The sequence below is a fragment of the Apodemus sylvaticus genome, chromosome 20, assembly GCF_947179515.1.
Source record: "Apodemus sylvaticus chromosome 20, mApoSyl1.1, whole genome shotgun sequence".
Taxonomy (NCBI): domain Eukaryota; kingdom Metazoa; phylum Chordata; class Mammalia; order Rodentia; family Muridae; genus Apodemus; species Apodemus sylvaticus.
Window position 1 is genome coordinate 57386891 of NC_067491.1, and position 126644 is coordinate 57513534.

The 126644-nt window shown below is 41.6% G+C and overlaps 1 protein-coding gene and 4 pseudogenes across 1 annotated transcript; 4 read left to right on the forward strand and 1 right to left on the reverse strand.

Moving 5' to 3' along the window:
• The first annotated feature begins 4818 nt into the window (after positions 1-4818).
• Positions 4819-77724, forward strand: LOC127670615 (leucine-rich repeat-containing protein 58-like; annotated as a pseudogene).
• On the forward strand, positions 5912-8300 carry LOC127671268 (phospholipid phosphatase 2-like; annotated as a pseudogene).
• Positions 26194-56667, forward strand: LOC127670904 (vomeronasal type-2 receptor 116-like). The gene is made up of 6 exons (XM_052165490.1): positions 26194-26408; positions 31849-32140; positions 32501-33307; positions 35150-35377; positions 39365-39488; positions 55739-56667. The coding sequence occupies exons 1-6, from the start codon at positions 26194-26196 to the stop codon at positions 56665-56667; spliced, it is 2595 nt and encodes an 864-aa protein (XP_052021450.1).
• Positions 77725-89298: 11574 nt separating the features above from the next.
• On the reverse strand, positions 89299-90107 carry LOC127670617 (sperm motility kinase X-like; annotated as a pseudogene).
• A 2068-nt stretch (positions 90108-92175) lies between these two features.
• On the forward strand, positions 92176-93838 carry LOC127670618 (peptidyl-prolyl cis-trans isomerase FKBP3-like; annotated as a pseudogene).
• Positions 93839-126644: the final 32806 nt, after the last annotated feature.

The window sequence follows — 126644 nt, forward strand, 5'->3', positions numbered from 1 at the left end:
ACTCAGTAATAAGTAGATATTAGCAAAAAAACCAACCAATCAAGCAAACAAACAAACAAACAAACAAACAAAAGACAGAATACCTGAGATACAGTCCATAGAACTCAAAAAGGTCAACAAGCTGAAGTGCCAAGTGAGGACGCCTCAGTTTCACTTGCAAGAGAGAAGACAGCAATCACAAGTGAAGAGGGAGGGAGGGACCTGGGAAGGAAACTAGACATGGCAGGGAAGAAGAGGAAGAGGGGAGAGAGGAGAACCTGATCTGACATTTGTGGAGGGAAAAGGATTGAAGCCCTGAGAGCCAGCAAAAAGAATGGGAATAGGCAACCTTAGAAGATAGGCTGGGGGGACCCTCCAGGATGCACCAGAGACCTGGGAGTTGAGATACTCACAGGACTAAAAGGAAGGGACCCTAGATAAAATGCCTGACAGTAGAGAGAGGGAACTTATAGAGCCTACCTTCAGCAGGAGGACAGAACTTCAAAAGAGTGAGAGGGGATCCATCCCAAAGTCATAACTCTGACCCATAATTGTTCCTGTCTGAAAGAATACGGGAATGGAAATGGAGAGGAGCTTGAGGAAAAGAAGGCCCAGCGACAGATTCAAAGTGGGATCCAGTGCAAGGGAAGGTCCCAAGGCCTGGCACTATTACTGATGCTATAGAGCGCTCACAAAAAGGGATCTAGCATGACAATACTCCGGGAGACCCAACAAGCATCTGAAAGAGTCAGATGCAGATAATTGCACCCAACCAATGAACAGAAACAGCTGACCCCTGCAGTTGAATTAGGGAAGGCTGAATGAAGCTGAGGGCAACCTTGTAGGAGGTCCAGCAGTCTCAATTAATCTGGACCCCCGGAATGTCTCAAACACTGGGCCACCAAACAGACAGCATACGCCAGCTGATATGAGGCCCCTAGTACACATACAATAAAGCACTGTCAGGTTTGTGTTCAGTCAGAGGTGATACACCTAACTCTCAAGAGACTGGAGGCCCCAGGAAGTTTAGAGGTCAGGTGGGGTGGGGTTTAGTGATATCCACGTGGAAACGGGGGGGGGGGGGGGGAATGGTATGGCATGTGGAACAGTTGGAGGGTAGACAGGGGTTGGCAGGGTGGAGAATAAAATATGGAGTGTATAAAAATAATTAATTTTTTAAAATTATATTAAAAAAATAATAGGAAAAGAAGAGAGTGAAGATTCCAAACTCCAAGGACCAGAAAAATGTCTTAAGCAAGATCATAGAAGAAAATTTCCCCAACCGAAAGCGAGAGATGGCCATAAATGTACAAAAAGCCAAATAGATTGGACCAGAAAGAAAAATCCTCTCATCACATAATAATCAACATACTAAATATATACAACAAAAAAATATTAAAAGTTGTAAGAGAAAAAGGCCAAGTAACATAAAATTGCAGACCTATTAGAATGACACCAGGCTTCTCAAAAGTCTACGAAAGCCAAAAGAGCCTGGATAGAGATCATGCAGACCTTAAGAGAACAAAAAACGTCAACTCAGGCTTCAGACGACTTCAAAACTCTCAATCATCATAGATGAAGAAACCAGAACATTCCATGACAAAAGCAAATTTAAGCAATACCTACCTACCAATCATCCATGATCAAAGCAATCATCCACCATGATCAAGTAGGCTTCATCACAGAGATGCAGGGATGGTTCAATATACAGAAATCTATCAATGTAATCCACTATATGAAGGAACTCAAATGAAAAAAAAAAAACACATTATCACTTCATTAGATGCTGAGAAAGTATTTGACAAAATCCATCACCCCTTCATGATACACGAAATTCACTATATAAAAAAACTCAAAGAAAAAAATCACATGACCATTTCATTAGATGCAGAGAAAGTATTTGACAAAATCCAATAACCTTTATGATAAAAGTCTTGGAAAGATCAGAAATTCAAGGACCATACCTGATAATAGAAAAGCAATAAACAGCAAAGCAGTAGCCAACATCAAACTAAATGGAGAGAAACTTGAAGCAATCCCTCTAACATCAAGAACTAGACATGGCTGTCCTTTCTCTCCCTACCTGTTCAATATAGTACTCAAAAACCTAGCAAAAGCAATTAGACAACAAAAGAAAGTAAAATGCAAACAAATTGGAATGGAAGAAATCAAAATATCATTATTTGTAGAAGATATTTGCCTAAGGGAGTACTACTCAGTTATTAAAAACAACAAATTCATGGAATTATTAGGCAAATGGGTGGAACTAGAAAATATCATCCTGAGTGAGGTAACCCAGTCACAAAAGAACACACATGGCATGCACTCACTAAAAAGTGGATATTAGCCCAGAAGCTTGGAGCACCCAAGATAGCATTCATAGACCAAATGAAGCTCAAGAAGAAGGAAGACTTCAGTACTTCTTAGAAGGGGGAACTAAATACCCACAGGTGGAGATACAGAGACAAAATGTGGAGCAGAGACTGAAGGGAAGGCCATCCAGATACTGCCCCACTTGGGGATTCATCTCTCATACAGTCACCAAACCCAGACACTATTGTGGATGTCAGCAAGTGCTTCCTGAAAGGAAGATGATATGGCTGTCTCCTGAGAGGCCCTGTAGGTGCCTGACAAATACAGAAGTGCATACTCACAGCCAACTAATGAACTAAGCACAGGGTCCCCAATGGAGGAGCTAGAGAAAGGACCCAGGGAGCTGAAGGATCTTGCAGCCTCATAGGAGGAACAAAAATATGAACCAACCAGCACCCCAGAACTCCCAGGGACTAAACCATCAAACAAAGAGAACACATGTGGGAACCCATGGCTCCAGCCACATATGTTGAAGGGGATGGCCCTGTCAGACCTCAATGAGAGGAGAGGCCCTGGGTCCTGTGAAGGCTCCACGCCCCAGTGATGGGGAACGCCAGGATAGGGAAGCGGGTGTGGGTGGGGTAGTAAGCAGGTGGAGGAGGGATGGGATAGGGGCTTGGAGGGGAAATGAGGAAAGGGGATAACATTTGAAATGTGAATAAAGAAAATATCTAATAAAAACTGAGTGAGATAAAAAGTAACAAACACATTGAAAGTAATAGCATTGTTACATCAGAGCAGGAGGAGGGAGCAAGATTAAAAGGAGAATGTAGAGTTTAATATCTTAAATATAAGGCATCTTTATAAAATAACAGCAATATGCACAATGCAGAGAGAAAGAGGGAAAAAGAAGAAACTACAGAGAGAGTGGAAGGGGCAGGTAGGACCCTCCTTACCACAGGACAGAACATGTCTTTTCTTAATAGCAAGGCAAGCTTCGTCGTACTAAAGAGGACAAAGCGTTCTGCTATGGACTTGGGTTAAATTCATTTAGCAACAAACTTGAAGAAGCTTTTCTTTCTCTATGCAATAAAGATTGGAGCTCATTTTTCATCCAGAATGAATGAGTTCATTCTGTGCTGGTGCTTGATCTTTTGCTCCAAATGCATTTGTAAGTATCGATGTGTGTGTGTGTGTGTGTGTGTGTGTGTGTGTGTGTGTGTAATTATGAGATAAGGATATAGCTTGGCCCAACTGGTTTTAATGGAGATATATGAATGTGTAGGCATGAATCCATATATAATTTTATGTGAGTTTATCCATGTTTACTTATCTAAAAACATTCTTCTGCAAATTTGACTCTCTTCTTCTGTTTCAATAGACGTTTATTGCTCCAAATCTTCCCCTAGCCAAACAAGCAAGAGGCATCTGGACATGAGGGTAAGGGTTCTAGCAAGCAATCCCTTACTTAATCCACTGCTGTTTTAAAATGAGGTGCTAAGTGCCAGTCTGATTTGAAGATGCTATAATTTTGGTTGTATGGTTTTGGCTTCTGTATCAAAAGACAAGTGTCCACAGGTATGTGGGTTTAATTCTGGGTCTTTGACTCTATTCTGTTGATTAACCTGACTGTCCGCGTCCACTATCATGCAATTTATATCACTATTGCTCTGTAGTACAGTTTGAGGTCAGGGATGGTGATTCTTTCAGAAGTCTTTACTTGTTCAGAATTGTATCATGCATCCTGGTTTTTTGTTTTTCCATGTGAAACTGAGCATTGCTCTTTCCATGTCAGTAAATTATTGTGTTGCTATTTTGATGGGGATTGAATTGAACCAGTAGATTTCTTTCAGTAAGATGCCCATTTCACTGTATTAAATCTATCAATCCATGAGAATGGGAGACCTTTTCATCCTCTGCTTCCCCAGCATGGCAATACTTTCTTTTTTCATTTTTTCTTCAATTTATTTTTTTAAAAAATATCTTTGCATCCTGACTGCAGCCCCCCCATCTCCTCTTCTAGTTATGATCTTACAAATCCCTCTCCCTCCATATTCCCCTCTACCCTGTGCACAGAGAAGAAGAAGACCCTCTTGGGTACCAACATAGCCTGGGACATCTAGTCCCAGGGAAAGGTGACAGCATGGCAATTCTAAAACTTCCTACTTTCAGTGATCTACTGTCTGAGAAATCTAAAGTCCCACCTCTGTCTCCCTGTCCAGTCATTTGCTACCAGCAAATTTATTTAGCATTTAGCACAATCTGGGAGGAAGGACAGTGTCTCACACTTAGACATGCAAATTCTCGTATAATTTGGGAACCCCATTAAGATAATATTAGCAATAAACCAAATCTACAACTGTATATACATACTTGTAAGTAGATATTAGCCAAAGAGTAAAGAAGAAGGTTGAGGCTGGCATCAGGGTGAGCCTGGGCAGGGCCATGCTGCACCACTTCTGATGGGGTGGAACCCTTCAGGTTCCAGGATGCACTGCCTCATCAGGCGTCCTAGGATCCCGCTGGATGGAGGACACCGGGCTCAGGGAGGCCAAACTCAACTGGTCCATCCACAGCGTGTGGGGCAGAGGCCCTGGAGTCTGAGCTGGAGGCATCACCGAGGAGTGGCATGGCTCGCAGGAGGCGATGCTGTGGCTGCTGCTGCCAGTTGCTGCCATGGGCGCGCTGGGCGGTGGATTCCTCCTCCTGCTCCTGGACATGTGTGGCAATGACCTCACAGCACTAGGATCTGAGGTGCTGACACTGAGCGGCCTGCGCATGCTGCTGGTCAGGAACAACGGGCTGGGCGGCCCAGGCTCGCTGCCCAAGGGCCTGCCTGGCCCAGTCGCTGCTCTGCTGAAGCCTGCAACCTCAGTGGCAACAGCTTCCAGGAGCTGCCCACCTCCTTGCTGGAGCTACCAGAGTCTATGGGGGTCAGAAGAGGGCACCAGATCCCCTTGGACTGGAGTTAGAAGCTGCTGCTGTGAGCTGCTGTGTGGGTGCTGGGACCTGAACCCTCATCCTCTGCAAGTGCACTGAGCGCTCCCAACCGCAAAGTCCACTCTCCAGTCCCTCATCACATTAAAGGTTGAGGCAAGGACTCTCACTCAACCTGGAGCTGTGCAGTCCTGTTGGACTGGCCAGCAAGCTGCAGTCCTGGGTTAAGGAATGCACTGCCTCCTTTGTTGTGATTATTAGGGTGGCTCAGGTCCTCTGGCTTGCACAGGGGGCACCGTCCTGGCTGACCGTCTCCCCAGCTCCTTAGGCAGCTTCTAGTTATTAGCCGTGTGCACGCCTTGGATATTTTTTGTTGTTGCAAAACCGTGACTCTTGTCTGTGTCTGTTTGTGACTGTACTTAAGGTCAAACCCACAGCTGTGACTCGACACCGAGTCACAGGGACAGTGGACACTGAGGTCATTGTCTATTTCATGGCTCACATGAGGGAACTGAGGGTGGCCCTGTTAGAATGAGGTCTGCAGTCTGCATAGTGGTCGACAGGATTGGACATACATTTCACTTTTGTTTTCTGGGTGCTGGGGTGGGGCTTGGGACTCTGCCTTAGCCTTATTGTATCTGCTAAGGTTGGAGAGCAGCTCTGGGGGTGCCCAGGTTGGGGAATGACTCCTCAGAGTCTCCAAAGCATAGGTCATGGCTGCCACTCGAGCAGTGACAAATATCTTTGTAAGATGAGGTGATGACCAACAACCCAGACCGCCAGCTGTCACAGCAGTGGCTGTGACTGTAGTATTGGGAGCCTGACCGTGTGCTCCTGCTGGCTGTGGCTGCTCCAGGAGCAGGCAGGGGTTGGAGTTGGTGAACTGAGGGTCAGGAGGGGAGACGGTTGCTCCAGGGCCTCCTGAGGGAGTGTCCCGTGTGCAAGCCTTCCTTCAGGTTAAAATTTGTTTCTCAATTTTAGTTTTATTTTATGTGTATGGGTGGTTCTCCTGCATATTTCCGTATACCGCATGCATGGCCAGTAATCGTGGAGGCAAGAATTGAGAACCGGAGTTACAGATGGTTGTGAGCCACCGTGTGGGTGCTGGAAAATGAACTGAGGTCCTTTGGAAGAGCAGCCAGTGCTCTTAACAGTTACACCATCTCTCCAGTTCCCCTCGGGTTAAATTTTTGTTTTTATTCCAGGGGATGTGTATTAGATTCTGAAAACTCACAAGTTAGTCCACACACAACAGTTTGCAACTTCAGGTCCATGTGATCTGATGCCTCCTTCTGGCTTCTGCAGGCATTGCATGCATGTGGCACGCAGAGATGTGTCAAAACACCCATACACATACAATAAAAGTAAGTCCTAAAGAAAATTTATTTTTATTACTTTTAAGTGTGTGTGTGTGTGTGTGTGTGTGTGTGTGTGTGTGTGTGAGCTTGGCAGTGGTGGGGCACGCCTTAATCCCAGTGCTTGGGGGGCAGAGGCAGGTGGATTTCCGAGTTCGAAGCCAGCCTGTTCTACAGAGTTAGTTCCAGAACACAAAGGGCTACTCAGAGAAACCCTGTCTTGAAAAAAACCAAAGAAAAAAAAAGTGTGTGTGTGTGTGTGTGTGTGTGTGTGTGTGTGTGTGTGTGTTTGTGTATGACTACAGGTACCCTCAGAGGCCAAAGGCATCAGATTTCCTGGAGTCGGAGTTATAGGTAGTTGTAAAGAGTAGGATGTGGGCACCAGGAACTGAACTTGGGTCCTCTGCAGAAGCAGTCAGGGCTCTTAACTGCTGAGCCCACCCATCTGGCCCTGTTTGCCTGAGTTTCGAGTTGCACTCCTCTATGGCTGCCAGCTCCCCAAGGAGCTTGTGGCTCTGCCTCTGGGTCTCCATGACCTGAGCTGCTGTCCTTTCTCCCAGGCTGTCCTTCTACTCTGGCCACTCCTCCTTTGGCATGTACTGCATGTTGTTCCTGGCGGTGAGTACCCATCTCCTTCCCAGGGGACCTTATGGGGCCACGCCTTCCCTGGGCCTTGGTCTTCCCTTCTGCACAATGGGGTGTGTGGAGGAGGCGCTAAGGGTAGGGGACCTTGCGACTCTCGCCCCGGGCTGGGCAGGCTGTGGACACTCGTGGGCCCAGCTGATGGCAGGCTGATGTCCCGATAGCTGTACGTGCAGGCCCGGCTCTGCTGGAAGTGGGCTCGGCTGCTGAGGCCCACCGTTCAGTTCTTCTTGGTGGCTTTTGCCATCTATGTGGGCTATACCTGAGTGTCTGACCACAAGCACCACTGGAGTGATGTCCTCGTCGGCCTCCTGCAGGGAGCCCTGGTGGCCTGCCTCAGGGTGAGTGCTGCTTGCCTGACCTACAGGATCTGCACTGCCCGCCTCAGATGGCCTGCAACTTCTGCCTGCTGTTTTGTCTTCAAGAGCTTGGCCCTTGTTGCTACTTTTGTTTCCAACCCAATTCCCCGGTAAAAGAAATCTCAATCGTTTAACAAAACAAGCTACAAGTCTAGATTGGGCAGATCTCCTGCTACACTACTCTATTCCCATCTATATTAGTCCATGTAACTTGCAGTTTTTCCAGGCCATGAGATTCTCTCTGCAGCCTAGCTTGCAATCCCCGAAGCCCCTCCCCTCCTACTTATCCCCCTTGGCTCCTCCCCTCGACTCTCAGCTCCTCCCACTTCCTCCTGCCCAATCATTGGCTCAAGCCTTTATTTGAAAAGTTACGGTGGGGAGAAGGTTCACAAGGCAACTCCTCATCTGCAGACCCTCTGAGGAGTGGAATTAGCTTCAAACAGCCCATCACTGCTGGCCCCACCCATCCACATGACTATACCCCCTCACTTTCTCCCTCAGGGCCCCCAGAAGACATTCTTTTTCTTCCAGTCTTACTCACTGTCTTTCCCCTCCCCAGGTCCGCTACATTTCAGGTTTCTTCAAATCCCGGGCACCCCAGCCCTGCCAGGAGGGTGAAGAGCCAGAGCGCAAGCCCAGTCTGTCGCTGACGCTGACCCTTGGTGACCGACCCTAGCTGCTATGGAAGCTGGAAAGTCACCCGTAGGCCAGTCAAGTGTTGGCCCCATGCCCCTGATCAGGCACTCCTGTCTTTGGAGCTGTTCCGGGGTCCTGGCTGGTGACTGTGGACCAGGGTCTTGGGTGCCTGTGTGGCCCTGAGTGTGGGCAGGGCCCATCGTCAGCATTCCTTGACTATCGCATGGCATCAAAAGATGCGGTCCTGCTCAGAGGGCTTCTCTGGTCACCAGTGGGTTTTCGAGGAGGGTTATCCCAGCATGGCCCTGGGAATGGTTGGCCCGAGACTGTTCACGAAGTCAGCACCCTCCCTGACAGCCCTGAAGGTGAGGAACACCTTGTTAGTCTCCATGGGCAGGTGGCCTTGGCCTTGGGAAGATGGCTGACAACACTTGGACTGCCTGGAAGGTAACAGGTTGCTTTTGGTCTGAATCCTTTCCTCAAGCCTGTGGAAGATTACTGCTCGGGGCCTCCAAGCCCCTCCCTCAGGCTTGATGTCCTGTCCTGTCCCCATTATGACCATGTGGACCAAATGTGTAGCCAGGTATTGGAAGTAGGTCCTCCTGGATCTGCCCTTCCCGATTGTTTCAAAACACTTTAAGTTACTGTCTCATGGGAGGGTGTGTTATAAACTTTGTACCAAATGTCTCTGCTGTGCATGTTGCTTTTCAAGCTCTCCTGGTGAGGTAGAAGGTCCTCCTGTGCCTACCTAACCTCTCAGTGCATCATTGTGCAGGACCTGCCAGTCTTAGCAGAGACTTGGGGGACAGAGCCCTGTCCTGGGTATCTTGTATATAGGCCAAGACAGAGGCCTCATAGCCAGTGTGGCCTTCCACTGTGCGTGGTGGATACTTATCCTAGGTCCAAGTTAGAAAACAGAGACCCTTCATGGTCAGTGCTGGTTAGGTGCCTGATCGTGTTCCCAGGGTGCCTGGCCGGTCTCCCAGGGGCAGCAGGAGGGTTGCAGGTCTTGCTGTATCCCAGGACAAGGTGTGTGTTTCTCTGGGAATGGGCGGGCTCCTTATGTCCTTCAGGTCTTTGGGTCTGGGAGCTTGGGGGGGACAGTCAAAAGTACCGACTCCCCCCTCCATTTCCTTCTTCTCCTTAGAGGCTGGGTCAGGATCCTCTGTATGCCACTGGCAGACACTGAAATCCAGGAGGCCCAAGGAATTCAGCCCAACTCAGAGAGCATGCCAGATGCCTCTGCCCTTGGTAGCTGGTGTTCAGCCTTTGACAGCCTGCATTTTCACGGGGATCCTCCCTGTTAAGTGACTGCGTGCCAGCATCCTCCAGCCAATGCTCTGCACTGTAGGTCCCACAGGTCCCAGCTGTTCTGTTAGAGGCAGAAGTTCCCAGTGAAAATGCAGGCTCACATCCTGAGCACAGCAGGGCTCTGCTTGTACAGATCCTCCATTTGGCCTGACTGCAGCTGAGCTGAGCCTCTCCCAGGCACCCATGCCTGCCTCTCTGCCTCACTGCCCCGTGCTGGCTCTGTTTAGCAGGCACAGAGACTGTGGGTGTGGGATGCGTCCCTGTGACACTCTTATTGGGAGGCTGAGGTAGTAGAATGGGGAATGTGAGACCAGCTTGGGCGACAGTGATTCTCCTGTATGCCTGCACATGTTCGTGTGCATGTGCGTGTGCGTGTGTGCGTGCGTGCGTGCGTGTGTGTGTGTGTGCCTGTGTGTGTGTGTGTTTGCATGTGGAAGTCAGAGGTCAACCTCAAGTGTCCGTTCTTAGATGTTTTCTTTCTTTCTCTTCTTCTTCTTCTTCTTCTTCTTCTTCTTCTTCTTCTTCTTCTTCTTCTTCTTCTTCTTCTTCTTCTTCTTCTTCTTCTTCTTCTTCTTCTTCTTCATCTTCTTCAATAAAACAAGGTCTCTCATTGGCCTGGAAGCTCACCAAGTAGGCGACCTCACATTGTGGATTTCACACTTCACGTCAAGTCCCTAAAACAGTGATTCTCAATATGGGGGGGGGGGGTCACAACCCCCATAGGGGTCATGTACCAGACATCCTGCAAATCAGATATTTACATGATGATTCATAATGGTATCAAAATTACAGTCATGCTGTAGCAATGGAATAATTTTGTGGTTGGAGAGATGGCCCAGTGGCTAGTGTGCATGGTAACTCATGACTGCCTGTTAGCTTCATCATCAGAGGTATCTGATACCTTCTTCTGACCACTGGGCATTGGGCACTGTACACGTGTGCCCATACACCCCCTCCCAAATCCCATACACTTAAAATAAAAGAAAAACATTTATTTATTTATTTATTTATTTATTTATTTATTTATTTATTCACTCTTATTTATTCACTCATTCACCTGGTTGATGCCCTCCCTCTTGGTCTTCCCCTCACTCAATCCCTCCCCCCTGTCTCCCATCTCCTTCTCCTCTTAGAGGACCTCCCTCTGGTATCCCCCACCCTTGTGCATCAAGTCTTTGCAGGATTACACATATCCTCTTTCACTGAGACCAGACAAGGTAACCAAGTTAGGGAAACATATTTCACAGCTTTGGGGATACACGCCATTCCACCTGTTGGAAGATCCACATGAAGATATAATTACACATTTGCTACATATGCGTGGGGAGGCCTACGTCCAGCCCATTCAAACATCTTTGGTTGGTGATTCAGTCTCTGAGAGCCCACAGGGGTCCAGGTTAGTTGACCCTGTTGGTTTTCCTGTGAGTTCCTATCCCCTTCCAGGCCCTCAATCCTTCCCCCAACTCTTCCATAAGATTCTTGTAATGGCTGTTCCTGGTTGTCAGCTTGACTACATGTGGAATGAACTACAATTCAGAATTGAGGGACATACTTGTGATCCAGATCTTGAGGCTGGAAGATACAAGTTTCTGATTTGGATCTTGGCATGGAGATCTATCTTGAGGCATAGTGGCCATGAACAGCTTAGCCCCAGGAAAGGTGGTACACGCCTTTAATCCCAGGGGACTGAGGCAAGGAGATCTCTGAGTTCCAGGTCAGCCTAGGACAAAGCAAGTTCCAGATCCAGGTGTGGTGGCATACTCCTTTAATCTGGGCCACACCTTCTGCTGGAGACCTACATAGGGACTTTGAAGGAGGAAGATTCACTCTTCTTTGCCCACTTGCACTTACTTGCCAGCACATCTGTTGGAACCTACTTCTACAGAAGATCAACTGAACCAACCAGCCTCGTGGGAACTGAGCAACTACTAGATCCTTGGACTTCCCATCCACAGCTGACCATTGTTGGGTTAGTGGGATTACAGACTGTAAGTCATCACAATAAATTCCCTCAATATAGAGAGACATTCCATAAGTTCTGTGACTCTAGAGAACCCTGACTAATACAAGTCCCCCAGTTCCATCCCATGTTTGGATGGTTCAGTCAGCTTCTGAGTGGACCCTTTCAGAGGACAGTTATGCTTGGCTCCTGTTTGGAATCATAACAGAGTATCATCGTAGTGTCATGGACTGGTGCTTGCCCATGGGATGTGTCTCAAGTTGGGCTGGTTATTGGTTGGCCAATCCCTTAGTCTCTGCTCCATCTTTACCCCTCCATTTCTTGTAGACAGGATAAATTTTGGGTCAGAAGTTTTGTGGGTGGGTTGGTGTCCCTATCACTTCACTGGGGTTCCTGTCTGGCTACTGGAGGTGGCCTTTTCAGGCTTTATATTTCCACTGCTGTGAGTGTCAGCTAAGGTCGTCCCCGTTGATTTCCTGGGGCCTCCACCATCCCAGGTTTTTGGCACGTCCTTGTGATTCTTCCAGCCCCCAACCCTGCAAGTTGCAGATTTCCCTTTATTCTCCTGGCCTTCTGGGCCCTTCTGTCTCCCCACCTGATCCTGAACCCTGTATCATCTCATTCACCTCCCTATCCCCTCTCTCACCCAGTTCCCTCCCTCCATCTATCTCCTATGACTGTTTTATTCCCTCTTCTAAGTGAGATTCAAGCATCCTCACTAGATCCTTCCTTCTTGCTTACCTTCCTTGGGTCTGTGGAGTGTAGCATCGGTATCCTGTATTTTATTGCTAATATCCACAATGAAAACAGCGCTTAGAGGAAAACCCATAGCTATGAGTCATTTCCCTGTCCCCCAAAGAAAGAAAAAGATGGAGAGATCATACACTATCAGCTTAACAGCACACCTGAAAGCTCTAGAACAAAAAGAAGAAAATACACCCAAGTGGAGTACCCAGCAGGAAATAATCAACCTGAGAACTGAAATTAATCAAGTAGAAACAAAAAGATCTACATGGAAACCAACAAAACCAGGGGTTGGTTCTTTGAGAAAATCAAAGGGAGACATAAGGACGGAAACAGGAAATGCAAAAATATTTTTAGATCTTACTACAGAAGAGTATACTCAACAAAACTAGAAAGTCTGGGTGAAATGGACAATTTTCTAGACAGATACCAAGTACCAAAATTAAATCACGATCAGACAAACTATTTAAATATTTCCATAAGCCCTAAAGACATAGAAGCAGCCATTAAAAGTCTCCCAACAACAACAACAAAAAAAGCACAAGACCATATGGTTTTATAACAATATTCTTCAAATTATTCCACAAAATAGAAACAGAAGGAACACTATCCAAGTTGTTTTAAGAAGCCACAATTATGCTTATACCTAAGCGACACAAAGACCCAACATTGAAAGAAAATTTCAGACTAATTTTCCTTATGAATATTGATGCAAAATATTCAATAAAATTCTCACAAAAATTAAAGAACATATCAAAACAATTATTCACCATGATCAAGTAGGCTTCATCCAGGAATGCGGTGATGGGTCAATATATAAAATGTTCACCAACACAATAACTCATTATAGGAACAAACTCAAAGAGAAAAACCACACGATCATTTATTTCATTAGATGCTGAAAAATCATTTGACAAAATCTAGCACCCCTTCATTGCAAATGTCTTGTAAAAGTCAGAAATTCAAGGCCCATACATAAATTTAGTAAAATCAATGCAGAGCAAATCAGTATCCAACCTCAAACTAAATAAAGAGAAACTTGAAGCAATCCCACTAAAATCAGGGACTAGACAAGGCTGTCTACTCTCTCCTTACCTATTCAATATAGTACTCAAAATCCTAGGAAGAGCAATTAGACAACAAAAGGAGGTCAAAGAGATACAAATTGGAAAGGAAGAAGTCAAAATATCACTATTTGCAGATGATATGACAGTATATTTAAGTGACACCAAAAGTTCCAACAGAGAGCTCCTACAGGTGAAATATAATTTCAGCAAGTGGCTGAATATAAAATTAAGTCAAACAAATCAGTAGCCTTTCTCTACTCAAAGGATAAACAGGCTGAGAAAAAATTAGGAAAACAACATGCTTCACAATAGTCACAAATAATATAAAAACCTTGTGACTCTAACCAAGCAAGTGAAAGAAAGATCTGTATGACAAGAACTTCAAGTTCCTGAAGAAAGTAACTGAAGATGATTTCAGAAGATGGAAAGATCTCCCATCTTCATTGATTTGCAGGGTTGATATGGTAAAAATGGCCATCTTGCCAAAAGCAATCTACAGATCAAATGCAACCCCTATCAAAATTGCCACTCAGTTCTTCATAGAGTTTGAAAGTGCAATACACAAATTTATTTAGAATAACCAAACCTTCAGGATATCAAAAACTTTTCTCAACAATAAAAGAACTTCTGTGGGAATCATCACCATCCGTGACCCCAGGCTGTGCTACAGAGCAATAGTCATAAAAACCACATGGTAGTGGAACAAAGACAGGCAGGTAGATCAGTGGAATGGAACTGAAGACACAGAAATGGACCCACACACCTATGGTCACTTGATCTGTGACAGAGGAGCTTAAACCACCCAGTGGAAAAGAACATTTTCAACAAGTGGTGCTGGTTCAACTGGAGGTCAGCATGTAGAAGAACGCAAATGGATCCACTCTTATCTTCAAGTACAAAGCTCAAGTCCACGTGGATCAAGGACCTCCACATAAAACCAGATATACTGAAACCAATAGAAGAGAAAGTGGGGCAGAGCCTCAAGCACATGGGCACAGTAGAAAATTTCCTGAACTGAACGCCAATGACTTGTGCTCTAAAATCAGTAATTGATAAATGGGACCTCATATAATTGCAAAGCTTCTGTAATGCAAAGGACACTGTTAAGAGGGCAAAACTGCCATCAACAGATTGGGAAAAGATCTTTACCAACCCTCCATACAACAGAGGGCTAATACCCAATAAATACAAACAACTCAACAAGTTAGATTCCAGAGAAACACGTAGCCCTAGTAAAAGCGGTGTACAGAGGTAAACAAATAAATCTCAACTGAGGAATATCAAATGGCCGAGAAGCACCTAACGAAATGTTCACCATCATATGATCAGTGGAGCAGCTGGGACAGGAGCCCTCCTGTCACCATTTGCACCAGGGAGCCCGGCAGCTCCACTTCTCTCTGTGCACTGCCCACCAGGAGAGTGGGATCTCCCAGCAGAACCTTCACTTCTGGGCGCGGAGGTGAGATCCACACTTTGTCTCCAATAACTGTCTGGAGGGGAAAGTTTAGGAATGCACAGGGCATCCAGTGGAGCAGCTGGGACAGGACCAGTCCAGTCACCATCTGCACCCTGGAGCCGAGAGGCTCCACAGCCATCTGCATCCACATCCTGTCTGAAGAGTGTTGGTCTCCTAAGAGTGCTGACACAGGCTTACAGGCCCACAGCAGGGACAAGCTCCAGCCAAAAAAAAGGAAGAACAATGAACACCAGAGATAACCAGATGACAAAGGCAAGCACAAGACCATAAGCAACAGAAACCAATGCTACTTGGCACATCAGAAACCAGTTCTCCCGCCATAGCAATCCTGGATACCCCAACACACCAGAAAAGCAAGAGCTGGATTTAAAATCACATCTCATGATGCTGATAGAGGACATTAAGAATAACATTAGTAACTTCCTTAAAGAAATACAGGAGAACACAGGTAAACAGATAGAAGCCCCTAAAGAATTACAGAAAAACACACTCAAACAGGTGAAGGAACTGAATAGAACCATCCAGGATTTAAAAATGGAAGTTGAAAATTTAAGAAATCACAAAGAGAGACAACACTGGAGATAGAAAACCACTGAAAGAAATCAGGAGTAATAGATGCAAGCATCACCAACAGAATACAAGAGAAAGAAGAGAGAATCTCGGTTGCAGAAGATAGAAAACATTGACACAGCAGTCAAAGAAACACAAAATGCAAAAAGCTCCTGACTGAAAACATCCAGTGTAAAGAGCCTTATTGGGGTGCCATGCCACCTGGCAGGAACTTGACATTGACCAAGAAGTTCTACTCCCAGCCTCTGAGCAGAAATTCCTGTGTTAGCCATAATCCTCTCCACCTAGGGTGGAGCACTCAGACCAAGGTGAAGTTCTTTGTTCCTCCAGATTTACAAATTCCTGAATTAAGCAGGTGACCCACCCAGCTGCCTGTGCAGTGGAGCCAATGCCAAGGGAACAGCCAGACCAGTTCCCCAGAACACACCCTGGAATTTGGGGGAAGAGTCTTGCCTGAAACCTTAAAATTCTGAGTCCTCCATTAAACCTTGAAGCTTTGAGCAGGTGCTGTTGTCTTGGTCTCCATCTCATTTCCCCAACTTCCCATACATCCCCAGCTTCCCTTCCAGGGAACCTGTTTGACATAACTGCGAGCAATTACAGATTTGCGCCTGATGAGTGTCCAGGCACAGGAAGGTCTCCTGAGGTGACCCTGTCTTGGCGAAGCTTTGCAGAAAATAGAAAAAGACAGTACCCTGCATGGGGAGCAAATACAGGAGCTAAATACTAACACTAGTCTAAAATTTCATCTTTTTGAAGCTGTTGTTGTTGGTGCAGAAGGATACAGGCTAAGTGGGACAGCGTAGACCCAACACTGAGCTTGCTTAGGAGGTGACAGTGGGAAATGGGATAGGAAATTCAAAACAGGCGTTTGTTCGCAGCCTTCAAGAGCTGCTTCAGGAGAAAGGAGTAGGGTTTGAAAAACAATGGTTAGAAGGTTTTTTAGATCAGATAGACTCTTGTTGCCCATGGTTCTGAGAAAAAAAGAACTTTATATAAGAGAACCTGGGAAAAAATTGGAAAAGCACTAAGAGCCACCAAGGCAGATAATACTACCCTCTGCCTCTGGATGCTTATAAAAGATGCTAGTGATGAAGAGATCTCACAGGCACCAGATATCACACAGGGAGAACTTGAGGAATCTCAAGAAGGAAGCCTGCCAGAGAGGACTTCTTCAGAAAAGAGTCTTCTCAACCCTAACTTAGAAAGATACAGAGACACTACTGAAGAGCTAACATTAGAGGAGAAAGCTCATTCAGACGAAGGAGGTGCCTAATATTATGGTGAGGATTGCCTCCTAGTGCACCTTCTGCTCTGCCTGTGGCCTCTACTGTACGAGATGATACCAAGATGGATATGCAACTACATAAATTGGAGTTTGAAATTATGTTGCAGAAAGTGTATCAAGTTCAGGAAGGAGCACTGATCCTGAGACACACCAATCGCCACTAGAAAGAGCTGTAAGTCAGGCTCACAGGGAAAGGTAGGACACATCTAACTTTGTCGTTGAGATCATAGACCAGCAGAATATAGTTAGACAATATCAGACCTTGGAGTTCAAAGTGATAAAGGAATTAAAGACAGCTGTGGCACAGCATAGTCCTAGCTCCTTTTTCACAAGCTTTATTGGATACTGTGATGCAGTCAAGCTTAACCCCACAAGATTGAAAGATTCTATGTAAGGCTACATTGTCAGGAGGAGATTTCTTCTTTTGGAATTCTGAATGGAGTGAAGCTAGTAAGAGAACTGCTGGGATGAATCAGGTAATCCAGATTGGGACACTAACTTGCTACTAGGAGAAGGTCAATATGGAGGCAATGCTAATCAGATTGGGTTCCCTGTTGGAGTGTATGCACAGGTTGCAATGGCTGCCCACCACTCGTGGAATCAATTACCGACTAAAGGGGATCTCAGTGGAAGTTTAGCAAGCATTAGACAGGCACCTGGTGAACTTTTTCAGGATTTTGTGGATAGGCTACTGAAATCAGTTAATAGAATTTTTGGAAATTCTCAAGCAGAATCTTTGTCTCACAATTGTCTTATGAGAATGCTAATGCAGCTTGTCATACCACCATTACACCTTACAAGGGACGGAAAGACTTAGCTGGGTATATTTGCCTTTGTGCAGAGACTGGGCCTTTATACAATCAAAGTCTAGCTATGGCTACAGCTTTGCAAGGAACCACCATGCAAGCGATACTCTCACAGAGACAGAGAATAAAATGTGTTTTAAATGTGGAGGTTTGGGTCATTTTAGAAGTGATTGCCCTAGGAACAGAGGCACTGTAAGTGGGCAATCAAGTTATCCCCAGGAGTTTGTCCTAGATGCAGGAAAGGTAATCACTGGGCCAGGGACTGTAAATCTAAGATATATTCAGGGCTGTTCCGTGTCGGGAAACAGGCAGAGGGGCCAACCTCAGGCAGAAGGGCCAGCCTCAGGAAGAGGGCCAATCTCAGGCAGAGGGGCCAGCCTCCCCCCAGATGCCCACAGCAAGCATTTTGTGGGGCCATGAAGCCGCTGCCAGGCCAGAGAAATCTATTTTTGAATTTATCAGGGCAACACAAGGCAGCGCAGGATCGGACATCTATTCCACCTCCCATGTTGTATTAACCCCAGAAATGGGAGTTCAGACCCTGCCTACAGGAGTTTTCGGATCTTTGCCTGTAGAAACTTGTTGATTGCTTCTAGGATGAAGCAGTACTATTGTAAAAGAACTGCAGGGTTATCCAGGTTCATAGACAATGATTATGAGGGAGAAATTAAAATTATGGCTGCTTCCCTTCATGGTATTATAACTATACCTGCTAACCAAAGAATTGTTCAACTTAGTTCCCTTGTATCAACTAACTACCTTCCAGATTCTAGTAAGAGAGGACAGAGTGGCTTTGGTTCCTCTGTTGTGTACTGGGTTCAATCTATTTCTAGTAAGAGATCTAACCTTAAATTAACAATTGAGGAAAAAAAAAACTTTGAAGGATTAATAGATGCTGGAGCTGATGTGACAATTATTAGAGGACAAGACTGGCCTTCAACTTGGCCCTTGTCAGACATGCTCACTAACCTCTGAGGGATTTGTTAAGCCAATAACCCAAAGCAAAGCACTAAACTTCTAACCTGGAAAGATGAAGAAGGCAATTCAGGACAAATTCAGCCTTATGCCAAATTTGCCTACTACCCTTTGGGGGAAGAGATCTCTTGTCACAGGTGGATCTTATAATGGGTAGTCCTAATAAGGTAGTGGCTACCGCTTTACAGTAAATTGCTTTCACTATGTTTGGGTATGGGCCTTGAATTCCTGATCTCTCCAAGACTTTTATCATGAAGGGATGCTGAATTTTGTCAAAAGCGATTTCAGCATCTAATAAAATGACCATGTGGTTTTTTTTTTAATTTTGTTTATGTAGTGGATTACAGTGATGGATTTGCATATATTGTACCATCCCTGCATCCCTGGGATGAAGCCTACTTGATGATGGTGAACTATTGTTTCGATGCATTCTTTGATTCAGCTGGCCAGAGTTTTGATGAGTATTTTTGCATCAATGTTCATAAGGGAAATTGGTTTTAACTTCTCTTTCCTTGTTTGGTCTTTGTTTGGTTTAGGTATAAACATTATTTTGGCTTCATAGAATGAATTGGCTGGTGTTCCTTGTGTTTCTATTTTGTGGAATAGTTTGAAGAGCATCGGTATTAATTCTTCTTTGAAGATCTGATAGAATTCCCCACTAAACCCATCTGGTCCTGTTTTTTATTTTTTTATTTTTATTTATTTATTTGTTTATTTATTTATTTATTTATTTATTTATTTATTTTCCTTGGGAGACTATTAACAACTGCTTCTATTTCAACAGGATTGATGTAACTATTTAGATGGTTTATGTGATCCCGTTTTAACCTTGGCACCTGGTATGTTTCTAGAAAATTATCCATTTTGTTCAGATTTTCCAATTTTGTTGAGTATTAGCTCTTGTAGTAGTATTTGGTGATTTCTTAATTTCCACAGCTTCTATTTTTCTTTTCAAGACAGGGTTTCTCTGTATAGCCCTGGCTGTCCTGGAACTCACTCTGTAGACCAGGCTGTTTTTGAACTCAGAAATCTGCCTGCCTCTGCCTCCCAAGTGCTGAGAATTAAAGGCATGTGACAATACCGCCCGGCTAGTTTCTATTGTTATATCTCCCTTTTCATTTCTGATTTTATTAATTTGGGGAGTGCCTCTGTGCCCTCTGGTTAGTCTGGTTAAGGGTTTATCCCTCTGTTTGATTTTCTCAAAGAACCACCTCCTGGTTTCGTTGATTCTTTGTATAGTTCTTTTTGTTTCTATTTGGTTGATTTCAGTCCTGAGTTTGATTATTTCCTGCAGTTTACTCCTCTTGGGTGTATTTGCTTTTTTTTTTTGTTGTTGTTGTTCTAGAACTTTCAGAACTTTCAGGTGTGTCGTCAAGCTGCTAGCGTAAGCTCTGTCCATTTTTCTTGGAGGCACTTAGAGCTATACGTTTTCCTCTTAGCACTGCTTTCATTGTGTCCCATAAGTTTTGGCATGATGATGTGTCCTCATTTTCGTTAATTTCTATAAAGTCTCTAATTTCTTTCTTTATTTCTCCCTTGAGCAAGCTATCATTGAGTAGAACATTGTTCAGCGTCCCTGATTATGTATATTTTCTGCTGTTTTTGTTTGAACTAAAGTCTAGCCTTAGACTGTAGTGATCTGATAGGTTGCATGGAATTATTTCAATATTCCTGTATCTGTTGAGACCTCTTTTGTGACCAATTAATTATACGGTCAATTTTGGAGAAGGTACCATGAAGTGCTGAGAAGAAGGTATATTCTTTTTGTTTAGGGTGGAATGTTCTATTAATATCTGTTAGATCCATTTAGTCCATAACTTCAGCTAGTTTTACTGTTTCTCTGTTTAGCTTGTGTTTCCATGATTTGTCCATTGCTGAGTGTGGGATGTTGAGGTCTCCCACTCCTATTGTGTGGGGTGCAATGTATGCTTTGAGCTTTAATAAAGTTTATTTTATTAATGTGGGTATCCCTGCATTTGGAGCATAGATGTTCACAACTGAGAGTTCATCTTGGTAGATTTTTCCTTTGACCACTATGAAGTGTCCCTCCTTATCTTTTTTTTGACAACTTTGGTTGAAAGTTGATTTTATTTGATATAAGAATGGCCACTCCAGCTTGTTTCTTGGGACCATTTGCTTGGAAAATTGTTTTCCAACTTTCGACTGTGAGGTAGTGACTGTCTTTGTTACTGAGGTGGGATTCTTGTATGAAGCAAATTGTTGGGTCCTGTTTACATATCCAGTCTGTTAGTCTATGACTTTTTATTGGGGAATTGAGACCATTGATGTTAAGAGATATTAAGGAAAAGTGATTGCTACTTTCTGTTATTTTCATTGTTAAAAGTGGAATTCTGATTGTGTGGCTATCTTCGTTTGGGTTTGTTGAAAGAAGATTACTTTCTTGCTTTTTCTAGGGTGTAGTTTCCCTCCTTGTGTTGGTATTTTCTACTCATTATCCTTTGTAGAGCTGGGTTTATGGAAAGATATTGTGTAAATTTGGTATTGTCATGGAATGTCTTGTTTTCTTTGTGTATGGTAATTGAGAGTTTTGCTGGGTATAGTAGCCTGGACTGACATTCATGTTCTCTTAGGACATGTATGACATCTGCCCAGGATCTTTTAGCATTCATAGTTTCTGGTGAGAAGTCTGGTGTAATTCTGATAGGTCTGCTTTTATATGTTTCTTGACCTTTTCCGCTTACTGCTTCTAATATTTTTTCTTTGTTTAGTGAATTTGGTGTTTAAATTAAGTGATGGGAGGGGTTTCTGTTTTGGTCCAGTCTATTTGGAGTTCTGTAGGCTTCTTGTATGTTCATGGGCATCTCTCACTTTAGGTTAGGGAAGTTTTCTTCTATAATTTTGTTGAAGATATTTACTGGCCCTTTAATTTGTAAATCTTTTCTCTCTTCTATACCTATAATCCTTAGGTATACAATCTTCTCATTGTGTCCTGGATTTCCTGGATGTTTTGGGTTACAAACTTTTTGTATTTTGCATTTTCTCTGATTGTTGAGTCCATGCTTTCTATGATATCTTCAGCCCCTGAGATTCTTCTTTCTCCTGTATTCTGTTGCTGATGTTTGCATCTATGACTCCTGATTTCTTTACAAGGTTTTCTATCTCCAGAGTTGTCTCCCTTTGTGATTTCTTTGTTGTTTCTACTTTCATTTTTAGATTCTGGATGGTTTTGTTCAGTTCCTTCGCTTGTTTGTGTTTTCCTATAATTCTTTAAGGGGTTTTTGTGATTCCTCTTTAAGGGCTTCTACCTGTTGACCCATGTTTGCCTGTTTTTCTTTAAGGGATTTTTGTGTTTCCTTTTTTTTAAGGGCTTCTTGTTGATTCATGTTCTCCTGTATTTCTTTAAGGGAATTATTTATGTCCTTCTTGAAGTCCTCTGTCAGCTTCATGAGATGTGATTTTAAATCTAGATCTTGCTTTTGTGTTGTGTTAGGGGTATCTAGGATTTGCTGTTGTGGGAAGACTAGGTTTGGATGGTGCCATGTTGCCTTGGTTTCTGTTGGTAATGTTCTCCTGTTTGCCTTTTGCCATCTGGTTATCTCTGGTGTTAGCTGGTCTTGCTGTATCTGACTGTGGCTTCTCTGTCCTGCAAACCTGTGTATCTGTACTCCTGGGATTCATGTTCTCTCTGTGCACACTGGTATGTAGGCACTCCTGGGAGACCAGCTCTCCTGTGGTGGTGCTTGAGGATGTAGCTCTGTGGTCCAGGATCATCACCATGCTCCCAGGCCTCTCCACACTCCTGCAGAGGGACCAAATGCCTTGAGTGCAGTGGGCTCTTTATGATGTATCAGGAGCCGTTGTCTTCACTATAGCAGACCCAAAGTCCCTGAGTGCTTCTGGTTGTCAAATGCTCTGAGTGCAGCTGATTCTCTAGAATGTATCAGAAAATGGTCTTTTCACTATGGCAGACCTGGGAAGAGTCTGCCCCAGCAGAAATGACAGGCAGCAGTGTAACATATTATCCTTTTATCAGATGTAGGGTTGGTAAAGATCTTTTCCCATTCTGAAGGTTGTTGCTTTGTCCTATTGACAGTGTCCTTTGCCTTACAGATAACAGGAAGGTCATGAAGAAGGAATATCAATCTGCGGATGCTTCACTTCTATTTAGAAAAGAGAACAAAATAATCACAAGAGGTAGAGGGTGGGAGGGACTTTGAAGGAAGAGAGGAAGGAGAGAAAAAAAGATGGAGCAGGATCAGGTGTGGGAGGAGACTGGGGATGTGTACAGAGGGTCAGGAAATTGAACAGAGGTCTGTAGCAAAGGCAGATGGGAACTGGGGGTAGCCAACAGGAAGTCCCAGAGCAAGGAAAGCAAGAGGCTCCCAGGACCCAATGGGGATGTCTTTAGCTGAAATATCTAACAAAATGGGGAGAGAGAAACTATAGAGACCATATCTAGAGGTTAGGCATAGCCCCTAGTTGAGGGATGGTGTCACTCACCCTTCTTAAAATTTTAATGTACAATTACTCCTGTCTAAAGGAAATACAGGGACAAAGAATGGTACAGAGACTGAAGGAGACGCCATCCATAGACTGCCCCACCAGGGAAACCATCCCATATGCAGCCACCAAACCCGTTCACTATTGTTGATGCCAACAAGTACTTGCTGATGGGAGCCTGATATAGCTATCTCCTGAGAGGCTCTGCCAGACCCTTACTGATACATGCGTGGATGCTTGCAGCAAACCATCAGACTGAACATGGCGACTCCAGTGGAGGAGTTAGGGGAAGGTTGAATAAGATGATGAGGTTTGCAACCCCATCGGAATTACAACAATATCAACAAACCAGACCCCCCCTCTCAGACCTCCGATGAATTAAACTACCAACCAAAAAATACACATGGAGGGACCATGGCTCCAGCTCTATTGGTAGCAGAGGATGGGATTATCTGGCAACAATGGGAAGGGAGGAACTTGGTCCTATGAAAGTTTGATGCCCCAGTATAGGAGAATGGTAGGGCGTAGAGGCAGGAATGAGTGGGTGAGTCGGGGAGAATTCTCATAGAAGCAGGGGGAGGGAGGGTGGTATAGGTTTTTTTTCAGTTTACAGAAGTTCTTGCTTACCTGTATCATTCACCTACACGTGGGGATTTAGCCGTTATACATTGTTTTTATTGTTAAGGAATTATTTAATATATTTACATTCCAAATTTTGACCCTTTCCCAAGTTCCCACTCCCAGAGTCTTCAAGCCACATCCCCTCCAGTTTTATTCTAAGAGAGTATTCCCCACACACCCTACCCACAACCACCACCTCACCCTGGCCATCACCCTTCCTTGGGGTCAAGTCACTGCAGACCTTGGCACATCACTCCCACTGACCCCAGACAAGGCCTCTGACATTTAAGCACTAAGGGAGATGGACCAGTTGATGTTCTCCTTGGTTGGTGGCTTAGTCACTGGAAGCTCCCAGGGTTATTCGACACTGTTGGCCTTCATATTGGGATGCAATCAATCCCTGCAGCTTCTTCAATCCTTCCCCTAACTCTTCCATAGGAGGCCCTGATCTCAGTTCATTGGTAGTCTCTAAGTATCTGCATCTGCCTCAGTCAGCTGCTGCTAGAGTCTCTCAGAGGACAGCCATGCTAGGTTTCAATCTGCAAGTACAACATAGAATCAGTAATAGTGTCAGGGTTGGATACGTGCGCATGGGTCTGATCCCAGATTCGGCTGGTTCCTGAATGGCCTTTCCTTCAGTCGTTGCTCCAGGTTTGTCCCTGCATTTCTTTAAGACAGGAACAATTCTGGGTCAATTTTTTGAATGCTGATTGGTGACACATTTCCTCCTCTGAAGGCCCTGTCTAACTACAGGAAGTGGTCTCCTCAGGTTTGGTTGCCCCACTGTTGGTCCTTGTTAGCTATGATCACCCATATTGACACCTATGAGCCTTTCACCTCCCAGGTCTATAGGATTTTATAGAGAAACACCATGATCCCTGCAACCCCCAGCAACTTCACATCTCTATTCCTTCTTCTGACCCTCTGGGCTTCTCTCTTGTCTCTCCCTATACCTGATCCTGCCCCATTTTCCACTCCCCCTCACCTATTAAACAAATAAAAATAAAACCTTGGGTCTAGCACTGGGGTTATTTGAGCATTTAAGTGTTCATACTGCTGTTGCAGAGAACCTGATGAAGAGCCTCTAGAATATACTTAAGTAAACTCAAAGACATCTTAAACTATAGATCAGAGCATCATGATCCTCTGTCTATAAGACATTCCTGAAGTTATGCATGCATGAGCACACATGCACACACATACTTACAAATAAAGTATTATTTACAATTAGCCATAGATTCTTATCATGGAACAAATAAAAATGTATGATTTATGTAGTAACCATGTGTATTCCTGGAAAATGAGACAAATAACTAATAGTTTCTGCTTAGCACACTGCCTCTTTAGAACAGATACATTGTAACTATTCACTACACACATGGTATTGGTGCACTCGTGGTGACAATGGAGTTGACTCTAAAATTCAACAGGTATGTCTTATGTAACAGTCAGAATTAAAGAAAATGTGGAGAGAAAACACAGTAATATGCTCATATTAACAAAACTTCCATTACTATATTACCTGTGTTCCTTTCTTGTATTACAGGTGCAGGAGACAACATAATGTATCAAAATTCATTGAAGAACGTCATTGCCTATACATTCTTTTAGCTATTATGTTATACAACCTTTCTGGCAATCAAACTAACAGGAAAAAGCAAGCACGTCTACTGTACAGAACAATGCATTTATTCTGCCTTAAATTTGTTTTATTGATTGATAATAGTCCCTGCTTATGATACATTTGTTGAGTAACTCCATGAAAGAAACATAGAGACCCCCTCAGCATATGATATGTTCTTTGGAGAAATTGGGGGAATTTCTCTAATACCCTCATGTCAAAAAAAAAAAAGGGAATGAGTGGTTAAGAGGGCAATGAATTATATGTATATATATGTATATATTCAGTGTTCCAGGATGGATTAAGATCAAGTTATTAACCTGATTTCTACCTTGAAATTAAGTTATGCATCTGAAGTAATAACTTCACCTTGGTAGTAGGTTACACAAGAATGTGACACAAATGTGACACAAAAGGTATGCAGGAGTAAACTGGCCAAGCATTGGTATGTAGACATGCATGTATAAAAGATAGAATTGTCTCAGAACCCTAAACACCATAGGAGAGTAAAAAGTGAACTTAAGACCAAAACTATTAAGTTTTGTGGAGCATGGTGCCCCTTTAATTAAGTTCATCAGTTCTTGGTATGGGTCTTTAATGTGTATTTATATTTTTCCAACAATGATTTCCTTTGATGTGATATGTGGGCATTATCTTGAAGGGCTCTTGAATAAATTCTTTCTTTGTAAACATTTTAGGCCATAAACACAGAGGCAGAAAGCAACACTGGGGTGTTTCATTCTTGGAGTAATTATTGTGATTCCTAGTGGAAATGACAGTATGTCCTTTGATGCTGTAACCTGTTTGTCACTGAGTGAGGTGACTCATACGGATAGCCTGAAGGATAAAGTGCCATAGAACTCTCACAGGGTGAATGGAAGTATCCTTGCACATATCTCTGGCTGATTAGAGTGAAATATTCTGTCATCATGTCAGTAACAACAGTGCAAACACACTCACACACACACAGGCACGCACATGCAAACACATATGAGCACAGAATATATATATGTAACACACCATAGGTTGTACCATCCCACGACTTAGATCTTGGCAGAAACATCTCTTAATATGCTCTTCTCTTGGCTTTTTATCTTCTGGTTTTTACAGATGCGAACACTCATCTGGATCATTGCAGCCCCTTCCGGCCTAACAGAATCAGAATACATAATACACCACGATGGTTCTGTGGTCATTGGTGCATTTTTTCCTCTTTTAAGTGACTCTATTTCAAGTTTAACAATAGATTGGAAAACATTACCTTTGGGCACATCTAATGGTTTACGGTAAGTGATTTGTATCAACTCATTTCAAAATATTATTTGTCCTACTTTAAGTGTGGATTTGAACGTTATTCCAAGAATTTCTCCTCATGAGGTTTGCTTCATATACTCCCTTCCAAGATCCTCTGTTTAATTTTCTTTTCTTGGTGACTCCTTATGTCCTCTCAAGTGAGAAGAGAAATATGTCATTACAGAGTTTTGTGTTTCATATTTGGTCATTGCAGTTTGCTCACCTTTCACCATGCTGTCTGTAATTCCTCAGACTGTGAGCACATATCATGCCAGTCATGTCCTACAAGGGATGTTGGCAGTAGCCTGACACAACACTTCAGAGAATCAGGGAGTTTCATTTGTGATTGTATTAGAGCAGGTAATACCTTTGAAATCTGTGACATTGTAATACCTCCTCAGGTTCTAGAGTGATCAGTGTTGCTTGTGTCAGCTGACACAGATTTGAATGCAGTGATGGCAGAACTAGAAATTTAACTCTCTTCACTTTTATTTTCTATCCTTAACATTTTGCAGAGTATTGAAAGCTAATATTTTTTAATTCATATGATTTCAGATTTTTATCCATTACAACCTATTTAATTTATAAATGTCCACTATGCAATACTTGATTTCATGAATTTAGTCATACAGGAATATTCTGAGATTATGTCACTGAAGGCTCTTTCCTAGACAGTCTAATATCTGCAGGAACAGCAGATCTAGACAAAGTTTGCTTCAACTTCCTTGGTAATCCCAGACATAAATAGCAATGTACAATACTTTTTCAAGGAAATAAAGTGTATATTGTAGCATGCTGAAATTTCTATCAGGGTATATATAAACTAAAGAACTGAAATAGAGAAACAAAGTACACACTCAACTCTGAATTCAACCTGGGGAAGGAAAACTGTGCAATGAATGTCCTGCTTCTGGTTAGTTGCTGGAAAATTGCTGAATGTCTAAGTGGATTTTGTCTTAGTAGAAACATTGCTAACACTTTGCTAGCAAATTGGTATGGTGATAAATTGTTAGGTCAAGACAGTGTAGAAGGGAAATGATTCAGAAATAAAACATCATTAGGTGAAGAAGACATCTTTTCATATTTTGAAATAAATTTTAATATTAAAGATGATCAGAGTAATCCAAAAGATCATAACTACCTGAAATATTTGATGTGGCTCTCTAAATGCCCCAGGTATATATCTTTTTTAACTTTTCAAGAACCATGGATGCACTTGATAAATCTTTTACACTGTTGTGCAGTTGCACCACGTCAGGTACCACTTTGCACTGTGCCCCATGTCTGTCCAGACAGTGTAGTGGGAGCAATCTCACTGCAAAAGCACATTTGCAGTAGAACAGCTCATTAAATACTAGCAAGTGGAAAATGACTTGTCAGATGATTTAACAGGATATAAAATAAGACAACAGAATTTGGGAGCTGATTTCTTTTTTCATGTATGATAAATATATTTATATATTAAAGTGTAAATATATTAAATATATTTATATTCACCTTATTTAATGTAATTTAAAAATATCTAGTTTTCTACAAGAAAGGGTATCTGAATATAAAGAATTCATATAAAGTAAATATAGAGTAAGATCTATTAAATTTCATTCATGCTTCTGATTAAATCTTTTATAATAGAGTGATGCGGTGCACAGTCATTTTGAAAAAGGATCTTTCTGATATTCTTCCTTTTCCGTTTCTATGTGCACAAGTGCAAGCTTCAGGGTCACAATGAACACAATGATCATGTGCTTTAGAGTGGCTAGAATTATGAACCTTAACACTGGAGTTTCAATTTACGTGTGTGTAATTGAACTCATTTTCTGATTTTTTATTATTGATCCATTTTGCAATAGTTTAGCAGAAGGCATTTTTTTAATCAAAAAATATTTTGGAATCATAAACAGCAGGCAAGCATGAAAACCTCAAGCTGAAGTGTTTCCCAATAAAATGAAGTCTGCATGTTTGATCTATTTTATATACTGGTGTTTATAAAACTATAACTTTTTTCAGCAAAAATATTGCTAGTGATGCCTTCAGTTACAAGGATATTTGGTGGATATCAAACTGCCCAAAACATTCTAATCATTAAACTGTAGTATTTTTGGTGTAAGGTGATTTAAATTAACAAAATAACATGACAATAGTACTGTGGAAGTGAAAGTACATGGTAATAAACAAAAGAACAAGTTTTTTTTTGTTTTTTTGGAGACAGGGCTTCTCTGTATAGCCCTGGCTGTCCTGCACCTCACTCAGTAGACCAGGCTGGCGTCGAACACAGAAATCTGCCTGCCTCTGCCTCCCAGAGTGCTGGGATTACATGTGTGTGCAACCACCGCCTGGCAAAGAACAAGTTCTTTATACACACATGACACTAATATTTGTTACATTGTGAATATTCTTGCATTGTCCCTTAAGCCCTATTTCTTACTTCCTCTCTCCAAACCTGTACCTCAGAGCTAATCCACTTGTCAGTGAGAACATGCCATGTTCATCTTCCTGGGTCTGGGAAAGCTTGCTCTGGATAAATTTTTCTAGTTCCAAATTCCATGATGCCCTATTAAAGAGTTGTGTACTATGGCAGTATGTAAACTTAACACATTTTTGTCTATTCTTTGGCTGAGGGATATCTAGATTGCTTCTGGTTTCTGGCTGTTATGCAGTAAGTTGCAAAAATCATGGTTGAGCAAATGTCCTTGTGGCACAATGTAGAATATTTTGATGTAAGCTCAGCAGGGGTATGACAGGCTATTGACTTGTTGATGAACAAGGTCTCTGTAAATGTTTGCCATGAATGGAGGAGCAAGCACACCCTTTCCTTGAGGTCCTCACCAGTGTCAACTGTCACTTTTGTTTCTGATCTTAGCCAAGCAGACATGTGTAAGATGAAATCACGGAATCATTTTGATTTACATTTTTCTGTTGAATTTTGAACATTTATTTAAATGTTTCCCAGACACGATTTTTTTTTCTGTTGAAAATTCTGTTTAGATCTGTACTGCATTTTAATTGAAATATTGATTTGTTGTTTTCTAGTCTCTTGAGTACTCTACATATTTTGGATAATAGCTATCTGCAAGAAGTGGAATTGGTGAAAATCTTTCTGCATTCTGAAGACTACTGTTTAGAACAACTGGTCTTTCTTTGGCCTTACTAAACCTTTTCTATTATCATTTTATTAGCCGTGATAATGTACAGTAACTGCATGATTGGTGTTCTGTTCAGAAAGTCTTTCCTCTTCAATGCATGCAACGGTTTGCCCTAATTTCTCTAGGATTAGATTCAGTATTTCTGGTCTAATGTTAATATCTTTGATCTATTTGGAATTTAGGTTTGTGCAAAAAGCTAGATGTGCATCTAATTGCATTCTATAATCATTGGCATCTAGTGAGACCACAACAATTTATGCAAAATACTTTATTTACAATTGTATAATTTTTGGTGCTCTGGGATAGTAACCAGAAGTGAAACTAGATGTTGTTTTTGGGCAGGGAAAATATCCTGTCCACGTTGCAGCTTCAGAGCTTACGTGGGCTTCCATGAGTGTTCATCAGTGAGGAAAAGCAGAAATCACCGAATCACTTGAGGGTAGGCGTTCATATGTTATTCTGATCTTCAGACCTGACTGTCCTTTTAGCAGTGAAGTCCTACTATGTTGACTCCTTTCTTTCTCCTGTATTTTAGAATCATTTAGTGGAGAGCATCTAACTTAGCCAAAACGTCAAGAAATGATAACTTAGATACTTTTTAACAATATCTGTGACTTCACAGTGGAATTTTTCTACTTTTTCATTTTCTTTGAGATAGGATTAATGTATATCCAGGGTTGTCTGGAAGCAAGATATAGACAGACTCATTTGGAATTTACAGATAGGCCTGCTTCTGCATGTTTAATAAGGTTGTATGTAGTAGATTCACGCACCCACCAGTGGTATAGATAATGACAGATGCTTTTCAATATTTTAAGGCATAGGAGTTTTAGGGGGCAGATTACCAGAAAACTTTGAAACTCTCCACTGAAATACCTGCCACTATGCCCTGGATGTGGTCCACTCTACTTCTCTGCTCATCTTCAGGTCCATCCAGAAACCACAGTGTCCTGCTAGCAAGACTCCCAACTTTGATTTCTACTTTGAAGTATCCCTATATCTCCTAGAAGTTTTGCTATTCACTTTCTTCCCAGCTATTGGTAGTCAGATATATCTTACGTCCTAAAGGCAAGTGAGGAAGGATGAATGTTCACAAAATATCAGGCCACTGATGGTCTGTAGAAATAGCAAAACCAAGAACTGACAAATAAGCTAGCGCTTTACTCCCTGAAGGATTAGAATTCAGCAATCCAATAATAGTGACAAAACATCACACAATGTGCCCCAGCATAGAAACTTGCCACCAATCTTGATCCTCTTCCTAGTTTTCTTTCTTTCTTTCTTTTTTTCTTTCTTTCTTTCTTTCTTTCTTTCTTTCTTTTTTCTTTCTTTCTTTCTTTTTTTTTGGTTTTTTGGATTTGATTTTTTTTGAGACAGGGTTTTTCTGTTCCCTGAGACAGAGTTCCCTGGCTGTCCTGGAACTCACCCTGTAGACCAGGCTGGCCTCGAACTCAGAAATCCGCCTTTCTCTGCCTCCCAGAGTGCTGGGATTACAGGCGTGTGCCACCACCACCCAGGTTTCTTAAGGAGATGAGTCTGGGATATTAGAGAAAGTAGACAAAGCCAGAAACCTAATAAGCTTGAATATGTCTGAGACCCTGGTACCCTGGTACCCAGGCACCCACTAGAGATTGTAGGCATCTCCTAACTCACTACAACATTCCTGAATTGGATATTTGCCATATTTTCAACAGAAGGACATAAGACATGTGATCACATACTACAAAACATTGTTTTCCATGCAAATGAGGTACCTAGTGTCTCTGAGGGTTTACACAATATGATTCCCTTTCTAGCGATTCCATCTTGCAAAAGGTATTTAATCTCTGGCCCACACAGAGAACGTTGCATCCATCTATTTTCCAGGGTAAACCAAAAATGAACAGTTTGTTCAAAATCCAAATCTTGCCACAGATAGAGTGAATTCACAAAGTGAGCTCTTTCATAATAGTATATCACATGAATCTGGTGACTTCATGAAAAATAAACTATTTTACATAGTTTGGCATAGTGGACGATAAGAAGAGTGGATAATTTGTGAAGAAATATATTTTATTCTATGATGGAATTATGTTATATTTCCACATCTGGAAGTCAGAGAAAGCAAACTCTCTTGGATATATAATTAACAAGTTTTGCTCTTCAGTATATCATTTGAAATGAAGAATTTGTTGAAGGACTGTGTGTTCTAAGCAAACAGAAGCTTTCAGAATATAAAAGCCATTGCTCTAAAGTTATAGGGATAATAGTTATGAGTTCCCAATATGAATGCTGTGATACGTCTATGCAGGATGAATATACAAAACTACCAACTTGTTTTGGCAATGTTATTTGCCATCAATGAAATCAACTTGAACCCTCATGTTTTACCAAACACGTCTCTGGGACTTGAGATATATAATCTCCCAGATGCTGAAAGGAACATTCTGAAGAGTGTATTCTATTGGCTCACAGGTTTGAGCATATTTATCCCTAATTACAATTGTAGAAAAAAGTGGAAATCTGCTGCTACACTTACTGGAATATCATGGAAATCATCTGGAATCATTGGGACATTGTTGGGTCTTTACAAATTTCCTCAGGTGAGTGCACATGATGTGAGTGGTGGGAAGCCAGTTTTCTTTTCTCAGAATTAGCTGTTTGCAAAATGAAAAGGAGAGATTTTGAATAATTGGCATTAAAGAGCAAATACAAAGACAAGTACGGACACAGTCTGTTATATTTTTACTTTGATGTAGAGTAAGGAGGGTGAACAGTACACAAGGCAATTTAAAACTTTAATAGTTTTCAATAATTTTTCTGGAAACACTCAGGAGATGAGATGTGACATTAAGAACTATTGAGCACAGTATCAACTTTATAACTTAAATCGGGTTTTTAAGACTAAGACTATTTAAATGGCATTTATTGTTCTACTTTTTAAAATACTGATTTCCTTTCAGCTTACTGTTGGGCCTTTTGATCATGCAGAGATTGACACAAATCAGTTTACATCTCTGTACCAGGTAGCCCCCAAAGACACAGCTCTGTTCTGTGGTATTGCCTCTTTGATGCTTCATTTCAGCTGGACCTGGGTGGGACTGCTCATCACAGATGACCACAAAGGTTCTCAGTTTGCATCAGATTTTAGAATGGAGATGGAAAAGAACAAAGCCTGCATAGCTTTTGTGGAAACAGTATCATATGTGGGAGAATCAATATTTCATTCGCTAACCTATGATCAGATGCGTACTCTAGAGTCATCAGCAGATGTGATTGTAATTTATGGACCCATTAATTTACTATTAAGTGTAATAGTAAATATCCATAGAAAGTACACAATGAATAAAATCTGGGTTATGAGTAAAAAATGGATTAGCCCAAGTATTCGTCCATATACAGTGTTACATTTATCCCATGGGGCTCTCACTTTTTCACCCCATCATGGGGAGGTTGTTGGTTTCACAAAATTTATGCAGGAAGCCAATCCTGTTAAGTACCCAGAAGATAATTTTCTTCTTATCTTGTGGATGATTTTTTTCAATTGCTCAACATTGCCTTCTGCACCTAAAATCATTGAAAACTGTCTGCCCAATGCCTCTTTGGGATTGTTGCCAAGGAGTCTTTTCGACATGGTCATGACTGAAGAGTGTTACAATGTGTACAATGCTGTGTATGCAGTGGCCCACAGTCTCCATGAGAAGAATCTCGATCAAATACAAGTTCAACCACAGGGAAATATTGATAGAACTCTGTTATCCCCCTGGCAGGTAATGTGCCTTTCTTTGTATTTTAAATTCACCAACATGACACAGATGCTTTAAAGGCTCTCAAACTAGTAATGCTATATTATTTTTCTATTCAATAACCTATAAGACATAGTGCATATTTCAGTGCTTAGATATCAATATAGTTCAATGTCTATGTATATGATGAGTGGCCTGTAGAAGATTCTGTTCAACAGACTAATTCTTCTTTTTGTAGAAATAGCAGAGATAGCTGGGCATGGTGGCACATGCCTGTAATCCCAGCACTTGGGAGGCAGAAGTAGGCAGATTTCTGAGTTCGAGGCCAGCCTGGTGTACAGAGTGAGTTCCAGGACAGCTAGGACTACACAGAGAAACCCTGTCTTGATAAAGAACCAAAACCCCCAAGCAAACAAAAAAAGAAATAGCAGAGATATTTGTCTTGATAATTTCTCAGTAGAAAAACCAAGATTTTCATTAATGTGCCGATCCCTGAAGAATCTTCACGTCTTAGAGTTGGGAATACCCAGGGGATGCTCCACCATCTCAGAGAAGTTGATGGGGGTTGGGTGGTGAGATGGATTAGTCTAAAAAGAGGAACTGCAATCAGGATGGAACTGAATAATTACATTGAAAAGCATACAAAACCTATAAAAAAGGAAATGTAGATCCAAATTCTAGAGTAGATTTAGAAAGTAGAATGGGAATTGCCAAGAAAAGGTGATTAGAGGGTAAAGGCAATAAAAATGTTGTTTAGAGGATACCCCACTTTAGATAAATAAGAATAATTTGTTGTTTCACAGCATGACATACAGTTAGTTGTGATGGGTAGTCATAGTTGTCAATGTGACTGCATCTGCAATCCAAATCCAAGTGCCAAGCTGCTGGGTCTCCTGGAGTTACCCTGGTTAAGATGTCTTGAGAGTCATGTGTCAGGCGACTTTGGGGCATTAGGCCAGCGGATCTAGGGAAATTTTGCGTGGCTTTGTATTCATAGGAACAATAAGAACTCTTTAAGTCAGTGAAGCATACAGGACAAATGTGTACCTCTGGGTTTCATAGAAGTCAACATACATGTAAATCAAGGCTACCAATTCATGTTAGGCTATGCTTTCTAGTTTGAAAACTGCCATTGTATTCTATGTTGCTAAGTTTATAAAACATTTGATTGTTTGAAATGCATGTTCTCATTCTTGCAAATAAACCAGAACAAAAAGAAAAAAGAAAAAAGAAAAAAATCCAGGTTTTCAAGTTCATTTTACACAAAATATATACAAAATTCCTGTATGCCATTAGAATAAGTATGTATTCTAAATCAGCCCACTCCCGATTATTCACCAAACTCAAATAACCTCATCTTAAGCATTGAGGCTGTGAAAATGTCAGGAAATATAAGGATATACCTAGTTTTTCAAAGAAGTTGAGATCCATTCACTCCATAGTCCTTGAACATTTGGTAGTACTAGGAATAGTTATAAGATAGTTTCTTTAAACCATGGCAAAGTAATAGGCTCTTTTGTAGCATTTGATAGATTCTTGGAATTATATTGTATTCTATTAGATAATAGTGATAGAAATGAAGTAGTTTCAATCTTTTGAAAAGGGATAAAAAGTTGTGACTTGTTTGCTGTATTATCTTACATCATCTGGCTCTTCTTGGCCTGGCATATTCTATGCAAACTGACATTTAAGAAAAAAATTATATTTATTTTCTCCTAAGCTTTCTTTTGTTGTGTTCAATCCCATAGATAATTAATTAAAACAGTGTTAACATCATACATTATTGTCAGGAAATAACTCCTTATTCATAATTAAATTATAAATCCATAACTTGAACTTCATCATAAGATTTCTCATATCTTTTAGCTTCACCCTTTTCTGAAGAATATTCAAGTCAAAAACTCTGTTGGTGACCCTGTGGTTCTGGACTGGAAAAGGAAGACTGATCCAGAGTATGATATTAACAACGTTTGGGACTTTCCATCAGGTCTTTCACTATTGGTGAAAGTGGGTACATTTGTTCCTAGTGCTTCCAAGGGGGAACAGCTGATGATATCTGAATACATGATTAACTGGCCCATAGGATTTACAGAGGTGTGATTCTAAGTAAATCTTATATGCTTCTTGATGTAGTAAATCTTGGTTGTTAATAATTACCCCATCAATACACTCATAACTATTATTATTAAGAGTTTTACTGATCGCTCATTCTTGTGGAAGTGTTTTAAACATTTTAAAATTATCTAATCATTTTGACCTTTAAAGAAAGGTTATCAATTATTACTTTCTGACATCATTGTAACAAAAGAGATATCAGGCTGTTTACATTAACTTCTAGAGTCCAAGGTAAATTTTTTTTTCAAAATAACATAAATTGAACTTCCCTGAGAAGAGGAATCTTAGTATACATAGTATTTCTGAACTTCTTTCATCAAGGAAAACCTGTCGAGTATTATCATAAAACATGGTAGTATGAGGGACCATTAATATGGGAGATATTTCCCTAATTTATTAAAAAATAGGATTAGAAAAAAATTAGTGAAAAAACACCCTTACCAATAATAACCACAAATAATGTAAACTATTTTGGTGTAACTCTAACCAAGGAAATCAAAGACATATATGAAAACAAATTCAAGTCCTTGGAGAAATAAATTGAAGAAGATGTCAGAAGATGGAAACCTCTTTCATCCTCATGGATGAATTTGATTAACCTAGTGAACATTGGAAATTTAGAGTGTTACCTAAATTTTACAAATTTCATAAAGGAATTTACAGATACAGTGTAATTCCTATGAAAATTTTCACACAATTATTTACAGACCTTCAAAGAGCAATTCTCAACTTCATATGGAAAAACAAAAACCAAGGATAGCTAAATGAACCTGAACAATAAAAGAACTTCTGGAGAAATCACCATCCTTGCCCTCAAAATGTAATACTGAGCAATGGTATAAAACCTTTATGGTTTCCTATAAAATGAAAGTAGTTGATCGGTGGAATGAAATCAGTTCCCTGTACTACATTTACGGAGACTTGATTTTTACAGAAGCCAAACCTTACAATGGATAAAAGAAAGCATCTTCAACAAATGATGTCTCTCCTACTGAATATATACTTTTAGAAGAATGCAAATAGAACAATATTTATCACTCTGAAGACAATCAAGACCAAGTGCATCAAAAATCTCAACATAATACCAAGATACACAGAGTCTAATAGAAGAGAAAGTGGGAAATAGCTTTGAACCCATTGGCAGAGAAGACAATTTCCTGGACGGATCATGAAACCATTGATAACTGAACCTGAAACACTTCCATAAGGCAAAAGACATTATCAATAGGACAAAAATGGCAGCTGATAGACTGTGAAAAGATCTTCATTAACATTACATTCAGTAGAAGCCTAATATTCTAAATAATAATAATTCAAGAAATCAGATTCCTTAATTTGAAAAGCTAATAACAAAATTTTTAAAATGTGGTAAAGAACTAAATAGAGAATTCCCAAAAGAGGAGCCTTGAATGTCTTAGAAGCAGTTAAAGAAATGTTCAACAAACATAGTCATCAGGGAAATGGAAGTGAAAGTGACCCTGAGAAATCATCTTACACCAATCAAAATGGCTAAGATAAAAAGAAAAGCTCAAGAGATAGCATATGGTAGTAAGGATATAGAGAAAGGGCAGCACTCCTCTGTTTCTGGTGGGATTGCAAACTTGTACAATCACACAGGAAATCAATCTGGCATTTTCTCAGAAAACTGGAAATAGTACTACGTGAAGATGTATACATACTGCTCCTGGGCATATAACCAAAACTGCTCTACCATATCAGAATGACACTTGCTCTACTATCTTTATAGCATCCTTATCCATAATAGCCAGAAACTGGAAACAACCCAGATAGACCTCAATGGAGATATAGATTCAGAAAATGTGGTTCATTCACATAGTGGTCTACTATTCAACTATTAAAACACTCGGCCATTATAAATTTTAAAGGATAATGGATGGAACTAGAAAATATCCTCCCCAATGAGGTAACCCAGACCCAAAAGGCATGCATAGTATTTGCAAATTCTTGAGAGGACATTAGTCATAAAGTACATATTAGCCCTGATTCAATCCACAGACCCAATGAAGCTAAACAAAGCAGGATACTGAAGCAAGGATACGTGAATCTCTCTTAGAAGTGGTTTGAAACGGTCATAATGGATAGAGTGAGTGAGGACCTGGGTGTGAGAGGGAAGGTGGTAGGGAATGGTGGTCTCAGTATGAGGTGTTGGGAGAGTTAGAAAAATGAAAGGCAATCTGTAGCTGCCATCAGTGGAGGGTTTGGGGGAGTCACAAGGAAGTGTCAGAGACATGGCTTTAGGAAGAATACCAGTAGAAAATTCAGGTGACCATAGCTGAGAAAAATAGCCGTGGAGATGTGTAACATGAAGAGGACAAACAACTCCTATCGCCATGCTGGTCCTGCCTTGGGGGGATAAGGACAACAACACAGACACAAAAATTTTGACCCAAAATTTGTCCTATTTAAAAGAAATGCAAGGATGGAAGAGAGATTGATAGAATGGCCAACCAATAATTGGCCCAATTTGAGATCCATCCTGGGGCAATACTCAGTCCCTGAAACAGTTAATGATATTTTTTATGCTTGCAGAAAAAGACCTAGGACAAATGTCCTCCAAGATGCTTCACCCAACAGTAGACAGACACAGATGAAGAGATCCACAGCCTAACACTGGACAGAGCTAAGGGTCTCTTATGGAAGGATTGAGGCCCAGAATAGTTTAGGAACTGCACAGGAATACCAAGAGTCTAGTAACCTCAACCCTTGGGGGCTCTGACAAAATAATCCACCAATCAAAGGCCGTACATGAGATAGACATAGTCTCACCACCCTCAAAATATGTAGTAGATGTGCAGCTCAAACTCCATGTTGGTTCCAAATAGCTGAAGTGGGGGCTGTCCTTAAGCTATCTGTGGGACTCACTCCACAACTTAGCTACCTTCCTTGGCCAGAGTGGGAGAGTATGAAGCTAATCCTGTAGAGACATGATGTGGCAGAGTGGCAGTAATTCCAGGGGGCCCACACCCTCTCAGCACAGCAGGGCAGGGGGAGGACTGTTAGGGTGTGGACCAGGAGGAGGAAGCATCCTGTATATAAACTGAATACAACAATTAATGAAAAAAATTACCTCACAATGACACATAAAATGGAGTGGTGTCAGGTGGTCCTTAGTTGTTTAAGAATCATGAGTGAGAAACCCACGATTAGCAGGACAGTAAACAGAAATACTGCACGTTCTCCATTTCTAGTAATTTTCCAGTTTCCTGCTTTAACTCCTGTCCTTATTTCCATTGATGAGAAACATGTCTGTCCTCAGTTTGCTTTTGGTATGCTGTTTGATCACAATAGAAACCACAACTAAGACAACTAGAAAGACAGTCACAGTCAGTTTTCAGGGGGCCTTTGCTTTTAAGCCTTTTGCAGACACACAACAAACTGAGAGGATGTCCTTTAAATTTTAAGTCTCATTTTGGAAAAATGGGGGCAACAAAACCAATGCGAGGAAAGTAGGATTCTCTTCAGAACATCACAGTTGGAGAGTGAAGTTCATCATGGCAGGGAATCAGGACAGCAGTGATTTGAGGAAACTGGGCAGATTCTGTCCACATTCAGGAGGAGGAAAGCGATGGCTGTTGCTGGCCAAACTTCATTTCCACTTTTCATTCAATAGCCAAGTGGTGTAAAACAGCAAGTTTGTACAATTTTAAATATAATTTTTTAAAAAGATTTATTTATTTATTTATTTATTCATTTATTTATCATATGTGAGTACACTGTAGCTGTTTTCAGACACACCAGATCACCTTACAGATGGTTGCAAGCCACCATGTGGTTGCTGGGATTTGATCTCAGGACCTCCTGAAGAGCAGTTGGTGCTCTTAACCATTGAGCTATCTCTCCAGCCCTAAATATAAATTTTAATCAATATACATTCTATTATAAAATATATACTTGGGCATTGATTGAGAGCTAAGCACTTTGTATCTTGTATTAAATATTTTTCAGATTCCTCGGTCTGTCTGCAGTGAGACCTGCAGCCCTGGATTCAGGAAAGTTGTCCTGGAGGGAAGGCCTACCTGTTGCTTTGACTGCAGTCCTTGCCCAGACAATGAGATTTCCAATGAGACAGGTGAAGGACAAGTCGATCAGAGGGTTTTACATCTTCTCTACGGCGCACTGACAAAACTAAGTAATGGAAAAAAATTAGACAAGAGAACTACGTGGCAATTACATTACTTCAGATTCGTAAATAAATCTTTAAGTCTATGCTCTTTCTTTAAATTTTTTATTGTTTGTTTTGTTTACATTTCAAATATTGTCTCCCTTCCTATTTTGCCCTCAGCAAACACCCAATCCCATCCCTCCTGCTTCTATGATGATGCCACCCCCACCCACACAACACCTTCCTACTTCAGAGCCCTAGCATTCTCCACCACTGGGTCATCCACCCTCCACAGGACTAAAGGGCTCCCTTCCCACTGATGCCAGATAAGGTAATCTTCTGGTGCATATGCAGCTGTACCCATGGTTCTCTCCATGTGTTCTGTTTGGTTGATACTGTTCTTCCTATGGAGTTGCAACCCCTTCAGCTCCTGCAGGCCTTCGTCTAACTCCTCCATTGGGATTCTTGTGCTCAGTCCAATGATTGGCTGTGAGCATCCCCATCTGTATTTCTCAGGCTCTGTCAGCAGACACCTGTATCTGGCTCCTCTGAGCAAGCACTTTTATTTTTATTAGTTATATTCATTATTTACATTTCAAATGTCGTCCCCATTCCTGATTTCCTCCCGAAAATCCCCTAACTCATCCCCCCTCCCCCTGCTCACCATTCCACGAACTCTCACTTCCCTGTCTTGGGGTTCCCCTATACTGGGGCATCTAGCTTTCTCAGGACCAAGGGCCTCTCCTCCCTTTGATGTCCAACAAGGCCCTCCTCTGCTTCTTATGTATCTGGAGCCATGGTTCCCTCCATGTGTACTCTATGGTTGACGGTTTAGTCCCTGGGAGCTCTGGGGGAGCTGGGTGGTTCATATTGTTGTTCTTCCTATGGCGCTGCAACCCCTTCAGCTCCTTGGGTCTCTTCTCTAGCTCGTCCATTGTGCTCAGTTCAATGGTTGGCTGAGAGCATCCACCTCTGTATTTGTCCATCACTGGAAGAGCCTCCCAGGTGACAGCTATATCAGGCTCCTATCAGCAAGCACTTGTTGGCATCCACAATAGAGTCCAGGTTTTGTAACTGTATATGAGATGTATCCCTAGGTGGGGCAGTCTCTGGTTATCTCTCCCTCAGTCTCTGATGGTATTTTCTACTTCCATCCATTTGAATGCAAAACTCAAAGTTGCCATTTCTAATAGCTAAATAGCACTCCATTGTGTATTTGTATGATAAGTATCATATCCATTCTTTCATTGATGGGCATCTGGGTTGTTTCAAGTTCTGGCTATTATAAAAAAAGTCTGATATGATCATATTGGAGCATCTTTTTGATATATGCCCAGGAGGGGTGTAACTGGATCCTCAGGTAGTACTATTTACAATTTTCTGAGAAACTATCAGACTGATTTCAAGAGTGGTTGTACCAGCTTCCATTCCCACCAGCAATAGAAGAGTTTGCCTCTTTCTCCACATCCTTACCAGCATTTGCTGTCACCTGAGAGTTTGATTTTAGTTATTCTAAAGGGTGTGTGGTGGAATCTGAAGGTCATTTTGATTTACATTTCCCTGATGACTAAGAATGTTGAACAATTCATTAGGAGCTTCTAAGCCACTTGAGATTCCTTATTTGGAAAGTCTTTTATTAGCTCTGTATTCCATTTTTAATAGCATTACCTGGTTCTCTGGAGTCTTTATGCTAACGTCTTTGATCCACTTCACTTGCAGTTTTGTTCAGGGTGATAGATATACATCTATTTTCTTTCCTCTACATCAGACATCCCATTAGCTCACCACTATTATTTAGATGCTTTCTTTTTTCCCCATTGTATGATTTCGGGTTTTTGTCAGAAATTTAAGTGTCTGTAGGCATGTGGCTTTGAGGATTGATTCCATTGATCAATCTGTTTGTTCCTAGACTAGTATCATGCAGATTTTATTACTATTACTTAAGGTCAAGGATGGGGTTATAATAGAACCTCCAAAAGGTCTATTATATTTCAGGATTCCCTTAGTGATGCTGGGATTTTGTTTTTCCATATAAAGTTAAGGTTACTATTTCAAGGTCTGTAAAGAATTGTAATTTTGATGGGAATCGGATTGAATACGTAGATTACTTTTGGTTTGGTAATCATTTACATTATGTTAATTTTGATTTCAAGGGCATGAGAGATTTTTCAATATTCTGATATCTTTCTCAATGTTTTCTTCAGTGATTTCAAGATAATTTCTTATAGGTTTTCAGTTGCATGGCTAGAATTACATGAAGATATTTATATTATTTATAATTATTGTAAAGTAATCTGTTTCCCTAATTTCTTTCTCAGCTCATTTATCATTTGTGTAAAGAAGGAATATGGCATTTTTAATGTTAATTTTGTATTCAGCTACTTTTTTGTGATTTTTAATATTTCTTTAATTATTATTTCTTTTTTCTTTTTTTATTAATTTTTAAATTTTATTCGATATATTTTTATTTACATTTCAAATGATTTCCCCTTTTCTGGTCCCTTACTCCCCGAGTGTTCATCAGTTGTACGTGTTCTCTGGTAGAAATTTTTGGAATTATTTATGTTTATTATCATATCATCTGTCAAAAGCAATACTTTGACTTCTTTCTTTCCAATTTGTAGCCACTTGATCTGTTTTAGTTCTCTGACTGTTCCAGCTACACCTTCAACCTCTGTATTGAATAGATTAGTGAGAGTGGGCAACATTGTCTTGTCCCTGATCTTAGTGATATTAGCTAAGTTTCTGTCCATTTAATTTGATATTAGCTACTGGCTTTCTGTATGTTGTTTGTGTAAAATTTAGATGTTTGACATATATCCCTGATTTTTCAAATACTTTAAAAATGAATTGATGTCACATTTTCTTTATTTTAATTAATTTTTTACACTCCATCTTTTATTCACCCCCATCTACTCACCAACTGTTCAACATCTCATGCTTCCTTCACACCTTCTGTCTCCACATGGAGGTCCAGACTCCCACCCTGCCTGACCTCTAAACTCCCTGAGGTCTCCAGTCTCTTGATGGTTAGGTGCATCATCTCATAACACTGACCCATCAATCCTCTACTGTATGTGTGCTGGGAGCTGGTAAATGCTGCCTGTTTGGTGGTCCAGTGATCGAAGCATCACATAAGTCCAGATTAATTGAGACTGCTGGTCCTCCTACAGGATCGCTCTTCTCCTCAGCTTCTTTCAACCTTCACTAGTTCAACAACAAGGGTCAGCTGCTTCTGTCTATTGGTTGGGTACAAATATCTGCATCTGACTCTTTCTGCTGCTTTTTGGGATTTCCAGTGCTCTGTCAAGCTAGGAGGTTTCTTTTTGTGAATGAATTGGTATCACATTTTCATAATGTTTCTTTCAGCATTTTATGAGATGATCAATATGTTTTTTTTTCTTCAGATTTTTTATATGGTGAATCAGGCAGAAGGATTTTCATGTATTGAACCATCTTTGGATCTCAGGGATGAATCCTACTGAGTAATGGTTTATGACATTTTTGATGTGTTCTTGGAATTGATTTGTGAGTTTTGATTTTTATAGATTTTTTTTTAGTATTTCTGCATCAATATGCATAAGTGAAATAGGTCCGAAATTATCTTTGTTTGTTGAGTCTGTGAAATTTTTGTATCAGTTTGACCGTGGACTCATAAAATGAGTTTGGCAGTGCTCCTGCTTCTATTTGGTGGAGTAATCCATGAAGCATTGGTTTTAGCTCTCCTTTAAAAGTCTGGGAAAATTCTGAAATAAAACCACCTGGCCCTCGGTATTTGTTTTTATTTAATATATTTTTTATTTACATTTCAAATGATTTCCCCTTTTCTGTTCCCCCACTACCCAAAAGTCCCATAAGCTCTCTTCCCTCCCCCTGTTATCACATACACCCCTTCCCACTTCCCTGTTCTGGTTTTGCCCTATACTGCTACAATGAGTCTTTCCAGAACTAGGGGCCACTTCTACATTCTTCTTGCACATCATTTGATGTGTGGATTATGTTTGGGTATTCCAATTTTCTAGGGTATTTTTAATCAAGAGACATTTCATGACTGCTTCTCTCTTTTTTTTTTTTTTAGGGTTTTAGAGATATTTATGTACCTGATCTTGATTTAACTTTATAAAGTGTGGAATTTGTTTAGAAATTCAGCCAGTTCATTAAGCTTTTCCAGTTTTGTGGAGTATAAGCTTTAAAGTAAGCTAACACTTTTTTTCTTGTCTGTGTTTTTGCCTCCCTTTTCATTTCTGATTTTATTTATTTATATATATTTATTTATGTTTGATCAGATATTTTCTTTACTTACATTTCAAATGTTATCCCCTTTCCTCGTTTCCCCTCTGAAAACGCCCTATTCCATCACCCCTCCCCCAGCTCACCAACCTACCTACTCATGCTTCCTTGTCCTGGCATTCCCCTATACTGAGGTATCGAATCTTCTCAGGACCAAGGGACTCTCCTCCCTTTGATGTCCAACAAGGCCATCTTCTGCTACATATGAAGCGGGAACCATGGGTTCCTCCATGTGTACTCTTTGGTTGGTGGTTTAGTCCCTGGGAGCTCTGGGGGTGTTCTGGTTGGCTCATATTGTTGTTGCTTCTATGGGACTACAAGTTCCTTCAGCTCCTTGGGTCCTTTCTCTAGGTCCTCCATTGGGGACCTTATGATCAGTTCAGTGGTTTTCTGAGATCATCCACCTCTGCACTTGTCTGCTACTGGCAGAGCCTCTCAAGAGACAACTATTTCGGGCTACTGTCAGCAAGTGCTTGTTGGCATCCACAATAGTGATTGGGTTTGGTGACTATATATGGGATTGATCTCTCTGTGGGGCATCTCTCTTTGGATGGTCTTTCATTCAGGCTCTGCTCACACTTGGTCTCTTTATCTCCTCCCATGGGCATTTTGTGTCCCCTTCTAAGAAGGACCAAAGTATTCATACTTTGGTGTTCCTTCTTCTTGAGCTTTGTTTGGTCTGGGAATTGTATCTTAGGTATTCTGAGCTTCTAGGCTAATATCCACTTATCAGTGAGCACATACCATGTGTGTTCTTTTGTGATTGGGTTATCTCACTTGGGATGATATCTTCTGCTTCCATTCAATCCCCTAAGAATTTCAAAATTAATAAATTCATTGTTTTTAATAGCTGAATAGTGTATTCTATTGTGTAAATGTACCACATTTTCTGTATCCATCCCAGTGTTGAGGAACATGTAGGTTCTTCCCAGCTTCTGGCTGCTATGAACATAGTGTAGCATGTGTCCTTATTACATGTTGGAGAATTATCTGGGTATATGCCCAGCAGTGGTAGAGCTGGGTCATCAAGTAATACTATGTCCAAATTTCTGAGGAAACACCAAATTGACTTCAGAGTGGTTGTACCAGCTTGCAGTCCCACCAGCAGTGGAGGGGAGGGGTGTTCCTCTTTCTCCACATCCTTGCCAGCACCTGCTGTCATTTGAGTTTTTGATCTTAGCCATTCTGACTGGGGTGAGGAGGAAATTCAATGTTGTTTTGATTTGCATTTCCATGATGACTAAGGATGTTGAACATTTCTTTAGGTGTTTCTCAGTAAGAGAAAGAAATTACAAAAATAACATCCTTCACAGTAATCACCAACAATATAAAGTATCTTGGTGTGACTCTAATCAAACAAGTCAAAGATCTGTATGACAAGCTCTTCAAGTCACTGAAGAAAGAAATTGAAGAAGACCTCAGAAGATGGAAAGATCTCCCATGCTTGTGGATTGGCAGGATTAATATAATAAAAATGACCATCTTGCCAAAAGCAATATACAGATTAAATGCCGTCCACATCCAAATTCAACTCAATTTTTCAGAGTTAGAAAGAGCAATTCTCAAATTCATCTGGCATAACAAAAAACCTAGGATAGTAAAAACAATTCTCAAAAATAAAAGAACTTCTGTGGGAATCCAGCATCCTGGACCTCAAACTATGCTACAGAGCAGCAGTGTTTAAAAAGTGAGTGGTAAACTGGTACAGTGACAGGCTGGTAGATCAGTGCAATGGAATTGAAGACCCAGAAATGAAACAACACACCTATGGTCACGTGATATTTGACAAAGTAGCTAAAACAATCCAGTGAGAAAAAGATAGCCGTTTCACCAAATGGCTATGCTTTAACTGGTGGTCAGCATGCAGAAGAATGCAAATTATCCATTATTATCTCCTTGTACAAAGCTCAAGTTCAATTGGATCAAGGACCTCCACATCAAACCAGACCCACTGAAACTAATAGAAGAGTAAGTGGGGAAGAACATCGAGCACATGGACACAGGGGAAAATTTCCTGAACAGAGCACCAATGACTTATGCTCTAAGATAAAGAATTGACAAATGGGACCTCTCAAAACTACAAAGTTTCTGTAAGACAAAGGACACTGTCAATAGAACAAACACAATGGCAACCAACAAATTGAGAAAAGATCTTTACCAACCGGATATCCGGTAGAGGGCTAATATCCAATATACACAAAGAATTTAAGAAGTTAGATTCCAGAGAACAAAAGAAACCTATTAACAATGGGGTACAGAGCTAAACAAGGAATTCTCAAGTGTGGGTTTTATTTATTTTGATACGATTGCTATGTAGTTAATATGGTGAGGTTTTGTCTATCTTATTGATTTTCTCGATGAACTAGTTCTTGTCTTCATTGATTAATTTTATTCCTTTTGCTCTAACTGATTGATTTCAGTCCTGATTTGATTATTTCCTCTTCTTGCCTCCTCTTCCTGGTGTTTCCTTTTTCTAGAGCTCTCACATTTATGTTTAAATTACTCTTTTGAGAATTTTCAAATTAAATTCTTTATAAAGACACTCAGTGCAATGATCCTTCCTCTTAGCACTATTTTTACTGTTTCCCAAAAATTTTGGTTTGCTGTGCTTTGTTTTTATTGAAATCTAAAAATTTCTTTATTTCTCCCCTAATCCAGAGATCACTGAGTAATGAGTCCTTCAGTTTTCATGAGTGTTTAAGTTTCATGGTATTTCTGTTGTTGAAGTCCAAATTTCCTCCAAGGTTCTCTCATAACAGAAAAGATGATGTTTCAATTTTCTTGTATCCATGAAGGATGCTTTGTGACTGATTATCTGGTAAATATTGGGGGGACGAATCCATTAGGTGCTGAGAAGACAGTATATTCTTTTGTGTTTGTGTGAAATATTCTCTAGATGCCTTTTAAGTTCATTTGATTCAGAATGTCTGTAAGTTTTGTTATTTCTCTGTTTAGTTTCTGACTAAATAACATGTCAATTGGTGAAAACAGGGTGTTGAAATTAACCACTAGTAATGTTCATAGTTTGACATGTGGTTCAAGCTTTATCAATGTTTCGTTTACAAATGTTCATGCCTTTGAACTGGAGGCATGCATGTTGAGAATTGAAATATCGTCTTAGTAGATTTTTCCTTTGCTGAGTATGAATTATCCATTCCCATCTCCTTTTATTCATTTTAGTTGGAAGTTTATTTTAATAAGTATAAGTCTGGAAAGACTCAGTGAAACAGTATAACGGGGAAGTGGGAAGGGGTGGGTGGGAGGACAGGGGAAGAGAAGGGGGCTTACGGGACTTTCGGGGAGTGGGGGGGCTAGAAAAGGGGAAATCATTTGAAATGTAAATAAATTATATCCAATAAAAGAATTAGAATTAAAAAAAAAAAGAAAGGGACCAGCAACAGTTGGCAATCTATAAGGGGGAAAAACTCAATTAAGAACCAGAGAAAAACCTCCACGGTGTTTCTTTACAATTAGAATCCACAGCTGTTGGAAATGGGCAAATGTGGAGCTCTGATTCAGACAGAAGCATATTCTCAACTGCAATAGAAGGCTTCATTTAGCAGGCTGAAGAGCACAGACGAGCTTAATTGAACAAGAGAGAGTGATCGCCTCCCCAGCAGCTAGGCATAATCAAACAACACCCAGTAACATAATTCCTGGGATGGTGAGAAATTAGCCCTGAGCTGCAAAGACTGACCGGCAGATACAAACACCTCAGAACCAGAAGAGACAGGAGGTCACCTGGTCCCAGCTACAGCCCCTGTGGGAATCTGTTTTGAATCAGTGCTTTCATAATCATGGACTGCAATGAATCTAGTGACAGCTTTTTAACATCAATGGCATACACACCATTTATATATAAGTGCACACAACTAAAACGTTAATTTTAAGACTTGATAATGGGCTCTGACCCACACTACTGTAGAGTATCCAGATCAAATAACCAACCAGGTTCTTGTTCTAACAGACTCAGGAGACAAGGCTTGGGTGGGGATACGTGACATTTCAGACACAGGAGGGTGAGAAACAGGAAAAGTCCTTCAAGACAAGACGTGCCTGGGGTGAATCAAAGCCCCTCTTGATATGCAGCCGACAGTTCTATAGAGGACAGTTACACAGAGGGTAGCTATAATATTAGTGCTGGGAGAATCAACATGGGAACAGAGCCCCTACCCAAACTGGCTTTCATCAGCTTTCAGACTCCAGACTGAGTGCTTCACATTCTAGCACCACTAAAGCTCATGGGGTTTGAAGCCCTGGTCTGAATCCCAGCACCACCTCTTATGAGTTGTGTTATGTGGGGCAGGTTAGTTCAAATTTCTTATCCATAGAAAAGGGATCATTCAAAGTACCTGCTTCATTGAGTTGTGCTAGGATTAAATGTGAGTGAAGGAAACTGGAGCGAGTAAAACATAAATGTAAATTAATAGCCAAAGAAAGGCCAATATCGTCAACATGCCTCATGAAAATAAATCTCCTATCCAAGGCTGCCTGGGCAGAAGCCACCTGTGAACCCTGGTTTAGCTGACTTCCAAACTCACTTGATCTGTTATTTCACTGTGGTACTCTAACCATAGCAGGACGAAGATATCTGAATCTTCCACTCTGCAAAAGGAGGAAACCAGGAGGGTGACAGACAAGTGTCCCCTCTCTGACCCTAGCTGCCCTCTCAGCATGTACTCACACCCATCCTGATAAGTTTTCCAGTTCAGGTCAAGGGTACAAGGAGCTTCCTTGGGCAGTGCTAACTATGGGGTTACATGATATGGGTGCAGGAGCCCTTGGCTAGGCACTGCGGGTAGCCTCATGAGATTGAGAAGTCTTCCAGCTTTCAAGAGGAATTCAAGGGGAATCTTTGTCAACAGACCCAACGCCAAGGTTCAAGTCTCATTGAGAATTAACAGCGAACTACTGTGTTGAGCTGAAAGTCATCTCCAATATGACATTTTAATCAAATGGTTCTCTAAAGATGAACTTGATCTACTCTGGGAAGGCCTCTACCATGAACCCGACAGAATCAGAGACAGAAAATTAATTACATGCTCAGTTTACCTCTCCAGGGTAGTAGAGACGGGACCATCTGCTGCTAAGACATGCTGAAGGTAAGCAGGGATCGCCACCACACATATCTTCTCAGATGGCCCTCTCAATATCTCTGTAAGGTGAACAAGATCATCAGCCCCATTGTATGGATTAGAAAACTGAGGCCTAGGGGATGATGGTAACCAGAATCGAGAAACTGCCTGAATGGAATGAAGACTCAGGAGGGATGGCGCTGAAGGGCACGGCTCTCAGCCTTGGTCTTAGAAGCTTCTTATTGCAGAGGGTCCAGACTACTGCGGAGGCCCCCAGCTGCTTAGTGCTGAGAGTAAGGGAGTCTGTGTGCTCAGTCACAGACAGGACATCCACATCAGCCTGCCCTCTTCCTCTCCTGATGCCCGGGGAGCATGGCAGAAGAGGAACTCTCAAGAAAGACGGTAAGAAGCAGAGACAGGAGGAATGCTGGGAGATGCTGTCTTCCGGACAGGACGCACTGCTGCACATGAACCCACAGCAGCTGTGACCATCTATACAAGACCCACGTTAAGATCCTGCCCATCGAAAATTCTAACATGGGTGGGAAATAGGTTGCTAAGGCTCCACTGAGGCACTGCTGGCAGTTGTGGCTTCTAGAGGAGGGAGACTCTCCCCTCTGTGGAGGTGTGGCCTCTAGTGGACTGCCCATGGATAACCTTATACCCCTGCACATATGAGGAACACCAACTGGACACGGAAATGAAGGACACAACGTTGGAAGGGGAGAACGTTGGGAGGGATGATGGTGGGGGAGAGAGGGTGTATCCATATGATCAAGATTCACTGAATCATGTATAAAAGTTTCAAATGGATCCTGGAGAGGATGTGGAGAAAGAGGAACATTCCTCTACTGCTGGTGGGATTACAAACTGTTACAACCAATCTGGAAATCAGTCTGGAGGATCCTCAGAAAATTGGACATAGTACTACCTGAGGACCCAGCTATACCACTCCTGGGCATATGCCCAGAAGATGCTCCAACATGTAATAAGGACACATGCTCCACTATGTTCATAGCAGCCTTATTTATAATAGCCAGAAGCTGGAAAGAACCCAGATGTCCCTCAACCAAGGAAGGGATACAGAAAATGTGTACATTTACACAATGGAATACTACTCAGCTATTAAAAACAATGACTTCATGAAATTCTAAGGCAAATGGATGGAATTAGAAACTATCATCCTGAGTGAGGTAGCCCAGTCACAAAAGAACACACATGGAATGCTGTCACTGATAAGTGGATATTAGCCCAAAAGCTCAGAATAGCTAAGATACAATTTACAGACCATATGAAGCTCAAGAAGAAGGAAGACCAAAGTGTGGATATTTCAGTCCTGCATAGAAGGAGGAACAAAATACTCACAGGAGGGAATATAGAAACAAAGTGTGGAGCAGCGACTGAAGGAAAGGCCATCCGTAGACTGCTCCACCTGAGGATCCATCTCGCCAAAACTGCATGCTATTGTGGATGCAGGGAAATGCTTGCTGACGGGAGCCTGATATAGTTGTCTCCTGAGAGGCTCTGCCAAAGCCTGACAAGTGCAGAGGAGGATGCTTGCAGCCAACCATTGGACTGAACATGGGATCACAGATGGAAAATTTGGAGAAGGGACTGAAAGAGATGAGGGGGTTTGCAGCCCCATGGATGGAGCAACAGGGTCAACAGCCAGACGCCTTGGAGTTCCTGGGGACTGCACCACCAACCAAAGAATACATACGGAGGGACCCAGTGCTCTGGCAGCATATGTGGCAGAGGATGGCCTTGTTGGACATCAGTGGGAGGAGCGGCCCTTGGGCTTGAGGTGGTTGGATGCCCCAGTGTGTAGGGAATGAAAGGACAGGAAGGTGGAATGGGTGGGTGGGGGAGCGTTCTTATAGAGGCAGGAGTATGAGGGATGAGACAGGGAGTTTCCAAAGAGAAAACTGGAAAGGGGAAAACATTTGAAATGTAAATAGAGAAAATATCCAATAAAAAATTCTAATAAAAAAAGTTTCAAATGGTAAAAAAAAATGATTATTTCAGCTTACTTCTAGTGTTTTTTGTCCTGGAAATTATTTTCAGAACTTACTCTAAGGTAATGTCTATTGGTATTGCTGAGATGTCTGTTTTATACAGCAAAATGAAAGCATCTTAGTCAGGGTTTCTATTCCTGCACAAACATCATGACCACGAAGGAAGTTGGGGAGGAAAGGGTTTATTCAGCTTACACTTCCACAATGCTGTTCATCACTAAAGGAAGTCAGGACTGGAACTCAAGCAGGTCAGGAAGCAGGAGCTGATGCAGAGGCCATGGAGGGGTGTTACTTTTGGGCTAGCATCCCTGGCTTTCTCGGCCTGCTTTCTTATGGAAAGCAAGACTACCAGCCCAGGGATGGCAACACTGACAAGGGGCCCTTCCCTGTAATCACTAATTGAGAAAATGCCCCTCAGCTGGATCTCATGGAGCCATTTTCTCAAATGAAGCACCTGTCTCTGTGGTAAGTCCAACCTGTTTCAGGTTGACACACAAAACCAGACAGTACAGATAGTTCCTGTTTTTGTACTTGTTCTGTTAGTCTGTGTCATTTATTGAGAAATTGAATCCATAGATGGTGAGAAATATTAATGGTCAGTGTTTGTTTATCCCTATTATTTGATGTTGGTGTTGTGTGTATATAGGTTTGTGTATGTTTAAATTGATTTTCCTTATATGGAATTACCTATATCTTGTGTTTCCTTCAAATTAGCTATCATCTTTCTGTTGGAGTTTTCCTTCTAGCACTTTGTTGTAGGAATGGATTTTTGGATAGATATTGTTTAAATCCAGACTTGTCTTGAATTATGGTTGTTTACTCCATCTATTGTGATTGACAGTTTTGCTGGCTATAGGACTCCAGGTTGGCATGTGTGATTTTTTTCATAGGTTTTAAGATATCTGTCCAGGCCCTTCAGTTTTTAGAGAATCTATTGAAAAGGCACAATTCTAACAGGTCTGCCATGGAATGATACCTGGTCTTTTCCCTCAGTGCTTAGTCTTTCTTAGTCCTCTACATTCTGCATTTTCATTATTTTGTTGAGAGAGGACTTTTCTGGCCCACTCTATTTTGTGTTTCACAAGCATCTTTTATGTTTATAGGTATTTCTCTCTTTACATTGTGATTTTTTCTAATATAATTTTGTTGAAAATACTTTCTCACCCTGGGATCTAGGACTCTTTAGCTTCTACTATTCTGATCATTCTAAGGTTCCTTGTTTTCTTTGTATTCCAGATTTCTTGGCTGTTTTGTTTCTGGGATATTTTAGCGTTAACATTTTCTTTTACTGATGTGCCAGTTTCTATTTTTGTATGCCTGAGATTCTCTCCTACATCCTTTTATCTTATTGGTGATACTTGCATTTGTTGTTCTGTAAGCTTCTTTAGGGTTTCCATCTGCTGTTTACTCTCAGTTTGGATTTTCATTCTGGCTTCTATTTCCACTTTCATTTCCTGAACAGCTTTACTTACATCCCTGGTTAACTGTAGTTTCTGCTATTACTTTAAGAGATTTATTTGTTTCCTCTGTAAAGTCCTATATTTGTCTGATTGTGTTTTCCTTTTCTTTTTTAAGCATTTTATTCTTTCCTCTTTAACGGCCTCTATCATCTTCATAAGACTGGATTTAAGGGCACCGTGGCTCAGTTGTGTTAAGATTTGCAGGGCTTCCTGTTGTAGAGTAAGTTTGCCCTGTTGGTGTCATAATATTATTGAATTTTGTGTTTGAGTTCGTTTCATGCCTTTAGCCATCTAGATGTTTTTTTTAAAATAATAAAACAATAAATAAAACAATAAGTAATTCGACAACATAAGGAGGTCAAAGGAAAAACTATAATAATAATAATATATATATATATAAATAAACTATCATTATTTGCAGATGACATGATAGTCTACCTAAGTGACCCAAAAAAAACTCCACTAGAGAACTCCTACAGCCATCTAGATGTTTTAGTCACTGCATGTTCCTGTTGTGATATATATTGGGATGATGACTAACCACCGTGATCTTGGTGTGACAGGCCCCTGGTGTATATTTTTGGGCTATATGGTTCTGGAATAGCAGGTCTTAAAAAGATGGCAAGAGACTTGGCAGAAAATTTTATATCTGGCAGGGACTATCTCCTCAGAGCCATGCCTGACAAAGTTCTTTGGGCAGGGACGATTAGAGAAGGAAAGAAATCTAAATGTTTTGGTTCTGGATCAACAGGCTTGATGAAGCTGGGTAGAGAGGTAGTAGGAGAATAGAAGTCTGGTGTAGATTTCCGGATAATTATATTTCCTCATCTATTAATTTCCATTATTTGACTGTAAAATATTTTATATAAGGTATTTCTCTGCTACATATAGACTACCTAATTGCCTGTTAATTCAGTTATAGTTCCTGTATGCAGATTGAAGACATATAAATTCCACTTAAGAATTTAATGTGGTTGTAGAAGGACCACTTCAACTGTCTCCCCAAAATGCTTCCTTTATTACAGACTGAAGTTCAGACACTTTAGAGATATGTACATTTGGAGGGATAGAATAGAATAAAGGTTTAGACCTACATCACAGTATCAGATTGTATTGATTAAAAATACAGCTACATATATGTTGAACACTCAAAAGTTAAAGAAATTCATGATCAAAGGAATTTGAATACAGGGAAATATAATAAACATATATTTCAAGACAAACTATAAGCCTTATACAAAATAAATTGTGTCTTATAGACAGTTGCCATAAATTAATGAATATTGTTTATAAGATACAATATTAAAAGCTAGCATAACACAGCAACAAAAATAATCTAGCAACAGAACAGAACAGATTTATGTAAAAGTGTTACATTAGCATGAATAGTCACATTGAGAAAATGTTAACTATTTGACAGGAGAGTTTAAGAAAGCATAAGAAAGATACACAAATGCAGAACTGAGTGTAAAAAGAAGTAAGTGTAGTCTTTCTGTATCTTTTAAGGAAAAGTGAAACTAAAATAGTTTTTGAAATGAAGCCTTTACAAAAATACTGAAAGTTATTTGTGACGAGAAATATGTGATTAAATAATATTAGGAGCATTTATTTTTCTCCTCTGAGTTTTATTCACAAAGATTTAGTTCTTAAAATCTATTCTGGAGGAACAAAGAAAACATAAATTTAACTATTAAGTAGTTGTTTTCCTGAAAATCTTTCAAAAAGTTTTCCAAAACAGTAAACTAATAGCCACGAAAATATCTCAATATGAAAAGGAACTTACATCCCCTACTCTACCCTTAATTTCATCACAGAACCCAGTAGTAGTTAAAAGAGAAAAGGCCTACTAACTTTTATCAAACATCCATATATTCACTATAATACCTGTGAGAACTTCCTTCCATCAAAAATGAAAGGGGCTGGGGAAAGATAAGGAATGCTTTGAACACATATTTAGTAGTTTCCAACCAAGATCACATGAGAAGAAAACATTTTCAAACTCAAAGAAATTTATAAATAAAAATGAATTTGTGTCATACATCCCAGACTAAAAAATCATTTTACATAAGAAATTCAATGAAAAATGTCTATTTCAAAATTGAATTCGCATCTTCTATTGGAAATTTAGAAATATTTTTGAGAACTGGCATAAAAATGGAATTAGTTATTGCCATGTAATTTGGTATTTTCTAGTTTGAAAATATATGCTTCAACTGTATTACAAAATATAAATAAAAGAGAGGTAAATCATGGTATGCACTCACTAATAAGTGGTTATTGACCTGGAAAACTGGAATACCCAAAACATAATCCACACATCAAATGAGGTACAAGAAGAAAGGAGGAGTGGCCCCTGGTTCTGGAAAGACTCAGTGAAACAGTATTCGGCAAAACCAGAACAAGGAAGTGGGAAGGGGTGGGTGGGAGGACAGGGGAAGAGAAGGGGGCTTACGGGACTTTTGGTGAGTGGGGGGCTAGAAAAGGGGAAATCATTTGAAATGTAAATAAATTATATCGAATAAAAAAATTTAAAAAAATGAATTTGTGTCATATATTCCAGAATAAAAAATCATTTTACATAAGAAATTCAATGAAAAATGTCTATTTCAAAATTGAATTCACATCTTCTTTTGGAAATTTAGAAATATTTTTTGAGAACTGGCATAAAAATTGAATTAGTTATTGCAATGTAATTTGGTATTTTCTAGTTTGAAAATATATGCTTCAACTGTATTACAAAATATAAATAAAAGAGAGGTAAAAAGCAAAAAATAAGAATACTTCAATATACAACTAAAATAAATAGGCTCTAGGTATGAGATTTTATGGGTGTTTTCATTGTCAATTTGACACAATCAAGATTTATGTAATAAAAGAAAAACCACAATTGAAAATCCTTTGAAGGGCTGGACTGTAGTAAAGAGTTTTGTACATACTCATGTTTAGTGGTTGCTGTGGACTGCGCTGCCTCACTGGGTTGGTGCAGCTCTGAGGAGGTGATCACAAGCTACATAACAAAGCAGGTCAGGGAAAATAGTAGAGGCAGGGCAGGCAGCACCACATCCCAGTGGACTCACCTTCAGTTCTTACTTCCTTATCCTCCGTTCAGTTCCTGCATGTTTTCCTCAGTGATATATTTATAATGTATAATGTGAAAAATACCCTTTTCTCCAGAAAAGGATACTCTTCATGGGGTTTTTGGAAAGAAGTATAAACCTTAACTTGTGTGATTATTCACTTTAGAATACTCATATCTCTATACCAAAAGTGACAAGGGAACATGGTTGTAATAACAATCCAATGAGTTTGAAGCATAAAATGTAGTAGGATAAAGGGAAACTTGACCATGCATTCATGATCAACTTCATTTCCACCAGGTATGGATCAGTGTGTGCACTGTCCAGAAACTCATTATGCAAATGCAGAGAAGACATACTGCCTGGAAAAAACTGTCACCTTTCTAGCCTATGAGGATCCCTTGGGGAAGGGACTCACACTCGTGTCCCTTGGATTTTCTACTCTCACAGCTCTTACTATTGGAGTCTTTGTAAACCACAGAGACACTCCAGTAGTCAAGGCCAATAACAGATCTCTCAGTTACATCCTGCTCATCACTCTGACCCTCTGTTTCCTCTGTCCATTGCTCTTCCTTGGTCTTCCAAACACAGCCACATGTATCCTGCAACAGAACGTGTTTGGATTTCTGTTCACTGTGACTCTATCCACTGTGTTGGCCAAAACCATCACTGTAGTTATGGCCTTCAAGATTACAGCTCCAGGAAGAAAGATCAGATGGTTGCAGATATCACAGGTCCCTAAGTGTGTCATTCCAGCTTGCACTCTGATACAAGTACTTCTCTCTGGCATATGGCTGGGAACATGCCCTCCATTTATTGACATAGATGCTTACTCTGAACAGGGACACATCATCATTCTTTGCAACAAGGGCTCAGCTGTTGCCTTCCACTGTGCTCTGGCCTACCTGGGAGTCATGGCCTTGGGTAGTTACCTCATGGCTTTCTTGTCCAGGAACCTTCCTGACACATTTAATGAATCCAAGTCCATGGCTTTCAGCATGCTTGTGTTCTGCAGTGTATGGGTCATGTTTCTCCTTGTCCACCACAGCACCACTGGGAAGGTCAGGGTAGCTATGGAAATGTTCTCTATCCTGGCTTCCAGTGCAAGCATTCTAATTGTAATCTTTGTCCCTAAGTGCTACATTGTTTTGTTTAGGCCAGAATTAAACACACTTCCTCGTAACAGGGTTGAAAGACACCACAGGGGCAAATATTTACTTAAAACATAGTTCACATGATTCTTCATCTAAACTGAATTTTACTGGATCTCTACAGTTCTGACCCTCACATGTTTTTTCCTGTGATGGCTTTGTGGGTATTGTTTCTTCTCACCAGATATTATATTCTGAGCTTAATTCCCTGGAACCCCATGATGAAGTAAGGAATCGATTTTCTGAAGTTGAACTAGTGCATTTCCAGTACCTAAAATAAGTAAACATTTGTAATATAACTTTAGAAAACCTTTTGAAAACAATCATAGCATTGAGATATGATAGGATGGGCTTTCATTGTTTACACTGACATAAAATATTAATTTTTCCTCTTGAAATCTGTCACATTTTGCAATAAGGACACTCTATTCATCAAATCATGTGATGGTCCTGGGGCTTTTTCTCTAAATTCTTATTTCTAAATCATATTAATTACTTCAACCAGTGGTGATTTTTCCTTAAAGGACCTTTTCATTTCTCCCAGTGCTGACTATTTAATGTCTTTCTGGTGGCATTGATTTCTAACAGTTTCACATGTCATGAATTTCACACAGTTTGACTGCCACATAAAACTTCATACCAAAACATTCCTCATAAATTTTCACATTTTCAAATCTTTCAGTACTGTTCTTATTTCAGCTGAAGTCCTGAAACAGCATTCAGCAGAAACCATGGCATAGCTAAATGTGACCCATTCTTCATGTTTCTCCTGCTAAATAAGCAATTAGTTCTCTGAGTCTGAGGTCAGCATCATGTGGGCGAATCCCTGACACTGCTTCACATTATGTGCAATGTGTAACATGATTATATTGACCAATAAAATTCTTGTTCCTCTGGAACCATAAGTTAATTGTGACATCACTCTAACCATTATTCTCTACCTTCTTATCCAAAATTATGAAAAGTGTCCTTTAAACACTTCCCAACACATTTTGAAAATTTTGTGTATCTCAAAATCTAAAATTATTTCTTGACACCATATAAGGATAACAGTGGATTAAATCCTGAGTCTTTGCAAACAAGCAATGTGCTCTAAAAATTATGCATAATTTTTAGCACATAGAATTCTTTACTTTTAAAATCTATTCAAAATGTGGGCATGTAACCCCCATTTTTCAGACTAAGTTAGCAGACCACTTGCCCAAAACTCACAAAGGTAATGGTTTGCTCCTAACATGAATTAAAATTTGCTTGACCATCTTAAATCTGTGGTTCACAAGTTCTATAACTCTGTGACCCTTTAATATAGTCCCAAATATTCTGGTTACTCCAATAATAATATTATTTTCATGGATAATTCATTACAATAATTCTGCTACCATTATGAATCATTAAATAATTATCTCCTAATTCAAAGGTATTTGGTGACTCTTGTGAAGAGTCCTGTGAACACAGAAGGGACATGACTCAAGGGTTGAGAATCACTGCTCTCACTGAATTTATAGTAATTTCAGAACTTCAAAGGCATCTTTCTTTTCTTTCAAGAAAAAATAAACTAACTCCAGTATACTCTCGTTTTCTTCCCTCCTTCTTCCTTCTTTCCTTCCTTCACTCCTTCCTCTCTGCTTCTTCTCCTTATGTTTTTCCTTTTCTACTGATAAAATCTTCCTTGAAGCCAAAATTATCTATCTTCAACTAAAAGCTACTTGTCTAGATAACCATCAGCAGCTTTGGCAGTCTAAATCTTTTAGGGGGATATTTTTTATTCTCTCTGAACCAAAGACTGCTATTAATAGCTATAATAACCATGGACTCATTTATTTACTGTACTTTAATTCAGTTTAAAGATTTATTACCAACTCACATATTCGCCAACCATGGGCAACTTATCCCTTTTGTTAAAAATTGATTCTTTTCTTAAACAAAATATCCTGATTACAGTTTTATCCCACTCTAATCTTCCCATTTTCTCTTTACTCTCATCCCTTCTGGATCTAGTCCATTTCTGTTTCTCATTAGAAAAGAATAGGATTCCGTAAGATAAAAACAAAACATACTAGCAAATGCTATAAGAAAAAAAGCCCATCTCACTGAACTAGGACAAGGCAAATCAACCTAAGGAAAGGAGACTAAAAGAATTCTTTTATATTAATTATTTTAATTGTAAACACAGATATTTACAGTTAAGGGTCTTTATGGACTGTAGAGTTTCATGATATTTAACAGATGTCCTAGAAAGGTTGAGACTCAGTCTCATATCTGTTTTATGATATAATTAGAAATTGTACTTAGCAAGTCTCTTTGTGATTATTTGTTCCAGTGGTAAAGCTACCAATGGTACTTCATATTTTTTATGTATTATTATCAGTATTAGTATTATTACTAATCCCCAATTTATTTTTACAGTTCAGTCTCTATCCCTTTCCCTCTTTGCCCTCTGACCTTTCCTCACCCCATTCCTCCACCACATTCTCCAAGGGAATGGCCCAACCTCCAACAAACCCACCCCCCACCACACACCACCAGGCTTACACATGTCCTGGGACCTCACGTCTTTCAAGTGATAGGTGCGTCTACTCTCAGTGAGGCCATTTCAGTGAGTCCTAGTGTGTGTGTGGGGGGGGGGCCTTGGGCCAGCTAGTGTATGATGCCTGCTTGGCAGTTCATTGTCTGAGAGATCTTGAGGATCCAGGTTTATTGAGACAACTGGTCTTACTATGGGTCGCACTCCTCTTCAATTATTCCAGACTTTCCCTCATTCAGCTGCATCTTAGGATCAATAATAGTGTCAGTCTTGGAGCCTCCCCTTCAGACGGGGTCCAATTTGGACTTGTCACGGGACCTTCTTTCTCTCAATCTCTTCTCCATTCTTGTGCCTGCAGTTCTTTCAGACAGGAACAATCCTGGGTCAGCATTTTTCACTGTGGGACAGCAACCCTATGCCTCCACTTGATCCCTGTATTTCTACCAGTGGTGGAGTCTTTTTTTTTGGCTTAAATCAATCAAGTGGAAACAAAGAGAACCATACAATGAATCAAGAGTCCAGGAGCTTGTTCTTTGAGAAAATCAACAAGATAGATAAACCCTTAGCCAGACTGACCAAATAGCACAGAGAAAGTATCCAAATTAACAAAATTAGAAATGAAAAGAGAGATATTACAACAGAAACTGAGGAAATCCAAAAAATCATCAGATCCTACTACAAAAGCCTATACTCAACACAACTGGATAATTTGGAGGAAATAGACAATTTCCTAGACAGATACCAAAGACCAAAAGTAAATCAGGACCAAATAGATCATCTAAACAGTCGCATAACCCCTAAAATAGAAGGGGTCATAGAAAGTCTTCCAACTAAAAAAAGCACAGGACCAGATGGTTTCAGTGCAGAATTCTATCAGACCTTCAAAGAAGTCCTAAAACCAATACTCTTCAAACTATTCCACAAAATAGAAACAGAAGGAACCCTACCCAATTCCATCTATGAAGCCACAATTAGGCTGATACCAAAACCACACAAAGATCCAAAAAAAAAAAAAAAGAAAACTTCAGACCAATCTCCCTTATGAACGTCGATGCAAAAATACTCAATAAAATTCTTGCCAACCAAATCCAAGAACACATCAAAACGATCATCCACCATGATCAAATAGGCTTTATCCCAGGGATGCAGGGTTGGTTCAATATACAGAAATCCATCAATGCAATCCACTACATAAACAAACTCAAAGAAAAAGACCACATGGTCATTTCATTGGATGTTGAAAAAGCATTTGACAAAATTCAGCATCCTTTCATGCTTAAAGTCTTGGAAAGAACGTGAATTCAAGGCCCATACCTAACATAGTAAAAGCAATATACAGCAAACTGGTAGCCAGCATCAAACTAAATGGAGAGAAACTTGAAGCAATCCCACTAAAATCAGGGACTAGACAGGGCTGCCCCCTTTCTCCTTATCTTTTGAATATTGTACTTGAGGTTCTAGCTCGGGCAATTAGACAACATAAGGGGGTCAAAGGGATACACATTGGAAAGGAAGAAGTCAAACTATCATTATTTGCAGATGACATGATAGTCTACCTAAGTGACCGAAAAAACACCACTAGAGAACTCCTACAGCTGATAAACAACTTCAGCAATGTAGGAGGTTATAAAATCAACTCCAGTCAATCAGTGGCCTTCCTATACTCAAATGATAAGCAGGCTGAGAAAGAAATTAGGGAAATGACCCCCTTCACAATAGCCACAAACAGTATAAAGTATCTTGGGGTGACTCTTACCAAACATGTGAAAGATCTGTATGACAAGAACTTCAAGACTCTGAAGAAGGAAATGGAAGAAGACCTCAAAAAATGGGAAAACCTCCCATGCTCATGGATTGGCAGGATCAATATAGTTAAAATGGCCATTCTGCCAAAAGCAGTCTACAGATTCAATGCAATACCCATCAAAATCCCAACTCAATTCTTCACAGAGTTAGAAAGAGCAATTCTCAAATTATCTGGAATAAAAAAACACAGGATAGCTAAAACTATTCTCAGCAAGAAAAGAAATTCTGGAGTCTTTTTTTTTTAAAAAGATTTACTTATTTATTATATGTAAGTTCACTATAGCTGTCTTCAGACACACCAGAAGAGGACGTTGGATCTCATTATGGATGGTTGTGAGCCACCATGTGGTTACTGGGATTTGAACTCAGGACTGTCAGAAGAATAGTCAGTGCTCTTAACCACTGAGCCATCTCTCCAGCCCCCCAAGAGGTAGATTCTAAAACTTCCCTCTTCCCACATTTTGGACATTTCATCTAAGGTCCTTTCCTTTGTGTCTTGAGACTCGCTCAAGGCTCAGGTCTCTGGTATGTTCTAGAGGGTCTCCCAACCTCCTACCTCCTGAGATTGCATATTTCCATTCATTATGCTGGCCCTCTGGCTTCACTCCCAATCCTCCCACCCCCACAATATCTGATCATGTTTCCCTTTTCCCTGACCACCCACATCTCTTCCACCCAGTTCACTTTGTCCCTCTGTCCTCTGCTTTCTTCTCCCTCCTGACTGAAAATGAAGCATCTTAAGTCAGGTGGTGGTGGTGCACGCCTGTAATCCCAGCACTTCGGAGGCAAAGGCAGGCAGATTTTTTAGTTCGAGGCCAGCCTGGTCTACAGAGTGAGTTCCAGGACAGCCATGGCTACACAGAGACACCCTGTCTCAAAAAACCAATAATAATAATAATAATAATAATAATAATAATAATAAAAGAAAAGAAAAGAAAAAAATAAAAAAGAAAGAAAAAAAATAAAAATGAAAATGAAGCATCTTCACTTGGGCCCTTTGGCTTCTTAAACTTGAGTTCTCTGGATTGTAATCTGGGAATTCTGCATATTTTTGGCTAATATCTGCTTATTCGTGAGTACATGCCATTCATGTCTTTTTGGGTATGAGATACCTCACTCAATGTCATATTTCCCTGTTCCATTCATTTGCTTGCAAAACTCATGATGCCCTCATTCTTAATAGCTGAAGAGTATTCCATTGTGTAAATGAACCGTATTTTCTGTTTCTATTCTGTTGGTGTAGGACATCTGTGTTGGTTCCAGCTTCTGGCTATCAGAAATAAGGGCACTATGAACACAGTGACGCCCGTGCCCTGTGGCATAGTCAGGTACCTTTAGGGTGTATGCCCAGGAGTAGGATAGCTGTGTCTTCAGGTACATCTATTTCCAATTTTCTGAGGAACCTCGAGATTGATTTCCAGAGTAGTTCTTTCAGTTTGCAAGCCCACCAGCACCCAGGAGTGTTCCTCTCTCTCCAAATCCTCACCAACAGGTACTGTCCACTGAGTTTTTTCCCTAGCCTTTGTGAATGGTGTAAGGTAGAATTGCAAGGCCATTAAGAATTGCATTTCCCTGATCACTAAGGAATTTGAACTTTTTTTTAAATGCTTATCTGTCATTCAAAATTCCTCTGTTGTAAATTCTCTTTAGTTCTATACCCGATTTTTTTTATTGTGTTGTTTGTTTTTGTTTGAAGTTAGCTTCTTGAGTTCTTTATATATTTTGGATATTAGCCCTCTATCAGATTTGGAGTTAGTGAAGATTGTTTTCCCCAATTTGTAGGTTTCTGATTTTTCCTATTGACTATGTACTTTGACTTGCAGAGGTTTTTCAGTTTCGTTAGGTCTCATTTATCAATTCTTGATCTTAGATTCTGAACCATTGTAGTTCTGTTTAGGAAATTTTGTTCTGTGCCAATGTGTTTGAGGATCTTTTCCACTTTCTCTTATATTAGATTCTGTGTATCTAGTTTTATTTTGAGGTCCTTGATCCACTTGTAGTTGAGCTTTGTGCAATGTGACAAATATGTATGTACATTCATCTTTCTACATACCAACTTCCAGTTAGACCAGCACAATTTATTAAAGATGCTTTCCTTTATCCATTGTATATTTTTTACTTCTTTGTCAAAGATGAAGTGTGCATAAGCATGTGGTTATATTTCTTAGTTTTCCATTCTGTTTCATTGATCAACCTGTCTGTGATGTACCAATACCATGCAGTTTTTATCACTATTGATCTGTAGTATAGTTTTAGATCATGGGTAGTGATTGCCCCACACATTCTTTTATTGTTAAGAATTGTTTTTGCTATCCTGGCAGGTTTGTTTTTCCATATGAAATTTAGAATTGCTATTTCCATGTCTTTGATGAATTTTGTTTGAATTTTGATGTGGATTGAAATGAACCTTTACAATACTTTTGGTAGGATGGCCATTTTTACTATGTTTAAACTATCAATCCATGAGCATGGGGGATGATTCCATTTTCTGAGGTCTTTTTAGATTTCCTTCATGAAAGACTAGAAGTTCTGGACATACAGATCTTTCACTTGTTTGGTTAGAGTTACATGAAGATATTTTATATAATTTGTGACGATTGTGAAGGGCATTATTTTGATTATTTCTTTTTCAGCCCGTTGATCATTTGTCTAAAGGAAGGATACTGATTTTTTGGAGTTAATTTTGTATCTGGACACTTTGCTAAAGTTGGTTATAAGTTGTACTAGTTCTCAGGTAGAAGTTTTGTGGATGTTTACATATACTATCATATCATTTGCAAATAGTGATACCTTGAATTCTTGCCAATTTGTATCCCTTTGATTCCCTTTTGTTGTTGTAGTTCTCGGGCTACACCTTCAATTACTATATTAAAGAGATATGGGGAGAGTTGGCATCCTTATCCTTTTCCTGATTATGGTGGAATTGCTTCAAATTTCTCTCCATTAATTTGATATTGGCTGTTGGTTTGCTATATGTTACATTTATTTTGTTTAGGTATGTGCCTTGAATTCCGGTTCTCTCCATTATTTTAACATGAGGTTGTGTTGATTTTGTCAAATGCTTTTTCAGCATCTAATGAGATGATCATGTGATTTTTTTTTCATTTAGATTGTTTATATACTTGATTAGGTAAATGTATTTTCACATATTGAATCAACCTTTCATCCCTGTGTTCTTGTATTCAGTTTCCTAGAATTATATTGAGTATTTTTTCATTGACATTCATAAGAGAAATTGGACTGAAGTTGTCTTTCTTTGTTGGGTCTCTGTGTGGTTTAGGTATCAGAGTAATTATGGAATCATAAAATGAACAAGGTTGTGTTTTTTTCTGCGTTTGCCTTAAGAAATAATTTCAGGAGTATTATTTTTATCTCTTCTTTGAAAGTGTGGTAGAATTCTACACTAAAGCCATCTGGGCCCTGAGTGGTGTTTGGTTGGGAAATTTAATTTTTTTTTTAAGTTTTTTTTATTTGATATATTTTTTATTTACATTTCAAATGATTTCCCCTTTTCTTTTTTTATTTAATTCTTTTATTCGATATAATTTATTTACATTTCAAGTGATTTCCCCTTTTCTAGCCCCCAACTCCCAAAAGTCCTGCAAGCCCCCTTCTCTCCCCCTGTCCTCCCACCAACCCCTTCCCACTTCCCCGTTCTGGTTTTGCCCAATACTGCTTCACTGAGTCTTTCCAGAACAGGGGGCCACTCTTCCTTTCTTCTTGTACCTCATTTGATGTGTGGATTATGTTTTGGGTATTCCAGTTTTCTAGGTTAATATCCACTTATTAGTGAGTGCATACCATGATTCACCTTTTGAGTCTGGGTTACCTCACTTAGTATGATGTTCTCTAGCGCCATCCATGTGCCTAAGAATTTCATGAATTCATTGTTTCTAATGGCTGAATAGTACTCCATTGTGTAGATATACCATATCTTTTGCATCCACTCTTCTGTTGAGGGATACCTGGGTTCTTTCCAGCATCTGGCAATTATAAATAGGGCTGCTATATATTGCTTTTACTATGTTTAGGTATGTGCCTTGAATTCCTGTTCTCTCCAAGACTTTAAGCATGAAAGGATGCTGAATTTTGTCAAATGCTTTTTTAGCATCCAATGAAATGACCATGTGCTTTTTTTCTTTGAGTTTGTTTATGTAGTGGATTGCATAGTTGGATTTCCGTATATTGAACCAACCCTGCATTCCCGGGATAAAGCCTACTTGGTCATGGTGGATGATCGTTTTCATGTGTTCTTGGATTCGGTTGGCAAGAATTTTATTGAGTATTTTTGCATCGATGCTCATAAGGGAAATTGGTCTGAAGTTTTCTTTCTTTGTTGGATCTTTGTGTGGTTTTGGTATCAGCGTAATTGTGGCTTCATAGAAGGAATTGGGTAGTTTTCCTTCTGTTTCTATTTTTTGGAATAGTTTGAAGAGTATTGGTCTTAAGTCTTCTTTGAAGGTCTGATAGAATTCTGCACTGAAACCATCTGGTCCTGTGCTTTTTTTGGTAGGAAGTCTTTCTTTTTTTTTTAATTTTTTTATTCGATATAATTTATTTACATTTCTAATGATTTCCCCTTTTCTAGCCCCCAACTTCCCGAAAGTCCCATAAGCCCCCTTCTCTTCCCCTGTCCTCCCACAAACCCCTTCCCACTTCCCCGTTCTGGTTTTGTCGAATACTGCTTCACTGAGTCTTTCCAGAACCAGGGGCCACTCCTCCTTTCTTCTTGTTTCTCATTTGATGTGTGTATTATGTTTTGGGTATTCCAGTTTTCTAGGTTAATATCCACTTATTAGTGAGTGCATACCATGATTCACCTTTTGAGTCTGGGTTGCCTCACTTAGTATGATGTTCTCTAGCTCCATCCATTTGCCTAAGAATTTCATGAATTCATTGTTTCTAATGGCTGAATAGTACTCCATTGTGTAGATATACCACATTTTTTGCATCCACTCTTCTGTTGAGGGATACCTGGGTTCTTTCCAGCATCTGGCAATTATAAATAGGGCTGCTATGAACATAGTAGAGCATGTATCCTTATTACATGGTGGGGAATCCTCTGGGTATATGCCCAGGAGTGGTATAGCAGGATCTTCTGGAAGTGAGGTGACCAGTTTTCGGAGGAACCGCCAGACTGATTTCCAGAGTGGTTGTACCAATTTGCAACCCCACCAGCAGTGGAGGAGTGTTCCTATTTCTCTACACCCTCTCCAAAACCTGCTGTCTCCTGAATTTTTAATCTTAGCCATTCTGACTGGTGTAAGATGAAATCTTAGGTTTGTTTTGATTTGCATTTCCCTAATGACTAATGAAGTTGAGCATTTTTTAAGATGCTTCTCCGCCATCTGAAGTTCTTCAGGTGAGAATTCTTTGTTTAACTCTGTACCCCATTTTTAATAGGGTTATTTGGTTTTCTGGAATCTACCTTCTTGAGTTCTTTATATATATTGGATATTAGCCCTCTATCTGATGTAGGATTGGTGAAGATCTTTTCCCAATGTGTTGGTTGCCGATTTGTCCTCTTGATGGTGTCCTTTGCCTTACAGAAACTTTGTAATTTTATGAGGTCCCATTTGTCAATTCTTGCTCTTAGAGCATACGCTATTGGTGTTCTGTTCAGAAACTTTCTCCCTGTACCGATGTCCTCAAGGGTCTTCCCCAGTTTCTTTTCTATTAGCTTCAGAGTGTCTGGCTTTATGTGGAGGTCCTTGATCCATTTGGATTTGAGCTTAGTACAAGGAGACAAGGATGGATCAATTCGCATTCTTCTGCATACTGCCCTCCAGTTGAACCAGCACCATTTGTTGAAAAGGCTATCTTTTTTCCATTGGATGTTTTTAGCCTCTTTGCTGAGGATCAAGTGGCCATAGGTGTGTGGGTTCATTTCTGGATCTTCAATCCTGTTCCATTGATCCTCCTGCCTGTCACTGTACCAATACCATGCAGTTTTTAACACTATTGCTCTGTAGTATTGCTTGAGGTCAGGGATACTGATTCCCCCAGGTTTTCTTTTGTGGCTGAGATTAGTTTTAGCTATCCTGGGTTTTTTGTTGTTCCAGATGAATTTGATAATTGCTCTTTCTAACTCTGTGAAGAATTGAGTTGGGATTTTGATGGGTATTGCATTGAATCTGTATATTGCTTTTGGCAAAATGGCCATTTTAACTATATTGATTCTACCAATCCATGAGCATGGGAGGTTTTCCCATTTTTTGAGGTCTTCTTCCATTTCCTCTTCAGAGTCTTGAAGTTCTTGTCATACAGATCTTTCACATGCTTGGTAAAAGTCACCCTAAGATACTTTATACTGTTTGTGGCTATTGTGAAGGGGGTCATTTCCCTAATTTCTTTCTCAGCCTGCTTATCCTTTGAGTATAGGAAGGCCACTGATTTGCTTGTGTTGATTTTAAAACCTGCCACTTTGCTGAAGTTGTTTATCAGCTGTAGGAGCTCTCTACTGGAGTTCTTTTGGGTCACTTAGGTAGACTATCATGTCGTCTGCAAATAATGATAGTTTGACTTCTTCCTTTCCAATTTGTATCCATTTGACCTCCTTATGTTGTCGAATTGCCCAAGCTAGTACCTCAAGTACAATATTGAAAAGATAAGGAGAAAGGGGGCAGCCTTTTCTAGTCTCTGATTTCAGAGGGATTGCTTCAACTTTCTCTCCATTTAGTTTGATGCTGGCTACCGGTTTGCTGTATATTGCTTTTATTATGTTTAGGTATGGGCCTTGAATTCCTGTTCTCTCCAAGACTTTAAGCATGAAAGGATGCTGAGAGAGCATACATTACCAGCTTAATGACACACCTGAAAGCCCTGGAACAAAAAGAAGCTGTTTCACCCAGGAGGAGTAGAAGGCAGGAAATCATCAAGCTCAGGGCCGAAATCAATCAAGTAGAAACAAAGAGAACCATACAAAAAAAATCAACAAAACTAGGAGCTGGTTCTTTGAGAAAATCAACAAGATAGATAAACCCTTAGCCAGACTGACCAAAGGGCACAGAGAAAGTATCCAAATTAACAAACTTAGAAATGAAAAGGGAGATATAACAACGGAAACTGAGGAAATCCAAAAAATCATCAGATCCTACTACAAGGGACTGTATTCAACACAACTGGAGAATCTGGAGAAAATAGACAATTTCCTTGACAGATACCAAATACCAAAATTAAATCAGGACCAACTAGACCATCTAAACAGTCCCATAATGCCTAAAGAAATAGAAGGAGTCATAGAAAGTCTTCCAACCAAAAAAAGCACAGGACCAGATGGTTTCAGTGCAGAATTCTATCAGACCTTCAAAGAAGAGTTAGCACCAATACTCTTCAAACTATTCCACAAAATAGAAACAGAAGGAACATTACCCAATTCCTTCTACGAAGCCACAATTACGCTGATACCAAAGCCACACAAAGATCCAACAAAGAAAGAGAACTTCAGACCAATTTCCCTTATGAACATCGATGCAAAAATACTCAATAAAATTCTTGCCAACCGAATCCAAGAACACATGAAAACGATCATCCACCATGATCAAGTAGGCTTTATCCCGGGAATGCAGGGTTGGTTCAATATACGGAAACCCATCAATACAATCCACTACATAAACAAACTCAAAGAACAAAACCACATGGTCATTTCATTGGATGCTGAAAAAGCGGTTGGAAGTCTTTCTATGACTCCTTCTATTTCTTTAGGCTTTATGGAACTGTTTAGATGATCTATTTGGTCCTGATTTAATTTTGGTATTTGGTATCTGTCAGGGAAATTGTCCATTTCCTCCAGATTCTCCTGTTGTGTTGAGTACAGGCTCTTGTAGTAGGATCTGATGATTTTTTGGATTTCCTCAGTTTCCGTTGTTATATCTCCCTTTTCATTTCTAAGTTTGTTAATTTGGATACTTTCTCTGTGCCCTTTGGTCAGTCTGGCTAAGGGTTTATCTATCTTGTTGATTTTCTCAAAGAACCAGCTCCTGGTTTTGTTGATTCTTTGTATGGTTCTCTTTGTTTCTACTTGATTGATTTCGGCCCTGAGTTTGATGATTTCCTGCCTTCTACTCCTCCTGGGTGAAATAGCTTCTTTTTGTTCCAGGGCTTTCAGGTGTGTCATTAAACTGGTTATGTATGCTCTCTCCATTTTCTTTTTGGAGGCACTCAGGGCTATGAGTTTTCCTCTTAGCACTGCTTTCATTGTGTCCCATAGATTTGGGTATGTTGTGTTTTCATTTTCATTGAGTTCTAAAAAGTCTTTAATTTCTTTCTTTATTTCTTCCTTGACCAAGGTATCATTGAGTAGAATATTGTTCAGTTTCCATGTGTATGTGGGTTTTCTGTTGTTTTTGTTGCTATTGAAGACCACTTTTACTCCATAGTGATCTGATAGGAGGCATGGGATTAATTCGATCTTCTTATATTTGTTGAGGTCTGTCTTGTGACCAATTATATGGTCAATTTTGGAGAAGGTAACATGAGGTGCTGAGAAAAAGGTATATTCTTTTGCTTTAGGATAGAATGTTCTATATATATCTGTTAAATCTAGTTGGTCCAAAGCTTCAGTTAGTTTCATTGTGTCCCTGTTTAGTTTCTGTTTTCCTGATCGGTCCATTGAGGAAAGTGCAGTGTTGAAGTCGCCCACAATTACTGTGTTAGGTGCAATGTGTGCTTTGAGCTTTAATAAAGTTTCTTTTAGGAAAGAGGGTGTCCTTGCATTTGGAGCATAGATGTTCAGGATTGAGGGTTTTTCTTGTTGTATTTTTCCTTTGATCAGCAAGAAGAGTCCCTCAGAGTCTCTTTTGATGACTTTGGGTTGAAAGTCAATTTTATCTGATATTAAAATGGCTATTCCAGCTTGTTTCCTGAGACCATTTGCTTGTAAAATTGTCTTTCAGCCTTTTACTCTAAGGTAGTGCTTGTCTTTGACCCTTAGGTGTGTTTCCTGTAAGCAGCAAAATGTAGGGTCCTGTTTACGTATCCAGTCAGTTAGTCTATGTCTTTTTATTGGGGCATTGAGTCCATTGATGTTAAGAGATATTAAGGAACAGTGATTGTTACTTCTTGTCATTTTTGACGTTATTTTTTAAATTTGATTGGTTAACCTCTTTTGGTTTTGATGAAAGGTTACTATCTTGCTTTTTCCAGGGTGAAGTTTCCCTCCTTGTATTGGTGTTTTCCTCCTATTATCCTTTGTAGGGCTGGGTTTGTGGATAGATATTGGGTAAGCTTGGTTTTGTCATGGAATATCTTAGTTTCTCCATCTATGGTGATTGAGAGTTTTGCTGGATATAGTAGTTTTGGCTGGCATTTGTGTTCTCTTAGGGTCTGCATGAGATCTGCCCAGGATCTTCTAGCCTTCATAGTCTCAGATGAAAAGTCTGCTGTGATTCTGATAGGTCTTCCTTTATATGTTACTTGGCCTTTTTCTCTTACTGCCTTTAATATTCTTTCTTTGTTTAGTACATATGATGTTTTGATTATTATGTGACAGGAAGTATTTCTGTTATGGCCCAGTCTGTTTGGAGTTCTGTAAGCTTCTTGTATATTCATGGGCATCTCTCTCTTTAGGTTAGGGAAGTTTTCTTCCCTAATTTTATTGAAGATATTTTCTGGCCCTTTAAGTTGTAAATCTTCACTCTCATCTATGCCTATAATCCTTAGGTTTGGTCTTTTCATTGTGTCCTGGATTTCCTGGATATTTTGGGTTACAAGCTTTTTGCTTTTTGCATTTTCTTTAACTGTTGAGTCCATGGTTTCTATGGTATCTTCAGCATCTGAGATTCTTTCTTCTATCTCTTGTATTCTGTTGTTGATATTTGCATCTATGTCCACTGATTTCTTCCCAAGGTTTTGTATCTCCAAAGTTGTCTCCCTTTGAGTTTTCTTAGTTGTTTCTACTTCTGATTTTAGATCCTGGATGGTTTTGCTTAGCTCCTTCAGTTGCTTGTTTGTGCTTTCCTGTAATTCCTTAAGAGATTTTTTTGTTTCCTCTTTCATGACCTCAGCCTCTTGACCAAAGTTCTCCTGTATTTCTTTAAGTGTTTTTTGTGTTTCCTCATTATTGGCTTTTGTATTCTCCTGGATTTCTTTCAATGATTTTTGTGTTTCCCTTGCAAGGGCTTCTAACTTTTGATCCATTTTCTTCTGAATTTCTTTAAGTATGTCCTTCATGTGTTCCTGTACCAGCATCATGACCAGTGATTTTAAATCCAAATCTTGTTTTACTGGTGTGATGGGGTATCCAGGCCATGCTGGTAAAGGAGAATTGGGTTCAGATGTTGCCATATTGCCTTGATTTCTGTTAGTGGCGTTCCTGTGTTTGCCTTTTGCCATCTAGTTCTCACTAGTGTTAGTTGGTCTTGTCAATGCTGGACTCACCAGTGCAAGCTGCCCCTTCCCAGGTGGCCTCTGGTGAACAGCTTACCTCCTGCACTGCCTGGAGACAGGGTGCTGATGCCCAGGCTGTTCAGATCCAGAAGCAGACACCTGAAGGCTCCCGCTGGGGCATGCTGGATTCACTGGAGCACACCGACTTCTCCCCGCTGGGGGCCTGGAAGCCCCTCTTGCCTCTTGCAGGACCTGGAGATGTGGTGTTGCCGCCCAGGCTGATCTGGATCTGTAAGCAGAGAGGTGTGAGTGCTCCTGCCAGAGGCCTCTGGACTGGAGCCTAAGCTCTGTGTCACAGGAGCAAGCTGTGCTGTAAGCTCCCAGACTGCCTCTGGGTGCACACCAGGTCTCATGCACTTCCTGGAGACCGAGTGCTGTGGCCCAGGCTGTTCAGATCCCAAAGCAGGCACCTGAAGGCTCCTGTTGGGGTTCCCTGTATTCACCAGAGCACACCGACTTCTCCCCGCTGGCCGCCCGGAAGCCCCTCTTGCCTCTTTTTTTTTTTTTTTTTTTTTTTTACATTTTATTTTTTATTATTTTTAGAGTGATATTTTTTTTGCCTTTTCTTTTTTTTTTTATTCGATATAATTTATTTACATTTCAAATGATTTCCCCTTTTCTAGCCCCCCACTCCCCAAAAGTCCCTTAAGTCCCCTTCTCTTTCCCTGTCCTCCCACCCACCCCTTCCCACTTCCCTGTTCTGGTTTTGCCGAATACTGTTTCACTGAATCTCTCCAGACCCAGGGGCCAGTCCGGGTGTTGCCGCCCAGGCTGATCTGGATCCGGAAGCAGAGAGATCTGAGGGCTACTGCCAGAGGCCTCCAGACTCGGGAAGTTTAATTTTTCAATTTCCTTAGATGATATGTGATTTGATGGTGTACCTGATCCCAATTTTATTTTGGTACATGGTATCTGTCTAGGAAATCATCCACTTCATTTAGATTTTCCAGTTTTGTTGAGTATAGGCTTTTGTACAAAGATATGAATTTTTTTTAATTTTTCGGCTTCTGTTGTTATGTCCCCCTTTTTAATTTCTGATTTTGTTCATTTAGATTCTGTCTCTGGGCCCTTTAGTTAGTTTGGCTAGGGGGTTTATCTATAATGTTGATTTTTTTAAAGGAACAGCTTTTGGTTTCTTTATTTGTATTCTCTTTGTTTCTACTTTTTTGATTTTGGTTCTGAGCTTGACAATTTCTTACCCTCTCCTCCTCTTGGGTGTGTCTGTTTCTTTATGTTGTGGGGCTTTCAGGTGTGCTGTTAGTGTGTTAGTGTGTTAGTGTAAGATCTCTCCAGTTTCTTTACTAGTGCCCTAAGTGCTATGAATTTTCCTCTTTGCCCTCCTTTCACTGTCTCATAAGTTTTGGTTGTTTTGCCTTCATTTTCATTGAATTCTAAAATGTTATTCATTTCTTTCTTTAATTCTTCCCTGATGAAGTTATCATTGAATAGAGAGTTGTTCAATTTCCATACGTACATGGGTTTTCTGGGAGTTTTGTGTTGTTTTTGAAATCTAGCCTTAATCTGTGATAATCTCATAAAATGCACAGGATTATTTCAATCTTCTTGTACCTGTTGAAGCTTGTTTTGTAACCGATTATATGGCTAATTTTAGAAAAGGTAATATAAGGTATGGAGAAGAAGGTATATTCTTTTGTGGTAGTGTAAAATGTTCTATATATATTTGTTAGATGCATTTGAGTCATAACCTCTATAAGTGTCACTGTGTCTCTGTTTAGTTTCTGTTTCAATGCTCTGTCCTTTGGTGAGAGTGAGGTGTTGAGGTCTTCCACTATTACTGTGTATGATTCAAGGTGTGTTTTCAGCTTCATTAAAGTCACCCCTTATGAATGTGGATACCCTTACATTTGTGGCACAGATGTTCAGAATTGAGACTTTCTCTTGGTTGATTTTTCCTTTGATTAATATGAAGTGTCGTTTGCCATCTCCCTTGAAAATTTTTGGTTGAAAGTCTATTAGCTATTAGAATGACAACTCCTGCTTGTTTTTTGGGACTGTTTGCTTGGAAGACTTGTTTCAAGCCTTTAACTCTGAGGTAGTGTCTACCTTTGTCATTGGGGGTGTGTTTCTTATATGCAGCAAAATGCTAGATCCTGTTTGCATATCCAGTCTGTTAGCATATGTCTGTTTATTTGGGAATTGAGCCTGTTGATATTGAGAAATACTAAGGATGGAATATTTTAGTTCCTGTTATGTTTGTTGTTGTAGATAACATTATATGCACATGATTCTCTCCTTTTGATTATTTTGTTCTGAGATAACTCTTATCTTCTTTTCTCATTGGTGAAGGTACCTTCCTTGTTTTGGAGTTTTCCTTTTAGAATCCAAGTAAACATCAAAGCAATCATCCACCATGATCAAGTAGGCTTCGTCACAGGGATGCAGGGATGGTTCAATATACAGAAATCTATCAATGTAATCCACTATATGAAGGAACTCAAAGGAAAAAAACACATTATCACTTCATTAGATGCTGAGAAAGTATTTGACAAAATCCATCACCCCTTCATGATACACATAATCCACTATATAAAAAAAGTCAAAGAAAAAAATCACATGGCCATTTCATTAGATGCAGAGAAAGTATTTGACAAAATCCAATACCCTTTATGATAAAAGTCTTGGAAAGATCATAAATTCAAGGACCATACCTGATAATAGAAAAGCAATACACAGAAAAGCAGTAGCCAACATCAAACTAAATGGAGAGAAACTTGAAGCAATCCCTCTAAAATCAAGAACTAGACAAGGCTGTCTATTCTCTCCCTACCTGTTCAGTATAGAACTCAAAGACCTAGCAAAAGCAATTAGACAACAAAAAAAGGTAAAGGCAAATAAATTGGAATGGAAGATATCAGAATATCACTATTTGTAGATGATATTTGCCTAAGGGAGTACTACTCAGTTATTAAAAACAACAAATTCATAAAATTCTTATGCAAATGGGTGGAACTAGAAAATATCATCCTGAGTGAGGTAACCCAGTCACAAAAGAACACACATGGCATGCACTCACTAAAAAGTGGATATTAGCCCAGAAGCTTGGAACACCCAAGATAGAATTCATAGAGCAAATGAAGCTCAAGAAGAAGGAAGACTTCAGTACTTCTTAGAAGGGGGAACTAAATACCAACAGGAGGAGATACAGAGACAAAATGTGGAGCAGAGACTGAAGGGAAGGCCATCCAGATACTGCCCCACCTGGGGATCCATCCCTCATACAGTCACCAAACCCAGACACTATTGTGGATGTCAGCAAGTGCTTCCTGAAAGGAAGATGATATGGCTGTCTCCTGAGAGGCTCTGTCTGTGCCTGACAAATACAGAAGTGGATACTCACAGCCAACTAATGAACTAAGCATAGGGTCCCCAATGGAGGAGCTAGAGAAAGGACCCAGGGAGCTGAAGGATCTTGCAGCTTCGTAGGAGGAACAAAAATATGAACCAACCAGCACGCCCAGAACTCCCAGGGACTAAACCATCAAACAAAGAGTACACATGGAGGGAACCATGGTTCCAGCCACATATTTTGAAGGGAATGGCCCTGTCAGACCTCAATGACAGGAGAGGCCCTGGGTCCTGTGAAGGCTCCATGCCCCAGTGACGGGGAACGCCAGGATAGGGAAGCGGGTGTGGGTGGGGTAGTAAGCAGGTGGAGGAGGGATGGGATAGGGGCTTTTTGGAGGGGGAATGAGGAGAGGGGATAACATTTGAAATGTGAATAAAGAAAATATCTAATAAAAAAGTGAGTGAAATAAAAAGTAACAAACACATTGAAAGTAATAGCATTGTTAGATCAGAGCAGGAGGAGGGAGCAAGATTAGAAGGAGAATGCAGAGTTTAATATCTTAAATATAAGGCAACTTTGTAAAATAACAGCAATATGTACAATGCAGAGAGAAAGAGGAAAAAGAAGAAACTACAGAGTGGAAGGAGCAGGTAGGACCCTCCTTACCACAGGACAGAACATGTCTTTTCTTAATAGCACGGCAAGCTTAATTGTACTAAAGAGGACAAAGCTTTCTGCTATGGACTTGGGTTAAATTCATTTAGCCACAAACTTGAAGAAGCTTTTCTTTCTCTATGCAATAAAGATTGGAGTTCATTTTTCATCCAGAATGAATGAGTTCATTCTGCGCAGGTGCTTGATCTTTTGCTCCAAATGCATTTGTAAGTATAGATGTGTTTGTGTGTGTGTGTGTGTGTGTGTGTGTGTGTAATTATGAGATAAGGATGTAGTTTGGCCCAACTGGTTTTAATGGAGATATATGAAGGTGTAAGCATGAATCCATATATAATTTTATGTGAGTTTATCCATGTTTACTTATGTAAAAACATTCTTCTGCAAATTTGACTCTCTTCTTCTGGTTCAATAGAAGTTTGTTGCTCCAAATCTCCCCCTAGCCAAACAAGCAAGAGGCATCTGGACATGAGGGGAAGGGTTCTAGCAAGCAATCCCTTACTTAATCCACTGCTGTTTTAAAATGAGGTGCTAAGTGCCAGTCTGATTTGAAGATGCTATAATTTTGGTTGTATGGTTTTGGCTTCTTAATCAAAAGACGTGTCCAGAGGTGTGTGTGTTTTATTCTGGGTCTTTGATTCTATTCAGTTGATTAACCTGACTGTCCATGTCCACTATCATGCAATTTATATCCCTATTGCTCTGTAGTACAGCTTGAGGTCAGGGATGGTGATTCTTCCAGAAGTCTTTTTCAGAATTGTTTCATTCATCCCGTTTTTTTTGTTTTTCCATGTGAAACTGAGAATTGCTCTTTCCATGTCAGTAAATTATTGTGTTGCTATTTTGATGGGGATTGCATTGAATCAGTAGATTTCTTTTAGTAAGATGCCCATTTCACTGTATTAAACCTATCAATCCATGAGAATGGGAGACCTTTCCATCCTCTGCTTCCCCAGCATGGCAATTCTTTTTTTTTTTTTTTCATTTTTCTTCAATTTATTTTTTAAAAAAATTCTCTTTGCATCCTGACTGCAGTCCCCCATCTCCTCTTCTAGTTATGATCTTACAAATCCCTCTCCCTCCATATTCCCCTCTACCCTGTGCCATGCTGCACCACTTCTGATGGGGTTGAACCCTTCAGGTTCAGGGATGCACTGCCTCATCAGGCTTCCTAGGATCCTGCTGGATGGAGGAGACCGGGCTAGGGGAGGCCAAACTCAACTGGTCCATCCACAGAATGTGGGCCATTGCTCGCAGGAGGCGCTGCTGTGACTGCTGCTGGTCGCTTCCACTGGCACGCTGGGTGGTGGATTCCTTCTCCTGCTCCTGGACATGAGTGGCAATGACTTCGCAGTGCTGGGACCGGACCTGCTGACACTGAGCAGCCCGCGCATGCTGCTGGCCAGGAACAACCAGCTGGGCGGCCCAGGCTTGCTGCCAAAGGGCCTGCCTGGCCCAGTCGCTGCTCTGCTGCAGCCTCCAGGTGCTCAACCTCAGTGGCAACTACTTCCAGGAGCTGCCTGCCTCGCTGCTGGAGCTGCATGTGCTTCAGACCTTCAGCCTGGGCGGCATTTAGCTGCAGAGCATTCTGGCAGAGATGGAGAACTTGCAGAGTTTAGAATGTTTATACCTTGGAGTAAAAGTCATTGAAGAAATCCCACCAGAAGAATTAGCAAATCTGCCTTCTCCGAGTTACTCGGTGCTGCGTGACAAGATCCAAAGTGTGCCTACTCAGCAATCACAGTTGCATTCGCTTCGATCCTCAGTTTTCATAACTTGGTGACATACCTGCCTCGAGAGATCCGTAATCTTATTCCCTGGAAAAGTTGAGTTTACGAGGAAACCCGTTGGTTGGTTGTTTTGTTAGAGATTTAACATGACAATACTGCTCTTCTGGAATTAGCCTCAAGGACCATTAAGATCCGAAGTATTTCTTACACACACTATGGACTTCCTGGGAATCTTCATAGATACTTGGGTTCAGCCAACAATTGTCCAAAACCCAAAGTGTGGTGGAGTCTATTTTGACTGTGGTGTCAGACAAATTAAGTTTGTGGGTTTCTGTGGGAAGTACCGTCTTCCCTCATGCACTGCGTGCTCCAGAATGCTCCTCCCACTGCACTCTGCCTCACACAACTCCACATTCCAGAGTGAGTCTGACTCAGAAGATGAAGCCAGTGCACACAGAATGCAGAAAGTTCTTCATGGTTGGGGAGCAGTGGGTATTGATAAATCACGGAGCAGAAGTGACTTAAAAAGAAACCGGGTCTTGAAGTTGATTGGAGACCTGAGCGTTTTTCGTCTTGAATGTCCATGTAAGACTTTGCCATGGTGTGAAAGAAAGGTTTTGCATTTTATCTTCACATTTGGCAGGAGTGAGTCCGGTCCCGAGTTTAGATTCTTTGAGTGTAATTTATTATCAATGGCAGTTCAAAATTAAGCCGATTGACCACAATTTTCATGTAAGTCTTTGAAGAAACACTAACAGCATGGTTCATTCTGAAGAGCAGTCATGCTTGCAATCAGGCAGATCAACCTCAGACAGCTGAGTTGATTAAAGAAGTCATCACAGTCCTCTTACCATGGCTGGTTAATGCTGAACACTATACACAAATAAAATGAACCTTCTCCTTGTGTTACCCCTGGACTGTTGAAAGCCTTTCTAAACAACTAACTGGACAGTAAGGCCTATAACTTTTAATATATTTAAACCAGCTCTCGTCTTGTGTGATTGTTACTAACTTTATATAAACTAGCAGTTCCTTAATCCTAGCAAGATTATGGAAGCTTATTATAGAAATTATTTCAGAGCAACCTACAACCTGACACTGTGCAAAACACTTGGAAATATACTTTAACTAGCTGAATAAATGTATACATAATACCTGAGTTCTGAGGGCCTGGAACTCTGTAGAATGGACTGGCCTGGAACTAAGAGATCCCCTGGAAGAACTCCCAGAGGGGACATCTTCCAGGTGGCAATTCTAGGGGTCCTCTGCCTCCCTAGTTTCTGATATTATAGGTGTACACCACCATCTGCTTCCATGGCCATCTTAACTTTATTTGTGTTAACTGCAATGATCTCTTCTAAGTAAATGTCTTTTACACTTAATGAGAGGCTAAAGTCTTGATCTGTGTATTCACCAAGAGGCAGAATAATAGTTTTGGACCCCCCAAAAATCTAGATGATAGTCTAAGAACTGCTAAGTAGTCTAAGAACCTGCTTTACAACATCAGACTAAATGAGGAAAAGTCGGGCATAGTTGTGCACACCTTCAGACCTGCACTTGGGAGGTAGAGGCAGAAGAACAGGACTTCAGAGTTAACCTACGCTCTATAGTACATTTGAGGCCAGCCTGGGCTACACACATGAAAACTTGTCTCAAGGTGGAAGGGGGCAGATTTTAACCACCACGTGTGTCTCCTTTGTTCCTCTTGTTTACTAAGCCAAGACTTCCTCTACATTTAAAAGAAAAACTACAACTACATAAGTCAGAGTGTAGCAGAGCCTATTATGTTGGTCCTCAGTAGAGGAGTTTACAGAGCCAGCAACCACTGAATACCGAAGAAAGCATTGAGAGAACATTAAATACATTGTATCCCTAAGGTGGGGAAGAAAAATAGTAACACAAAGTGTTGTCATTGGAAATTAATAAATTTTACTAACTGGTTGATTAGGAATAAAATACTAAAAGTATAAGCTAACATTAAAAAGCATGAAACTGTCACTGATGATCATTAAGTGACCTGTAACAGGAAGTCTAGTTGGTAAGTGCCAAAAGCAGTTTCAGATTGCAGTGGGGCATCAGGTGATCTCTTGAAGAGTGCTTTATTAGAAGCCAACTGTATGCAGAATCCTTGCATATTACATTTCTTTATTTTTATTTTTATTTTATTCGATATATTTTTTATTTATATTTTAATTGATTTCTTCTTTTCTGGTCCCCCAATCCCCGAAAGTCATATAAGCCCCCTTCCATCCCCTGTTCTCCCACCCACCACTTCCCACTTTCCTGTTCTGGTTTTGCCTTATACTGCTACACTGAGTCTTTCCAGAACCAGGGGCCACTCCTCCATTCTTCTTGTACCTCATTTGATGTGTGGATTATGTTTTGGGTATTCCAGTTTTCCAGGCTAATATCCACTTATTAGTGAGTGCATACCATGATTGATCTTTTGAGACTGGGTTACCTCACTTAGTATGATGTTCTCTAGCTCCATCCATTTGCCTAAGAATTTCATGAATTCCTTGTTACTAATGGCTGAATAGTACTCCAATGTGTATATATACCACATTTTTTGCATCCATTCTTCTGTTCAGGGATACCTGGGTTCTTTCCAGCTTCTGGCTATTATAAATAGGGCTGCTATGAACATAGTGGAACATATGTCCTTATTACATGCTGGGGAATCCTCTGGGTATATGCCCAGGAGTGGTATAGCAGGATCTTTCGGAAGTGACGTGCCCAGTTTTCTGAGGAACTGCCAGACTGATTTCCAGAGTGGTTGTACCAATTTGCTACCCCACCAGCAGTGGAGGAGTGTTCCTCTTTCTCCACATCCTCACCAACACCTGCTGTCTCCTGAGTTTTTAATCTTAGCCATTCTGACTGGTGAAAGGTGAAATCTCAGGGGTGTTTTGATTTGCATTTCCCTAATGACTAATGAATTTGGGCATTTTTTAAGATCCTTCTCTGCCATCCGAAGTTCTTCAGGTGAGAATTCAACTCTGTACCCCATTTTTAATAGGGTTATTTGGTTTTCTGGGGTCTAACTTCTTGAGTTCTTTGTATATATTGGATATTAGCCCTCTATCTGATGTAGGGTTGGTGAAGATCTTTTCCAAATTTGTTGGTTGCCGATTTTCCTTTTGATGGTGTCCTTTGATTTACAGAAACTTGGTAATTTTATGAGGTCCCATTTGTCAATTCTTGATCTTAGAGCATACGCTACTGGTTTTCTGTTCAGGAACTTTCCCGCTGTCAGGAACTTTCCCGCTGTACCGATGTTCTCAAGAGTCTTCCCCAGTTTCTTTTCTATTAGCTTCAGAGTGTCTGGCTTTATGTGGAGGTCCTTGATCCATTTGGAGTTGAGCTTAGTACAAGGAGACAAGGACGGATCAATTCGCATTCTTCTGCATGCTGACCTCCAGTTGAACCAGCATCATTTGTTGAAAAGGCTATCTTTTACCCATTGGATGTTTTCAGCCCCGTTGTCGAGGATCAAGTGGCCATAGGTGTGTGGGTTCATTTCTGGATCTTCAATCCTGTTCCATTGATCTGCCTGCCTGTCACTGTACCAATACCACGCAGTTTTTAAGACTATTGCTCTGAAGTATTGCTTGAGGTCAGGGATACTGATTCCCCCAGAATTTCTTTTGTTGTTGAGAATAGTTTTAGCTATCCTGGGTTTTTTGTTATTCCAGATGAATTTGAGAATTGCTCTTTCTAACTCTATGAAGAATTGAATTGGGATTTTGATGGGTATTGCGTTGAATTTGTATATTGCTTTTGGCAAAATGGCCATTTTAACTATATTAATCCTGCCGATCCATGAGCATGGGAGGTTTTTCCCTTTTTTGAGGCCTTCTTCCATTTCCTTCTTCAGAGTCTTGAAGTTCTTGTCATATAGATCTTTCACATGTTTGGTAAGACTCACCCCAAGGTACTTTATAGTGTTTGTGGCTATTGTGAAGGGTGTCAGTTCCCTAATTTCTTTCTCAGCCTGCTTATCCTTTGAGCATAGGAAGGCTACTGATTTGCTTGAGTTGATTTTATAACCCGGGCATATAACCAAAGATTTCCCTGCATGCAATAAATACACATGCTCCATTATGTTCATAGCAGCCTTATTTATAATAGCCAGAAGCTGGAAAGAACACAGATGTCCCTCAGAGGAGAAATGGATACAGAAAATGTAGTATATTTACACAATGGAATACTACTCAGCAATTAGAAACAATGAATTCACAAATTTTTTAGGCAAATAGTTTGATCTGGAAAATATCCTAAGTGAGGTAACCCAATCAAAAAAGAATACACATGGAATGCAATCTCTGATAAGTGGATATTAATTAGCCCAGAAGCTCTGAATACTGAAGGCACAAATCACATAACAAATGACTCCTATGAAGAAGTATGGAGATGGTCCTGATCCTGGAAAGGATTGATCTAGCGTTGGAGGGGAATATAAGGACAGAGAAAAAGGAGGGAGGTGATTGGAGAATGGGTGGAGAGAAGAAGGTTTATTGGACATATGGGGAGGGGGGATCTGGGAAAGGGGAAATCATTTGGAATGTAAACAAAGAATATAGAAAATAAAAATATTAAAATGAAAAAGAAAAAAAAGTAAATGAAGACTATATTCAGTAAAAAAAATAAATTAAATATTCAGACATTAAAAAAAGATATGGCAATATATTTCAGGAAATAACATCTATAAAACATAGGTAACCTACTTCAAAGAGATCCAAAGTATTTCTAGTAAAAAGTAGGAGGGCAAAGCTGTGACTAATTGAAGATGCAATAAGGCACAGGGGACAGCATTCACTTCTCCTGGTTAACAAGAAAACACCCTTTTGCAGTTGGAGGCAGGAGAAACAAAGTAACCTTATCTAACTGTAATGTGTACATGTGGGAAATTACTGAAGACAGGTTTTTTTTTTTTTAAATCAATGTGACAAACGCCTGAAGTTCTGGTACATACAAAACTGAAAGACCCAGACAATGAGTACTTGTATTAAGGATGCAGTTAAATATTTTTAATCCTTATATTTAATCCCTTCTTACCTTTGGCTAAAAGCCCACAAAGACCAACTGCTGAGATCCTCCCAGATATCTCCACGACCAAGAAACAGAAACACCTACCAACTGTTTTACCCAGAGGCCTTTGCTCCTTTGTGCTACACCCTGTTAACTGGTCCACCCAGAGGCCTTTGCGTCCTGTCCTCGTGCTATGCCCTGCTAAATACTTCACCAGAGACCTTGCACCCTGGTTGCAGGACAGAATAGCTCATGGTACACATTTCTGCCCATAGCTACTGTACAGGAGGCAGTTGCAAAGACTTCTGCCATCACTGCTGACAGAAACGCACCCTAGCTGGAGGTGGCAGAAGGGCAAAGGGAGCCTTCGTTTTCTAAGCGGAAGATGGGGATTATGAAGGTGAATTTCTGAAGACACAAAGTGAGTTGGAATGAATTTCATGTCCTATTAGAACGGTGTGGGTTTTAAGGTTCTGCAGTGAACAAGGTGTGAATGGAGACCTGGCCTCTGCCCCATCAGGAAGAGCTGTGTTTCAAGGTCCTGCAGAAGTCTGAGTGTATCAGTTGCAGAGCTGGTTGGGTTCTAGGGAAGAGGGAATTTGTTTCTGTGTGACAGAAGGTGAAATACTGGCAATCAAGCAGAGAAAACAAATTGTAAGCCTCCCACAGTGTTGCTTAGTGAGTGCTGAGGTAGAGTTAAGCAGCTAAACACATGAATGATGGATGCATGGTCGGCACTTTCTTCTGGCGTTACCTTGTTGGAATCTTTATACTCAGGAAGGTTTGAAACATCAGGGCATGCTTGTTATGGATTATCCCATAAACTGACTGGTTTGGAATCCTATGCTAATGTTGACACACAAGCCCTTGGAGATAAAGACTGTTGTCACAGCATATCTCCAACAGCTGTGGAGCCAGAATCCTGGGCTGACATTCAGGGCTATACAGAGAGCATTATATGGACAAGAACAAGGGAACTTGTCATTCCTGGTTCTTCCTTAGAATACCTAAATGTAACCTCCCTCCAATGAGTTTACCACAGGCACAGTGCTTTGAGTCATGCCTTACACCTCCATAGCAGGTCCTGGAAGAGCTTGGTTTTCTTTCAGTCTCTTTTGTGACCACCTGGACACCAAAGCATTTCCTTTTCAAGGTCTGCACCCTCTTATAAGTACTCAAGTCATAATTTCCATTTAGAGTTTTGTGCCAAGAGGAGCTAATTCTTATGGAATTGGCAAAAAGAAAAAGAACTTGCTGTTTCTCTCTGCATGGCATAACACAAGTAAATATTTTCTTTTGCTTCAAAGGACAGCAAAGTTGGTATAAATTGTCATGATATTATGGGTGGTACTAACTTTGTCTTTTCATATTAATCTTTTCATTCATAGTTGAATGTCTTTATAGGAAAAAGAATCTTTTATACAGTCAAGAATCCTTATGATTGGGGGAGCACTGACAAACGCATGGCTTTATACAAAGGTCAGTTGAGTTGCATGTATTCTTAAGGTTTTCATTGTTTGCTGTATTGTAAAGTTTTTATTTTGCTGTCCTAAAAAGGTACACCACCACAAACTTATGAACCATAAGAGTTAAAATATAAACGCTTGTGTTAAATTATATACATTGGAAAATTGATACTGATGTATTTGTAAAAAATGACAGGGCTCTTCTACGGATGTGGACAGGGTCGGAAGAAGGAAGTAGAAGGGTTGTTAAAGTTAAATTTCAGTAGATACACACATGGATTTCTCATAAGTAACACTCTCCAACTTTGTGTAAATAACATGTGAAAGCAATATAAATATATACATATTATATTGAAGCTCTACCACCCTCAGTAAGACAATAGTGATAGACAGATGGCACAGTGCTTCCTGGTATTAAGAAAGTCCTGGTTTGGGTCTCAGCAACATGTTGACTCACAACCACCTGTGACATCAGTTTGAGAGATCAGACGTGCTCTTCAGGACTCCTGGCAACACTCATTTCACATAAACCTTATAGAGACATGCACACATGCACACACGTGCACACACACACACACACACACACACACACAACTAAATGTAAAAATGTAAATAGTATGTACTTTTACTAATACAGTAATGGTGAGTGTTTGTAAAAATAACATGTGAAGGGTTGGGTATCTTTTCACCTGTAGAGACATTTACTTGACAGAGTTTGATAATAAATGATGATAACAGAAATATAAATGAAGGATATGGAAACAAGGCTTACTTAGGCTAATGCTTTAATGGTGTTACTAGCAATATCAGTTTCTTTTTTCTTGAGGTTTTAGTTAAATGAATAAAATAATATTGTAAAATTCTTGAATGAAGCTCTTGAACATTTTTTCAAGTATTGTGAGAAAACCATGACAGGCTAGCAGTAAACGTTAGGAGCTGCCAACACAAGGGAATAAAGAGGACAAAGGAAGCCACTCTTGTCACAGTGGAGGTCACCAGGCAGTCGTGTAGGCAGTCTATGTAAGGCTAAAGATAACATGTGGAAAAGGCCGGACTACACAAAAATGCATTCATAATCTTTGGTTGGTAGCAGAAAGATAGAAAGAGGAAGAGAAGGAAGAGGAGGATGAGGACGAAGAGGAGGAAGAAGACAAAAATTACTTTTCTAAAATAGGATTGTGGTGGTTTGAATGAAAACGCCCCCCATACACTCACAGAGATTGGCACGATTAAGTGTTGTGACTTTGCTGGAGTGACTTTGATAGAAGAGGCACCTGTTCATTGATACAGAGGACATGTTGAAGGATGTATGTGACTGAGGGTGGGCCTTGAGGTTTCAAATGCTCAACCCAGGCTCAGGGTCCCTCTCTCTTCCTTCTCCCTTCCAATCCAGATATAGAATTCTCAGTTAACTCTGCAGTACCATGCCTTGCTTGTTGAGATCACTCTGGAGGATGTTCTTGTCAGGGCCCCTGCCTATTGTTCCAGAGGAAGAAACATATACTGGCTGTGCGACAGACACTGCCAGAAAGTTCCTCCACATCAACATGGCTTCTGAGAACATCTTCAAGCCATCAACTCTTTAAGGGAATGAAGTCAACAGGCAATGTAAAAACAAGTACAGAAAAATTCTAGTCACAGTAAATGTTTGTGAAGGTCTCAATACCTGGGGTTATGATAAGGGCTTGAACCCATGAAATGCTTGCTCAAGACACAAGTCAAGGAAGAATAATGCCTAAAAATGCAAGAGATACAAACCTGTCACCACAACACAAAGGACCTAGAAAAAAATGTGAGTTGATTAGCCTGTGCTTCACATTAGCAACCTGTTTCAGAGAAAGAAAGGGCCAAGAAATCCTGACATTTATATCAAGATAGGTAAAATGAGAGTGTAATATTCTGAGAAAAGGAAGCTACAAAAGGAGGAAAATATTGGAGAGAGGGACCAAACACCTGATGCTAAAATGATGTTGGCTTAAGAATGGGAATGAGCCAGTGTGTAGCAGGAAGAATTCAGAGATGTACTTCAAGCCATGAATGTGGTAGATTATCATCAATTACCCAGGTTCTGTTCACCAAGCCCAGTAGAATGGTGACTGGTGGCATTGGGCAGCTGAACTTTCTTTTGAAAAGAAAATAATCATCCTTCTTTTGCAGATACAGAGGTTTATTCAAGGTTGCCATGTGTGTGGGGGGGGGCGGCTCTACTTGGTAACACTTCTGTTGCTGGCACAGCATGGTACCAAGCTCTCTGTCTGCATCCTGGGTCTTCACCCAGACACACAATACCTAAAATCAACAACCATACAGATTCCACACTCTGGGTCCTTTGAAAATTGATCAGTTCTGCACACATGTGTTGATGTCACTGCTGTGGGTAGTGCCAACCCAAAGAGCACCCAGTTATCTCTCTTTGCCCCCATGCACACAAGAATGGAGGTGATGGAAGGACGGAATTTGAGAAGTGCCTTGCCCCGGTCACTTGGCTCTTGCCAGAACAGAAAGGAACTGTTCCCAGTGAGGAAATTCTTCAAGATGTCTCAGATAGTGTTCCCTTACAACCGTGGTAAGGCTAAGGTGCCAGATGTTCCTGGAATCAGAACACATCTTTCTTTTCTTGTTCTTAGCCCACCCACTTGTGGGACTGGCTTTGCCCTACCTCTGTATCAATGAACAGGTGCCTCTTCTATCAAGAAGACCTGAATAAAAAAGGATTTGCTAAGAATTACAAAAAGTCCAATTGTGCATCCCTTGTAAATAACTACCCACTCCCAATGGCCTGAGCCAGGAAAATGCCATGTGCCCCTCTTCCCCACAGGTTGTCTGTGATGAAAAAGGCGACAATTCCCAGGTCCATACAGGTGAGGCTGGCTGCAAACCTTGTTCTGTGTTGAGTGATGTCACTGGTGTTTTCTGCAGTTTCCAGAGCATCAGGCTTTGGAATGCTCACTGATTGGCTCCAGAAGCATCTGGCCTTTCCCTGCCTGCAATGGACATGAGAATGAAGCAGCAGCACACACAGCAGAAGCAGGAGCAGCAGGAGCAGCAGGAGCAGCAGGAGCAGGAGCAGCAGCAGGAGCAGTAGCAGCAGCAGTATGGCAGAAGTAGCAAGGACATGATCATGCCAGGAGACAGCTCTAAGGGAAACTGATCAATATACACCAAATAGTTTGTAATACAGAGTGGTGTCAGGGGACAGAGGGGTTGAGTTCCTCTTTAACACATTTGAAGTTCTCTTTGTCTTTATACTTGGTGGGAATGGGGCAAGTCACCATGGGCCACCCAAAGGAAAACTTACAATGTCCTGTCAGGGGGACTCATCTGTTTTACCATCAATATTGCCCCCCCACCCCCACCCCCACCCCCACCGCACTGCAATGCTTTTTACCAGCACCTTCTCTGGAGTCAAATGTCAAGCACTTCAGATCTCACCTTGGATCTCCTCAAAAGATGGTGCATAGGTAAGCCTCACCTTGCACATGGCTGTGTACCCTGGGCCAAAGTGGGGAACAATGCCCATGCTCACTTCCCATGACTCCCAGAAAGGATGAGAATAGGGAGTTACTTTGTCCGAAGGGAGTGGAGACAAGAGAAAATTGATTTGGGGAAAGGTTATAGAAGGCAGAGTCACTCAAACTATGAAATTACCTTGTTTGTAACGTGGGCTCTCTCCACTTCAAGGAAACAGCATTAGTACTGACTGTGCCTCTTTGTGTTTCTCTGTGTGTGTGTATTGTGTGGGTGTGTTGTGTTTCCAACCAGATGTAAAGAATACTCATCAAATGGCTCAAATTTGAGTGCAACATACACAATCAGAGACTAGAGCTGGTGGTTTTGTGAGGGCTTCAGGGTCTCTCTCAGTGTGACTATGCAGTAATCAGGATGCTCTGCTCTGCATCAGAGCTGTGGGTCTGAACCATCTCCACCCACTCTGTATTCACTTCTGGACTCCAATGGATACTCATGGCTTCGCAGTTCTGTTACCACATCTTATAATATCAGACATATCTGTTGGATACATGCAACAGGTCAGGTCTTCTGGGTTCCTTCCTCTGCCTCCAGGACCACTCTCTCCTCAGCTTACAAGTACACCTGGAGACAGGCTGCTGAGCTGACATTCTCACTGTGCATGAAGGTTCTCTGAAGTCTGGTGTTTCTTCTCAGTATCCTTGGTAACCACTAGCACTCCATGGATGTTTCTTCCAGGGGCTTCTGAGTGCTGTGAAGATTAACTCACTGGGCCACAGCTATCCTGGGACTGCTGCCCAGTGTGGAACTCCCTACAGGGGACGGGAGGAAAATCATTCAGAACTTCTCAGAATCTTCCTTCAGACTTCAGGGGAAAATAACATTTTGCCTGTAATTTAAGCCTGCACTATAGACAGATCTTCTCTCTGCCATACAGCCACCTGAAATTCCTGTCTGGCTCTGTCCTCCCTGCTCCTGTCTGCATCCTCAGTAGACTCCTCTCCACTCTCTGGTATCATCCTAGAGGGACCACAGGGCCTCTGAAAGCCCTTGAAACATACAGAAGAAATCTTAGAAATCTGCAGGACTTATGCTTGGCTGTGCTGGCCCTGTGATGCCATGGGACCTCAGGCTGATTCCTCCCAAGTGCTCCATTGATCCCTTCACACATTTCCAGCATCCTTGCCTAGCATTAGGCCACTATCCTCTGCTGTCTACATGTTGCTCAAGTTTTGAGGAAAGGTGTAGTCTTAGGAGGAGGAAGAACAGGGTGGGATTTTTCTCTCTGCCATGATAGACCCAATGTCACCAACACCCTTAGTGAGCATGCTGGAATATGTTAAGGGAAGGAGAAACTAGAGAGTGCATCCTTTCCAATCACACCCCACCTACTTGTTTCAGCCTGTGTCTCTGAAGCACTCTTCATTGGCTGCCATGACCTTGTTATTTTTCACTGGGAGGCAGCAACACAAGTTCCTTAAGGCTTTGGAAATCCTCTTCTTCAGGCTCCTCCAGGCCCGATTTCTCAGTGGGACTCTGGGCATACCCTGGGACCTCCTTCGGAGCTGCTCCTGATGGACTGTTTCCCTTGAGGATGAGCTAGTGTCTTGTAAGGATTCGATGCCTATATTCTCTTCCTGGTTCTCCTCACTGGGGGAAGGGCTGCTGGTTCTGGACTCCCAGGAGGACATGCTGCTACTTGTGTCTGTAGCACTGGAGCTCTCTTGGGCCATATCTTGCGTGTTTTCAAAGGTTGAGGATTGTGTGGATATGAAAAGTGACCATGGGGCTCCTGATGATGAGGTTAGCGTTGTTGTTGTTGCCTTTCTTTTTCTTGATGATGATTTTGTGGAATTGATGCTTCTCTCCTTCTCTCTGCATGTACTCTTTCCAACATGAGGCATAAGCCCCTGGAGTGGGGAGGTGTTCTCCAGAAAGCTACTCTCAAGGGAAGAAAGGCTGGGAGGTACACTATGCCTCCTCCTACAGCCTTTCCTTCCACATCCGGGCAGCTCAGAGAGAGTGGGCAAAGTGAAGGTGGAAAGAGTACGGGCACTGGTTCCCTTCCTTACAGGCCAGGGAGGGTTGGGGGCTTTTGTAGGGTCCAGAGTACTGCCCTGCCCTCCATCGTGATAAAATTGGGGCTGCCTGGTATACTTCTTTTTTATAATCAAATAAGTCGCCATATCATGATTGTACTTCCGTTCCCTCAAAGCCTCCCTGAGCTCTTTAATGTTGTACCCCATAAGAAACATGTCAAAAGCGAGGTTGGATTCTGGTTCTCTAGGGATTTCCTCTGAAGATCTCAATGGGTCTTGATCATGGCACAGCCACGGGTGTACCAATATTTCTTTAATGGATGGCCTCATTATGGGGTCTATAGTCATTAATCTCTTTAATAGGTCTCGAAGCTCTGGAGACAGGTGATACGGGATCCAACAGCTCCGGGCTAGGATCAGATGCTTTATCTTGGAGTGCACTGTCTCTCGGAAGGGAAGGTGGCCAATAACTAAATAGTATAATACTACACCGAGACTCCAGATGTCAGTTGGGAGGCCATCATATTGTTTGTGATCAAACACTTCAGGAGCACAATATTGTGGTGTGCCACAAAATCCTTTGAACTTTTCCCCAGAGGCCAGTCTTTTGCCTAAGCCAAAGTCAGTCAGTTTCACATGCCCCTCCCAATCCAATAGGATGTTCTCGGCCTTGATGTCTCGGTGGACAATATTCTGACTGTGGATATAGTTGACGGCCAAAGAGAGTTCTGTAAATATCCTACGTGCCTCTTCCTCGTCCAGATGCCCACACTTGTTGATGTGTTTCAGCAGGGATCCCCGGGCTGCATATTCCATCACCAGGTACGTTTTGTGCCTTGTCTCAAATATCTGGAACAACTGTATTATGTGACTATGGTTCAGGGATTTCACAAGATCTATCTCAGAGATGACCAGGAAGTCTATATCTGTGCCCCTTTTCAATATCTTGATGGCTACCATGGTCCGGGTCTTAAGGTGGAGAGCCACTTTGACTTCTGCAAAAGACCCTTTATCTAGGGTGCCCAGGATATAGTAATGCTGTGCGAGGGGGTTCCCTTCATGACAACTGGCCTCGAGGTCCCCCGACATCACACTTCCATTCTCTTGGTCACCAGGAGCTACAGCAAGCAAAGATGGCAGGGAAAACAGATCAGAATTCCTTCTAAGATAGGTTACTACTAGAGATTCTGAGATTAAGAGACACAGACACTTCCATAGACGAGTCTGGCTCTGCCTAAGGACACAGGGAAACCAGAACAAAGCAAAGACAAACACAGAGGATGGAAAGAAGGAAGAAGGCTCAGAGCAGAAAGAGAGCAAGGGTGATGGAAGATAAAATTTTAGCCAGGAGAACAAGGATCCCCATTTCAAAGGAGCAGAACATTGACAAGCTTACCCAAGACGTCCATCATGAAGGACTGAGCTAAAGGCCACACTTGAACATCAAGATAGCTTTACCCAGAAATGTGTGGGATGCAATTTGCCCCAGTAGATACAGTATCTACACGGGATGGGGGCAAAAGTCAAACAGCACCTATGAATAAGAATGAAAATTTATCAGTATTTTTCTGGAATGGATGTTGAGATCACTCTGATATACAGAACATCTTAGTCCAACAGAGATATATACCACAATTTTTTCTTTATATGCAGGATACTGGTGGTTTGAGGTTGAATTAAAGGGAAGGGGAACTCTGAGGGGACTGGAGGATAAGAGGCAGGATGAGCTAGAGAGTAACAGACAGTGACAAAGTCAAAAGAGAAGTTAGGAAAACAAATATGGATGTTGGCCAGGGAGGGACGCTGCTCAGGTTTCTTCCCACATTTCATCCCAGCACTCCGGAGGCAGGCAAATCTTTGAGTTTGAAGCTACCCTGGTCTACACAGAAAGTTACAGGTTGGCCAAGGCCATACAAAGAAATCCAGTCTCCCAGGAACAATAAAACAAACTGAAGAAGGAAAGAGAAAGGAAGAAAGGAAGGAGAAAGGAGTGGGAAGGAAGGAAAACACATGGATGTTAATCCAGAAAGCAAAATGAAAATAATTAAACAAACAAGCAAACAACAAGAAGGCAAAGCTGTAAACAAAGCTCCCAAATGAATGAAATCACATACACAGAAACCCAAACCTCTGAGTTTACGGAAACAGCAGGAAAGAACTCAGTCTGTGGACATGTAGCTGATGTTCAATGTCGAAATCCAAACAATCACCGATGTCCAAATCTGATCCAACTACGGAGTCCTGTAGTTCACTACCAAACAGCTCTCTGCACAGAAGGACACAAAACAGCCCGGACAGTGCACTATATGATCAGCTCTTGGTCATTCCTCACAATGGCTCTCTCTGACATCAGAGCATTAGTGACCAATCAGAGCTGGCACAACCCACAGTGATTTTTCTCACTCCTTACAAGGTGCTCTGTCTGTTACTGTTCATTTCACTGAGAGCAAGCACTGGACAAGAGACACCTTAAGGGAGGGAGAGCTTTATTTAGATTCATGGCATGAGGGGTTTGGAGGGAATGTTGGGGTTCCCCCACTAGGGTTTTAGTCTCATGTCAAAAGGAATGTTTTAGATGGGTTGGGGACAAGAGAATCTCCCCTCTCTCTCTCTCTCTCTCTCTCTCTCTCTCTCTCTCTCTCTCTCTCGTGTGTGTGTGTGTGTGTGTGTGTGTGTGTGTGTGTGTGTGTGTGTGTATGTGCACACATTTGAGTGTGTGTTTCCAACCAGATGTATAAAAGTACAACAAACTTCATTTTGGAGATTTGGGGGTGAGGAAGCATCCAGGAGAGGGGCTCTCTGCTCCAAGACCAAGCAATCAAAGCTTGTCCTGGATTCTTAGCAGGCACAGATTTCTAAGGGTAGATATTTCCCTTAGAAATAGGTGAAGATTGCTGGAATGTCATGTCCTGATCTTCTGGAGCTCAGAGTTTGGTGGTTTTTTTTTTTTTTTTTCCCTCAGGAACTAGTGGGTTTTTTGCTTAGTGATTACTCAGTTTTGTTTTTTGGTGTTTGTATTTACTTGTTTCACCCTGTTTCTTCCACATATGCTCCATTGGCCAGGCTGGGAAGTCCTTTCAGGCCACAGGTTGCTTTGGCTTAGGTTCTAGGGCTCAGTCATGGAGCTCTTCAGGACAGGTGGAAAGGACACTGCCCCATGGCAGCCCCTGTTGTGGCACCTCATGTTGATGGCAGGAAGAGGGTGGAGAGTAAGCACACCGCAGTGGTGGCTCCTGCTGAGGTACCTCATGGTGGTCACAGGCTGAGGCACCTCGCGGATGTCACAGGCTGATGTACCTCACGTTTGTCACAGGCTGAGGCAGAAAAGGACATGCAGTGGCCTTGGCGGCTTCTCAGCTGTAACCTCACAGGAATGGGGACAGGGAACGTTAACAACTCAGGCACTACAATCTGAGCAGAATGTAATAAAGCTTACAACTAACAACAAATAAATCCCCAAGAAATTTACAAACTCCTGGAAATAAAAGAAAGCATTACTGAATAATTATGTTAATGAAGAAAAAGATTTTCAAAATGTGAAAGCGTAAAATTCCAACATTACATAATCAGTGTCACATACTTAAAGTAGTCCTATGAGGTAAATAGATACCTATAAGTGCTAACATTAATAAAAGAAATCAGTAAAACAAATATTTTAATTTAATGAAACCTGAAAATTTGGAGAAAAAAAATTCAAACTTAGTTGTTCTGTAAGTCTCTGGTGAGCCTTAGCTTACCAGGATCTCCTGAATGAAAAACTCAGAGTCAGGAATCGATGTAAAAAACAAGAGGAATTTGTCATTCTAACATGATGGGTCACGCTGCACATGGAGAGAGAACGACCAAGTGCAACCCACGCAGCAGGCCTTTATACAGTCCTCAGGGCCGCCGCCATTAGGCACAATGTGATTGGAGGAGGGGGGAAGAGGAAGAAGAGGAGGAGGAAGAGGAGGAGGAGGAAGGGGAGGAGGAGGAAGAGGAGGAGGAAGGGAAGGAGGAAAGGGAGGAGGGAGGGGAGGAGGAAAGGGAGGAGGAAGGGGAGGAGGAAGGGGAGGAGGAAGGGGAGGAAGAGGAAGAGGAGGAGGAAGAGGAAGGGGGAGGAGGAGGAGGAAAGAAAAAAATGAAAAGGAGGAAATTAAGAAAGAAGATACAATACTAAAAAATATTCCACAACACACTTGCAAACAGTGCAGCAGGGAGCAGCTGCCCAAGAAGGAAGGCCATCATCAAGTTTCTGCAGGGTCCCGGTTCAGATTCGTTTCTCACAGAGCATAAATTACAGGGAAACATAAAAAAATGTAACTAAGACTGCTAATGAGGACCATTTGGTTAGTGCCTATAACCATCTTTTTGAAAGTGTCTCAAAATTGCTGAAACTGGAAATAAAGCGTCTGAACAGGTGAGAAACGTGAAACTTGGTGACGATAAACCCAAAGAATCCAAGTCTGAGGAGACTCTCGAGGGTCCACCAAAATATACAAAATCTATTCTAAAAAAAATGGAGATAAAAACCAACATTCCTAAAAAGCGAGATGTTGTTCACTGCTGGTAAATCGGGACACTCCCAGATGGAACTGTTTTTGATCCTAATATTCAAACAAGGTCAAAGAAGAAAAATGCCAAGCCTTTTAAGATTTAAGGTTGGAGTAGGCAAGGTTAACAGAAGATAGGATGGAGCAGTCTTGACTATGAATAAAGAAGAAAAGGCTCGACTGGAGATTGAACCAGAATGGGCCTACGGAAAGAAAGGACAGCCCGATGCCAGAATTCCACCAAACTCCAAGCTCACTTTTGAAGTGGAACTAGTAGATATTGACTGAAACCGGTACTTCAGATCGGACGTCAGCAAGGATAAAAACCTAATGTGGCCAATTGGAACTTGTTACTATCGTGAGGGAAGAGGCAACAGGAAAATTTAAAGAGTTAAAGTTTGTTTACTTGATCTCAACTTTTGAGAAATTTAATTCCCTGTAACTCCCCTTAAGTCTCAGACATATTCCTACAGTCATGTAAAGTATTCAAGAGAGCTGCTTTTCCTTTTACCTCATAAACTAAACGGCTCAATAAAAATGCCATGGATTGTTAAAAAAAAACACCATACTTGCAAACAGAATACAAACATGCATCACAAAGATGGCCCACCATGTTGACTTGAACCACCTGAATATAAGTATAGTTAAATATATGCAAGTCTGTAATGTAATAAGCCACATTAGTGAATTTAATTATCCAATCTAGATCATCTAGATGCAGAAAATTTATTTGATAAATACGTTATGCTCTCATGATAAAAGTCTTAGGAGGATGTAGAACCACAGGGACAATACTTCAGCCTAGTGAAAAGATATATGTGAGAAACCCTCAGCCATCATTATCTGAAATGGATTAAAGATTAAATCAATCAACCCCTCTGAATTCAGTAATGGGACAGAGACACCTGGGGCTCCCAAACATTGTCAACAGCACTTGCTATCTTCACTGTTCTCAAAGTGCAGCTGAGATAATAAGCAAGGGAAGGAAATTAGAGGCACACAATCAGGAAGGAAGATATCCAGCTATCCCAGTGTACAGTGGACAAAATACTAGATATTAGAGATCCCAGGAATCTGAACAAAAACCTTCTAGAAATGACAAATTCAGCAATGTGGCAGCATAGAGATTCAATATGCATAAATCAATACCTTTTCTATACATCAAACATTAAAAAATGAGAAAGATCATGAGCATACTCCACTCCACCAGACTCAAAGAAAATAAAGTGCCTGGAAATGAACAACAAGGAGGTGATGGGGATCTACAATGGAAGCTTTCAACCTCTGAAGAAAGACATAAAGACAATGTATTACTCCTGGATTGGTAAAGTGAATATTGCATCAAATGAATGAGTATTATACCAAAACTTTTTTTTCCTTTTTTTAATTCGATATATGTTTTATTTACATTTCAAAGATTTCCCCTTTTCTAGCCCCCCCACTCCCCGAAAGTCACGTAAGCCCCCGTCTCTCCCCCTGTCCTCCCACCCACACCTTCCCACTTCCCCGTTCTGGTTTTGCCCTGTACTGCTTCACTGAGTCTTTCCAGAACCAGGGGCCAGTCCTTCTTTCTCCTTGTACCTCATTTGATGTATGGATTATGTTTTGGGTATTCCAGTTTTCTAGGTTAATATCCACTTATTAGTGAGTGCATACCATGATTCACCTTTTGAGTCTGGGTTACCTCACTTAGTATGATGTTCTCAAGCTCCATCCATTTGCCTAAGAATTTCATGAATTCATTGTTTCTAATGGCTGAATAGTACTCCATTGTGTAGATATACCACATTTTTTGCATCCACTCTTCTGTTGAGGGATACCTGGGTTCTTTCCAGCATCTGGCAATTATAAATAGGGCTGCTATGAACATAGTAGAGCATGTATCCTTATTACATGGTGGGGAATCCTCTGGGTATATGCCCAGGAGTGGTATAGCAGGATCTTCTGGAAGTGAGGTGCCCAGTTTTCGGAGGAACCGCCAGCCTGATTTCCAGAGTTGTTGTACCAATTTGCAACCCCACCAGCAGTGGAGGAGTGTTCCTCTTTCTCCACACCCTCTCCAACACCTGCTGTCTGAACAGAATACCAATAGCGTATGCTCTAAGATCAAGAATTGAACAATTGGACCTCATATAATTACAAATTTTCTGTAAGGCAAAGGACACCATCAAGAGGACAAATCTGCAACCAACCAATTGGGAAGAGATCTTCACCAATCCTACATCAGATATAGGGCTAATATCCAATATATATAAAGAACTCAAGAAGTTAGACTCCAGAAAACCAAATAACCCTATTAAAAAATGGGGTACAGAGTTAAACGAAGAATTCTCACCTGAAGAACTTCGGATGGCGGAGAAGCATCTTAAAAAATGCTCAACTTCATTAGTCATTAGGGAAATGCAAATCAAAACAACCCTGAGATTTCACCTTACACCAGTCAGAATGGCTAAGATACCAAAACTTTTTATATGTTTGATTCAACCCCCTGAAAATCCTCATCTCATCCTTCGTTTCAATAGAAAAAAGTGAACCTTACCTTCATATGGAACCACAAAAGACCCCGGGGTGCCAATAGCATCAGAAGCAAAGAGGAAAATATTGTGGGGAATACCATTCCATATCTTAAGATGTATTACAGAGCCATAATAATAGGGTCAATTTGGTCCTGACACATAAAAGATCAAATAAACAAAATCAAGGATGCACACATGACTTCATGTTGTGAGGTAATTGCACCAGCAAACAAAATGTTTTTTAATATTTTTATTTAATATTTCTTTTTACTTATTCACTTTACATACCATTTACTGCTCTTTTCCTGGCCACTCCCTCATATCACCCAACCCTCTTTCCTTTCTGAGCCAGTGGGTGCCACCTCTGGTTACACATCCACCCTGGCACATCAAGTCTTTGTTATGCTAAGTGCATCCTCTACTACTGAGGCCAGAAAAGGCAGCCCAGAGAGAACATATCCCATATCTAGGCAACAGCTCTTAGGATAGATAGTTCCTGCTCTAGTTGTTTGAGATATGCATGAAGAGCAAGCTGCATATTTGTTATATATGTATGGGGAGCGCTAGGTCTACCCCTGTGTGTTCTTTAGTTGGTGGTTCAGTCCCTGAGAATCCCAAGGGTACAGGTTAGTAGATTCTGTCTGTCTTCCTGTGGAATTCCCATTCCCTTAGGGCCCAAAATCCTTCCTATTCTTCCCCAAGCTCCATCCAGATTGGCTGTGGCTGTCTGGATCTGTCTGAGTCATCTGCTGGGTGGAGCCTCTTAGAGGACAGAAGACAGTCATGCTAGACTCCCTTCTGCAAGCATAACAGAGTATTATCAATAGTGTCAGGGATTGTTGCTTGCCCCTGGGATGAGTTTCAAGTGGGGGCAGGTATTAGTTGCCTGTTCCCTCAGTTTCTGCTCCATTCCTCATTGCTGCATTTTTTTGTAGACAGGATAAATTTTTGGTTGGAATTTTAAGGTGGGTTGGTATACTGGCTGGTTTTGAGTTTCAACATGACACAGGCTGTAGTTATCACAGAGAAAGGAGCTTCAGTTGGGAAAGTGCCTCCATGAGATCCAACTGTGAGGCATTTCCTCAATTAGTGATCAGGGGGGAGGGCCCCTTGTGGGTGGTACCATCTCTGGGCTGTATTCTTGAGTTCTATAAGAGACCAGGCTGAGCAAGCCAGGGGAAGGAAGCCAGTAAGGAACATCCCTCCATGGCCTCCGCATCAGTTTCAGTCCTTACTCTTTTAGAGATGAACTGCAACGTGGAAGTGTAAGCTCAATAAACCCTTTCTTCTGCAACTTGCTTCTTGGTCATGATGTTTGTGCAGGAATAGAAACCCTGACTAAGACAGTTGGTGTCCCTATGACTCCCCTGGTCTTCCTGCTTCCTTGTTTCAGGAGGTGGCCTCTTCAGTTTCTGTATCCCCAATTCTTGGAGTCACAGCTAAAGACATCTCCATTGATTCTTGAGGGTCTTCCTTATCCCAGGTCTCTGGCTTTTCTTGAAGATGTCACCTATACACCCTCCTATGAGAAGCAGAATTCCATTTATTCTAATGGCTTCTAGACATCCTTTCTGTCCTTCCCCACACCTGATCTTTCCCCATTCCCCTTTCTATCTCCTCTCCCACCCAGTTCCCAGTTTCCTCCCTCTATCTGCCTCTTATCACTATTTTATTCCTCTGTCTACATGAAGTTCAAGCATCCTTGCTTGTACCATCCTTCATGTGTAGCTTCTTTAGGTTTGTGGAATGTAGCAGGAGTATCCTGTTGCTTATGTCTAATCTCCACTTACAAGTGAGTACATACCATGCAAACATGTAAAACATTTTCTTTATCCAGTCTTTATTGGAGAGACATCTAGGTTGTTTCCAATTTCTGGCTCCTACATGTACAAGTGCTATGAAGATGATTATCAAGTGTCTCGTGGGATGGGAAGCATCTCTTGTGTATATTCCCAGGAGTGGCATAGCTGGGTCTTGAGGTAGAACTATTTATTCTCAGTTTTCAAAAAAAACTGCCAACTTGATTTCCACAGTGCTTGTACAAATCTGCAATCCCAGCAGTAATGGAGGAGAAGTCCCCTTGCTCCACATCCTCACCAGCATGTGCTGCCACTTGAGTTTTTTATCTAAGCCATCCTTACCTATGTAAGATGGAATCTCAGGTATGCTGAGATTTCCCTGGTGAGTAAGGACTTTGAACATTTCATTATGAGCTGCTCAGCCATTTGAGATTTCTATGTTGAGAAATCTCTGTTTCGCTTTGTGGCACATTTATTAACTGGGTTAATTTGGGTTGTTGCTATTTAACTTCTTGAGCACTAAATCTCTGTCAGATACAAGGTTGGTGAAGGTCCTTTCCCAATCTGTAGGCTACTGTTTTGTCTTGCTGACAGTGTCCCTTGCCTTATAAAAGCTTTGCAGTTTCATGAAGTTCCCTTAATCAATCATTGATCTCAGAACCTGAGCCATTGGTGTTCTGCTTAGGAAGTTTTCTTCTGACAGAATGAGTCTGTAGCTGTTTTCCAGCCTTTTACACTGAGGTAGTGTTTGTCTTTGACCCTGAGTCTGTTAGGCTATATCTTTTTTATTGGGGAATTGAGTCCATTGCTGTTAAGAGATATTAAGGAATAGTAAATGTTGCTTCCGGCTATTTTTGATGTAATTTTTATATTTGTATGATTATCTTCTTTTGGGTTTGTTAAGGAAGATTAATTTCTTGATTTTTCTAGTGTGTATTTTCCCTCCTTTTGTTGTTGTTTTCCATTCATTATCCTTTGAAAGGCTGGATTTGTGGAAAGATATTGTGTAAATTTGTTTTTGTCATGAAATACCTTGGTTTCTCCTTCTATGGTAATTGAGATATTTGCTGGATATAGCAGTCTGGGTTGGCATTTGTGTTCCCTGAGGGTCTCTATGATACCTGCCCAGGCTCTTCTGACTTTCATAGTCTCTGGTGAGAAATTCAGTGTAATTCTGATAGGTCAACCTTTATATGTTACTTGACCTTTTCCCGTTACTGCTTTCAATATTCTTTCTTTGTTTAGTACATTTGGTATTTTAATTATTATGTGAGGGGAGGAATTTCTTTTCTGGTAAAAATCTATTTAGAGTTCTGTAGGCATCTTGTATGTTCATGGGCATCTCTTTCTTTAGGTTAGGGACATTTTCTTCTATAATTTTATTGAAGACATTTGCTGGCCCTTTAAGTTGGAAATCTTCACTCTCTTCTATATCTATAAAACTTAGGTTTGGTCTTGTCATTTTGTCCTGGATTTCCTGGATGTTTTGGGTCAGGAGCTTTTTGCATTTTGCATTTTAATTGACTGTTGTATCAATGCTTTCTATGGTATCTTCTGCATCTGAGATTCTCTCTTCTCTCTCTTGTATTCTGTTGTTGATGCTTGGATCCGTGACTCCTGACTTCTTTCCTAGGTGTTCTATGTCCTGAGTAGTTTTCCTTTGTGATTTCTTTATTGTTTCTGCCTTCATTTTTAGATCCTGTATGGCTTTGTTCACCTGTTTTGTTGTGTTTTCCCTTAGGTCTTCAAGGGTTTCTCCCCGTTTACGTGTGTTCTCCTGTGTTTGTTTTATGGAGTTATTTATGTCCTTCTTGAAGGCCTCCATATTGCCTTGATTTCTGTTAGTGACATTCTTACGTTTGCCTTTTGCCATCTGGTTATCTCTGGTGTTAGTTGGTCTTGTTGTCACTGGCTGGTGCTTGTACCTCCTGTGTGCCGGCAAGCCTATCTCAGCACCCCTGGGTGACGGGTTTTCCCCTGGCACAGATTGCTGTGGGGCTTCCCAGCTCCTGGGTGCAAGTTGGGTCCTGGCAGACCAAGTCCCAAGTGACCTTACACTGGGGTGTTCTCTGTGTTCCTGGCTGCAACAGCCTGCTCAATCACAGGAGAGAAGATGTTGGCCTTACCTCTAATTTCGGGACTCAATGCAGAGCAGATATCCCCTAGCAGATTAGGTACACAGATGGTTGTGGTGGCACTGCCCAGCTCCTGGGTGCAGGTGGGACCCTGGGTGGGCCGTGTCCCGATTCCTCTTCTACTCAGGTGATCTCTGCATACTTGTCTGCACCTCTACAGAGTCACAGGAGCAAAAATAGTGGTGCCTCATCTCTAAAGGCGGGACTCCCTCTAACTGCCTCCCTGCAGGGTAGATGACCCCTGGCAAGGTAGGTGCCAAGCTGTCTGTGGTGCTGCCAAGCTCCTGGGTGTGGGTGGAGCCCTGGTGGGGTGTGTCCTAAGCGCTCTTCTACTCGGGTGATCCCCGTGTACCTGTCTACACCTCTACACAGTCACAGGAGCAAAAATATAAAAACAGTTCTTAACAATAACAGAATGGCTGGGGAATCACCATCCCTGACTTCAGAGCTTTATTACAGAGCAATAGTGATAAAAGCTGCATGGTGTTGGTACAGAGACAGACATACTGATCAATGGAATAGAACTGAAGACCCAGAAAAAAAACCACACACTTATGGACACTTTATCTTTGACAAAGAAACTGAAAATATACAATGGATAAAAGAAAGCATCTTCAATAAATGGTGCTGGTCTAATTGGCTGTCTGTATGTAGAAAAAAGAAAATAGGTCCATATTTGTCACCTTGTGCAAAGCTCAAGTCCAAGTGCGTCAAAGACCTCAACATAAGACCAGATACACTAAATATAATAGACAAGAAAGTGGGAAAGAGCCTTGAACCCACTGGCAACGGGGAAAACTTCCTAAACAGAAGTTCAAGGGTTCATTCTGTACCATCAAGAATTGATAAATGGGATCTCATGAAACTGGAAAGCTTCTGAAAGGCAAAGGACATAATCAATATGACAAATTGACAACCTACAGAATGGGAAAAAATCCTCACTAACACCACATCCAATAGAGGGCTAATATACAAATTTATTAAGAACTCAAGAAGCTAACACACACACACACACACACACACACACACACACAAACCCAAACCAAAAGTATATAGAACTAAACCAAGATTTCACAACTAAGGAATCGAATGGCTGTGAAGCACCTAAAAAAATGTTCAAAGTCCTTCCTGATCAGGGAAATGCAAATCAAAATGACCCTGAGATTCCACCTTACACCAACCAGAATGGCTAAGATCAAAACCTCAGGTGAAAACACTTGTTGGAGGGGATGTGGAAAAAGAGGAATAATCCTCTATTGCTGCTGGAATTGCAAATTGGTGCAACCACTCTGGAAATCAATCTGGAGTTTCCTCAGAAAATTGGAAATAGATATTTCTGAAGACCCAGCTATACTACACTTGGAAATATATTCAAAAGATGTCCTACCATGCCACAGGGGTACGTGTTCCACTGTGTTCATAGCAGCCTTATTTGTGATATCCAGAAGCTGGAAACAACCTAGATATCCCACGACAGAAGAATAGATTCAGGAAATGTGGTTCATTTACACAATGGAATACTACTACTCAGCTGTTAATAACAAGGACATCATGAGCATTGCAGGCAAATGGATAGAATTAGAAAATATCATCCTGAGTGAAGTAGCTCAGAACAGACCCCAAAGGAAATGTATGGTATATACTCAGTAATAAGTAGATATTAGCAAAAAAAAAAAAAAAAAAAAAAAAAAAAAACTGGGGAAGACCCTTGAGGACATCGGTACAGGGAGAAAGTTTCTGAACAGAACACCAATAGCGTATGCTCTAAGAGCAAGAATTGACAAATGGGACCTCATAAGGTTACAGAGTTTCTGTAAGGCAAAGGACACCATCAAGAGGACAGATCGGCAACCAACAAATTGGGAAAAGATCGTCACCAATCCTACATCAGATAGAGGGCTAATATCCAATATATATAAAGAACTCAAGAAGTTAGACTCCAGAAAACCGAACAACCCTATTAAAAAATGGGGTACAGAGTTAAACAAAGAATTCTCACCTGAAGAACTTCGGATGGCGGAGAAGCATCTTAAAAAATGCTCCACTTCATTAGTCATTAGGGAAATGCAAATCAAAACAACCCTAAGATTTCATCTTACACCAGTCAGAATGGCTAAGATTAAAAATTCAGGAGACAGCAGGTGTTGGAGAGGGTGCGGAGAAAGAGGAACACTCCTCCACTGCTGGTGGGGTTGCAAATTGGTACAACCACTCTGGAAAGCAGTCTGGCGGTTCCTCCGAAAACTGGGCACCTCACTTCCAGAAGATCCTGCTATACCACTCCTGGGCATATACCCAGAGGATTCCCCACCATGTAATAAGGATACATGCTCTACTATGTTCATAGCAGCCCTATTTATAATTGCCAGATGCTGGAAAGAACCCAGGTATCCCTCAACAGAAGAGTGGATACAAAAAATGTGGTATATCTACACAATGGAGTACTATTCAGCCATTAGAAACAATGAATTCATGAAATTCTTAGGCAAATGGATGGAGCTAGAGAACATCATACTAAGTGAGGTAACCCAGACTCAAAAGGTGAATCATGGTATGCACTCACTAATAAGTGGTTATTAACCTAGAAAACTGGAATACCCAAAACATAATCCACACATCAAATGAGATACAAGAAGAAAGCAGGAGTGGTCCCTGGTTCTGGAAAGACTCAGTGAAACAGTATTTGGCAAAACCAGAACGGGGAAGTGGGAAGGGGTGGGAGGGAGGACAGGGGAAGAGAAGGGGGCTTACGGGACTTTCGGGGAGTGGGGGGGGGCTAGAAAAGGGGAAATCATTTGAAATGTAAATAAATTATATCAAATAAAAAAAAATTATCAAAAAAAAAAAAAAAAACAATGAACCAAACAAACAAAAGACAGAATACCTGAGATACATTCCATAGAACTCAAAAAGGTCAACAGGCTGAAGTGCCAAGTGAGGACGCCTCAGTTTCACTTGCAAGAGAGAAGACAGCAATCACAAGTGAAGAGGGAGGGAGGGACCTGGGAAGGAAAGTAGACATGGCAGGGAAGAAGAGGGAGAGGGGAGAGAGGGGAACCTGATCTGACATTTGTGGAGGGAAAAGGATTGAAGCCCCGAGAGCCAGCAAAAAGAATGGAAATAGGCAACCTTAGATGATAGGTTGGGGGGACCCTCCAGAATGCCCCAGAGACCTGGGAATTGAGATACTCACAGGACTAAAAGGAAGGGACCCTAGATAAAATGCCTGACAGTAGGGAGAGGTAACTTATAGAGCCTACCTCCAGCAGGAAGACAGGACTTCAAATGAGTGAGAGGGGACCCATCCAGCAGTCATAACTCTGACCCATAATTGTTCCTGTCTGAAAGAATACGGGAATGGAAATGGAGAGGAGCCTGAGGAAAAGAAGGCCCAGCGACAGATTCAAAGTGGGATCCAGTGCAAGGGAAGGTCCCAAGGCCTGGCACTATTACTGAGGCTATAGAGCGCTCACAAAAAAGGGACCTAGCATGACAACACTCCGGGAGACCCAACAAGCACCTGAAGGAGACAGATGCAGATATTTGCACCCAACCAATGAACAGAAACAGCTGACCCCTGCTGTTGAATTAGGGAAGGCTGAATGAAGCTGAGGGCAACCTTGTAGGAGGACCAGCAGTCTCAATTAATCTGGACCCCCGGAATGTCTCAAACACTGGACCACCAAACAGACAGCATATGCCAGCTTATATGAGGCCCCTAGTACACATACAATAAAGGACTGTCAGGTCTGTGTTCAGTCAGAGATGATACACCTAACTCTCAAGAGACTGGAGGCCCCAGGAAGTTTAGAGGTCAGGTGGGGTGGGGTTTAGCGATATCCACGTGGAGACAGGGGGAGGGGAAGTGGTATGGCATGTGGAACAGTTGGAGGGTAGACAGGGGTTGGCAGGGTGGAGAATAAAATATGGAGGTTATAAAAATAATTAATTTTAAAAACTATGTTAAAAAAGAATAATAGGAAAAGAAAAGAGTGAAGATTCCAAACTCCAAGGACCAGAAAAAAGTCTTAAGCAAAATCATAGAAGAAAATTTCCCCAACCTAAAGCGAGAGATGGCCATAAATGTACAAAAAGCCAAATAGATTGGACAAGAAAAGAAAAGTCCTCTCATCACATAATAATCAACATATTAATGTATACAACAAAGAAAATATTAAAAGTTGTAAGAGAAAAAGGCCAAGTAACATAAAATTGTAGACCTATTAGAATGACACCAGGCTTCTCAAACGTCTACGAAAGCTAAAAGAGCCTGGATAGAGATCATGCAGACCTTAAGAGAACAAAAAACGTCAACTCAGGCTTCAGACGACTTCAAAACTCTCAATCATCATAGATGAAGAAACCAAAACATTCCATGACAAAAGCAAATTTGAGCAATATCTACCTATCAATCATCCATGATCAAAGCAATCATCCATCATGATCAAGTAGGCATCATCACAGGGATGCAGGGATGGTTCAATATACAGAAATCTATCAATGTGTTCCACTATATAAAGGTACTCAAACGAAAAAAGAACACATTTTCATTAGATGCTTAGAAATTATTTGAAAAAATCCATCACCCCTTCATGATACACGAAATTCACTATATAAAAAAACTCAAAGAAAAAAATCACATGACCATTTCATTAGATGCAGAGAAAGTATTTGACAAAATCCAATAACCTTTATGATAAAAGTCTTGGAAAGATCAGAAATTCAAGGACCATACCTGATAATAGAAAAGCAATACACAGCAAAGCAGTAGCCAACATCAAATAAAATGGAGAGAAACTTGAAGCAACCCCTCTAACATCAAGAACTAGACATGGCTGTCCTTTCTCTCCCTACCTGTTCAATATAGTACTCAAACACGTAGCAAAAGCAATTAGACAACAAAAGAATGTAAAATGCAAACAAATTGGAATGGAAAAAATAAAAATATCACTATTTGTAGAAGATATTTGCCTAAGGGAGTACTACTCAGTTATTAAAAACAACAAATTCATGGAATTCTTAGGCAAATGGGTGGAACTAGAAAATATCATCCTGAGTGAGGTAACCCAGTCACAAAAGAACACACATGGCATGCACTCACTAAAAAGTGGATATTAGCCCAGAAGCTTGGAACACCCAAGATAGAATTCATAGAGCAAATGAAGCTCAAGAAGAAGGAAGACTTCAGTACTTCTTAGAAGGGGGAACTAAATACCCACAGGAGGAGATACAGAGACAAAATGTGGAGCAGAGACTGAAGGGAAGGCCATCCAGATACTGCCCCACCTGGGGATCCATCCCTCATACAGTCATCAATCCCAGACACTATTGTGGAGGTCAGCAAGTGCTTCCTGAAAGGAAGATGATATGGCTGTCTCCTGAGAGGCCCTGTCGGTGCCTGACAAATACAGAAGTGGATACTCACAGCCACCTAATGAACTAAGCACAGGGTCCCCAATGGAGGAGCTAGAGAAAGGACCCAGGGAGCTGAAGGATCTTGCAACCTTGCAGGAGGAGCAGAAATATGAACCAACCAGCACCCCCAGAACTCCCAGGGACTAAACCACCAACCAAAGAGAACACGTGGGGGAACCCATGGCTCCAGCCACATATGTTGAAGGGGATGGCCCTGTCAGACTTCAATGAGAGGAGAGGCCCTGGGTCCTGTGAAGGCTCCACGCCCCAGTGACGGGGAACGCCAGGATAGGGAAGCGGGTGTGGGTGGGGTAGTAAGCAGGTGGAGGAGGGATGGGATAGGGGTTTTTGGAGGGGAAATGAGGAGAGGGGATAACATTTGAAATGTGAATAAAGAAAATATCTAATAAAAAAGTGAGCGAAATAAAAAGTAACAAACACATTGAAAGTAAGAGCATTGTTACATCAGAGCAGGAGGAGGGAGCAAGATTAAAAGGAGAATGCAGAGTTTAATATCTTAAATATAAGGCATCTTTATAAAATAAGAGCAATATGCACAATGCAGAGAGAAAGAGGCAAAAAGAAGAAACTACAGAGAGAGTGGAAGGGGCAGGTAGGACCCTCCTTACCACAGGACAGAACATGTCTTTTCTTAATAGCAAGGCAAGCTTAGTTGTACTAAAGAGGACAAAGCATTCTGCTATGGACTTGGGTTAAATTCATTTAGCAACAAACTTGAAGAAGCTTTTCTTTCTCTATGCAATAAAGATTGGAGCTCATTTTCCATCCAGAATGAATGAGTTCATTCGGCACTGGTGCTTGATCTTTTGCTCCAAATGCATTTGTAAGTATAGATGTGTGTGTGTGTGTGTGTGTGTGTGTGTGTGTGTGTGTAATTATGAGATAAGGATGTAGTTTGGCCCAACTGGTTTTAATGGAGATATATGAATGTGCAAGCATGAATCCATATATAATTTTATGTGAGTTTATCCATGTTTACTTATGTAAAAACATTCTTCTGCAAATTTGACTCTCTTCTTCTGGTTCAATAGAAGTGTATTGCTCCAAATCTCCCCCCTAGCCAAACAAGCAAGAGGCATCTGGACATGAGGGGAAGGGTTCTAGCAAGCAATCCCTTACTTAATCCACTGCTGTTTTAAAATGAGGTGCTAAATGCCAGTCTGATTTGAAGATGCTATAATTTTGGTTGTATGGTTTTGGCTTCTTTATCAAAAGACAAGTGTCCACTGGTGTGTGGGTTTAATTCTGGGTGTTTGATTCCATTCGGTTGATTAACCTGACTGTCCGTGTCCACTATCATGCAATTTATATCGCTATTGCTCTGCAGTACAGCTTGAGGTCAGTGATGGTGATTCTTCCAGAAGTCTTTTTCAGAATTGTTTCATTCATCCTGGTTTTTTGTTTTTCCATGTGAAACTGAGAATTGCTCTTTCCATGTCAGTAAATTATTGTGTTGCTATTTTGATGGGGATTGCATTGAATCAGTAGATTTATTTTTAGTAAGATGCCCATTTCACTGTATTATCCTATCAATCCATGAGAATGGGAGACCTTTCCATCCTCTGCTTTCCCAGCATGGCAATTCTAAAACTTCCTTCTTTCAGTGATCTACTGTCTGAGAAATCTAAAGTCCCACCTCTGTCTCCCTGTCCAGTCATTTGCTACCAGCAAATTAATTTAGCATTTAGCACAATCTGGGAGGAAGGACAGTGTCTCACACTTAGACATGCAAAGTCTCCTATAATTTGGGAACCCCATTAAGATAATATTAGCAATCAACCAAATCTACAACTGTATATTCTTACTTGTAAGTGGATATTAGCCAAAGAGTAAAGAAGAAGGTTGAGGCTTGACTCGGCTGGCATCAGAGGTGAGTGCCTGGGCAGGGCCATGCTGCACCACTTCTGATGGGGTGGAACCCTTCAGGTTCCAGGATGCACTGCCTCATCAGGCGTCCTAGGATCCTGCTGGATGGAGGAAACCGGGCTCGGGAGGCCAAACTCAACTGGTCCATCCACAGCGTGTGGGGCGGAGGCCCTGGAGTCTGAGCTGGAGGCACCACTGATGAGTGGCATGGCTCGCAGGAGGCGCTGCTGTGGCTGCTGCTGCCAGTTGCTGCCATGGGTGCACTGGGCGGTGGCTTCCTCCTCCTGCTCCTGGACATGAGTGGCAATGACCTCGCAGAGCTGGGACCTGAGCTGCTGACACTGAGCGGCCTGCACATGCTGCTGGCCACGAACAACCGGCTGGGCGCCCCAGGCTCGCTGCCCAAGGGCCTGCCTGGCCCATTTGCTGCTCTGCTGCAGCCTCCAGGTGCTCAACCTCAGCAGCAGCACCTTCCAGGAGTTGCCTGCCTAGCTGCTGGAGCTATCAGAGTCTACAGGGGTCAGAAGAGGGCACCAGATCCCCTTGAACTGGAGTTAGAAGCTGCTGCTGTGAGCTGCTGTGTGGGTGCTGGGATCTGAACCCTCATCCTCTGGAAGTGCACTGAGCGCTCCCAACCCCAGAGTTCACTCTCCAGTCCCTCATCACCTTAAAGGTTGAGGCAAGGACTCTCACTCAACCTGGAGCTGTGCAGTCCTGTTGGACTGGCCAGCAAGCTGCAGTCCTGGGTTAAGGAATGCACTGCCTCCTTTGTTGTGATTATTAGGGTGGCTCAGGTCCTCTGCCTTGCACAGCAGCACCTTCATGGCTGACCATCTCCCCAGCTCCTTAGGCAGCTTCTAGTTATTAGCTGTGCTATGCATGTGCACGCCTGGGATATTTTTTGTTGTTGCGAATCCGTGACTCTTGTCTGTGTCTGTTTGTGACTGTACTTAAGGTCAAACCCACAGCTGTGACTCGACACCGAGTCACAGGGACAGTGGATACTGAGGTCATTGTCTATTTCATGGCTCACATGAGGGAACTGAGGGTGGCCCTGTTAGAATGAGGTCTGTGGTCTGCATAGAGGTCAACAGGATTGGACATACATTTCACTTTTGTTTTCTGGGTGCTGGGGTGGGGCTGGGGACTCTGCCTTAGCCTTATTGTATCTGCTAAGTTTGGAGAGCAGCTCTGGGGGTGCCCGGGTTGGGGAATGACTCCTCAGAGTCTCTAAAACATAGGTCATGGCTGCCGCTCGAGCAGTGACAAATATCTTTGTAAGATGAGGTAATGACCAGCAACCCAGACCGACAGCTGTCACAGCAGTGGCTGCGACTGTAGTATTGGGAGCCTGACCATGTGCTCCTGCTGGCCGTGGCAGCTCCAGGAGCAGGCAGGGGTTGCAATTGGTGAACTGAGGGTCAGGAGGGGAGACGGTTGCTCCAGGGCCTCCTGAGGGAGTGTCCCGTGTGCAAGCCTTCCTTCAGGTTAAATTTTGTTTCTCAATTTTAGTTTTATTTTATGTGTATGGGTGGTTTGCCTGGATATTTCCATATACCACATGCATGGACGGTAAGCGTGGAGGCCAGAATTAAGAGCCAGAGTTACAGATGGTTGTGAGCCACCGTGTGGGTCCTGGAAATTGAACTGAGGTCCTTTGGAAGAGCAGCCAGTGCTCTTAACAGTTACACTATCTCTCCAGTTCCCCTCGGGTTAAATTTTTATTTTAATTCCAGGGGATCTGTATTAGATTCTGAAAACTCACAAGTTAGTCCACACGCAACAGTTTGCAACTTCAGGTCCATGGGATCTGATGCCTCCTTCTGGCTACTGCAGGCATTGCATGCGTGTGGCACACAGAGATGTGTCAAAACACCCATACACATACAATAAAAGTAAGTCTTAAAGACAATTTATTTTTATTACTTTTAAGTGTGTGTGTGTGTGTGTGTGTGTGTGTGTGTGTGTGTGTGTGAGCTTGGCAGTGGTGGGGCACGCCTTAATCCCAGTGCTTGGGGGGCAGAGGCAGGTGGATTTCCGAGTTCGAAGCCAGCCTGGTCTACAGAGTGAGTTCCAGAACACCCATGGCTACTCAGAGAAACCCTGTCTTGAAAAAAACCAAAAAAAAAGTGTGTGTGTGTGTGTGTGTGTGTGTGTGTGTGTTTGTGCATTACTACAGGTACCCTCAGAGACCAAAGGCATCAGATTTCCTGGACTCGGAGTTATAGGTACTTGTGAAGAGTAGGATGTGGGCACCAGGAACTGAACTTGGGTCCTTTCCAGAAGCAGTCAGGGCTCTTAACTGCTGAGCCACCTCTCTGGCCCTGTTTGCCTGAGTTTTGAGTTGCACTCCTCTATAGCTGCCAGCTCCCCAAGGAGCTTGCAGGCCTGCCTCTGGGTCTCCATGACCTGAGTGGCTGTCCTTTCTCTCAGGCTGTTCTTCTACTCTGGCCACTCCTCCTTTGGCATGTACTGCATGTTGTTCCTGGTGGTGAGTACCTCCCGGGGGACCTTATGGGGCCATGCGTTGCCTGTGCCTTGGTCTACCCTTCTGTACAATGGGGTGTGTGGAGGAGGCACTAAGGGTGGGAGGCCTTGCGACTCTGGCCCCGGGCTGGGCAGGCTGTGGACACTCGTGGGCCCAGCTGACAGCAGGCTGATGTCCCGATAGCTGTACGTGCAGGCCTGGCTCTGCTGGAAGTGGGCCCGGCTGCTGAGGCCCACCGTTCAGTTCTTCTTGGTGGCTTTTGCCATCTATGTGGGCTATAGCCCAGTGTCTGACCACAAGCACCACTGGAGTGATGTCCTCGTCGGCCTCCTTCAGGGAGCCCTGGTGGCCTGCCTCAAGGTGAGTGCTGCTTGCCTGACCTACAGGATCTGCACTGCCGGCCTCTGATGGCCTGCAACTTCTGCCTGCTGTTTTGTCTTCAAGAGCTTTTCCCTTGTTGCTACTTTTGTTTCCAACCCAATTCCCCGGTAAAAGAAATCTCATTCGTTTAACAAAAAAAGCTACAAGCCTAGATTGGGCAGATCTCCTGCCACACTACTCTATTCCCATCTATATTAGTCCATGTAACTTGCAGTTTCTCCAGGCCATGAGATTCTCTCTGCAGCCTAGCTTGCAATCCCCGAAGCCCCTCCCCTCCTATTTATCCTTCATAGCACCTCCCCTCCTATTTATCCCCTGTGGCTCCTCCCCTCGACTCTCAGCTCCTCCCCCCGACTCTCAGCTCCTCCCCCTTCCTCCTGCCCAATCATTGGCTCAATCCTTTATTTGAAAAGTTAAGGTGGGGAGAAGGTTCACAAGGCAACTCCTCATCTGCAGCCCCTCTGAGGAGCGGAATTAGTTTCAAACAGCCCCTCACGGCTGGCCCCACCCATCCACATGACTACACCCCCTCACCTTCTCCCTCAGGGCCCCCAGAAGATGTTCTTTTTCTTCCTGTCCTACTCACTGTCTTTCCCCTCCCCAGGTCCGCTACATTTCAGATTTCTTCAAATCCCGGCCGCCCCAGCCCTGCCAGGAGGGTGAAGAGCCAGAGCGCAAGCCCAGTCTGTCGCTGACGCTGACCCTTGGTGACGACCCTAGCTGCTATGGAAGCTGGAAAGTCACCCGTGGGCCAGTCATGTGTTGGCCCCATGCCCCGATCAGGCACTCCTGGCTTTGGAGCTGTCCCGGGGTCCTGGCTGCTGACTGTGGACAAGGGTTGGGTGCCTGTGTGGCCCTGAGTGTGGGCAGGGCCCATCCTCAGCATTCCTTGACTATCACATGGCCTCAAAAGATGCGGTCCTGCTCGGAGGGCTTCTCTGGTCACCAATGGGTTTTCGAGGAGGGCCATCCCAGCATGGCCCCGGGAATGGTTGGCCCGAGACTGTTCACGAAGTCAGCACCCTCCCTGACAGCCCTGAAGGTGATGAACACTTTGTTTGCCTGCGTGGGCAGGTGGCCTTGGGAAGAAGGCTGCCAACCCTTGGACTGCCTGGAAGGTCACACATTGCTTTTGGTCTGAATCCTTTCCTCACGCCTGTGGAAGATTACTGCTCGGGGGCCTCCAAGCCCCTCCCTCAGACTTGATGTCCTGTCCTGTCCCCACTCTGACCATGTGGATCAAATGTGTATTCCAGGCTTTGGAAGTAGGTTCTCCTGGATCTGCCCTTCCTGATTGTTTCAAAACACTTTAAGTTACTGTCTCATGGGAGGGTGTGTTATAAACTTTGTACCAAATGTCTCTGCTGTGCATGTTGCTTTTCAAGCTCTCCAGGTAAGGTAGAAGGTCCTCCTGCACCTACCTAACATCTCAGTGCATCATTGTGCAGGACCTGCCAGTCTTAGGAGAGACTTGGGGAACAGAGACCTGTCCTGGGTATCTTGTATATTGGCCAAGACAGAGGCCTCATAGCCACTGTGGCCTTCCTCTGTGCGTGGTGGATACTTATCCTAGGTCCAGCTTAGAAAACACAGACCCTTCATGATTAGTACTGGTGAGGTGCCTGATCGTGCTCCCAGGGTGCCTGGCAGGTCTGCCAGGGGCAGCAGGAGGGGTGCAGGTCTTGCTGTATCCCAGGACAAGGTGTGTGTTTCTCTGGGAATGGGCGGGCTCCTTATGTCCTTCAGGTCTTTGGGTCTGGAAGCATGGGGGGACAGTCAAAAGTACCGACTCCCCCTCCATTTCCTTCTTCTCCTTAGAGGCTGGGTCAGGATCCTCTGTATGCCACTGGCAGACACTGAAATCCAGGAGACCCAAGGAATTCAGCTCAACTCAGAGAGCATGCCGGATGCCTCTGCCCTTGGTAGCTGGTGTTCAGCCTTTGACAGCCTGCATTTTCATGGGGATCCTCCCTGTTAAGTGACTGCATGCCAGCATCCTGCAGCCAATGCTCTGCACTGTAGGGTCCCACAGGTCCCAGATGTTCTGTTAGAGGCAGAAGTTCCCAGTGAAAAGGCAGGCTCAGATCCTGAGCACAGCAGGACTCTGCTTGTACAGATCCTCTGTTTGGCCTGACTGCAGCTGAGCTGAGCCCCTCCCCAAGCACCCATGCCTGCCTCTCTGCCTCACTGCCCAGTGCTGGCAATGTTCAGCAGGCCCAGAGACTGTGGGTGTGGGACACGTGCCTGTGACACTGGCACTTGGCGGCTGAGGTAGTAGAATGGGGAGTGTGAGACCAGCTTGGGTGACAGTGATTCTCCTGTGTGCCTGCGCATGTTCGTGTGTGTGTGTGTGTGTGTGTGTGTGTGTGTGTGTGTGTTTGCATGTGGAGGTCAGAGGGCAACCTCAAGTGTCCATTCTTAGATGCTTTCTTTCTTTCGTTCTTTCTTTCTTTCTTTCTTTCTTTCTTTCTTTCTTTCTTTCTTTCTTTCTTTCTTTCTTTCTTTCTTTCTTTCTTTCTTTCTTCTTCTTCTTCTTCTTCTTCTTCTTCTTCTTCTTCTTCTTCTTCTTCTTCTTCTTCTTCTTCTTCTTCTTCTTCTTCTTCAATAAAACAAGGTCTCTCATTGGCCTGGAACCTAGCCAAGTCCCTAAAACAGTGGTTCTCAACATGGGGGGGGGGTCACAACCCCCACAGGGGTAACGTACCAGACATCCTGCAAATCAGATATTTACATGATGATTCATAATGGTATCAAAATTACAGTCATGCTGTAGCAATGGAATAATTTTATGGTTGGAGAGATGGCCCAGTGGCTAGTGTGCATGGTAACTCATGACTGCCTGTTAGCTTCATCATCAGAGGTAACTGATACCTTCTTCTGACCACTGGGCACTGGGTACTGTACACATGTGCCCATACACCCCCTCCCAAATCCCATACACTTAAAATAATAGAAAAACATATTTATTTATTTATTCACTCTTATTTATTCATTCATTCACCTGGTTTATGCCCTCCCTCTTGGTCTTCCCCTCACTCAAGAAGACAGGTCTTCCCCCCTGTCACCCATCTCCTTCTCCTCTTAGAGGACCTCCCTCGGGTATCCCCCACCCTTGTGAATCAAGTCTTTGCAGGATTACACATATCCTCTTTCACTGAGACCAGACAAGGTAACCAAGTTAGGGAAACATATTTCACAGCTTTAGGGATACACGCCACTCCACCTGTTGGAAGATCCACATGAAGATATAATTACACATTTGCTACATATGTGTGGGGAGGCCTAGGTCCAGCCCATTCAAACATCTTTGGTTGGTGATTCAGTCTCTGAGAGCCCACAGGGGTCCAGGTTAGTTGACCCTGTTGGTTTTCCTGTGAGTTCCTATCCCCTTCCAGGCCCTCAATCCTTCCCCCAACTCTTCCATAAGATTCTTGTAATGGCTGTTCCTGGTTGTCAGCTTGACTACATGTGGAAAGAACTACAATTCAGAATTGAGGGGCATACTTGTGATCCAGATCTTGAGGCTGGAAGATACAAGTTTCTGATTTGGATCTTGGCATGGAGATCTTGAGGCATAGTGGCCATGAAAAGCTTAGGCCCAGGAAAGGTGGTACACGCCTTTAATCCCAGGGGACTGAGGCAAGGAGATCTCCGAGTTCCAGGTCAGCCTAGGACAAAGCATGTTCCAGATCCAGGTGTGGTGGCATACTCCTTTAATCTGGGCCACACCTTCTGCTGGAGACCTACATAGGGACATTGAAGGAGGAAGATTCACTCTTCTTCACCCACTTGCACTTACTTGCCAGCACATCTGTTGGAACCTACTTCTACAGAAGATCAGCTGAAACAACCAGCCTCTTGGGGACTGAGCAACTACTAGATCCTTGGACTTCCCATCCACAGCAGACCATTGTTGCGTTAGTTGGATTACAGACTGTAAGTCATCACAATAAATTCCCTCAATATAGAGAGACAGTCCATAAGTTCTGTGACTCTAGAGAATCCTGACTAATACAAGTCCTCCAGTTCCATCCCATGTTTGGATGGTTCAGTCAGCTTCTGAGTGGACCCTTTCAGAGGACAGTTATGCTCGGCTCCTGTTTGGAATCATAACAGAGTATCATCGTAGTGTCATGGACTGGTGCTTGCCCGTGGGTTGTGTCTCAAGTTGGGCTGGTTATTGGTTGGCCAATCCCTTAGTCTCTGCTCCATCTTTACCCCTCCATTTCTTGTAGACAGGATAAATTTTGGGTCAGAAGTTTTGTGGGTGGGTTGGTGTCCCTATCACTTCACTGGGGTTCCTGTCTGGCTACTGGAGGTGGCCTTTTCAGGCTTCATATCTCCACTGCTGTGAGTGTCAGCTAAGGTCGTCCCCACTGATTTCTGGGTGTCTACCCCATCCCAGGTTTTATGTCCTTGTGATGCCTCCAGCCCCCAACCCTGCGAGTTGCAGATTTCAATTTATTCTCCTGGCCTTCTGGGCCCTTCTGTCTCCCCACCTGCTCCTGAAAACTGTATCACCTCATTCACCTCCCTATCCCCTCTCTCACCCAGTTCCCTCCCTCCGTCTATCTCCTATGACTGCTTTATTCACTCTTCTAAGTGAGATTCAAGCATCCTCACTTGAACCTTCCTTCTTGCTTACCTTCCTTGGGTCTGTGGAGTGTAGCATCGGTATCCTGTATTTTATGGCTAATATCCACATTGAAAACAGCGCATAGAGGAAAACCCATAGCTATGAGTCATTTCCCTGTTCCCCAACGAAAGAAAAAGATGGAGAGAGCATACACTATCAGCTTAACAGCACACCTGAAAGCTCTAGAACAAAAAGAAGAAAATACACCCAAGTGGAGTACCCAGCAGGGAATAATCAAACTTAGAACTGAAAATAACCAAGTAGAAACAAAAATAACTACATGGAAACCAACAAAACCAGGGGTTGGTTCTTTAAGAAAATCAAAGGGGGCATAAGGACAGAAACTGAGGAAATGCAAAAATATTATTAGATCTTACTACAGAACCCTATACTCAACAAAACTAGAAAATCTGGATGAAATGGACAATTTTCTAGACAGATACCAGGTACCGAAATTAAATCATGATCAGACAAACTATTTAAATATTCTCATAAGCCCAAAAGAAATAGAAGCATCCATTTAAAGTCTCCCAACAAGAAAAAGCACAAGACCAGATAGTTTTATACCAATATTCTTCAAAGTATTCCACATGCAATAAGGGCACATGCTCCACTATGTTCATAGCAGCCCTATTTGTAGTAGCCAGAAGCTGGAAAGAGCCTAGGTGTCCTTCAACGGAGGAATGGATACAAAAAATGTGGTATATTTACACAATAGAGTACTATTCACCCACTAGAAACAATGAATTCATGAAATTCTTAGACAAATGGATGGAGCTGGAGAACATCTTACTAAGTGAGGTAACCCAGTCTCAAAAGATCAATCATGGTATGCACTCACTGATAAGTAGATATTAGCCTAGAAACTTTGAATACCCAGGATATAATCCACAAATTAAATGATGTCCAAAAAGAATGGAGGAGTGGCCCCTGGTTCTGGAAAGACTCAGTGCAAGAGTATAGGGGAATTCCAGAACAGGGAAATGGGAAGGGGTGGATGGAAGAACAGGGCCTTGGAAGAGGGCTTATGGGACTTGCAGGGAGTGGGCACCCAGAAAAGGGGAAATCATTTGAAATGTATATAAAAATATATCAATAAAAAATAAATGAAAAAAAAGAGAAACTTGAAACAATCCCACTAAAATCAGGGACTAGACAAGTTTGTCTACTCTCTCCTTACCTATTCAATATAGTACTCGAAATTCTAGGCAGAGCAATTAGACTACAAAAGGAGGTCAAAGAGATACAAATTGGAAAGGAAGAAGTCAAAATATCGCTATTTGCAGATGATATGACAGTATATTTTAGTGACACCAAAAGTTCCAACAGAGAGCTCCTACAGTTGAAATACAACTTCAGCAAGTGGCTGAATATAAAATTAAGTCAAACAAATCAGTAGCCTTTCTCTACTCAAAGGATAAACAGGCTGAGAAAAAATTAGGGAAACAGCATGCTTCACAATAGTAACAAATAATATAAAAACCTTATGACTCTAACCAAGCAAGTGAAAGATCTGTATAACAAGAACTTCAAGTTCCTGAAGAAAGAAATTGAAGATGATTTCAGAAGATGGAAAGATCTCCCATCCTCACTGATTGGGAGGATTGATATAGTAAAAATGGCCATCTTGCCAAAAGCAATCTGCAGATTAAATGCAATCCCCATCAAAACTGAAACTCAGTTCTTCATAGAGTTCGAAAGGGCAATACACAAATTTATTTAGAATAACCAAAGCTTCAGGATAGCAAAAACTGTTCTCAGCAATAAAAGAACTTCTCTGGGAATCATCCCTGACCCCAGGCTGTGTTACAGAGCAATAGTCATAAAAACTACATGGTAGTGGAACAAAGACAGGCAGGTAGATCAGTGGAATAGAACTGAAGACACAGAAATGAACCCACACACCTATGGTCACTTGATCTGTGACAGAGGAGCTTAAACCACCCAGTGGAAAAGAACATTTTCAACAAGTGGTGCTGGTTCAACTGGAGGTCAGCATGTAGAAGAATGCCAATGGATCCACTCTTATCTTCTCATACAAAGCTCTAGTCCAAGTGGATCAAGGACCTCCACATAAAACCAGATACACTGAAACCAATAGAAGAGAAAGTGGGGAAGAGCCTTGAGCACATGGGCACAGTGGAAAATTTCCTGAACAGAACACCAATGACTTGTGCTCTAAAATCAATAATTGACAAATGGGACCTCATATAATTGCAAAGCTTCTGTAAGGCAAAGGACACTGTCAAGAGGGCGAAACTGCCGTCAACAGATTGGGAAAAGATCTTTACCAACCCTCCATACAACAGAGGGCTAATACCCAATAAATACAAACAACTCAAAAGGTTAGACTCCAGAGAAACCTGTAGCCCTAGTAAAAGCAGTGTACAGAGGTAAACAAATAAATCTCAACTGAGGAATATCAAATGGCCGAGAAGCACCTAAAGAAATGTTCACCATCATATGATCAGTGGAGCAGCTGGGACAGGAGCCCTCCTGTCACCATTTGTACCAGGGAGCCCGGCAGCTCCACTTCTCTCTGTGCACTGCCCACCAGGAGAGTGGGATCTCCCAGCAGAGCCTTCACTTCTGGAGGTGAGATCCACACTTTGTCTCCAATAACTGTCTGGAGGGGAAAGGTTAGGAATGCACACGGCATCCAGTGGAGCAGCTGGGACAGGAGCAGTCCAGTTACCATCTGCACCCTGGAGCCAAGAGGCTCCACAGCCATCTGCACACAGATCCTGTCAGAAGAGTGTTGGTCTCCTAAGAGTGCTGACACAGGCTTACAGGCCCACAGGAGGGACAAGCTCCAGCCAAAGAAAGGAAGAACAATGAACACCAGAGATAACCAGATGGCAAAGGCAAGCGCAAGAACATAAGCACCAGAAACCAACGCTACTTGGCAACATCAGAAACCAGTTCTCCCGCCATAGCAATCCTGGATACCCCAACACACCAGAAAAGCAAGAGCTGGATTTAAAATCACATCTCATGATGCTAATAGAGGACTTTAAGAATAACATTAGTAACTTCCTTAAAGAAATACAGGAGAACACAGGTAAACAGATAGAAGCCCTTAAAGAATTACAGAAAAACCGCACTCAAACAGGTGAAGGAACTGAACAAAACCATCCAGGATCTAAAAATGGAAGTTGAAAATTTAAGAAATCACAAAGAGAGACAACACTGGAGATAGAAAACCTAGGAAAGAAATCAGGAGTAATAGATGCAAGCATCACCAACAGAATACAAGAGAAAGAAGAGAGAATCTCGGGTGCAGAAGATAGAAAACATTGACACAGCAGTCAAAGAAACACAAAATGCAAAAAGCTCCTGACTGAAAACATCCAGTGTAGAGAGCCTTATTGGGGTGCCATGCCACCTGGCAGGAACTTGACATTGACCAAGATGAAGTTCTTCTCCCAGCCTCTGAGTGGAAATTCCTCTGTTAGCCATAATCCTCTCCACCTAGGGTGGAGCACTCAGACCAAGGTGAAGTTCTTTGTTCCTCCAGATTTACAAATTCCTGAATTAAGCAGGTGACCCACCCAGCTGCCTGAGCAGTGGAGCCAATGCCAAGGGAACAGCCAGACCAGTTCCCAGAACACACCCTGGAATTTGGGGGAAGAGTCTTACCTGAAACCTTAAAATTCTGAGTCCTCCATTAAACCTTGAGGCTTTGAGCAGGTGCTGTTGTCTTGGTCTCCTCTTTTCCCCACCTTCCCATACATCCCCAGCTTCCCTTCCAGGGAACCTGTTCGACATAACTGCTGGCAATTACAGATTGGCACCTGACCAATATCCAGACACAGGAAGGTGTCTTGAGGCGACCCTGTCTCGGCGAACCTTTGCAGAAAATTGAAAAAGACAGTATCCTGCATGGGGAGCACATACAGGAGCTAAATACTAACACTAGTCTAAAATTTCATCTTTTTGAAGCTGTTGTTGTCAGTGCAGAAGGATAGGGGCTAAGTGGGACAGCGTAGACCCAACACTGAGCTTGCTTAGGAGGTGACAGTGGGAAATGGGATAGGAATTTCAAACCAGGCGTTTGTTCGCAGCCTTCAAGAGCTGCTTCAGGAGAAAGGAGTAGGGTTTGAAAAACAATGGTTAGAAGGTTTTTTAGATCAGATAGATTCTTGTTGCCCATGGTTCCGTGAAAAAAAGAACTTTATATAAGAGAACCTGGGAAAAAATTGGAAAAGCACTAAGAGCCACCAAGGCAGATAATACTACCCTCTGCCTCCGGATGCTTATAAAAGATGCTACTGATGAAGAGATCTCACAGGCACCAGATATCACACTTGAGGAATCTCAAGAAGGAAGCCTGCCAGAGAGGACTTCCTCAGAAAAGAGTCTTCTCAACCCTAACTTAGAAAGATCTAGAGACACTACTGATGAGCTAACATTAGAGGAGGAAGCTCATTCAGATGAAGGAGCTGCCTAATATTATGGTGAGGATTGCCTCCTAGTGCACCTTCTGCTCTGCCTGTGGCCTCTACTGTAGGAGATGATACCAAGATGGAGATACAATTACATGAATTGGAATTTGAAATTAAGTTGCAGAAAGGGTATCAAGTGCAGGAAGGAGCGGTGATCCTGAGACACACCAATCACCACTAGAAAGAGCTGTAAGTCAGGCTCACAGGGAAAGGCAGGACACATCTAACTTTGTCGTTGAGATCATAGGCCAGCAGAATATAGTTAGACAATATCAGACCTTGGAGTTCAAAGTGATAAAGGAATTAAAGACAGCTGTGGCACAGCATAGCCATAGCTCCTTTTCCACAAGCTTTATTGAATACTGTGATGCAGTCAAGCTTAACCCCACAAGATTGGAAGATTTTATGTAAGCCTACTTTGTCAGGAGGAGATATCTTGCTTTGGAATTCTGAATGGCGTGAAGCTAGTAAGAGAACTACCGGGATGAATCAGGTAATCCAGATTGGGACACTAACATGCAACTAGGAGAAGGTCAATATGGAGGCAATGCTAATCAGATTGGGTTCCCTGTTGGAGTGTATGCACAGGTTGCAATGGCTGCCCACCACTCGTGGAATCAATTACCAACTAAAGGGGATCTCAGTGGAAGTTTAGCAAGCATTAGTCAGGCACCTGGTGAACTTTTTCAGGATTTTGTGGATAGGCTACTGAAATCAGTTAATAGAATTTTTGGAACTTCTCAAGCAGAATCTTTGTCTCACAATTGTCTTATGAGAATGCTAATGCAGCTTGTCATACCACCATTACACCTTACAAGGGACGGATAGACTTAGCTGGGTATATTTGCCTTTGTGCAGAGATTGGGCCTTCATACAATCAAAGTCTAGCTATGGCTACAGCTTTGCAAGGAACCACCATGCAAGTGATACTCTCACAGAGAGGAGAGAATAAAATGTGTTTTAAATGTGGAGGTTTGGGTCATTTTAGAAGTGATTGCCCTAGGAACAGAGGCGCTGTAAGTGGGCAATCAAGTTATCCCCAGGAGTTTGTCCTAGATGCAGGAAAGGTAATCACTGGGCCAGGCACTGTAAATCTAAGATATATTCAGGGCTGTTCTGTGTCGGGAACCAGGCAGAGGGGCCAGCCTCAGGGAGAGGGGCCAACCTCAGGCAGAGGGCCAGCCTCAGGCAGAGGGGCCAGCCTCCCCCCAGATGCCCACAGCAAGCATTTTGTGGGGCCATGAAGCCGCTGCCAGGCCAGGGACATCTGTTTTTGAATTTTCAGGGCAACACCAGGCAGCTCAGGATTGGACATCTATTCCACCTCCCATGTTGTATTAACCCCAGAAATGGGAGTTCAGACCCTGCCTACAGGAGTTTTCGGATCTTTGCCTGCAGAAACTTGTGGATTGCTTCTAGGACAAAGCAGTACTATTGTAAAAGAACTGCAGGGTTATCCAGGATCATAGACAATGATTATGAGGGAGAAATTAAAATTATGGCTGCTTCCCTTCATGGTATTATAGCTATACCTGCTAACCAAAGAATTGCTCAGCTTAGTTCCCTTGTATCAACTAAATACCTTCCAGATTCCAGTAAGAGAGGACAGAGTGGCTTTGGTTCCTCTGTTGTGTACTGGGTTCAATCTATTACTAGTAAGAGATCTAACCTTAAATTAACAATTGAGGGAAAAAACTTTGAAGGATTAGTAGATGCTGGAGCTGATGTGACAATTATTAGAGGACAAGACTGGCCTTCAACTTGTCCCTTGTCAGATATGCTCACTCACCTCTGAGGGATTGGTTATGCCAATAACCCAAAGCAAAGCGCTAAACTTCTAACCTGCAAAGATAAAGAAGGCAATTCAGGACAAATTCAGCCTTATGCCAAATTTGCCTACTACACTTTGGGGGAAAGAGATCTCTTGTCACAGGTGGATTTATAGTGTGTAGTCCTAATAAGGTAGTGGCTACCGCTTTACAGTAAATTGCTTTCACTATGTTTGGGTATGGGCCTTGAACTCCTGATCTCTCCAAGATTTTATCATGAAGGGATGCTGAATTTTGTCAAAAGCGATTTCAGCATCTAATAAAATGACCATGCCGTTTTTTTTTTATTTTGTTTATGTAGTGGATTACATTGATGGATTTGCATATATTGTACCATCTCTGCATCCCTGGGATGAAGCCTACTTGATGATGGTGAATTATTGTTTTGATGCATTCTTTGATTCGGCTGGCCAGAGTTTTGTTGAGTATTTTTGCATCAATGTTCATAAAGGAAATTGGTCTTAACTTTTCTTTCCTTGTTTGGTCTTTGTTTGGTTTAGGTATAAGTATTATTGTGGCTTCATAGAATGAATTGGCTGGTGTTCCTTGTGTTTCTATTTTGTGGAATAGTTTGAAGAGTATTGGTATTAACTCTTCTTTGACGATCTGATAGAATTCCCCACTAAACCCATCTGGTCCTGGGCTTTTTTTCCCCCTTGGGAGACTCTTAACAACTGCTTCTATTTCAACAGGATTAATGTAACTATTTAGATGCTATTTAGATGGTTTATCTGATCCCGTTTTAACGCTGTCACCTGGTATGTGTCTAGAAAATTGTCCATTTTGTTCAGATTTTCCAATTTTGTTGAGTATTAGCTCTTGTAGTAGTATCTGGTGATTTCTTAATTTCCACAGTTTCTATTTTTTTCCATGAGACAGGGTTTCTCTGTATATCCCTGGCTGTCCTGGAACTCACTCTGTAGACTAGGCTGGCTTTGAACTCTGGAATCTGCCTGCCTCTGCCTCCCAAGTGCTGGGAATTAAAGGCATGTGACACTACCGCCTGGCTAGTTTCTATTGTTATATCTCCCTTTTCATTTCTGATTTTATTAATTTGGGGAGAGCCTCTGTGCCCTCTGGTTAGTCTGGCTAAGGGTTTATCTCTCTGGTTGATTTTCTCAAAGAACCACCTCCTGGTTTCGTTGATTCTTTGTATAGTTCTTTTTGTTTCTATTTGGTTGATTTCAGTCCTGAGTTTGGTTATTTCCTGAAGTTTACTCCTCTTGGGTGTATTTGCTTTCTTTTGTTCTTTAACTTTTAGGTGTGTTGTCAAGCTGCTAGCATAAGCTCCATTTTTTTTTGAGACACTTAGAGCTCTGAGTTTTCCTCTTAGCACTGCTTTCATTGTGTCCCATAAGTTTTGGCATGATGATGTGTCCTCATGTTCATTAATTTCTATAAAGTCTTTAATTTCTTTCTTTATTTCTCCCTTGAGCAAGCTATCATCGAGTAGAACATTGTTCAGCATCCCTGATTATGTATATTTTTTGCTGTTTTTGTTTGAACTAAAGTCCAGCCTTAGGCCGTAGTGATCTGATAGGGTGCATGGAATTATTTCAATATTCCTGTATCTGTTGAGACCTCTTTTGTGACCAATTAATTATACGGTCAATTTTGGAGAAGGTACCATGAGGTGCTGAGAAGAAAGTATATTCTTTTTGTTTAGGGTGGAATGTTCTATTAATATCTGTTAGATCCATTTAGTCCATAACTTCAGTTAGTTTTACTGTTTCTCTGTTTAGCTTGTGTTTCCATGATTTGTCCATTGCTGAGTGTGGGGTGTTGAAGTCTCCCACTGTTATTGTGTGGGGTCCAATGTATGCTTTGAGCTTTAATAAAGTTTCTTTTATTAATGTGGGTATCCCTGCATTTGGAGCATAGATGTTCACAACTGAGAGTTCATCTTGGTAGATTTTTCCTTTGACCACTATGAAGTGTCCTTCCTTATCTTTTTTTGACAACTTTTGGTTGAAAGTTGATTTTATTTGATATAAGAATGGCTACTCCAGCTTGTTTCTTGGGACCATTTGCTTGGAAAATTGTTTTCCAACTTTCGACTGTGAGGTAGTGACTGTCTTTGTTACTGAGGTAGGTTTCTCGTGTGAAGAAAATTGTTGGGTCCTGTTAACATATCCACTCTGTTAGTCTATGGCTTTTTATTGGGGAATTGAGACCATTGATGTTAAGAGATATTAAGGAAAAGCGATTGCTACTTTCTGTTATTTACATTGTTAAAAGTGGAATACTGATTGTGTGGCTATCTTCTTTTGGGTTTGTTGAAAGAAGATTACTTTCTTGCTTTTTCTACGGTGTAGCTTCCCTCCTTGTGTTGGTATTTTCTACTCATTATCCTTTGTAGGGCTGGGTTTATGGAAAGATATTGTGTAAATTCGGTTTTGTCATGGAATGTCTTGTTTTCTTTGTCTATGGTAATTGAGAGTTTTGTTGGGTATAGTAGCATGGACTGACATTTATGTTCTCTTAGGATTTGTATGACATCTGTCCAGGATCTTCTAGCTTTCATAGTTTCTGGTGAGAAGTCTGGTGTAATTCTGATAGGTCTGCTTTTATATGTTTCTTGACCTTTTTCCCTTACTGCTTTTAATATTTTTTCTTTGTTTAGTGCATTTGGTGTTTAAATTATGTGATGGGAGGGGTTTCTGTTTTGGTCCAGTCTATTTGGAGTTCTGTAGGCTTCTTGTATGTTCATGGGCATTTCTCTCTTTAGGTTAGGGAAGTTTTCTTCTATAATTTTGTTGAAGATATTTACTGGCTCTTTAAATTGTAAATCTTTTCTCTCTTGTATACCTATAATCCTTAGGTATATAATCTTCTCATTCTGTCCTGGATTTCCTGCATGATTTGAGTTACAAACTTTTTGTATTTTGCATTTTCTGTGATTGTTGAGTCCATACTTTCTCTGGTATCTTCAGCCCCTGAGATTCTTCTTTCTCCTGTATTCTGTTGCTGATGTTTGCATCTATGACTCCTGATTTCTTTACAATGTTTTCTATCTCCAGAGTTGTCTCCCTTTGTGATTTCTTTGTTGTTTCTACTTCCATATTTAGACTCTGGATGGTTTTGTTCAGTTCCTTCACTTCTTTGTGTTTTCCTATAATTCTTTAAGGAGTTTTTGTGATTCCTCTTTAAGGGCTTCTACATGTTGACCCATGTTTGCTTTTATTTCTTTAAGGGATTTTTGTGTTTCCTTTTTAAAGGACTTCTTGTTGACTCATGTTCTCCTGTATTTCTTTAAGGGAATTATTTATGTCCTTCTTGAAGTCCTCTGTCAGCATCATGAGATGTGATTTTCAATCTAGATCTTGCCTTTGTGTTGTGTTAGGTGTATCCAGGATTGGCTGTTATGGGAGATCTAGATTTGGATGGTGCCATGTTGCCTTGGTTTCTGTTGGTAATGTTCTCGTGTTTGCGTTTTGCCATCTGGTTATCTCTGGTGTTAGCTGGTCTTGCTGTCTCTGACTGTGGCTTCTCTGTCCTGCAAGCCTGTGTATCTGTACTCCTGGGATTCCTGTTCTATCTGTGCACACTGGTATGTAGGCACTCCTGGGAGACCAGCTCTCCTGTGGTGGTGTTTGTGGATGTAGCTCTGTGGTCCAGGATCATCACCATGCTCCCAGGCCTCTCCACACTCCTGCAGAGGGACCAAATGTCCTGAGTGCAGTGGGCTCTTTATGATGTATCAGGAGACGTTGTCTTCACTATAGCAGACCCAAAGTCCCTGAGTGGTTCTGGTTCTCAAATGCTCTGAGTGCAGCTGATTCTCTAGAATGTATCAGAAAATGGTGTTTTCACTATAGCAGACCTGGAAAGAGTCTGCCCCAGTAGAAATGACAGGCAGCCGTGGCACATATTATCCTTTTATCAGATGTAGGGTTGGTAAAGAGATTTTCCCATTCTGAAGGTTGTTGCTTTGTCCTATTGACAGTGTCCTTTGCCTTACAGATAACAGGAAGGTCATGAAGAAGGAATATCAATCTGCGGATGCTTCACTTCTATTTAGAAAAGAGAACAAAATAATCACAAGAGGTAGAGGGTGGGAGGGACTTTGAAGGAAGAGAGGAGGGAGAGAAAAAAAGATGGAGCAGGATCAGGTGTGGGAGGAGACTGGGGGTGTGTAAAGAGGGTCAGGAAATTGAACGGAGGTCTGTACCAATGGCAGATGGGAACTGGGGGTAGTCAACAGGAAGTCCCAGAGCAAGGAAAGCAAGAGGCTCCCAGGACCCAATGGGGATGACTTTAGCGGAAATATCTAACAAAATATGGAGAGAGAAACTATAGAGACCATATCCAGAGGTTAGGCACAGCCCCTGGTTGAGGGATGGGGTCACTCACCCTTCTTAAAATTTTAATGTACAATTACTCCTGTCTAAAGGAAATACAGGGACAAAGAATGGTACAGAGACTGAAGGAGAGGCCATCCATAGACTGCCCCACCAGGGAATCCATCCCATATGCAGCCACCAAACTCATTCTCTATTGTTGATGCCAACAAGTACTTGCTGATGAGAGCCTGATAAGGCTCTCTCCTGAGAGGCTCTGCCAGACCCTTACTGATACAGACAAGGATGCTTGCAGCCAACCATCAGACTGAACATGGGGACCCCAGTGGAGGAGTTAGGGGAAGGATGAATAAGATGATGAGGTTTGTAACCCCATCGGAAGTACAACAATATCCACAAACCAGACCCCCCCAGAGCTCTGAGGAATTAAACCACCAACCAAAGAATACACATGGAGGGACCATGGCTCCAGCTGTATTGGTAGCAGAGGATGGGATTATCTGGCAACAGTGGGAAGGGAGGAACTTGGTCCTATGAAGGTTTGATGCCCCAGTATAGGAGAATGGTAGGGCATAGAGGCAGGAATGAGTGGTGAGTGGGGGAGAATCCTCATAGATGCAGGGGTAGGGAGGGTGGGATAGGGTTTTTTTTTAATTTACAAAAGTTTTTGCTTACCTGTATCATTCACCTACACGTGCCTATACATTCTTTTAGTTATTATGTTGTACAACCTTCATGGCAATCAAACTAATAGGAAAATGCAAGCACGTCTACACTACAGAACAATGTATTTATTGTGCCTTTAAATTGTTTTATTGATTGAAAATAGTCCCTGCTTATGATACATTTGTTGAGTGACTCCATGAAAGAAACATAGAGACCCCCTCAGCATATGATATGTTCTTTGGAGAAATGGGGGGAATTTCTCTAATACCCTCATGTCAAAAAAAGAAAAAAAAGGAATGAGTTGTTAAGAGGGCAATGAATTAATATATATATATATATATTCATTGTTCCAGGATGGATAAAGAACAAATTATTAACCTGATTTCTACCTTGAAATTAAGTTATGCATCTGAAGTAATAACTTCATCTTGGTAGTAGGTTACACAACAATGTGACACAAATGTGACACAAAGGGTATGCAGGAGTAAACTGGCCAAGTATTGGTATATAGACATGCATGTATGAAAGATAGAATTGTCTCAGAACCCTAAGAACCATACGAGAGTAAAAAGTGAACTTAAGACCAATACTATTAA

Coding starts and splice junctions, on each gene's coding strand:
- LOC127670904 (XM_052165490.1), top strand. CDS start 26,194: ATGCTCTTCTCTTGGCTTTTTATCTTCTGGTTTTTACAGATGCGAACA. Junction 33,308..35,149: donor CTCTGTTATCCCCCTGGCAG/GTAATGTGCCTT, acceptor CATATCTTTTAG/CTTCACCCTTTTCTGAAGAA. Junction 35,378..39,364: donor GGCCCATAGGATTTACAGAG/GTGTGATTCTAA, acceptor AATATTTTTCAG/ATTCCTCGGTCTGTCTGCAG.